This window comes from Hakea prostrata, chromosome 3 (assembly GCF_041222555.1).
Source record: "Hakea prostrata isolate BN-2017 chromosome 3, UWA_Hpros_2, whole genome shotgun sequence".
NCBI lineage: Eukaryota > Viridiplantae > Streptophyta > Magnoliopsida > Proteales > Proteaceae > Hakea > Hakea prostrata.
The window spans coordinates 29,793,466-29,937,644 of record NC_142602.1 but is presented as its reverse complement, the minus strand read 5'-3'; the positions used below and the strand labels follow the sequence as shown (position 1 = coordinate 29,937,644).

At 38.2% G+C, this 144,179-nt stretch overlaps 7 protein-coding genes across 9 annotated transcripts; 3 read left to right on the top strand and 4 right to left on the bottom strand.

The window, feature by feature from the left end:
- Nucleotides 1-26,545: 26,545 nt before the first annotated feature.
- LOC149022038 (polygalacturonase-like) lies at nucleotides 26,546-28,222 on the top strand. The gene is made up of 4 exons (XM_089147230.1): nucleotides 26,546-27,020; nucleotides 27,124-27,413; nucleotides 27,518-27,743; nucleotides 27,835-28,222. Exons 1-4 carry the CDS (start codon nucleotides 26,574-26,576, stop codon nucleotides 28,051-28,053), a joined length of 1,182 nt encoding a protein of 393 aa, XP_089003356.1. The 5' UTR covers nucleotides 26,546-26,573; the 3' UTR covers nucleotides 28,054-28,222.
- Nucleotides 28,223-31,987: 3,765 nt separating this feature from the next.
- LOC149022037 (TPD1 protein homolog 1-like) lies at nucleotides 31,988-32,406 on the bottom strand. The gene is made up of 2 exons (XM_089147525.1): nucleotides 32,349-32,406; nucleotides 31,988-32,247 (listed from the first exon to the last, which is right to left on the bottom strand). Exons 1-2 carry the CDS (start codon nucleotides 32,404-32,406, stop codon nucleotides 31,988-31,990), a joined length of 318 nt encoding a protein of 105 aa, XP_089003651.1.
- Nucleotides 32,407-33,568: 1,162 nt separating this feature from the next.
- LOC149022036 (uncharacterized) lies at nucleotides 33,569-49,763 on the top strand. Its single transcript, XM_089147524.1, has 2 exons — nucleotides 33,569-34,172; nucleotides 49,603-49,763. Exons 1-2 carry the CDS (start codon nucleotides 33,569-33,571, stop codon nucleotides 49,761-49,763), a joined length of 765 nt encoding a protein of 254 aa, XP_089003650.1.
- A 5,245-nt stretch (nucleotides 49,764-55,008) lies between these two features.
- On the bottom strand, nucleotides 55,009-55,680 carry LOC149022035 (RING-H2 finger protein ATL39-like). Its single transcript, XM_089147523.1, has one exon. The coding sequence runs from the start codon at nucleotides 55,678-55,680 to the stop codon at nucleotides 55,009-55,011; it is 672 nt and encodes a 223-aa protein (XP_089003649.1).
- A 15,564-nt stretch (nucleotides 55,681-71,244) lies between these two features.
- On the bottom strand, nucleotides 71,245-71,922 carry LOC149022034 (uncharacterized). The gene has a single exon (XM_089147522.1). It carries the CDS (start codon nucleotides 71,920-71,922, stop codon nucleotides 71,245-71,247), a length of 678 nt encoding a protein of 225 aa, XP_089003648.1.
- Nucleotides 71,923-77,008: 5,086 nt separating this feature from the next.
- On the top strand, nucleotides 77,009-78,576 carry LOC149022033 (gibberellin 2-beta-dioxygenase 8-like). The gene is made up of 3 exons (XM_089147229.1): nucleotides 77,009-77,580; nucleotides 77,795-78,113; nucleotides 78,321-78,576. Exons 1-3 carry the CDS (start codon nucleotides 77,018-77,020, stop codon nucleotides 78,549-78,551), a joined length of 1,113 nt encoding a protein of 370 aa, XP_089003355.1. The 5' UTR covers nucleotides 77,009-77,017; the 3' UTR covers nucleotides 78,552-78,576.
- A 4,997-nt stretch (nucleotides 78,577-83,573) lies between these two features.
- On the bottom strand, nucleotides 83,574-143,593 carry LOC149022032 (Rhodanese/Cell cycle control phosphatase superfamily protein). 3 transcript variants are annotated; one of them, XM_089150234.1, is made up of 14 exons: nucleotides 143,257-143,585; nucleotides 135,360-135,463; nucleotides 132,099-133,061; nucleotides 130,367-130,467; nucleotides 130,135-130,249; nucleotides 129,758-129,835; nucleotides 129,474-129,566; nucleotides 129,140-129,223; nucleotides 123,064-123,162; nucleotides 100,465-100,527; nucleotides 100,310-100,340; nucleotides 89,749-89,795; nucleotides 88,860-88,918; nucleotides 83,576-85,039 (listed from the first exon to the last, which is right to left on the bottom strand). In XM_089150234.1, exons 3-14 carry the CDS (start codon nucleotides 133,059-133,061, stop codon nucleotides 84,805-84,807), a joined length of 1,968 nt encoding a protein of 655 aa, XP_089006360.1. In that variant the 5' UTR covers nucleotides 135,360-135,463; nucleotides 143,257-143,585; the 3' UTR covers nucleotides 83,576-84,804. The 3 variants fall into 3 exon arrangements, with proteins under 3 accessions (XP_089006361.1, XP_089006360.1, XP_089006359.1); XM_089150233.1 differs by lacking the exon at nucleotides 135,360-135,463 and having other exon boundaries at nucleotides 143,257-143,586; XM_089150235.1 differs by lacking the exons at nucleotides 129,140-129,223; nucleotides 129,474-129,566; nucleotides 135,360-135,463 and having other exon boundaries at nucleotides 83,574-85,039; nucleotides 143,257-143,593.
- Nucleotides 143,594-144,179: the final 586 nt, after the last annotated feature.

The window sequence follows — 144,179 nt, the reverse complement described above, 5'->3', positions numbered from 1 at the left end:
TGATTCGTAATCTTCGAGAAAGAGATCAAAGGGCAAATCCAAAATCACCAAAACAACCATAAACAAACATGCATAGTACATAAGGAACAAATCCTAATGATCGGAGATGAAATGGAGTTAAAACATGGAAAAGTTTTTGTCAGGCACTCCTTTGGTCGCTTGGGGTGACCAAAGCTACTGTGTACAGATAGTAACTTTCAAAATTGATCGAAAACTCATCGTTCGACATCGGAACACTCATAAATTAATAGGAAAATTCTAAAAGAACATACTAAGACTATCTATGAAGATCTAAATATCAATCAAGGTCATTGGAATAGAAATCTAATAAATCACATAATAGGCTTGATCTGCGAATTCTCACAAAAAGACCAGAATGAATGGGGATTTATTCAAGAGATAAGAAATCCGTAGATCATGCTTAGAAAACAACCTAGGAATAGATCTAGCATAGATTAGAATAAAAAAACTCAAGTAAGAATAGATAATGGTCATTATGCTAGGTTAAACAGCAAATTCACACCGACTTTCCACAGAAAGAATAGAGTGAATGGGAATTCTCTAAGATTATGAGGATTAGATATTAGGTCATTACAGTAGCATAAGACCTTCCTCACAATCAAAACAAAGAGTAAAAATAGTAAAGATAGTAGATCAATAGAGTATAGATACGAATACTAACCTTGTAGAAGAAGATTCAATGGAAGAATCTCTCATGAATGCTTGGGATCAACCTTGGGCTTGAGAAGGAAGCTCTAGGGTTCTTCTCATGTTCTCCAATAGCTAAGAGGCAAAGTGGTATGAATTAGATCGAAGTTTGAATATATATATATATAGGGCTCCAAAAACCTAATTTTTCCCAAAATAGACAACTATGTCCCTAGCCAGATTTGGTGGCTTGTCTTGGTCGCCTGGGGCAACCAAAGCAATCGACCAAGGCAGTGCCTCAGGTAAAATTACTGAATTTTGGTTCTTGGAAGCCAAATCCACCAGTTGGGTCCTCTTCTAACTTAAGAAAGGGTCTTACCTAATTGTGTAGGACCTTCCAAGGGTGCCAACACTATACTCAAGGTCCATTTCCCAAGTTCATCATCATTCAAGCTACAACTTCTTTCAAAGTCATTCAAGCTTTCCATAATGAGATCTTCACTATCAATCTCCATTGGTTCTCGGTCAAAGCCAATGGGTCCAACTGAGAGGGTCCACAACTGTCTTCTACCTTGACTTTGGGTCTTCGGACCTACAACATGGATTTTCGGATTAGGGTTTGTGAAGGATTTCACAAATTGTATAACATATTGATGCGTCCAAAAATTGATTAGCACTCGGATTCCTGCAAAACAATGTCAGAAGTGGGTCGACTTAGCTGTCAAGAAGCCACCTCCGAAGGTTAAATCAATAAGTGAATCAACACATAGCTCTAGTGAGTTGCAGAGCAAAATTGAAAGATGAGAATGGAGGGAAACGATTCAATTACCTTCTCATCGCATCACGCATGAATTTATATAAGATTTACCTCTTTTTGTCAATTGTTAGATTTATTCCATAAACCTAATCATTGGCCATCTAATAGTAGGCTTTTGTAAGTTAGTTACAGTTTCCATGTAGAGCATGATTACCTATCTCGAGTTTGACAGGATCATGTTTCTTTCTATAACCATTGTCACATCCTCTCAGCCGGTACCCAATCTGGCATACCCGAGAGTGTGATCCACAGCCCGAAGATCAGGTATCGAGTAATCAACCTCCCACATAAACAATAACATACTCATGAACAATAATAATCGATGTGCGAAAGATAAACCATAGATCCAAATAAGGAAAGAATGAATCATATATAAATCAGAGTACTAAATATAATCAGAGTGTCTAAATCAGATAAGTAAAGTGAGGCAAAATCCCACTCTACAACCAGCGGAAAAGTAGTTCTAAAAGAGAATAAACATGATAGAATCTAATCCCAATAGCAGGTACAATAGGTAACTAAATTGTTCTCAATCTTATAGACAATATCCCTATAAGTATAAATCTCATAATGGCACAAGGGCGCTTCCACTCTATGGTCGGACTAAGCATCGTACGGAGCATAACCACTCGCGGGATCTTTAGTGTAATTGTCGTAACCGCAATCACCTTCCTGGAGATATGCCTCTTCTCCTTGCGCTTCTTTATACGAGCAGTCATGATATTCGGGAACACGTAGAATAGTCTAACAAACATTGTACAATAAAGGAATGAGTTTCAAAGAAACTCGGTAAAGGCGATTAAATCCATAATAACATAAATGGCAGGATTACAAAACAAACATAAATGCAATATGGTATGAGACAAACAATGAATGTATGAATCTAACTCTATATATGCTGGTCTCTATTGGCAGACATGCTTTAAGTCATAGCACCGTACTTCTTTAGGAAAGTCTCATTCACTCATCATCAGTTGGTAATGGGTCCGGCATCCCTCGGGACATTCCATGGCTGGGGGTATAGGTCACCACTCTCTCACATAACCATTGGTCTAAGTACCGGCGCATGTCAGGGTAAAGCCTAGCCAAATGCAAGTCTTCTACTTAGTTACATCAAGTCAGAGCCAGATACGTCCATTCCTCGTCCTTGACGATCCTTTCCGGTATCCTTCACACTAGAGTCCTCATAGTCCCTGACTACGGACTCATCAACCCTATTGGTTATCCACATATGGTAAACGGGAAGCTCTCACGTCCCCTCACGGGTTGGTTACCGGTCTTGAGCGCCCGTGAGCCCAAGTCTATCCATATGCAACCCTACCAATAAATGGCCCCCACAATGTGATTCCTGTCCTCTCACGGGTTGGTTACCGGTCTTGAGCGCCCACAAATCCCCATTGCTACCACGGGTCGTTCGGTCTCAATACCCCTCCGATTAGGGTCTGACATAATGGGACATCCTAACCAAACACTACTAGACAGTCCTAAATATGTCATCCAACAGTTTAGGAAGGTGTCCAGAGGGCATCTCCGGAAACATCCCATAATATTCCCGTAGTAGTCCAAGGACAGAAGTGTCAAAAGGACACCTCTCCTTTCCAAACCATACTTAAGCATACACAAGCATCAATTCATAACATCACATATATGGTAACTTCATATATGGAAAAAAATCAATAATTACAATCAACTTGTATATAACTGGTAAGTAAATCATACATGAGTCAATTCAATATAAATAAGTAATGCTACTGATATCAAGACAAGTACCACAGTAGTATAACATTATAAGAATCTAATTAAATAAATAAATTAACAAGATTCAAATATAGAAACTAAGATATGCAATTTATGTTGTTAAAGAAGTAACCATCCTTACCTTTTATAACTTGCAAAGGAATCCTAAGAAATCAAGTAAGATCTTGACAAACTTGAGAAGAAGGTCCTAAACAAGTGTATACAACATATTAGGAAAGATCCCTAACAGAAAAGATACCAAAACATCCAAAACAGACCAAATCTGGAGTTGCTGTACTCATTGGTCGATTGGATTGGTCTACTGCCCCAGTCGACCAATGAAGATAGTGGCCTACAAAATCAGAGTTTTAAGAAATAAGATCCGAATTTGGTGGTTCAAAAGGGTACTAAACAAGGGGTAAACTACATTAGTAGTATCCTAACATATAGAGGACCTCAAAACACTAATTGAATCAAGTCTTCAAGATACAAATTAGGAAACAAAAAGTTACCATAATTAGATCAATCATGGTTCTTGAAGAATTTAAGATAGAAATCATAGACAAGAACAATAGGAGAATGAATCATTGATTCAGATAAAGATATCATGGAAGGCATACTTAGATCTTCAAGAAAATAGACCTAAGAGCATAAATCTAAATAAGGAAACAAAACCTACCATAGATGTAACTATCATGATTCATGAAGAAAGCATGGTATGGTAGAAGAGAAACAACTAGAGATTGATAAATCATGGATCATGTAAAGAAAACACAGCAATTGACTACTAACATGATCAATATAGTAGATCTAAGAAGATCAGAATTTAAATCAAAAGATGAACAAAGACAAGATCATGATTTGATCATGATTCCTTCAAAAGCTTGCAATGATCATGGTTAAGATCATTGCATTAGCCATTAATCCTTAGGAAGATCATGAGAGACAAGTCCAGAGATGTTTGCAACAGAGAATGCAACATCTCCTCTACTGTCTCAACTCAAAAAGGAAAGAAAAACAGAGATGGAGGAGAAGAAGAGAGTGTAGACATACCTTTGATGCAAGAGGAAGAGTTTTGACGAAGATCCGTCAAGATAAACACCAAGGATGCAAGGGAGATGACTTGCAGAGGTCTTTGGTTCGTTCCAAAGAGTTTGGAGGCAGAAAATACGAAGTAGACTTGAGATTGGACTTAAATAGAGCAAGCAAGACCTAATTACCAAAGCCAGAACCCATTGGTCGAGTGGATTGGTCGACTGGTTCAGTCGACCAATCAGTTCAGCAACTCCTAAACAGGGAATTGAAGGCCCAGATCAAATCCAATCCTAAAGGGGTTTTGCACACATATCAAGTGACTTACCCAATAGGTAGAAATGCCTTCAAACCATGATAGAGAGCACTCCAAGTCCATCAACTAATCCGATCTTCATCAAGATTCAGTTTCCATAAATAGAACCTCATCATCAACTCTCATAAATTCAAAGCCAGACACCAAGTCCTCCACTGAGATGGCCAAAAGCTGACTTCTTACTTTACTTCGGGTCACTGGACCTACAAATAACAAAGTTTCCGGGTCAAGGTTAGGGCTGGGTTTCACAACCATTGAGTTTTTTCATGCTTATTGTCACATCCCCCCATCCAGTACCCTAACCCACGGTAAAGTCTAGGGAAACCATATAACCACATAACGCAATAACACAATCATGAGCAACAAATAATCAATGTTTACCTTTATTAATCATTCAAAGGAAATAATCTTGAAATATCATCAGAGTATAATCAGAGAAAACAACTATATAGTGTAGCGGAAAATAACTCTATAGGTCCAAATGCGGAAAAGTAGATCAAAACTAAAGTAAGTCTAAAGCTATTACATCAAGAATAAACTAAGAGCATAAGGAAAAAATGCTCTATTCATACAACTCTTTCAACTCAAATAAAGTATTATCGTATTCGTAGACGCTCGTAATCACGACTGGTCGCACCCACTCCAAGATAGAACTAATCCCGGTATGCTTCATAATCACACAAGGCACCTTCACCGTTATCTTCATAACAGCTAACACCTTGCATAGTGTGCCGATCACTCACCTTGGCTTCGCAGTCTTGACTTTCGAAGTCATCAGTAGCTGCAACAGAATCTACAAACATATCTCCTAAAGGGTGAGCTCGAAAGAACTCAGCAAGTAGTTCAATTCACAATAAACAACTACAAGCAGTTCAAAGCAAACATGATGCAATGATATGAGACAGTGAATGCAAGTATGCTTCTAACTCTAAGTATGTTGATCTCTATTTGCAGACATTAAGATACAACACCATACTCCTCTAAGTAGGTCTCAAATCACTCTCCCTCAACCATCTCAGTATCTTGGGTTCTCTAGTGGTAATTGGGTGAGGGCATCCCTCTTGGACATTCATGGCTAAGGTTTAGGTCAACACAATCGCTCACCACCATTGGTATGAGTACTGGTGCGTGTCAGGGTAAATACCTAGCCCAATGCAATTCATCTACTGAGTCACATCTACTCAGAGTCGAATATCTCCCTTCCGTGCACTAGACAGTCCATTCCGGTATGGTAGCCTCCCTTTCGTGTCTATGCAGTTTGTTCCGATATCTCCCTCCCTAGAGTCACCATCTACCACATAGAGTCTCAACCCTATTGGTCATCCACATATGATAAACGAGAAGCTCTCATGTCCTCTCATGGGTTGGTTACCGGTCTTGAGCGCCTATGAGCCTAGACTTATCATGTGCAACCCTACCAATGAATGGCCCCCACAATGTTATTGTGTCCTCTCACAGGTTGGTTACCGGTCTTGAGCGCCCACCAATCCCCATTGCTACCACGGGTCACTCGGTCTCAATTCCCCTTCCGATAGGGTCAGATATGACAGGGTTTTCCCTAGCCAAACTCATCTAGACAAATCCTAGGTATTGTGACTGAATGTACTTACCTTGTGTTCCAACTTCACAAACTCCAAGAAAAAGATCAAAGGGCAAGTCCAAAATCAACAAAATAACCCTAAGCAAATATGTAGAAAGTATAAGGAACCCTAATGATCGGAGAAAAGTTGTTGTCAGGTACACCCATGGTCGATTGCCTTGGTCGATTGGATAGACAAAGAGGTTCGACCAAGCATTCTGTGTACAGATAGTGACTTCCAACTTTTGTCGGAAACTCATCAAATCACATCAAAATACTCCAAAATTAATAGGAAAATTCTAAAATAAAAAATAGAGACTATCTATGATGATCTAAACATCAAACAAGGTCATTGGAATAGAATCCTAATAAATCACCTAATAGGCTTATGTGGATTCTCACGAAAGGCTAGAATGAATGGGGATTCATTCTAAAGGTAAAAGAACAATAGATCATGCATAGAAAACAACTTAGGAGTAGATCTAACATAGGTTAAGATCAAATAACTATAGTAAGAGTAAATCATAGTCTCATGCTAGATCAAAACATAGAATAACACCATATGGCTTAAGGAAAACATAGAGTGAATGTGGATTCACTCTAAGGCTATGAGGATCAGAGACTAGGTCATTACAGTTGTGTAAGACCTTCCTCACAATCAAAACAAATAGTAGAGAGAATAGAGCAATGAAGTATAGGATTGAATACTAACCTTGTAGAAGAAGAATCAATGGAGGAACTTTCCTTGGATGCTTGGAATCAACCTTGGGCTTGAAAAGGAGGTTCTAGGGTCTAGGGTTATTCTCACGTTCTCCAGAAGTCAAGAGGCAAAGTGTTTAGGTTAAGTCCGAAGTGACATATAAATCGAACTTCAAAACCTTAAACTTCCAAAAATAAACAACTCTGCTCAAGGCTTGCCTTGGTCGAATGCCTTGGTCGATTGGATTGACCAAGGGGATCGACCAAAGGGTTTCCCCTTTGCAAATTGTTGAATTTTGGTTACCAAAAGCCAAAACCACACTTGGGTCCTCAACCAACTTAAGGAAAGGTCTTACCTGACTTCATAGGACCTTCCGAAGGTGTCTACACTGTACTCAAGGTCCATCTTCCAAATCCATCATCACTTAGGTTACATCTTCTCTCAAAATCAAACAAGGTTTCCAAGATGGGATCTTCACTAAATGTTTCAAGGTCAGAGTCAATTCAACAGGTCCACAGTTGTCTTCTACCTTGGCTTCGGGTCTTCAAACCAATAACATAGATTTTTCCGGATTAGGGTTCGTGCGGGATTTCACACTTACGGTACCTCTAGGTTTAATTCATGAATTGGTATCAATTGGTACGACTAAGCCGACTATGATTCAACTCGGATGTATGCTATTTTTTACTTATCACAAGCCCCATAGACCACGCAATCGAGATTAAGGAACCGATCACTTGATATGTCTTTCTCGATCGTGAGCCTTAGGTGTAGTAGGTGGAAGTTTAAGCGTTCCTTGATCTCCTGACTGCCCCTCGAGTGTCACATTCATTTTCAGAAACATCATGTATTCTCGAGCTCTATTCATTCATCGTGTGACTCATGCTTCCAACGCCACGTGTTCATTGGCAACATGCACCATCATGAAGCCCTCTTTCTCTAACCGTCTCCATCTTTCAACCGTTGATCTTGGATTAATCTCATTCATTGAATGTATGGTCTTGAACCATCACTTGTACTTGAATGTTGATTTCAATTAATCTTGTTCATACAAATTTTTCCTATGTATCTATTTAAACCCCTACATGTTCCCATTTCATCTTTATTTTGTCAATTTGCAAACTCTCTTTGCTTGAAGAACTTTAGCAAACTCTCGTGCGAATTCTGAGCAACCTTCTACCTTCAAGCCTTCAGTACCAGCTCCAAATTTCTTTGAATCTTCACAAGTAAGTCTCCTTTGCCTTCTACTTGTCCTCCTCTATTTCTTTCCCTCTTTTTCTGCTTCTCCCTTAGGGTTGTATTTTCTGTAGACCTCCCTTGAACTTCTCTCTCAGCATTTTTCTAGCATTTCTCTTAAGGATGGGTAGTGGTAGGACCTCTGATGATGATTCCATCGACTGAATGGTTGAGGGGGATGACTCTACTAAACAACCCAACCCCTCAACCTCTATTGAGATGTCTGGTGACAAAAACGTGAGGATTACTGACCGTTTGTTTGCCCCCTCTGTTCAATCCACCCCTAGGGAACAACCAGAGAATGAAATGGAGGGTAGAAACATGCTTCCCCTCCAGCTTCTCAAAATCAGAAAGCCTCAAAGAAGGCAATTGCTGGAAGTTCCTAACCATATAAGAGATCTTCGAATGGTCCTAGTTCTTTTGTTTCCCACATCCGTCTTGTGGAAGTGGATGACATTTCTGATCACTTTTCAATTCCTTTCTCTTATCTCCTTTGGGTCCCGAACCCTGATGAAAGGGTTAATTCTAACCCTCCTGAGGACTTCTCCATTTATGTTGATACCCTGAAAAGCGGGGTCAAATTTCGTTTCTTTTCTTCCATGTTTGCTGAATTCCTAATCACTAGACTTATGTCCCAGTATGCTTCTCCCGAACAACTAACGTCATATTGTTGGCTTCATCGGTCTGTGTTTCAAGCTTTGAATAACTCCTTCCTTACCCCTTTTTTCTCAATTCTACTATCTCAGCAAATCCAGGTTGGGTTTTCTTCTCCAAATGTCCCAGGAGTGAGTTAGGATGGTCGGGCAGTATCCTTGCTAAAGTTACTTTCCCTTCCAATCATAAGGGGTGGCACCATTTATTTCTGTTCTACCGAGTGCCCCCAGGGATTTGAACTTCCTGATCACCTGGAGCCATCAGAGTTCCTACACCCAGGTGAATCATCCCCTTCCTCTATCTCCCAATGAGGATAGCACCATTCAAACCATAAAATCTATTTTGGAGTGTCAAGAGATCAATGGGCTATCAATAGAGTACAAGGCAGTGCTTCAATGGTGAAGTCTAGCCCTTGGTGAGCTCCCGATCTTTTATTACTTTGCTTTTGATGTTATCAGTGCATATTACTAACACTTGCTATTTCTTCTCTATAGTGCCTCCAAAATGCAATCCTAAGGTTGTGAAGGCCTTGGAGAACCAAGGGTTCGAGGCAGTTGAGAACATAGCTGCTAGGACAAAGAGAAAGGAGCCCGATCCGACCATGAAGGCTCCATCCATGCCCCTAAGGGCCTTCTCAAGATTTGCTCAGGCCCGGAAACCAAAGGAAAGGGCCCGATTGACATAGCTAAGTCGACACAGGATTGTGTCAACTTGGCGAAGAGGAGGCACGACTTGATTGACAACCCTGCATCAAAGAAGGCAAGGGTTGAGCAGAGGGATGAATACATCCCCCCATGGAATTTTCTATGAGGGACAAAGTCTCCCGAGACTCAAGCTTGGCACTAAAGTGGGTTTCAAATGCCCGAATGCCAACTGACAGGGAGACTTTCAACTCAATGCCTGATGAAAAGTTTGTAAACTCTTCAATCAGGTAAGTCTTGTGGTTTGGTAATAGCCTTTCTTCCTTCTGTTCTTTGTGTTCTACATTCTCATTGTTCATTGGATGCAAGGTCATCATTGATGACTTCCACTAGAATATGGAGGCATTGCTGAGGGTAGGTTGTCTAAGAGTCCGATCAAGGCGTCATGACGAGGAGATGAGGGCAAAAGAAAGAGAGGTCTCTTGTCTGCAAGAGGATAGCTCCAGACTTCGCAAGGATAGAGAAGAGCTAATGGCAACCACGGAAAGGATTGGCAAGATCGAATAAGAGGTAGATAGGCTCCAAGCTACCCTTTCGGCTTCTAACGTGAAGGTCAAGGGCCTGGTTTGAGAGTGAGACAATCTTCAGGTTTATGTTATTGTTGCTATTCCTTTAGGTCCCGAAGGCCTTTCTGTTGAGGTTTGGAAAGCCTGTGTTCAGAAATATCTGAACAGTAAGTTGTTTGCTACTCTGCTAACTCGCTATAATTCCATGGCCTATCGTGGTGGCCATAATGAAGTATGGAGATCTATCTTGCGGCAAGATCCTTCCTTCCTGACCCGATCTTCACAAGGTCATTTGCAATGCTAAAGTCTTTGAGGAGCTGAAGTTGGGACAAGTGGGCCCTCAGAAGCCCAATCATATGCCGGTGGACCCGAATGTTGAGGGTTACCTCAGCGACGAGACCCCTACATCTCTCGAACCTGAGGCCATGGAAGAGAATGTCGACCTCCCAAACTATACAACTAAGCAACCCCAAAACTCTCTTGATGTTGGCGTCGATGGTGCTATTGATAACCAACAATGAAACCTTTCTCTTTTCCTTCTTCTTTTTTTTATATACCGACTGCATTCGGTGTTTAGCTTACTTTTTCCTTTTCTTCTTTTTGCAAGGGTTGGCCCCCTCTGGCCTTTCAAGAAATAAAGATTGATTTTCTTTATCTGCTATTAAATTAGTGTTGCTTATTAGGTTGACCTAAAGCACTTAATACTTATAATTGAAACAAAGCTTCTGACCTTAGAAATATCCCCAGATCCTAGAAGGTCTCAATCTGGTGTGTACCAAAGCCTTTCCTTGAAAAATCCTTAGATTTTTCTAAGTGTTGGAAGGTCTTAGTCAGGCATATACCGAAACCTTTCCTTGAAAAAATATGATTTTTCCAAGCGTTAGAAGCCTTAGAAAAATATGGATTTTTCTAAGTGTTAGAAGATCTTAGTCGGGCATGTACCGAAGATTTTTCTAAGTGTTGGAAGGTCTTAGTCGGGCGTGTACAAAGCCTTTCCTTAGAAAAATCCTAAATTTTTTCTAATTGTTGAAAGGTCTTAGTCGGGGGTATTGAAGCCTTTCCTTAAAAAGGATTCACAAGAATTTTTGTAAGTGTTAGAAGTTCTTAGTCGGGTGTATCGAAGCCTCTTGAATCCTTTCTTTTAAGGGATAATTACTATTGCCCCATTGTACTTTGGTTTTATTACTAATCAAACCTATTTCTTTATGAAATTATTGTTGCCCCCCTCACTTCTAACGGTGTTAAGTGGTTGTTAACATCAAATATGTAATGTCTATTTTGCCCTTCATTAAAATTAATAAGTTAAAAAAATATGACATTACCCTCATTTTAGAAACTATATGGAATGTCAATTATATCCTTAAAATCTTACATTTTACAATAAATTTTGGCTTTGGTGGGACCACACACTTTGAACAATGGTTAGCATATATTAGGAGATTTTCAATTTTCAACTTTGAATTACATTTGATATTTCCTAATATTTTAGTTTCTATTTTAAGTTTTATTTAATCACATATTTCCTTTATTCGGCGAATTCTTTTTAGAGAAGAAAAATCAAGTCTTTTCTTTATTCGGTAGTTTCTTTTTAGTAAAGAAAATTTAATTTAAAGTTAATTTTTCTCCAAAGTTAATTAAGGATAGTATTATAACTTGCAAAAGAGTAAATAAGTAAAGATATAATTGTAGGGTTATTTTTGGGTTTTTGAATAAATATATAGATGCCACATCATCAGTAAACTAACTGAGCTTAACGGAAGGGGGCATTAGTAATTTTAGACAAAGTTAAAGGTTGGATTAGCAATTTTAAAAAGTAGAGGGGATAAAGTAGTAATAAAATCATAGTACAAGGGGGCAACAATAATTATCCCTTCTTTTAATCATTCACCCATACATCTACCCTCCATTCAAAAGAGGTTTGGTTATGGAAAAGAATAACTTCATTGACTACTAGGTTTGAGGCGCATTACAAAATCTTGACCATGAGTACATAAAAATGAAAAGATTAGGGTAATATTTCCTTAGATTTCTTGCTTTCCACAATCGGTCCAATTCTCGACTAGTTGCTGGATTTTTTAGTCGGTAAGCGCCCAATCCCACCTGCTTTACGATCATATATGGCCCTTCCCATGAAGGATCCAACTTCCTTTGGTGTCGAGGATCTGAAGCTATAGTATTCTTTAATACAAATCTCCTAGACAATATTGCCAATGTTTTACTCGGGCGTTGTAATAGGATGATACACTTATATGGTATTGTTGAATTCGAGCTATTGCTTTTGCTCAAACTTCATCAAAGAATTCCAAGTAATCTAATAGACCTTCCTCATTCAACTTTTCTTCAAATGTTGTCTCTTTGAGAGTCCTGGCCATCACTTTTATTAGAGCCAGGGCCTCTCACATGTAGGTCAATTTAAATGGTGTCTCCCTAGTTGGCGTTCAAACTGTAGTTTTGTTAGCCCATAACACGTTCGGGAGTTCTTCAACCCATAAGACCTTATTTGCTTCTAGCCTCTTCTTGATTCCATCTTGCAAGGTTCAATTGGTTACTTTAACATGCCCGTTACTCTAGGGGTATGCTACTAAAGACATTCGATGCTCGATCATGTAGGTTCCACAAAATTGAGTAAATTGTGGGTTATTAAACTGTGTCCCATGATTGGTAACAATAATCTTTGGGAGGCCAAATCGGTGTATTATTGAATCAATTTCTTGACCCTTTTCTCTGTAATTGTGGAAGGCTAAACTGCTTCAACCCATTTTATGAAGTAGTAGATGGCTACAACCAAGTGTTCCCTTCCTCCCAAGGCCTTGGTGAATTTTCCCATTATGTCTATTCCCCACATAGCGAAAGAGATTGGGTCTAAGATGGATGTTAGAGGTACTGTTGGTATTTTTGATGCGGTCAAATGCACTTGGCAATTTTTGCAATGCCGTATGTATTCTAACACATCCTCCTGCATCTTTGGCCAATATAACCCGAGCCTAAGAACTTTATGTGCTAAGGCTCATCCTCCCATATGGGCTCCGTAAATACCTTCATGAACCTCTACAAGTACACTTTTCGACCCCTCAGGTCCTAAACATCTTACTAACAGCCCTACAGAAGATATGTGGTGTAATCTTCCATTAAGGATGGTGAACCTCGCAGCTCGAAACCTAACCAACCGTGCCTCCTTTTGGTCATTAGGCAACCAATCATCCCGAAGATATTTGATGATCTGGTCCATCCAGTGGTGCCCTTCTTCCAAGTACATCATTTATTTTGCCCTCGTACTTGGGAATTTAAGCTCTTCGATGTATAATGAAGGTTAAAGAGTTTTTACCTTTGCATTCGCCAATCTTAAGAGTTCATCTGCCATTTCATTGTCCTTCCTCAAGATCTGGAACACCTAAACTTCCTCCAACCATGGCTCTTTTATCCCAAACTCCCCTTGAACTTGATTCACCACAAGCTAATAATCATTGTAAATGACATCTTTGGGATGGCGAGTGCCTTGGCCAAACCGAAGTCCATCCAGAAAAGCTTCGTACTCGGCTTCTTGTTGCTTGCTTCAAAGTCGAGCTTTAATGCATACCGAATGAGAAAACCTCTAGGACTCTTTTGTAAGACTCTAGCTCCCCCTCTAAGGTTCAATAATTTATGTCACTGGAGCCATGGTTTCTACCATGAAATCAGCCAAAGCTTGTGCTTTTATAGTTGTTCGGGGTTAAAAATCCACTTGATATTTGCTAAGCTCTACCGACACATGCCACCATGCGTCCCAAAAGGTTTGGCTTATGAAGTACTTCCTTCCAGGGGAAGTTAGTTAGTTCCTCAATCGGGTGGGCCTAGAAGTAAGGCCTTAATTTTCTTGCAACCATCATCAACACCAAAGCTTGTTTCTCAATCTCTGAATACCTAGTCTTTATGTCGAGAAGTACATGAATGATGTAGTATATGGGCAGCTACTTCTTTTCTTGTTCCTGAACTAATCCAACACTCACTGCTGAAGCTGAAGATGCCAAATACAATTGTAGTCTTTCACCTTTTTCAAGTCAAGATAACAAGGGCAGCTTCCCTAGCATCTCCTTCAGGTGCTCGAATGCTTTCTGACATTCCTCTGTCCATCGTGCTTCTTTTTCACCCCTCAAGTCTTTCAATGCTCTAAAGAACACAAACACCGTTTTTGAAATGCCTCACAACCCAAACCTGAAAATCTATGTTGTAGGTCTAAAAACCTAAAGTGAAGGTAGAAGACGGCTGTAGGCCATCTCATTTGAACCCATTGGGTCTGACCAAGAACCAATGGATGTTGATGATGAAGAAGATCCTATTATGGAAACCCTGACTGACTTTGGAAGAAGATACAGCTTGAATGATGATGGACTTGGAAGATGGACTATGAGTACAGTGTTGACACAATTGGAAGGTCCTACAAAACCAGGTAACACTCTTTCATAAGTTGGAAAAGGACCCCAGAGGAGCTTGTGGCTTTCAAGGACCAAAAATCACTTTTTGACCAAAAGGTGTTGTTTGGTCAATTTCTTAGGGCGACCAAACCTCTCCGAGATAGATTTGGTGCTTTTTGGAAATTAGGTTTCTGAAGCTCTATATATTCAAACTTCGGTCTAATTCATGTCAAATGGTCATTAAGCTTTTGGAGAACGTGAGAAGAACCCTAGAGCACTCTCTCCAAGGCCAAGGAAGATCCCCAAGCATCCGTGAGAGTTTCCTCCGTCGAATCTTCTTCTTCAAGGTTAGCAATCACTCTCATTCTCTCTAAGTCTATTTTCTTTTTTTATTCTACCCATTATTGTGATCGTGAGGAAGGTTCTTATTCTACTTTAATGACCCATTTTTCTATCCTCATGGTCTTAGAGTGAATCCTCATTCCTCTATTCTTTTCGTGAGCAACATGGTATGATTTCAGTAAAAGCCTAGTATGATCTTCATGATAGTATTCTTGTTTGAGTTATTTGATTTATAATCCATGCTAGATCTATTCCTAGGTTATTTTCTGGCCATGATCTAATGTTTTCTTATTCCTAGAGTGAATACCCATTCACTCTAGTCTATCCGTGAAATTCGCAGACTGATTTCAGATTAAGCCTATCATATGATTCGTTGGATTTCTATTGTATTGACCATGTTATATGCTTAGATTATGATAGATAGTCTCCTTATATTATTTCAGAATTTTTGTATTAATTTTGGAGTGTTTTGAACCCAAACGATGAGTTTTCGATCAAAATTAGAGTTTTCTGTCCGTACACACAAGGCTTGGTCGATTGGCTTGGTTGCCTCAAGTGACCAGCCCAAGCAACCAAAGGGTACAGTGCCAGCAACTGTCCCTATTTTGGTTGTGTTTCATCTCAGGGTTTGTTCCTAATACTTAATTCTGATTAGGGTTTCTTTGGTAACTTTGGACCTACCCTTTGATCTATCCTCCGGAGTTTTCAAATCAAGATTAAGGTGAGTACGTTCACTCATAATTAACATGATTACATTCTTCATTATGCTGGAACTTGTATGCATGATTTAACTATTGTCTTAGGACTTATTCATTATTGTTGTATCTCTATAATTTCAGAATGTGATTTATATGTTGATTTGGATATTTGTAAGAATGTGATTGATTTTATATTGAATGGATTATGATATGATATGATATATGGAATCAAATTGTAATGTGATTGCTTAAGTTGTGGTTGTAGAATGGGGAATGCCCTTTTGGTATTTCTATCATGGGCCATCAGTGGAGGTGGTATGGGATGATTTCCTATGGTGCCCCTTGGCGCTTGCCATAATTACTGGATGGCATACCTAGGACTTGTCTAGATGTGTTTGGCTAGGAACCATGTCATATCTCACCCTATCGGCATGGGTATTGAGGCCAAGTGACTCGTGGCAGCAATGGGGATTGTGGGAGCTCAAGACCAGTATCCAATCCGTGAGAGGACGCAATCACATTATGGGGGCCATTCATTGGTAGGGTTGCACATAATAAGCCTGGGCTCATAGGCGCTCAAAACCGGTAGACAACCCATGAAAGGACATGAGAGCTTCCCGTTTATTATATATGGATGACCAATATGGTTAAGAGTCCATAGTTTGAGTTGGTTGGAGCCATAGAATACAATGACTTTAGGGAGAAAGATATTGGAATGGACTACCTAGGGCACGGAAGGGAAGTATCCAACTCTGAGATTGATATGACTCAGTAGATGACGTGCATTGGGCTAGGTAAAACCCTGACACACGTCAATACTCATACCAATGGTGGAGTGAAAGAGTGGTGACCTAAACCCCAACCATGGAATGTCTAAGATGAATGCCCTAACCCAACCATTGTGGAGAACTCAAGATACAAAGATTGTTGAGGGAGAGTGACTGAGACTGTCCAGAAGAGTATGGTGTTCTATCTTAATGTGTGTCTGCCACTAAAGACTAGCATATATAGAGTTGGAAGCATACTTGCATTATTGTTTCATATTATATTTCATCATGCTTGTTCTAAACTGTTTGTAGTTGTTATTTGTGATTGAACAACTTCTGGGTTCTTTTGAGCTCACCCTTCGGGGACAATGTTTGTTAGATGACTAAGCAGGTGATGAAGAGATCCCAAGCTCCTATGGTGAGGACTCTTCCTTATATTATGCAGCTACAGAAATAGTGGGAGAAGATAGTGGTTCGTGGTACGACCCAAGTAGTACGACCCAAGTACCGATCTAGACTTCTTTGATGGCACCCATTAATAGTGATAGACATTGTCTTGTTCGTCATTGGGAGCACAAGTTGGATTTAGATCCTCAAATGCAAGTACACAAGCCCAAGGAGAAGAAAGTGAAGGTTGAAGAAGAAGAAGAAGAAGAAGAAGAAGAAGAAGAAGAACCAATGGAAGACTTAGATTGATTCTTAGACTTCTTTAGTTTATTCAGTTGTATTACCTTAGATTTTGACCTACCTTTCTGCTTTGACTTTAGAGTTATTTCCGCTATACTCTATCAGTGATTTATTATTGGTATCATTTATTCCACACTCTGATATTTGTTGCAATCTTTCTCAAGATCTATCCTTGATTGTTTCTTTAATGATATTTATACAATGATTATTCTTTGCTCTCAATTATATTGTTGTGCTATGTGGGAGGATGATTGTAGAGAATTGATCTTTGGGGCTGTGGATCACACCTCCGAGTATTGCAGTTAGGGTACCAGCAGGGGGGATGTGACACCATTCTCCTGAGTGCACTGTAAAGCAATCAAAAGATCGATTCGGGGCTAAGGATAACAGTCCTTCGGGCATGCTTTGTTCAAGTCAGTGTAGTCAGTATGCATTTGCCACTTGCCATTCGCCTTCTTAACCATAAAAACGTTGGCCAACCACGCTAGGCACTCGATCGGTTCAATGAATCCCGAACCCTTTAGCTTTTCCACTTCACTTCGTATTGCCTTATGTTTCTCGATCGACAAGTTCCTTCTTCTTTGAATAACTGGTTTGGCCTTTGGGTCAATCCACAACTTGTTATCTACTATGCTACGGTCTATTCCTGGCATATCTTCTGCCGACCATGCAAACATATCCATATTCTTTCCAAGAAACTCTTTCAACTCCTCCTTGAAATCCTCTGGCTACTCCAAACTGATGAAGGTTCCTTTTTCTTCCTTGAAGGATCCAACTAGATTCTTTCTGATTTCTCTACAAGTTCAGGTCTCTGCATAGTCTCTTCATCTTGATAGTCATAGACCTTGATCGGCATGGTGGCCGCCTTCCTTGGTCCAGGTTTGTCCTTCAAGTAAGAAATATAGCATTTTCTGAAGGTTTTCTAATCAGAAGTTACTTCGCCAACTCCAATGTTGGCCAAGAACTTAATTTTCATGTGTTTGGTTAACATGACTGCTCCTAACTTAGTTATGGATGGTCTTCCAAGGATGACATTGTACACAAGTAATTCCTGAACGACTAAGAAATTCACCTAAATAGTCATCTCCTTCAGGAATGTCCCAATTGTCAGATCCAATTGCGCTGCTCCCTCTGCCACAATTGAGGATCCTGCAAAACAATACAAATGAGTTGAAGTTGGTCTCATCAAGTCTTTTTCCATCTTCAACTTCTTATATGCATCATAAGATAAGAGATCCGCCAATGACCATGTATCTACCAACACTCTATGCACCTCCCGACTACCGATTTCCACTTTATCACGATTGCATAAGGGTACATATTCCTCTTTCATCTTCCTCATCGAATACGATTGTTTCCTACGAGCTTGGTCTTTTTCTTTTCTTGATTACCTCTCCCAATCCCACAAACTTTGCTTTGCTTTCAGCTTCCTGAAGAATTCAGGCTCTGATCCTTTGAATATTGTGAGGATCGGGGATCGGTTTGCCCCAACTATCTCTTTTCCTTTATTTAGATTGGAAGATTCAGGTCTATGGTCTCTACTTCCCGACCATTTGCTTCTTTTTTTCGCCAGCTGTTTTCCTTTCCCGATCATCTTCTCTACGCTTCACATAACTTGCCAAATGCCCTTGGGATATTAATCTCTCAATATCCGCTTTCAAATGACTGCATTCGTCGGTGTAATGCCCATAATCCCTGTGGAATCAATAATACTTGTTCATGTTTCTTTCTTTAGGTTTGGATACAATTTTTTGCGGCCATCTCAATATGTCCCGATCCTTGATCTACATTAAAATCTATGATCGTTGGGCATTCAAGGGGGTGTATTCAGCATGATCGGGCGAACATTGTCTCCAATCGGGTCGTGCCTTGTTTCCTCGATCATTTTTTTTGTCCTCTTGAGCCTTTCCCTTTTTTGAAAGCCTTCTACTCCTTGGTGGATGCCTTTGCTTCTCCTTGTTGGGCATCAAGAATTTCAGTGACTTCGTCTTGCTTTTGACACCTTTGAACGAGTTCTACATTCGTGGTCAGCATGTCATGAGGCAACAACTCCAGAAGGCGCCTGTTAGTAAGTCCTGTAAAAAGGATTGTTTTGGCCACTTGTTTGTCAAGATTCTTGATCTCCATTGTTGCTTTATTAAATCTCTATAGATAATCCTGAATAGACTCATTCTTTGCTTGTTTGACAATAAAAAGAATATTTTTGGTCTTTTTAGTTTTTATTCCACTTTGGAACTACCTAATGATTTTTGGGTGAGCTCATCGAAGTGAGCTATCTTTCCCGAGGGCAGGTTCAAGAACCACTTCTAGGTTGCTCCCATTAGTGAAGACCCGAATACCCTGCACAAGATTTCCTCCGAATTCCCAGCTACTAGCATCGTTTGTTGGTAGTAACTCATATGGGCTATTGGGTCTCCACATCCATCAAATAGGGAGAAGGTCAAGAGCCTGAAATTATGGGGAAATTCGTACCTGAAAATTGCATCAACAAACGGGGTCTTTCTAATGATTGAATAGATATCCTCTATCTTCTTGCCCTTCGTTAGCTGCCCCAGCTTCTGGTTTATATCTTTTAGTTTTTTATCGATCTAAACTGCTCTGGCATTAGGTGTTCAAACACTATCTCTGTCCGAACGTTGAGATTTGGTTGGATGTGTTTGAACGCCTCTCATGGGCTCGGTTAGAGTCCCTGTTCGACTACCTTGTGACCGATCTCAAACCTTAACTTCATCTCTTCATGAGAGTTCTCCGGTTCTTCGTATTCCCGAATGTTTGCCTTTGGCCTCTTGCTACCTTAAATTTATTTCAGGAGGTTGTCAAAAATTTTGCCCTTCTGTCTGATTCCTTTCTCTTCGTGGCTAACGTTGTGAAATCCAGCCCAAAACCTAAATTAGATGCCCTATTTGTTTTGGATGAAGAAGAACTTGTTTGATGTTTGACCTTGAAGTTGGACCTTGAGTGTGGTGTTGATATGTTTAGAAGGTCCTAGGAAGTCAAGTCGGAGACCTCTCCCTTAGTGTAGATTCGAAAACCCATAGAAAATTGATAATGGAATTCCCTACTTGAAGAGCTTGGTTTATTTAGAAAAGAGAATGCACCTTGATGAAGAGAAGATTGGTTGATGACCTTAGAGCATGGTTAGATATGATTTAAAGCCATTTTCCTATGTTAGGTAAGTTATAGTTGTGTAGAAAGTTTCGTTTGATTCCGATAAGAGAAAGGCCCTCAAATCCCTGTTTTAGGCTTTGCTGTCAGCCTGGGTCGACTGGCTGGGTCGACTGGGCCATTCAACCCAGCCAATCAACCCGTAGAAACAGAATTCGAGCAGAATCTTCTGTTTAGGTCCTTATTGCTATATATACCTCATAACTTCGTGTTTTTAGTATCCCTAGCCTCCAAAACACCTAGAGAACGAAGGAAACTCATCTCCAAGCCTCCATTGGTGTAGAAGAAGATCTACATTCAACTCTCAAGCTTTCTCTCTCTTGTTCTTCAATCAAAGGTTAGTATTCAATCTATTATGCTATTGATTCATTCTTACTAGGACCATTCTCTTCTCTGATCTGAGATTATGAGGAAGATATTGCATCTCTACAATCATATCTTCTACAATCTCTTCTCATTCTATATGCTATGATTTCATATTCATTCTCTACATGATTTTCATGATTTCTTCTTAAACTATGATCATGTTCTTATTTCGATTTCTTCTAGCATATTAGATGCATCTCTTTGATCATTACTTTGTTCATATACTAGAATGAAGTCTCATCATCTCTAGTTCATTTCTTTCATTCATAGCTTGTTTTCAATGAAAACCATGTTGTTTTCCAAAATAGAAACTATGATTCTAAATTAGTAAGTAATGGTTTTAATGGTGGTTTGATGTCTAAATTATGCCTTTTAGTCTTAGACTACTGTGTTAGACATTCCCTCCAAGTTTCGTAGCATAGGTTCCGGATCAAGATTCTCTTTTTATTTTCGGATTTGCTCTTGGGCAGATTGCCTGGGTCGACTGGAGCACTCAACCCAACCAATCAACCCACAGTGACAGCAACTCTGTTTTTGATCCGTTTCGACTCCAATCTTTTGGAATCACTTCTTATGACCTATACATGTTTTGTCAAGCTTGTTTAGGTGATTTTGGATCTGTTCTATGATATCTTATTTGAAGACTATAAGTTCGGATTACGAGGTGAGTATTCCAACTCACAATATGCCTATTTACATGTCTTTATGTATTATGATAGGAATGCATGATTTAGCTATTGTTATTTTAGTTTCCATTATGATATGAATGCTGTAAGTACAGTAGGATCTTATTTCCTTATTTACTTTATGTACTTGATCATGAATGAATACTTATTCATGTATGTTTCTTATTCATTTAATCTTGTCTTATTATACTCTTCTATTTGATGAGATATCTGTTGTGGATGATATGACTGAATTATGATTGTGATTGTTTAGGTATGATTTGGGATTGGGGAATGTCCTTTTGACATTTCTGTCCTTGGACATCATTGGGAATAGTATGGGATATTTCCAATGTTGCCCTTTGACATTTTCCCGGATTATTGGTTGTCATACCTAGGACTTGTCTAGCAGTGTTTGACTAGGATATTCCCTGTTATATCAGACCCGATTCGGAAGGGTATTGAAACCGAACGACCCGTGGTAGTAATGGGGATTCATTGGCGCTCAAGACCGGTAACCAACCCGTGAGGGAACATGAATCACATTGTGGGGGCCATTTATGGGTAGGGTTGCATATGGATAGACTTGGGCTCATGGGCGTTCAAGACCGGTAACCAACCCGTGAGAAGACATGAGAGCTTCACGTTTACTATATGTGGAGGACCTATAGGGTTGATGAGTCCGTAGTCCGAGTTGGTTGTAGCCATAGGATACGCTGACTCTAGTGTGAAGGATACCGGAAAGGATCGCCAGGGGCGAGGAATGGATGTATCTGGATCTGAGTTGATATGACTAAGTAGAAGACTTGCATTGGGCTAGGCTTTACCCTGACATGCGCCAGTACTTAGACCAATGGTGATGTGAGAGAGCGGTGACTTAACCCCCAGCCATGGATTGTCCAAGATGGATGAAGGACCCTTTGCCAACCGGCGTTGTGAGATGAGACCTACCCAAAGAAGTATGGTGCTATGACTTAAAGCATGTCTGCCTATAGAGACCAGCATACATATATAGAGTTAGAAGCATATTGTATTTATTGTTTCATATCATTGCATATATGTTTGTTTGTGAATGCATGTGAAGATGCTTATTGTGTTTGGTTTACTTTCTAAGTTCTTTTGAGCTTACCCTTCGGGGGACTTGTTTTTAGATGACATTGCAGGTACAAAAGAGAACCCGTACACCAGCACGGAGAACCTTTCCATACCTGGTACAACGAGGCAGCCAACACTTGGATTTGGGCTGCACTGACGACTCCCATTGACGGCAGCCGGCATCGTCTTATTCGCCGATGGGATCGTGCGCTAGATGCTGATCTGAAGCTTCAAGAGCATGACCCTAAAGTGAAGAGGATGAAGATTGAAGAAGAAGAAGAAGAGCCGACTGAAGATGTGGATTAGATTCTCTTGTTTCTTCTAGACTTTTATTTTAATTGTATTAGCTTAGAGATTGTTTTAGATTTCGATCTACCTTCCGCATATGTTGTGGGGTATATTTCCGCTATACTCTACAGTTGTCTTTTGATTTGGTATCTTGTTATTGCGCACTCTGATATTCTTTAGTGATCCTTCTATGATCCTCTCTTGACTTTTATTGTTTACTTATTAGAATACAATGATTTGTTCTTGCTTTTGATTATGTTATTGTGCTAAATGGATATGATCGTTCCTAAACTTGATCTTTTGGGCTGTGGATCACACCCCCGGGTAACTCCAGATAGGGTATAGGTTGGGTGTATTTGGGTGGGATGTGACAAACGTCCTCTTATTGGGGAATTCCTTCTCTCTGCTCTTTGAGCATGCCTTCTTGTCTCTTCATAATCATAAGGATTCAAATTCCTTGGAGCCCCCAAACTCCTTGCCATGGTTCGGAGTAAGGCCTGCATCTCGAGGAATTGATTCACTCTGCTATTGATTTGATTCATTTGTTCTTGAATGACTGGGATCATCTGGATTTTCCCATTTTGATCATTTAAATGTCCTCCTTCGATCACTTCTTCTTATTCGTGTTGATCGTTCTCTCGAGGTGGATTCTCTTATGGAGGAATGAGATTTCCACCTAAAGGAGGTGGAGAATTTGATTTGGATTCACTGAAATGTTGATATGGTATCTATCATGAATTTTTGAACCGTTTCCCACAAACAATGCCAAATGATGCGTCCAAAAATTGATTAGCCCTCAAATTCATGCAAAACAATGTCAGAAGTGGGCCGACTCAGCGGTCGAGAAGCCACATTCGAAGGTTAAATCAATAGGTGAATCACCATAGAGCTCTAGTGAGTTGTAGAGCTAAATTGAAAGATGAGAATGAAGGGAAACGATTCAATTACCTTCTCCTCACATCATGCATGGATTTATATAAGATTTACCTCTTTCTGTCGATCATTAGATTTATTCCATAAACCTCATCATTAGCCATCCGATCGTGGGGTTTTGTGAGTTAGTTACGGTTTCCTTATAGAGCATGATAGTCTATCTTGAGTTTGACGAGATCACGTCTCCTTCTAAAACTTTCGGGTTCCTTCATGCTTATGGTATCTCTAGGTTTAATTCATAAATCGGTCTCGACCAGACGACTAAGCCGACCGTGGTTCAACCCGGCTGTACGCTATTTTTTACTCATCACATACCAAAATATTCATCTTTCTCCCCCTTCCCCTATTTTTACATTTCATATATGTATCAGATACAAATGCAAGTGTTGTGATTCACAACACTAGGGAGTACATCTTAGCCCTTCGGGCTGATTAGTGTTTGGATTAGCTAATAACTACTTAATACAAGTTCTTCCTTTAACTGTGACAGCCTACTGAGCCACCCTAAAGGTAAATCTCTCTAATCATACCTTAGGGTATGTCTATATGATCAACTAGAAAGAAGAAAAACAATTGCTCAAAAAACCATGGTGAGGCAGTGCTTGTTTCTTTTCACATTTCTCTCCTCAAAATATAAAAGTTTAGGAAAATTTTATCTTATTTTTTAACATCCAAACAGGACAATAATTATATTTGGGGAAACATCTCCTGATTGCTCTTCATCATCTGGTAATGGAAGAGCTCAATAGTCAATAGAATTGGGCTTTGCTACGGTTATTACTTGGCCCTCTTCTTGCATATGAGGTGAACGGGTGTGAGGAAAGCATAGTCTTCTACTCTTACGGATAAAAAATCCAACACATTATATGATAGGGTAAATATCACTTACCACCCCTCTTAGCTGAACAAATAGCACTTAAACACTCTCTTAGGTGGATAATGTCTCTTACCTCCCCTCTTACCTAGCAAATATATCAAACACCTCCCCTCTATTAACTTTTCCGATTAAATTTAACTTTTACCGTTAAATATTTTTCTAAAACCCCAAACTACCCTTGGCTGAAAATATTTTTTTAGTTTAAACCCTAAATTACAGTAATCACCCTAGCAGTTAAATACTAAATTACCCTCAATTAAAATCATTTTTAAAAACCAAGATGTCATAGTTAAAACCAAATTATCTTTAATTATTAAAACCTTAACATACCCTTTTTTTAAGTTTTGTCAAACAACTAAAAAAAAAAACGCTTACTACTTAATATCAAAATGCAATTTAAATTGATCTCTCTCTCTCTCTCTCTCTCTCTCTCTCTCTCTCTCTCTCTCTCTCTCTCTCTCTCTCTCTCTCTCTTATTTTATTTTTTAATATTCATTTTTTGGGTCAAGATGTCTCAATTTAAATTGCATTTTGATATCACGTAGAACGTGCTTTTTTAGTTGTTTGATAAAATAAAAAATAAAAAAAAGGCTATGTTGGGGTTTTTAAAATTTTAAGATAATTTGGGTTTTAATTATGATATTTTGATTTTTAACAATTATTTTAATTGAGGATAATTTAGTATTTAACCTACTAGGGTGATTACGGTAATTTAGGGTTTGAACTAAAAAAATGTTTTCAGCCAAGGGTAGTTTGGTGTTTTAGAAAAATATTTAATGGTAAAAGTTAAATTTAACCAAGAAAGTTAACATAGGAGAGATGTTTGATATATTTGCTAAGTAAGAGGGGAGGTAAATGATATTTACCAGTATAATGTAATATTAACTATTATGAGAACGAGGTATATTCCTTCAATTGTCAGATCATCCAAGGAATATGTTTCAGTAATTTTCTTGTTAATACTTAAAAATTAGAGGTTTTTACTTGTGGATCCCAAGCGCACTAACATTGTTAGTGGCTATTAAGTATATTTAAATTTCAAATGTGAATTGGACCACAGTACCCCTTAGATTATTTAATATATTTTGTTAATATATCTTTTTTATTTCTATTTGTATATATATATATATATATTTTAATTGTAATTAACACTTAATGATCAATTATCTCTTTTTAAAAATATCTATTAACACAACGTATTAAATAACCTGAGGGGCGTTTTGGTCCCTCAACATTTGACATTTGAATATACTTAATGGAAACTACTAGTGTTAGTCTGGTTATGAACCACACATAATATATTGCACTAATGGAACCCAACATTAGTTTGTGATCCACTAAGCGAACCCACACATAAAAACTCTAAGAATTACTAGATATACAAGCAAATAGGAATTCTAATCAGCCAAATTCCACGTCAATTAAATATATACCTTGCAGCATTTCATTGGGGGAAGGAAGACTTCAAAGTATCTCACATGTGGCATGTGGAGATAAGTAGGTTCGTTGAATTCAATTATAGCTATCTATTGAAAGAGAAGTGCTAATCAAGTTTAAAGAAATTCAAACCCAATGTGTTTGAGAAAGTCATATTCGTACAAAACTATATTGTACTTTGTACTTCAAGACGTACAAAAGAAGAGAAGTCTAAGACAAGAGTCTCCATAAGTGAAAAAGGGTGCTTCGAACATCCTAACCCTAATTCTCCCCCTTTAAAGAAGAAAAAAAAAAAACTTGCTTATAACCCTAAATCAAGGGCATGTGCACTTACATATATTTATTTTCTTTTATAACATGAATTGTGGCTTAAGGGTCTTCTCTTAAGATCATGCATGAGAGAATGAGGCTTTTTGATCTCTTAGTTGATTTGGGTTTACATGCACGCAACTGAGTTAATGGTAAGAAATCGTTGCTTGATTGCTTAGCTTTTGCACTAGTGTTGGGATCAACAAAAGTCTATGTAAGAAACAACGATACATTATAGATATCTTGATTTCAACAAGTACTGAGTGATAACTTAGTGTCCTTATGTGTCTAATTTAATGAACTCTTATTGTTTTCCTCTAGGTCTAGCAAGTCTTCTTCTTCTTCTTCAATAGCTTCCATCAATCATTGAGTGGAAGCTCATCGATCAAACCATGTGTCAGATTACACAACAACACATTCTAAATCAAATTCCAGAATTAACAAGTTAATCCAGTACATTAAACTAATGTGATTAGCTTTCGTAATGACTAATCTGTTGTAATTTAATCAAAAGTCAATCACATAGTCCGATTCAAGATCCAAATCCTTTATAAATACCAGTAACCGCTCTAACTTCTTCCATCAACTGCTCACTCTTCTTCTTCTCCTCTTCAAGTTCCCTTCATAATGGTGATCCCTGTTGCAATGAACCTTCTCTTCATCATCTTCTTCTTCTTCTGCTTATGTTTCTTCATTGCAACAGCCACTCCAACATACAATGTTGTTCATTTAGGTGCAAAGAATGACGGCAAAACCGACTCAACGAAAGCTTTCACTACGGCCTGGTCCACTGCTTGCAGTTCTCACAGTTCTGCCATTATCTACGTTCCCAAAGGGAAGTTCTTGCTTAAAAATCTCAAATTTTCCGGTCCTTGCAACAACACCCACATCACCATTCGCATCGAAGGCATCCTCGTTGCTCCGTCGAATTACAATCTGATTGGAAACAGCGGAACTTGGATCATGTTTCGCTCCGTCACCGGAGTTACCATTCACGGTGGAACCCTAGATGGCCAAGGCTCTTCTCTCTGGTCCTGCAAGAATGCCGGCAACACATGCCCCTCTGGAGCTTCGGTACGTGCATGTTTTTAATGGGCCTTTTTTTAATCGAGGCCCAGGCCCATATAAGCCCATTATATGTGAATCGAACCTTAGTTTAGCTTTTCTTCTTGTGCAGAGTTTAGGCATCTCCAACTCACAAAATGTTGTAATTACTGGATTGAAGTCCTTGAATAGCCAGTTGTTTCACCTTTACGTTAACCGGAGCCGGAATGTGAGCGTTCGAGCCGTGACGGTATCGGCCGATGGCAACAGCCCGAACACAGACGGTATTCACGTACAATTATCGAGCAATGTAACGATCATAGGAGCTAGCATCAAGACCGGCGATGATTGCATCTCTATTGGCCCCGGTACATCAAACCTATGGGTCGAAAACATTACCTGTGGACCGGGACATGGGATCAGGTACCTGCTTACTACTACAACATTTGAAGTTTCTTGTTTTTTTTTTCGTTTTTCGGCATCCAAACATAAAACTATTGTTACGTCGCACCTGTTTGCTAATACAGCATTGGGAGCCTTGGCAAGGACACTGAAGAGCAAGGAGTGCAAAATGTTACCGTTAAAACCGTTACTTTTAATGGTACCCAGAACGGATTGAGAATCAAAACATGGGCAAAACAAAGTAACGGTTTTGTCAAAGGAGTCCTTTTCCAATATGCCACTATGAAGAATACCAGATATCCAATCGTTATTGACCAAAATTACTGCCCAAGAAAGAAAAATTGTGGAAAGGTATGAGGGCATGCATTTTGGAAATTTAGATCATTTTTCTCTTCCTTGGTACCAAATATATATATATCTTCTAATTTATATCTTCCAACAGGTTTCAGGTGTTAAAATTAGTCAAGTGACATATAATAATATCCATGGAACATCGGCGTCCAAAGTCGCCGTGAAATTCGATTGCAGCTCAAAGTATCCATGCAGTGATATAAGATTAGAAGATGTCGAGCTTACTTACCAAAATCAAACTGCTCAATCATCTTGTTCAAATGCTGATGGATCATCTTACCGCGTAGTAAATCCTTCAAGCTGCTTGTAATATGAGAACAAGGAAAAAAGAATAAATCACTTACATATGTTTGGAATAGCTAAATATTCATATGTTTGGAATAGCGAAATGGCTGCTTAATACAAGTTTTCCTTTTAATGTGGTTTGGTTACAGAGCCACCCTTAAAAGAAAATCGCTGTAGGTTTGTTTCATGAAGAGTTCAATAAGTGAATATTTTTATTGCTTAATGCAAGTTTAAAATTTTGTCTTTGGTATGATTTGTACGTGGAATCAATTATGGGCCGGGGGGCATAAAAGAAGGGGAAAAATTCTCTGGGGTTGTGGGGGCTAAAATCTAAATTAACACTCCCCGTGCGCTCGTGGGGGGGGGGGGGGGGTGGGAAAAAAAAAAAAAAAAAAAAAAATTTAATAAAAAAGAAAAGAAAAGAAGGGAAGGGTGGGGGTTGTGGGGGGTTGGGGGGGGGGGGGGGGGGTTGGTGGGGGTGGTGGGTGGTGGGGGTGGGGTTTGGGGGGTTGTGGGGGGGGGGGGGGATGACTCCAACAAAAAAAAGCGTTTGGTTAAAAATTGAATCGGTTTCTTCGTGAGTCATGAATCTCCAACAATCCACGTTTTTGCCTAAAAATGTGAATGAGTTGGAAACCACCTATTGAGGTGGTTTCCAAATCGAGTCAGCGAATTCTGGGCTCGATATAAAAGGGAAAAAATGAACTTGACTCGGCGAAACTCACTTTCATCGAAACCTACTCGACACTCGACACTCGACACTTTCATCCCGCTGCTGAAGTCGAAGATCCGTTCTCCTGCTGCTAAGAAGTTCGAATCACTCCCAACTTTCAACTTCGCACTCCTCACTCGCACTCCTCACTCCCGTTGCCGAGAACTCGAAGCACTTCCACCGCTTACAATTGCCGAGAACTCGAAGCACTTCTATTGCTGAGAAGGCGAGCCATTTCTTGATCTGAAGAAGGCGACGAACACCACCAACCTTGCGACGAAGGATCCCTATCACAGATTTATTGAATCGTGGTGTTTTCAGCAGATCTGGAAGAAGAACCCTAGCTTCTCGCTCTCGCAACTCCAGCGTTCCCAAATCTTGGTGTTTTCGGCAGATCTGGAAGAAGAAGCTAGAGCTTCTCTCGCTCTCGCAACTCCAGCGTTCCCAAAATTTTGTTCGTGTTTTCGACTTTGGCATCGAAATAGGCGGTAAGTCTCTGCATAGTCTTTATTTTCCCTGATTGGATTAGTTTTGTGTTGGGTTTCTTATTCTCTATCTTCGTTTTACTGTTGGCTTGGTATTCTTGCATTTTGAATTCGATATCGATTTTGGTTTTGGCTTGGGGCTAGTGTTCAAGGTTGTAATAAGTAATTTTTCAAGAATCTCTTCTTCTTTAGCTAACTTCACCGGAGCAGAGGAGTGTTTTGGGATTCATCGGCAAGGGTGAAAGGGGTGTTTGCTTGTTCTCGTGGGATTTTGTAAATTTTGAAGTTTATATTAGAATGGGTACGGTGCTGGGGCTAAATAAATTATGGATTGAGTGCTTTTGTTAAGGGTTTCCGGTGGCTTTGACAAGGCAAGAAAAATCTCTCATGGTTCATGATTCAAAGGTGGTTGTGTTTTTATAAGAGAGTGGTAAGATGCAGTTGATGAGAGACAAAAATATGGTGGAAGTGTGAGAGACCCCATAGAGTTGTATTGTAAGTTACTTAATAGTCTTATCATTCTTTTCTATTTTTTTATTTTCTTCTTGATTCCGTTTCAATTTGATTTATTGTGTGATCTGCTCTAAGTTCTTCAATTGTTCCTAGCTTTGTCTAAGACTAAACCAGCATTAGTTTCAAGATGATCCTGCCTGGGGCTAGGTCCTTCGTGATCCAACTCTATGTTCTTTTTTTTTGGTTTTTTTTGGTGTTGGTAGAATATCCAGCTCTATGTTACTCATGATCTTTTTTCTCCTCTCTGCCATTTTTGTTATGTATTTCAAATACTTGATTATTCTATTTTCTTGTCTAAATTCTGGAAATCTGTTGTTTAGATCTGTTAATGTCAATCTTAAATTCTTAGCCAGATTTGGATTCAGATTTTGTTGTATCTACCATCAGATTAAAGGTGAGGTCTGAGCCATCCAGAGAAACATATCCGAATTACGAAGAGTCACAAAAACAGATCCACGGCTATGTGTTGTCAAATTCCATCCTATCTCATTAGTGAGCCACTACCCAAAGGTCAAATCAGATCATCAGATATGATCTGTCTATATCATCACAATTGATAGGGGTACTTTGGCACATCTAAGAAAGTCACCAAATCTCCATACACAGAAGGTCGTCTCCCCACCCAAACCCCCCCCCCCCAAAAAAAAAAAAAAAAAAACTCTTCTCTTTCCCTTTTTTTTTCCCTTTCTATTCTATTGCCTGGGGAGGGAAGGTGTCGACCAGGAAGGTTGAACCCAAGACCTCTTGGCAATGGGCTTTTATGTGGGATAAACTATGAGGTGCCTAACTTATTTGACAAGCCCTTAACTGGTGCTGTTGCTCAAATTTTCTGGTTATATATTGCATATTTGAATTTCAGAAATTATTGGAAGTCCCTCCCTCCCCCCCCCCAAAAGAAAAGAATGTTTGGCGGATGGAAATTTGAGGGAAATTATGCGACAATGGTGGAAAACAATTCAGTTTGGCCACCAGATTACAGTTGTTGCCAACTTGGGGTCCTTAATCCATCCCAGGGTTAACTAGGCTACTTCTGCCTTCCATGTGAGTGCTTTCCTTGTAATGATGATTACTAAATAAATTTATCACTGTTTGCAATAATTTTAAGCTGTACTTGTATAAAAACTGCTCCTAGGAAATAGAAGCACTTGCAAGGGTTTTACTCTGGTTTGAGGCACTTGAGGGTCCTTCATGTATTGTTTTTTCATGAATTCTTAATAATAATAGTTGTCTTTTTTCTAAATACTTCACACCGCACACCACCCTCCCCCATTACACTCTGCACACCACCCTCCCTACCATTTGACTTGCATAGAGCTCATCATAGATCATTGATTGATTGTATTTTAGTTATAAAAAATTTGAAAAAGAAAATAAAAACACCAATTGGAAGAAAAGTGTAAGAAAAGGATTATATGTCTGAGGTGCTCACAAGCAATTATACCGACAACACCATCTATTGTCTGTAAAGTCTTTTCTTTATTTTTTATTCTTTCTTTATTTTCTGTCTTCTTGATTTTCTTACTCTCCTCAGTTTTTCAACATGCTGTTCTAAACTTCTAATATTGTGGGATGGTTGGCTGGAGTGGATTCCAAAGTCATTCTTACCCTTGTTGAAATTTATCTTCATTTTTTATCAAGAAAAAAATTGTCTTCATTTGAATTTCTAAGTCTCCATTCAAATGTGTATGTGAGACTTTTACTTGTCACATACCTGAAATCAATCCATTTATTGTGATTGACACATGATAGGATTAGAGATTATTAATTTCTATTACAAAGTCAACATTGGAGTTTGCTAGAAGTGCACCTCTCTCACATAGAAAGATCCGACGGTGTTCCTAACACGACAAATAGCTTAGGAACAAGAAGTTTGTCAACAAAAATGTATGGCCAGAAAAGATTTGAATGGAATTTCATAGGGATAGCAGAAGGTTTGTTAAGGTTTAGATTTTTGTGACATTCTTTCTCTTCTCTCTTTGGCTTCAGTTGTGGCAACAAGAAGGTTTGTTAAGGTTTTTGTGTTGGTTCTCTGCTGGAGTGGGTGTGTTCTTGATTAGTCGTAGCAGTAGTATTAATCTTTTCCTGTTTTTGATGAGTTTTGATCCCAACAAAATTATTTTGAATAATTTACAACTTTATTGCTGTTTGATGAGTTTTGTGCTTCTCCAACTTTTTAATTTTGTTGTTCAGTTGCGAAGGATTTGGTGATTTGATTTCCCTGAAATATTTGAACTTTTGATTATTTTGTGTTAATATGCATATTTGAAGTATATTGATTGGTTTACACCGAGGGGTTGTCCATTGATGAGAAGGCAGCTTCCATCATTATTTTGTTTGAACAATGAAGGGTCAATCTTCTCAGCTGTCTGGAACCCATTGCAGGAGACTCTAATATTTCTTTCTTCACGGTTGCAGTTGTTAGTTACAGTCACCACATACTCAAGCTTCTTCCCCACCAGTACTCCTGTCATAGTTTGAGATAGCCGAAGGCAAGGGTGCCCACTGATTTCTATACAGGAGGAAGGAAGAAAATAGATTAGTTTTCATTGTTAGGCAGGAAATATATATATATATATATATAACTGCAAGAGCACCCTAAAAATTTCTCACCGTTTGCAATCAAACTGAATACCAGAACTACATACAAAATTCTGAAAGCAGCTGCCATTGTTGAAAATTATGTTCTTGATTTGTTTTCTTTTTGCTTGAAAATGCAGTGAAGGTGGGATGCTAGCTTCTTCTAATTTTATAATAGTTGGAGAACCAGATTATTTACTTAGATTTGTTTCATAAATGAACATGAAAAATGGGTTGAAGGGGGGGGGGGGGGAGAGAGAGAGAGAATGGCTACATATTATTTCCTTAAAATCCTTACTTATTCACTTAATAAATCTTGCCAGTATTAAACAGCATAGTGTTTTTTTTCACATTGCACTGTTTTGACCTGTCTCTTAGTATATGGTTTTAAAATTTCTTTACCTCTCATAATAATGAAAAAACCTGGAAATTTACAGAACATTATTCAAGCTTTCTACATCCAAGTTGACATCTAATAAAGATCAGGGCTTTGTTGAAACAAGATGGTAATTGAACAGTTACATTAGTCAAGTACTCAAGTGAATATATGCAAGCATAATAGCATATATATGATTGTACTATTGCAGGGCTAATTTGCAGATTTCTTGTTAAAAAAAATGATATAGCTAAGGCCTATAAGTTTAGTAAGTTTACTTGATTATGTGTTGATTGATATTAAATTTTTAAAGACTTTATGAATGATCTACGATTCATTGGTTTATCAACTTGGCTGTTATTAGTCATTTTAAGATGGATTTTTTGCTGCATTGGTTTATCAACTTCGCTACATTCAATGTATTGTTTTGATGTTGGCAGTTGCACATTTTGCTATGACCGTGTGTAATAGGCCCTTGACTTCCTTTTGATAATCCTTTGCTTTAATTTCAGATCTATATCCAATTTTACTCTATATCCAATTTGAGTCTATATGATCACATTTCAGGACCTAAATTTAGAGAACGCATACGCACGTTGTTCAACATGGATGACGAAGAGTTGGTAGTTGCTCTAGTGGGCGCAGCAGTTGTCTACGTAATTGAATACATTAGGAGAACATACGCGGGAGGCAACCATATAGAGTAGATGTCCGGCGTGGGTTTCTTGAAACCCAACGTTTTATTGGTGGCACCGAGCGTACATGTCGTGAGGAATTGCGAATGAGCCAAAGATCATATTACAACTTGGTAAAATTATTGCGTACGAGGGGGCTGTTAGAAGACAACAAATTGGTGTTAGTTGAGGAACAAGTAACGATGTTTCTACATTGTCTTGCACACCACATTAAGAATTCGACTTTAAAGAACCGTTTTGGGCATTCTGGGGAGACAGTGAGTCGACATTTTAATAAAGTGTTAAATGCAATGATGAAACTGACCCCGTTGCTTATAAAACCCCCTAGTCTCACCACACATCCGAAGATTGCAGGTAACCATCGCAGCTTCTTCCCATTCTTCAAAGATTGCGTTGGAGCCATTGATGGATCGCATATACCAGCATGGGTTCCTGTTGAAAAACATAGGACGTTTCGAGATAGGAAGGGTCTTATTACACAAAACATTTTAGCTGCATACGACCATGACAAAAGGTTCACGTATATACTTGCTGGTTGGGAAGGGTCTGCATCTGACTCCCGCATTTTGGATGATGCTCTCCATAGAGATGGAGATGGAAAATTAGTGGTTCCAAATGGTAAGTTCTATCTTGGTGATGCTGGGTTTGCCAACCAAAGAGGTTTTTTGAGGCCATATCGAAATGTTAGGTACCATCTGAAGGAATGGAAGAGGGGAAATCAAAGACCCAAAAATGAAAAGGAGTTGTTTAACTTGAGGCACGCTAGGTTACGCCAAGTCATTGAAGGTGCTTTTAGTTTGTTGAAGAGTCGCTTTAAGATATTGGCAACTCGAGCGGAGTTTCCTTTCAATATAATATGTCTGAGATTCATACAATGGAGGAGGGTTCTACAGCTTCAACATCATATCACATCATCAACAACAAGAATTTGGGTGTTGCATGCCGAGCACCTACTGAGCACGTGCACATTGAAATTCTGTCAAACCGAATCACAATGTTGTATCATGGATTCTTGTTCTTATGTGTGTGGGTTTTTTTACTTTCTTCTTATGTATTTTTGTTTGCAACAAATAGGTAAAAACATTTGTCTTTTCAACATGTATTGTTAAGGGTACATTAATATTGAGTTATGAATGGTGCCTTCTAGAAAGAAATCAGATTGGATTTCTGTTGGTTTTGTGGATGGTTCAAAATATTATTCTTTTTCACAACTTTAGCAGGTGAGAAACAGGTTGGATGAATCATAGTATATATAGGTACTTCAATTGGGGATAGTCATTGCCTCTCTCTCTGGTATGTAACAGGTTGGAAGATCATTGGCAAAATGATAAAATTTGTGTTTCTGATATTTGGATAAACAGAGATTTATGTGGTTGGCAAAACAACATAAACTATTATTTGTTAAACAACAAATCTGAAAGAGTCACTATCTTGGGATAGTAGCATAAATAGAATTTAATAAGCGATCAATTCTAACATGTGGTAGATGTGAATGGTCCTTACCAACAATGCATATAAAATTATTTGTTTCCATCAAAAACAAAGAGATCCTACTGCTTGACATTCCCAGTCCGAGTATGAAAAATAATTGAGAGTTTCATCATAAATATAGCTAACAATAATTGGGAGTTTCTCTTTATTTTTCTACAACATTTCTCCCGCCAAAAATCCCAATGTAAATGTGGCTACCAACACCCCCAATGAAAGTGAAGGTAAGAGGGAAAAGAATAGCCCCAATGAAATCAGGGAAGTCTCAACTATATGGTGCCAATGATATGTATACTAGCCCTCTAATAGGCCTCATCTGAGGTCATACTTGGCACTAGACACAAATAATGTACAAATTCACTTATGCCTATAAAGTTGGTTATTTGGCTATCCAGTTGGGTTCGATCCACCGTTGATCCTATGGATTTTTGGGACCGATTGATTCTAGAAGGAGGCGTTTGGTTCTCCATTCATCCCCATTTTGAATTTTTGTCAAGATGAGCTGCATGGTATACATGGATGGTATGCGGTTGCTATAATTTTTTGCCTTGAATCTGTAAGTTCATTTATCTCCTATGGCAATGCAGGACCCAAAAGAAGGGAACTGGTGGATGCAATTTGGGAGTGACTATGTGTTAGGCTACTGGCCTTCCTTCCTCTTCTTCATGGTTGATTTATTGAATTTTGTAAATAATTGTTATGCTCAATCATTAATCAAATCAAATAACAAAGCAGATTCACTTTCAGAATCAGGGTAACCAAACAGTTTTTCAGATAGATTCACTTTCAGAATTAGGGTAACCAAACAGCTTTTTCGCACGCATTCACTTTCGGAATCGGTGGTAACCAAATGGTTTTTCGGATTGCATTCACTTTTGGAATCGGGGTAACCAAATGGTTTTTCGCATGATTCACTTTCCGAATCAGGGGTAACCAAACAGTTTTTTTTTACGAATATGATTCTACAGAACCTGATTCCTACAGACTCATGACTCCCACAGAAGCGGATTTCAGGGAATTGCGGAACCAAACGCCACCTTAGGCTTCCTAGTTAGTTGAACTTTGCACATTCTTTTTTTGAGGACCCCTTGCCTATATTTAAATGAAAAAAAAATTCAAAGAAAACACAAAATAAATAACTAAAATATTATTCTGAATTTATCTAAATAAATAATTAAATTTCACAATATCTTTTTTATCCATTATATCTTATTTTTTATGAGAACAAATAATTAAAATTTTTAAAAAAAAAATCTTTGTTTATGTATTTTTAGAGGGTAAATTATTAAGAAACATTCTAAAGTTTACAGCCATATTTTTCTTAAACTAATAAATTTATAGCCGTTATAATTTATAAACTAGCTAACAGAGAATTTAGAAAGTTAGAGTTGTGGTAGGAGTTGGAGAAAGCTACCAAATTAGAGTTGTGAATGACTTGTACAACATTCCACGATATTTTAATAAGGTTTTTAGAAACACAATTTTGATTAGGCAATTACTTTGTTTTTGTTAGACTAATTATAGTATGAATACATAATGATAACTGTCCCACTGGAGATTCTATTTATTAAATTTAATTTATTTAGTAGACAATTAGGGAAGTTATATGTCTTTTAATAATGTATTTGTTATAAAATAGAGAAGATATATTAAATACAAAGAAGAAAATTAAGATAAGATGAGTTTAACTCTTCTATTGAGTTATTCATTATATATTTATAATGGAACTAGCAACTTCTCTGATATAGAAATATCAGAGTCTACAAAGAAATATAATATATGATTCTCACACATAATAAGATGATCTTAACATGGAATGATGAATTGTTAAGATTTTCGGTCAATATTGGAATATGGATCGCCAAGATCACACGCTGAGATAGCTAAGATCTTCATTTGGAAGTTACATATTTTGATATGATCTCTTTGGGCGTAATAGACATCCATAAATAAATATTATTTATAACACTCCCCCTTGGATGTCCATCAATAAATAATGTACCTTGTTAAAACCTTACTAAGAAAAAACCTTGTGGAAAAAAAAGTATACATATCTAAATAATACCTATTAGTAGCTGCTTCAATAAAAACATTACCAGGAAAACCCAATAAGATAAAACAATGGTGAAGGAAAAAAGAGTGCAACAAGTATTTTACTCCCTCTGATAATAACATCATTAAGTATCTTTGAGTTTGCACATCACAATCTCATATACCAACTTCTCAAAAATTGAAATAAGCAATACCTCAATAAATAAATCTATCAAACTATCACCTGAACAAATTCAATGAACTTCAATGAACTTCAATTTCACCATTTTGTTGAAGATCATGAGTGAAGAAGAATTTAGGTGAAATATGTTTCGTTCTATCTTCTTTTATGTGTCCGCCCTTCAATTGAGCTATGCAAGTAGCATTATTTTCATAATATTGTTAAAATCCATTTTTTTCAAGTAGAATATTGCATGCTTCCTGAATGTGTTATATCATTAATCTTAAACAAATATATTGCTGACTTACTTTATGGATCACTATTATCCCTACATGATTTGAAAAAGTAATATAGTTTGTTTTGTTGAACGCCATGAAATAGTGGACCTTCACTTGTGAATAAATAGCCTATTCGAGATATAGTTTTATGTAGATCAGATAAATATCTTGCATCTGCATAACAAGTAAATTGATGTCTACATTCATAAAATAACATCATGTCAATAATTTCTTAAATGTATTGAAATATACATTTAACAGGATTCTACTGTCTTCATATTGGAGAAGAGATAAATCTTGCTAATACGCTTGTAGAAAATGATATATCCAATTGTGTACTATTAGCAAGATACATTGGTGCCCCAATTGCACTTAGATATAGTATTTCAAGACCAATAAGTTCTTCATTGCTTTCATCAGGTTTATATGAATCTTTTTTTTTTCTTTTATATCGAGCGATCTGACAACAATTGAAGTACTCAATGGATGTGTTTTATTCATGTAACATCGCTTCAAAACCCTTTTTATAAAAGTTGATTAATGAACTAATATTTTATTCATCAAATGATTAATTTGTAAGCTTAAACAAACTTTGTCTTTCTAACATCTTTCATTTCATCTTTCTTAAAAATAATCTATTGTTTTTGGAAGTTCTTCAAGAGTTTCGATAATATCAGCATATACACTTATTATAATAAAATTAAATCCATATTTTTTAATAAATGTATAATAATACATTGGATCATTTTTATACCATTCATTTAGTAAATATCCACTAAGGAGATTATATCATATATGTCCTGATCATCTTTGAAACATTATTAAACAAACTTCGTAGGAATTTTTATGTGTTTTAGACATTTGAATCTTTCAAGGATTTTCATATAAATTTCACACTTAAGTGAGCTATATAAATAGGTTGTAATAATATCCATTATATGCATATCAAATTTCTCATGTACTACCAGATTAATAAAATTTCTAAAGGTGATTGCATTTACCACAAGAGATCATGTTTCCATATAATTAATGCCAGGCCTTTGCGAAAATTATTTTTTTATAATTCATGCTTTATATATCACGATTTCATTCTTTTTCTCATTTCATTTTGGTACAAAAACTCATTTGTACACTCACTAGCTTTATACCTTCAAATGTTTGGACTACAGGTCCAAAAACTTCATTTTTTCGAGCGAATTCACTTCTACTTGAATTGCGTCTTTCCATTTTGGCCAATCATTTCTTAATTTACATTATCAATGAATGTATGTTTACGATCATCGTTTTGTTGTATTATTTCAACAATAACATAATATGCAAAAATATTGTTGATAACTTTATATTTTTTGTTCCATATTTTTCTTGTAATGACATAACTAATCGAGATCTCTTTATTCTCTTATGAGGTTTTATAGAAAGTTATGTCTTCAAGATTTTCATAAACAATTGTTTCCATATTATGACTATGAAACTTGGTTTAGAAAGGATGCCTATGAAGCTTGGTTTAAAATGATGGATACACTATTTCATGATTATTAGTATGCATGAAGACTTGATTAGTGTAGAGAAATACTCTACTGCCAAGTCTATGTGGGACCAGGAAAAACTGGAGTATGGAGGTATATCAACTACTAGATTAAGGGCCATGACCTTGAAGTTAGATATATATTGTAAGGACCCTGAGCATACCATGCTTAAGTACCTAAGTGTTATAAAAACATGATTAGGAAATTAGATGATACTGGAACACCCTTACAGATGAGCAACAAGTACAAGCAACCATTAAGACACTACCTGATTTCTGGGCCCAAATAAAAATGGTTCTCACACATAATGATGACATCAAAACTTTCATTGACGTCGCCACTATGTGGAACTAGAGGCGGAGCGCCAAGAGGCAGCCCTAAAACAAGTCTTTGTCGCCAAAAAGGTGCAGCGCAAGACATCTCAATCTAAATGCAAGAGATAAGGTAGAGCAAGAAATCAGGTTAAGGCTTTGAACCTAGTATCAAGTAGAAGCAAATCTAACAAGTAACAAAGAGAACCTTGCAAAGTCAAATGCTATAATTGCTAAAATATGGGACACTTCGCTCGTAATTGCACTAAGCCGAAGAAGGTATCATTCTAATGTCTCTCTCTATATACTATTAAGTGCATACATGATTTTGTTGCTCATACTCAGTCTAAATGGATTGTGTATATGAGAAATAAGACGTACTGCTAGAGATCAAGGGGGACTTATCGATTAAAGGACTTTTTTGGATGGCTTCCAAATTATCTACGTCGGAATTAGCATGAATGAAGTATTACAGTGGGATGATACCCCAAGCTTGATTTGCACACTGAGTGCACATTACTTCTCCATGACTTGCTAATAGCATTAGAAATTTGGTGTAATATACTTTCAGTTTTAGCATACCTTTGTCTTTGTTAAATTCATTAAAATTTGATAGTTGTTTTGGAATTCATTCCAATGGTAGTTTATTTGGACATTGTGACTTTATAATGGTTTCATCAAGTCAGGTTTTTTATAATCTAATTGTTTCTACTTCATCATTGTGATCCATATTTATTGTGATCTTGTATATTCTTAGAGCATGCTAGATTATGACACATGAATCATGACAAGATACCAGGCTAGCTAGAGAAGGTCTTCTTGACCCACTTTCTAAGGCTAATCAATCGATATGTGGGCCTTGTTTAGGTGGCAAGGCTTGTTGGAACTTTTTAAAAATATATCTCAACTATAGACATTGCAGACAATTAATGAGAAGGAAATTTGAAAATTATTTATTTGTTGTAACAAATAATAATAATAATGTAGCAAGGAGTAGAGAAAGTTTTCACTTCTAGATATGTTTAGAGAAGGTCTTCTTGACCCACTTTCTAAGGCTAATCAATCGATATGTGGGCCTTGTTTAGGTGGCAAGGCTTGTTGTAACAAATAATAATAATAATGTAGCAAGTCAACCTCTCAACATCATCCTAGGGGGACTCTTTTGTGATTGCATCCGGCATCCATAATGATGTACCATCACAGACAAAGTCTTGCAATGTTCATTTTTTTTTAGACTGGTTTCCTAGCACAAAAGACGTCAGCATAGATCTTGAACTTATGAGAGAAAGATTGATGAAAGTATCTCATCTGCTTTAGGCAAGGGTGGGGAATTAAAACTCATCCTCTAATCGCTAGAGAATATGAGATTGATCATTAGTCCAGTGGGAGTGCGCTACCAAGTGGGAGCATATAACCAAATACTCAAGATCCCTTTGTGCGTAGAAGCACATGAGAATACATTCATATTTCGTCCTTTTGACGTTGAAATTAGATGATACTTTAGTTTGAAAACTGTAGCTTTTGCATGATAAAGGGTTAGTTACCGTTAGATAATCAGAAGTTGGCCTCCTCCTTTTACATTGATATTTCTATTGTTACATCGTGATATCAGTCTATTTTCATTGAGATGAGGATGAAGGAATTAGCTGCTACATCTCCTAGTAGGACTTATGTGTCCGGGCCCCACTTGGCCCTAGTACATTGGGGCACAACACAATACACAAGGTAGCATGACGAACATGAAGATCAAAATTGTGGCATTTGCAGAGACCCTAAAAAGGCTTTGGCAAAATAATTCCCTACTTCAATCTAGATCTAGTCTAGTCTGGTTCAAGCTTCTTCCTCCATGATAGCAGAATCAATCTGCTTGCGACTCCTATGGGGTTTTTAAGTGATGCCCCGCATTTCATTATAAAATTATTTTTGTGTTGGTATGCTCTCAATTCGCCAGACAACTTAAATGATAAGTGACATTTGGACCCCTGACCTCTCCATCAAAAGGAAACAGAAGAGAAAGAAAGAAGAAGAGAGAGAAAGAAAGAGAAAACAAGAGTAAAGAGAGAGAAGAGAAAGGAGGGGGGGGGGAGAGAGAGAGAGAGAGAGAGAGAGAGAGAGAGAGAGAGAGAGAGTGAAGAGGAAGTTTCATTTGATTCCCTACATATCTTGGAATAACCAAAATAATCACTCGATCTCAAAGGAAGAATTTTGACAGGAGAAGACAAGTGAGTATTATAACCAAATCATGCTACGGTCGCTTGCAAGATTATGTGCATTTCAGTCACAATATATTATTTTACTTGTGGAATTTGCATCTAATTCACATACTACGCACCTGATTTGATTCACATACTATGCGTTTGATATGATACGCGTACTATGCCTTTGATTGACTTACATACTATGTGCTTAATTGATTCGCACATTATGTCTTTGATTGATTCGCATACAATTCACTTGATTGATTGGCATACTATGCCTTGAATGATTCACTTACTATGCCCCTGATTGACTCGCATACTATGCCCCTGATTGACTCGCATACTATGCACCAGATTGATTATTCGCATACTATGCATCAGATTGATCCACATACTTTGTGCATGATCATGTTTAGATTTGGCTATAATTTGGTAATTCAATGGATTTTGTTGGGAAATGCCATGCCAGCATTACCACATCAACCTCCATTAGTTTTGATGATAATAAACATGAATTACTAATGGCTATACTGAGTTGTGTTTATCTAGTTCAATATGAGAGCAAGTGGATCAAATCCAACTCAATGCCAAATGCCTAAACCCACGTCAAGCTCAAGACCAAGCCAAGATGGACATGAAGTATAAGTCAAGATGAGCATGAATAATGGAGTAAAAGAAGACTCAAACAACATCAATGATCATCAACTCAAGCTCAAGTAAGAAGACTTAGAAAATTAGGACTTAATTCACTTCATATACGCTCATATTTAATTGCACTCAATTATACGCATATCATGTCACTAGACTGACCTATGACATATTAGGAGAGTGTATGAGGCTTAGGGTTGACTAGAAATACCAAAAACCCAATCAAGTCCCTATTTGCACCTAACCTGTGCAATCGTGCTTCAGACGGACGTCCGTCTGATCCAGACGGCCGTCCGTCCGTCTAGTCACAGGAGCTCAGACGGAATTTCCGTCTGAGATGGACTGTCGTCTGAGAAGGACTGCCTTCTAGTCAGACATCGCTCCGTCTAGTTAAAAATCTGTAATGGCTAAATTTAACGGCTTTTAAATGACTCAGATGGACATTGGGGGTTGGGCTAAGGTACTTGAAGGCCATCTATATAAGCCAAATTCCCCCCATTTGAGAGCCAAATCCTTGACAATTGATCAACTACTCCCCCAAATAATCTTAAGCTCACAAATTACAAGAAAACATTTGTTTTGCCTCTCACCCTTACTCCACCCTTGAAGAACATACCAAAGTGTTTAAGAAAGTTAATTGGAGCAAAGCGTAAGATGATTGAAGGCTTTTATTAGAAGGTTATTGGTGGTGCAAATCATTTCATTTGGGCATTCATTCCTCATTGCATCACACTCACACAAGGGGTAAAGTGTTACACCCCTTATTAGGTAATCTCTAACAATCTATTGTATTTACTTGTTTTCAATTCTAGTCTATATGGATTAGAATTGATTTTGGGTGCTCTTCCCCATGAACAAAGATTGGGTGAGTGCTATTGCCCGTGAACAAAGATTGAAGAGGGTGCTCTTATCCTAAGATAAACAAAGATTGTAAAGGGTACACTTGTCCCATAACAAAGATTGTAAAGGGTTTGATCTCTACCCATTGTATTGAAAGATAATTGATGAGCACATTTATGTGTGAAATCTTAGGGCATAAAACATCATTTTATACACTTAAAGTGGAGTTACCTTGGGTTTTATGTTGTTTTTGCAGATTTTAGGACTTTTCAAGATTTAAGTAAATATCTGGAGTTTTGGGCTTGAATCATGCTATTTTACACGTCAAGAAGTCCATTCAAGTTCTCAAATGAAAAAATGGGTCTGATCTGGAGCATGATGGGCTAGAGATGTGTGATTATGGGCCAACTCCAAAATATTGAAGAGATAAAGAAGGCAAATTTTATCTACGGCTGAGATTTTAAATCAAATCTACAGAGATATTATTGAGAGAGTCCAAATGAAAAAGAGTCCTTGCATACCTCAATATCTTATTTCCTATCTTGGATTTAATTAAAGAAAGAAAAAGAGGAAAAAGAATTATATTCAGAAAGAAAAAGAGGAAAAATCCCGTTTTTGAATGCCTCTGTCAAGTTTCAATCAAACCCTTCATCGAACGGTCATCTGATGTTCGATCGTGTTGATTTTTGGAGGAGAGCTTCACGACTACTTAAGCCTCAAATCCAACGGTGGAATTATGCATCTGATTTATCTAAGTCAGCGCGATTAGTACGTCGAAACCCTATTTGGCTGAGTCAGATAGAAACCCCTGAGTTTTATTCAAATTCAGCCGTCCTTCATATCTCATGTAAACTCTATAAAAGGAGAGCATACTCCATCAAAGGGAAAGGTGTTCTAGAGCTTAGTTGAAGCATTCTTTCTTCTCTCTTCAGTTTATTTAGGTTTTCTCTAGTTTTCTTTGCTTGCATTAGTGAGATTTAAATTTCTAGATTCAATGTTTAGGTTTAATTTTTTTATGTAATGCAATTCAAGTTCAAGTTTCAATTTTTTTAGATTCGTTTTTCTCTGGGTCTAGCAATTGCAGATTTATATCATTCTAGATCTCGATCTGATTGTTAGGGTTGCTTGAGATTCGAATCGTTTGTTCAATTCGCTAGTAAGTAACCTTTTTTATTAATCTTCTCTCCTCCCTCCATTCCCGCTTCTATCTACCCCTCCATATTCTTAATTTAGGATTTACTTTCAGCATTATTTATTGTTCTCCCTTCCCCTGGATCCTTGATCAGAGATGCCTACAGTCGTGCCTCTCTTTAGTTAAGGCTTCCTTTTCCTTTTATTGCTTTGTTTATTGCTTTGTTATTTACTTTATGTTATTTACTTTCTGCCTATTCATTCATCATCTTGGACCACATAACCGGAGCAAGCCTACAGTCGTGCCTCTGGTTCTGGTGACGGGTGGTGTTGCATGTGCATTTTAGCTATGAAGTAAATTTTACTGACTACTTTAACATACTAACTGGTTTTACTTTTTTTTCCTTTTTATTTTTATTGTTCGCATTTTTTTTCCTGTCTTTTATTTATGCATTGATTATGTTTAATTTGTTTTTCGTTTCAATTCGATTGCATTAGATTTATAAATTAGGATCGTTTAGTTTAGTTAATTAGTTAACAAAAATTGAATCATTCCACTCTCGCATTACTATTAAGAAGTTGAATTATAAGTGGCATATCTCCTTGAGATCGACCCGTTAGCTACACGATACCGTGCACTTGCGGTTACTTTTAAAATTCACAAACAATAATCACTAGAGGAATACTCTCTTGAGGCCAAGAGAGGAGTAGACGTAGACTTGTAAAGTCGAACCACTATAAGTTCTTGTATTGTGATTGTTTAATTCATTTGAATTTTCAATTTATCTTAAAATTGCAATCAAACTTGAAAATTGGGACAATCCACTAATTGCAACCGATTCACCCCCTAGGTTGCACTAACAGATTTATTTATGCAGTTATTATTGTTCTTGCATTTAAATGATTAAATATAAAGTTTAAATGCAAGACTAAAATGGAATAGAAGGCACAGTGTTGATGAGCATAGACCTTGTGGCTAGAGTAAAATGAAACACTGAGTCTATGCCAATGATGGCAATTATGAGATGTGCATGGCCTTGCCTAGAGAATGAAACCACTTTGGTGGTAAGAGAAAGAGGCCATTGTGGTGGTATTACCCCTTCGGGAGTAAGAGACAACGACCACTTTGATGGTATTGCCACTTTGGTGGTAGAGAGTAAGATGCAGCTTCAGTGGTAAAGAGAAATGTGTATCCTTTGGATTTGCCTAGACTCAAGACTATCAATGCCAAAGAAATAAAGATGAAAATATGTGAAAGGTTTTGAAAAGAAATGTGTTACATATATCTTTCCAAAACATGTATTTTTTTGCAAAGGAAATATTTTGTTTTCCCATATATGATAGCTTTTACTTGTAGGATATGTCATAGCTAGCATGGTTGTGTTATAATATTCACAGGCTTAGCTTAGCTCATTTTCCCCTCATTGTGAACATAGAGGTAGACTTAGGACAAGGGTAAGGATATTGCAATTCAAAGAAATGATTGAAAGCTCAAGCTCCTATTTAAGTCCAGTAGTTTAACTCATCTCAGATCGAGGGTTATGTTTTGATGCTCAAGTTCTTGTTAGAGTTCGGTAGTTTAGCTTATCTCAGTTTAAGCCATCTCAAATTGAGGGTTATGATTGATGCTCAAGTTCTTGTTAGAGTTTGATAGTTTAGCTTATCTCAGCTTAATGGTCATGTTTACACTTTTGAGGCTTTGTGTGTGATAGTAGAGATGTTATGTTTAGATGTACGATACTGTAATATTGAAGACTATGGGGATTTGTATAACTATACTGCAATAGTTGCCATTAGATAATCAGAGGCTTGTACTTGTTCTCTCTTTTAATATAAATGTTTTTGTTGTTGCATAGTGACAAGGGTCTCCATTATTGTCAAAGATGAGGAAAAAGAGAAGTAACTGCCATGTCTCCTAGTAGGGTTTGGTGTCATAGGCCCGACTTGGCCCTACTAAATGGGGACATGACATTTTAAAACCTTGAGGAAGTAAGCAATATTTACATCACCACCTATTGGCCACCCATCTTAAGAATGATGTCGAGCTTCAGACTCCTTGATGTTCACAATTCGAGTAAACTATGAGACCACCCATTTAGCCTCATGGCAATTTCAGTCACGTGGATGATGCTGCAATGAGCACTATAGACTTCCTAGGAACACTAATTAATCTGAAAATCTGAGCCCCCCCCCCCCCCCCCCAAAAAAAAAAAAAAAAAACTCTGATCTACTCAAGGTCTTGAGGCATTGGTGAAGTAGCTTCAATCAATGTAACAACAAGGAGGGATGATGCACAACAATTCTTGTACTAGAGGAAGGAATTGATAACAATCGAACTAATGGTTGGGGAAAAATGAAATTGCTTCCCTTGATGTCCCCTAGTGGTTGTCCCAACCGAAACATTGGTAGATTTGTAATGCACAAATGAAGTAGGGTACGTAAATCTATCCATAATGAATTCACCACTGCTCAGTCTAATTTTGATTAAGTATGTGTTGGTCCAACATGTTTCTTATTCCACATATATGAAAATCCCATACAATGTAGATCTACTAAGTATGTTCAGAGATACAAGTTGATAACAGAGACACCTAAGATGGCCTCTAAGGTTAGCCACCCGACTTCTTTTCACAGTTGCACACTACATTAAAATCACCCAATAGAACCCATGGAAAAGTTACTGCATGTTGTTGCTGCAGACAAAGAATCTCAGTCCACATATTCACGTGGAGATCCTGTCCACCCAACTTTCTTGTGCCCCATCCTGCCACACTCATCACATAAGGCCTAATACGAGCAAATCCTGGCAAGCCCTGTGCCAAACCTTATGTGAGTGTGGGGGGATGGGGCATGTGCCGGTTGGGTGGAAAGGATCTACATCGCACGGATTCTCAATAAAAACCAGTAAATAGAGATTAGCAAACTGATATTGATTTTTGAGTTTTTTTACAGGTTACACGCTTTAGTGGGACTTAAACTTTGGGTTGCACGCTTTTGCCTAAATTACAGATACTCTCAAATTTACAAGTTGCACACTTTTAACATTTTGTGAAATCCAGTCCAAACCCTAACCTGGACACCCTGTCTATTGTGGATGTAGAAGTGATGTGTTTGGTGTTTGACCTTCAAGTGGGACCCTAAGTTCAGTGTTGATAGCTTTAGAAGATCCTAGGAAGTCATGTCAGAACTTTCCCTAACTTGGTTGAAGGCCTAAGTGTCGGTTTTGACCCTGAAGATCCAAAATTCAATAAATTGGAACACAACAAGGGAACCCTTTGGTTGATCCCCTTGTTCAATCCCATCGACCAAAGACCATTGACCAAAGCTGCTCCGGAAACAGAATTGGTTATTTTTGGAAGTTTTGGATTTTGAATCCCCTATTTATTGCAACCTCGTTCTAAATCTAATTATTTGGCCTCCAAATCATTGGAGAACGTGGGAAGAACCCAAGAGCCTCCTCCTCAAGCCAAGGAAGATCCTCAAGCTTTCAACCAAGGATTTCTCTTTGATTTCGCTCATTCAAGGTCAATGATCTATCTCCTACTGTTGTAATCTCTTCTATCAACTGTTGTTTCTTATTGTTTTGATTATGAGGAAGGTATTACACTATTGTAATGACCCAACCTCTAATCTCCTAGTCTTAGAGTGAATCCTCATTCACTCTATGTTCTCCCTTGAGCCATATGGTGATCCTCCATGTATTTGATTTAGTTTTGATAGCATGATATGTTTTTACAGTAGTTTTCTATTCTAATCAGTGTTAGACTTGTTTCTTATTAGTTTTCTATGACTGACCTATTGTCTTCTACCTCTTTGAATGAATCCCCATTCATTCTAGCCTTTCCGTGATGATCCGTGGTTTTAACCTAATACGGGTTTTATTATAATTCTATTCCATTGATCTTATTAGATGTTTAGACCTTCATAGATAGTCTTAGTATATTATTTTAGAATTTTTCCTGTTAATTTTGGAGTGTTTCGATGTGTTTCGGTGAGTTTTCGATAAAAAATTGGAGATTTTGTCCGTGCCCTATTTGCTTGGTCGATCTCACTAACCAAGGACCATTGACCAAAGGTGTTACTGACAGTGGAATTCCCTGTTTTGTCTCTATTTCGACTTCAATCTTATGGAATTATTTCTTATGATCTATTCATTTTTGTTTAAGCTTGTTTAGGTGATTTTGAATTTGTTCTCTAATCTCAGGTTATAGATTCGGAATACAAGGTGAGTACTCCACTCACAATATGCATATTTACATACCTGATTATGATATGATTCAAATGCATGAGTTAGCTAATGTTGTTTTACTTTCTTTACATTATATTATTTCTGTAACTACAATAACATATTCATATTGAGATTTAAATATTAGAATGGATTATTTAGTAATGTGAATATGATTTGGACTATGATGTGAATGTGAATGTGATATGTATGGGACCATGATATGATGTGAATACCTATGTTGTAGTTGTGGAATGGGGAATGCCCTTTTGGCGTTTCCGTCTTTGGACACTAGTGGAGGTGTTATGGGCCGCTTTCCTATGGTGCCCTTTGGCGCTTTCCTTAACTACTGGTTGACATACCTAGGGCATGTCTACAAGTGTTTGGCTAGGAAACCCCTATCATATCTGACCATACCGGAAGGGGAATTGAGACTGAGTGACCCGTGGCAGCAATGGGGATTTGTGGGCGCTCAAGGCCGGTAACCAACCCGTGAGAGGACATGAATCACATTGTGGGGGCCATTCATTGGTAGGGTTGCAGTAGTAGACTTGGGTTTGTGGGCGCTCGAGATTGCGGGAAGCATGGAGAGGACATGAGAGCTTCCCGTTTACCATTTGTGGATGACTAATAGGGTTAAGAGTCTACGTAGCCAGGAAGGAGACAGTGACTCTAGGGGGAAGGATACCGGAAAGGATCGCGGGAAGCGAGGAATGGTCGTATCTAACCCTAAGTAGATATGACTCAGTAGATAACCCTATTAGTCATTCATTGGTAGGGTTGCAGTAGTAGACTTGGGTTCGTGGGCGCTCGAGATTGCGGGAAGCATGGAGAGGACATGAGAGCTTCCCGTTTACCATTTGTGGATGACTAATAGGGTTAAGAGTCTACGTAGCCAAGAAGGAGACAGTGACTGTAGGGGGAAGGATACCATAAAGGATCGCGGGAAGCGAGGAATGGACGTATCTAACCCTAAGTAGATATGACACAGTAGATGACTTGCATTGGGCTAAGATTAACCCTGTACACGTGCCAATACTCAGACCAATGGTGATGTGAGAGAGTGGTGACCTAAACACCAGCCACGGAATGTCCAGGAATGATGCATGACCCAATTACCAACGGAGAACCCAAGATGCCGGGAAGGCTAAGGGAGAGTGATTTGAGACCTACCCAGAGGAGTATTGTGCTATGACTTAAAGTGTGTCTACCAATAGAGACCAACATACATATATAGAGTTAGAAACATACTTGCATTATTGTTTCATATCATTGCATTTATGTTTGCCTTAGATTATGTGTGAAGATGTTTATTGTGATTGGAATACTTGCTAAGTTCTTTTTGAGCTTACCCTTCAGGGGACCTGCTTTTAGATGATTTAGCAGGATCGGAAGAGAACCCGAGCAACGGTATGGAGGACCCTTCCTTACTTGGTTCAGCTCCGAAAGTCAATGGAGAAGGTTATGACCAATGGTGTGACCAGTACTCAGGTTTGGACTGCATTGACGACTCCTATTGACGGCAGTCGGCATCGTCTTATTCGCCGATGGGATCGTGAGCTAGATGTTGATCTGAAGCTACAAGAGCACAATCCTAAGGTGAAGAAGAAGAAGAGCCGACGGAAGATATTGATTAGTTTACTTTCTTTTCTTCTAGACCTTTACTTTTTAATTGTAATAGCTTAGACTTTGCTTTAGATTCTATCTACCTTCCGCATTTGTTTGTGGGGTATATTTCTGCTATACTCTACAGTTATCTTTTGATTTGGTATCGTTATTTCCGCACTCTAATGTTCTTTTGTGATCCTTTTGAGATCATTTCTTGATTTTATTATTAAATTATTTGAATACAATGATTTAATATTGCTTTTGATTATGTTATTGTGCTAAGTGGATATGATCATTCCTAAACTTGATCCTTGGGGCTATGGATCACACCTTCGGGTATTCCAGATAGGGTATTGGCTAGAGGGATGTGACAAAATGGTACCAGAGCGGACAATTTTCAGACAATCATAACCATAGAACACAGTAATGAACGCATCATTGAGTCATAGATCCAGAAGTGACTTAAATCTTTTTAGAAGTGAATAATAGAAAATTTGGATTAAAAACTTAAATTGATAAAGCATAATACACCAAGTTTGAATAATGTACAATAATCAAAATATATGACTTGTACTTGGGTTATAGTTGAGTTGAGGGTTGTCCTTGTGAACTGTCTTTGTGAGTTGAGTCTTGAGTTGTAACTTGTCATTGTAAGTTGGTGTTTTGAGTTGTCATTGTGAGGAAGTTGTTGTCATGTGTTGTTATATGAGTCTGAGTCGGGTGTTGTCGTCATGAGTCGTCACTGGGGGTAATGGTCATGAGTGGTCGTTACAAGTTATGAGTTATAACTAAACGTCAAACAATTGTAAATGCAATAAAAGAAAATGCATAATGTACAATAACACAAGTGAAATAAACTAAATTTTATTAATTTCATAGAAAAAAATATTTTTACAAGTCTGAAAGTAAATACATCTATGAAAGCATAAAAGGAAAGCTCCTAGCACTGTCAATCTAGGTGATTGACTCTGATGATCTGTCTGATCTCTCCTAGCTCTGAACTCCTCCTTCAGCCGTGTAAATTGCTCTCCCAAAGTATACATAAAGGACTCTATCCTCTCCTGTTGAGCATCTATTCTCTAAAGCATGGAGGAAGTTGATGACCTCTGAGAAGCCACACCTAGAGCCTCAGAAATCGTATGTGATGGACCTCCAACCTCGAAAAAGCGTGGTGTAGGGATCTCCTCGTGTCTCGGAATATCCTGATCTCCCTAATCCTGATCTCCCGATCCTCATCAGTTTGATCTCAAGCATCATCATCCTCGTGCTCACCCTCATCATCATCATCATCATCATCATCACCCTCATCAGCATCCTTATCCTTAGTATCATCATGCTCATCCTCTAATCTAACTGCATCCTGAAGCCTCATCTTTCCGATCAACCGTGAACCGATGTCCTCTCCTATGTCTCATCGATGAAGTACTAGAGTATCCTCAAGTCTAACAAAGAAGTGCTAGAAGATGCATGTCAAGAGTTGACCAAAAGCCAAGTTCCTGACCCCAAGAAACTCAACTCGGTCAATCATGACGTGCTGAATGATATAGGCAAGGTCTATCTGGAATCTGGTGTAGATGTTGTAAATCACCAGGGCCTCCATCATTGACACCTTACTATGGTGCCTTGCCTTCGGTATGATGTTTTGCCCGACAATGCGAGCAATAACTCTAGTGGAATGATGCATCATAGTGCCGCACCATGGACTGTGGCAGTGGATGTCATCCCCAAGTGTCATGTAGATCTCATGAAGCTCTTGCAAAAGAAGAGCCTATATGATGTCCATGCCAGCAATGATCCACCAACTAGAATCTGGAAAGCGTGGAACTCTAAGAATGCAGGCCAACACTCTCGTGGAAAACTTGATCCTCGTCCCTCTGACCCAAGACTAAATGACTAGCCTAGGACCTCCGTATGTCAATCTTGGTGCGATAGTTCAGGTTGCTATAAAAGTACCTGACAAGATCCGAATAGAAAGGATAATCGGTAGACTATAGGTGAAGCCATCTCAATGCCTCTAGTCTCTCCTGGATGCGAAAGGTCTCTAAATCGTCCGTTAGAACCAACCGCCCGTGCTCTATAGGAATGTCTCTGAAGTTGTACTTGTGCAAAAACTCGGCCTCCGAAGTAGTGAATAGATCTTGCTATAGAACTACCAGCCGTGGAATGTGTCCCCGACCCCTGTCCGCTCTCCTACCTCCCTTAGGCATAGTAAACCTGTTGAGACAAGAGAAATATTGCATTGGATTAGTACTTGAGTTGTTTTGCACCAAAGCATGGCATTTTTGTAATTTTTTTAAAAATTTCGATTTCGCAAAATTGGGAGTTGGACATAAAGCATATGCATAAGACTTGGATAAACATGTTGGATGATTTGTTTGAAGAAAAGCTATCAAGAACGCAGTTTGGACATGAAAATTCAGCAAGAAGGAAGAAGAAATCCTCTTTTGGGCTAGGTTTTGTGATTTTTGGAAAGTCAAATTTTGGCCAAACGAAGTGTGTGAGCACCTTTCCCATATTGAGTCAGTCATGTAGGAAGTGGATTGGTGTCAAAATTCCTTTTGGTTTGAAAATGGTGCAAAATTTTCAATTGAGGGATTTTTTGTAAAATAAATAGTGAAATGTGGGCAAAGTGTGTGAAATCTTGTTGTTAAAGCTTGGCATTGTGTGGATAATGGTTGGAGCATGTTCCTAAATGTCCCTAGGCCTGTTTCTAACCAAGAACAACAACTATTTCTTAATTTTGAAGAAAATCATGTTGATGGTAAAGATGTTAGAAAAGAAAGAGAAGTGAGAATGGAGTTTACCTGTGTTGGATGATCAAAGTGTGATGAAGAGTGGTTGTGGAAGCCTTGAGAAGCCGTAGAAACCCTAGAAAGCCTTTTCCCCAGAGCCAAATTCAAGTTTGGAAGTTAGAAATGAGTTTGAAGTGAAGGAAGTGGGACCTTTAAAGTTGTTTTTCGCAGATTCTCTTTGGTCAATCCTCTTGGTCGATACCATTGACCAAGCAAGGCAGTTTGTGTTGTTTTGGCCATTTTTGAGAAAATTTGGTTTTTGATGCTTTGTTTGGATTTTTAATGGTCTGTGCAATTGAGTTAAGTGTGTTTGACATGTTGGTAACATGATTTTGATTTTGGAAATTTTTTCCAGAATCTTATACCTACATTTTACCGGAAATCACCACACCCTACCTATGAATCCCATTGTCCCCTGCTAGAATATATATATTTTTTTTTTTTGGTAGAAACCCTGCTAGAATATTTTGTTGCACCAAATACATGTCCCCTCCCCCCACCCCCCCCCCCCCAAAAAAAAAATGAAATGGACTTACAAGCGGTTTGTGAAGCGAAAATTACAGGGTCCTCATGTCCTAAGAGTTGTCTTTTGGCCTTGGAGGAGATGCAGCCCATTTACAAAAATGAAAAAGGCCACCCATGCCACTACAGTACAACCTATGCCTTACCTTCTCATCTTTAGTTTGTCATTGGCCCCGACTTCTCCACATTCTTTGTCCCAAGGAGAAAGTGAGACCACACCCTTGTTTATCAAAAAAGGGCACAATGTATACTACATTAACGGAAAGAAAAGAGACTGATGCGCCAAACTATTGGCTAAAGAAAGCATTTAGAAAGAATGGTGGAAGCGGTTGTTCATCAAGCAGCATCCTAACTTGCCAAAATACCCCAAAATTCAAGCATCAATCACTGTAGCAGATTCCTTCAAGCATAATTCAAGAATTCCATTAGAGAGACATAAAAAATGTTGAGATCTCCAAAACCTACAACTTTTCTTAAAAGGAAAGTGAACAAAGAATCGCGGTTTCTTCCCAAATATGCTAATTCAAAAGCTACATTTTTCAACAAGATTATTTAAAAAAGAAAAACAAAATCCATCAATTGGAGCAATCAAGATTAAAAAATACAAGACTTCTACAGGAAAGAATCCCAGTGATGGAATGCCGCGTTCTGACAAATTAAGGTTTTTGAATAACCATGTTTATGGGGTTGCTCGCGAGACCTAGTGGAAATCTTTATGTCGAACTATCGGATGGCTTTGATTTGTTGATGAACTCTTTCGATTTGCATTGGAGATTTTCCGGCAGGGGACGGTGGGATTCTCCAGCGGGGGTGTGGTCATTTCCGACGAAGGTGGATAATTTCTAGTGAGGTGTAAGAAAAAGATAGGTGAAGAGAGAATCATTTCACCCACTTAAGGATTGGGAATGGGAGGGTTTAATTGGGGTAGTTATGTCATTTGACTTGAATGAGGGTAACATGGACATTTTATTTATGAGTTAACAAAATTTTGGATGGAATGCTAAGAGTATAGACCTTGTAATTTTGAGAGTGTACAATCTATAAAATTTAAGTCAAAAAACACTTGATATATATTACTTTTCGATTGTTTGGATTTTGTTAAAGTTTTTATCTTTATATTATTTTGCCACTGATACCTTTCCAATCCAATTTGACGAAATTAGCAGATCCAATTCGATATTATAGAATCCATTGATCCTAAGAAACCAATTAGAAACCTATTTTCTAATGTTTCTGTTTACTACTCCAAAGCGATTTTTACCGATGATACTTTTTTTTTTTCCTTTTTTTTTTTGGGTGGGGGGGGGGTCAATTGATTTTTACGGTTTCCTCTCTGATCCCAGAAGGTTTTAATTATGACTGATGTCATCACCGGCATTGTACATGTTTTTAGATCTTGTTGAGAGTGAAGAAATCGATTCACTTTGCAGCTCGAACCTACTATTCTTTCACCAAAAAGAAAAAAAGAACCTACTAGAGAGTGTCTTCAGCATCAAATGCTACATCTCATTGATGTTTGAGAATTGAATAACATGCATACCCCAAACCATGGTTTCCTGTGAACTCCTTTTCTTAAGCTTCTTCAAAGCATTTAGTCGAACAAACGACAACAGTAGCTCTTACCACATAATGAAAAATGCCAGAATTCAGCATGAAGACCTCCACATTCCAAAGCATCTCCATTGGGGTTCTCTTCTCTCAACAGAATACCCAACAAGGAAAGAAAATCATGAGGAGTTACAAACTACCCACTAGAAAAGAAAATCATAAGGAGACTCAGAGACTAAGAACATTTGTTAACAAAATTAAGGACGCTCCAACAAGAGTCACTGATCAAAAGAAACTAAGCTTCTTCTGCAGGCATTGGAAAGCGGCACAGTGGACAAGTATTCTTGTGTTCTAACCACTTGATAATACATATAAAATGGAAGATATGTAAACATGGTAACTTTATGATGTCATCTTCTCTTATGTACTCATCCATGCAAATCATGCAAGTCTGGGTAAGATATGATGGTTCTTCTTCTTCTGGATCAAGAAACTTCTTGATCCTCCAAGATTCAATCGAAGATCTTGAAGCTGGAAAACCTCTAAGATCTTCATCTATACCCATCTGCATAGTCTCCAACTCTTCATGCGTAATTGTCCTATGTTGTACCAGATTGACATGAAGACGAATGTAAATATTAAGGGTTCCAGAACTACTAGTCCTACTAAAAAGCGAGGCTTGCTCGTAAGCATATATAGATATCTGTCGTTTCAGTGAATCAATGGAGGTTGAAGGGACACATAGATTTGTAAGCATGTCATGGATATGAGACTCGCTGATTTGAGGGTTGAGCAGGAAAGCAAAGTCAATGTCAAATGTTCTTCTTGGCAAGGGAAAAGCTTGATGCTGAAGAATATCTGTTCGAACCATAAAATGAATTGATGCTTCGATCTCTGGGTTGTAAGTGGAGCCTATGTAGTTCTCTAGGTACAATGTATCCCAGCATTCAATAACAGCCTCAGCCATGATTGGCTCTTGACAAACAAAGAAGAAAGAACAATGGAAAAGGACGTAGCCACACACAGCAGAGAGAGTAGCAGTTCCAAGTCTTTCCAGAACAGCAAAGGAGAAAGAAACCTTCCACGATATTTGATTTTAAGTTACCAGTGGAAGTGGAAGAGCTCTTAAAGCTAATCTTGATTCGACTAGGATTCCTAATAATGACCGCATCGCTGAAGTTTAGAAGTAGATCACTCCAGTTTTGTTTTCAAAATCTAGCTAGGTATCTTTTGTCAGTTCAATTTTTCATCATGATTAAATCGTTCAACCCAATCGACTAACAAATGAGCTGATGAACCCTAACCAGTGATATAAACCTATTGCGTATGCGACATGGACTCCTCTTGTATAGCGACTAAAGTCTATCCCAACTGAATCCAACTCTATCGCTAACCTAAATTCAAATTCAAATCATTTTTAAATTATTTGCAGATTTAATTTGGAGTAAATCAATCTTTATGGTGTAAGTGATGCATTATGAATCAAAATCTTATACGAAATTTAAAATTAAATTTCATAAATACAATCGTTATACCCAATTCGAGGGTATGCTAAACTCACCAAAAACCAACTTCCTTTTCTTCATCTCTCTTTATCAAAGGTGGTTGTAGTGCTCAAAAATTCTATCTTTATGTATATACAGTACTGTCAACTATCAACCTCTTCCCTTCTCCTTTGGACAGCACTAGCAAAAGGTGTTGAAAATGACCGTAAGCTAAGGTCTGAACTAGGCTACTCTCTACCCAAAAAAGAACTAGGCTACTCCAAGGACGGGCTATGCAAGCAACATATATAGGCACGCATTAGATATATCATATCAGTCTATGACTTCTTCACTGTGATAGGGGCAACATTTGTAAATGTGGTGGGGGTGTAGTCCAAATTTATCAGTGAGTGAATAAGACTTATCAAAAACATTAGGATGAAGTATCACCTACCTCCCCTCTTAGTTGGACAAATATCACTTACACCCCCTTTTAGTTGGATGATATCTCTTACCTCCAATTTTACCTAGCAAATATATCAAACACCTCCCCCTGTTAACTTTCTCGGTTAAATTTAATTTCTCCATTAAATATTTTTCTAAAACCCCAAACTACCATTGGTTAAAAATATTTTTTATTTTAAATCATAAATTATCGTAATCACCCTAACACTTAAACTACTAAATTACCCTCAATTAAAATAATTATTTAAACCAAAAACACCATATTTAAAACCCAAATTATCTTAAATTATTAAAAGCTCAAAATAACTTCCTTTTTTTTTTTTTTTTTATCAAACAATTAAAAAAAAACCCAAAATAGTAGTACGTGTGTTTAATTTTATCAACATACCCTTTTTTTTTAATTGCATTTTCAATTCTACTTGATAGTAGTACGTGTTTTTTTAATTGTTTGATAATTAAAAAAAAAAGGGTATGTTGGGCTTTTAATAATGAAAGATTTAGGTTTTGACTATGGTGTTTTGGTTTTTAATAATTACTTTAATTGAGGGTAATTTAGTAGTTTAACTGTTAGGGAGATTACGATAATTTAGGATTTAAAATATAAAAAAAAATTTTTAGCCAAGGGTAGATTTGGGTTTTATAAAAATATTTAACGGTAAAAGTTAAATTTAACAGAGAAAGTTAACAGAGAGGTTTTTGATATATTTGCTAGGTAAGAGGGGAGGTAAGTAATATTATTCAACTAAGAGTAAGTGCTATTTTTCCAGCTAAGAGAGGAGGTAAGTGATATTTATCCAAAACATTATTGAGAAATCAAAGTAACGTTGAAAATGTAAATTGCATTTTGGAGAATCTGAAATGTGACGTGTCATTGACAAATGACACGTTAACATGTGGCAAAATGAGTTAGCATGTAGCGTAGCTACATATGTATTCATCTTTGAAAAACATGCTTATCATATTTATAAATGTGATAAATGTGCAAAGCTTGGTCAATCTAAGGTTGCTTGAGCATAGGCACCACCATCATGTGGCAAATGCAATTGTTTTTCGGCCTTCACAACGGTGAATAGTGTTGCCTTGGTTCGTAGGAATTTGTCCAATATCTTATAAGCTAATTATTAGCAATGACATTTCTACCCATTTTCCTTATTGTTAAAAGAATGTCTCTAATTGCCTAGGGGGGGGCACAAATGCTTGTATATATTCACACATGGAAAGAGCGACAGTGAGGTCTTTTTAGTGAAATTTCAAAAATTTAGCCCGAGGGAGGAGGGGGCATGGCCCTGGGAAAGCTCTGCCACTGGTTGCTAATGTATTCTATAAGTAAGTGACATATGCTGTTTATTGTGCATATGCAGGAACACAAGTAGTGAAATTTGTGACAAAGTGTGTATCAAAGTTGAAGTTGATTTTCAAGTTTATCCATATATATATATATATTAGCAAATACATTATTTGATTCTTTCAAGGAACATGTCTATTTTTTCTTTTTCTTGGATGAATCAGGACAAGGTATTTTTGTAGTGCTCGATCAAAAGGTTTGGGAAATTTGCAGCTCCACCTGTTGAGTTACTCTCTAAAATTAATGGCACCCCAGAGTTGTCCAATTTATTAATCAGAGCCCCTTGTGAAAATATATTAATGGCACCCCAGCCTGATGCTAAGAAAGCACAATCAGCTACTGATGTAAGCAAATTAAACTTTTTCAAAAAGACAAAAATGACCTTGGTTGAAAACCCTATGGTTGACTCGTTTCTTCATCTTCCTCTATCGTTTGTTATTTCTTCCCTCAATCATAAATCCTTACAAAATTTGGGAAATATGGTTCTTGGGTAGTGAAAACCCTATGGTCGACTCGTTTCTTCATCTTCCTCTATCGTTTGTTATTTCTTCCCTCAATCATAAATCCTTACAAAATTTGGGAAATATGGTTCTTGGGTAGATTATTTAAACTCAAGATGTGGGGTTAATATTAGAAACGGATAAATAAAAACTAAGAGTAGCAGTGTTAGTAGTAGGGAGCCTGACTTATAAATTGGATAACTCAAGTAGAGGCATTAATATCAGTGGATAATTCAAGGGGTGGCTTTGAAAATTTCCCAAAGTTTTGTATCATATGTGAATATATTAAATCGTGATCATATATAAGTAGTCCAATTACAAATAAACGGGTATGATAGACAGAAAAATCTAACACTTTCCCCTTGTACTCCGGCATTATTGTCTCATCTTAGAATCTTATACCTACATTTTGCCGGAAATCACCACACCCTACCTAAGAATCCCATTGTCCCCTGCCAAAATATTTTGTTGCACCAAATACATGCCCCCCCCCCCCACCCCCACCCCCAAAAAAAACAAGGAAATGGACTTACAAGCGGTCTGTGAAGCGAAAATTATAGGGTCCTCATGTCCTAAGAGTTGTCTTTTGGCCCTAGAGGAGAAGCAACCCATTTAACAAAATGAAAAAGGCCACCCACTACAGTACAACCTATGCCTTACCTTCTCATCTTTAGTTTGTCATTGGCCCCAGCTTCTCCACATTCTTTATCCCAAGGAGAAAGTGAGACCACACCATTGTTTATCAAAAAAGCGCACAATGTATACTATATTAATGGAAAGAAAAGAGACTGATACGCCAAACTATTGACTAAAGAAAGCATTTAGAAAGAATGGTGGTAGCGGTTGTTCATCAAGCAGCATCCTAACCTGCCAAAATACCCCAAAATTCAAGCATCAACCACTATAGCGGATTCCTTCAGCATAATTCAAGACTTTCATTAGAGAGACATCAAAATTTTTGAGATCTCCAACACCTACAAGTTTTCTTAAAAGGAAAGTGAACAGAGAATCGTGGTTTCTTCTCAAACATGCTAATTCAAAAGCTACATTTTTCAATAAGATTATTAAAAATAAAAAATAAAAAAATAAAAATCCATCAATTGGAGCAATCAAGATTCAAAAATACAAGACTTCTACAGGAAAGAATCCTAGTGATGGAATGCCACGTTCTGACAAATTAAGGTTTTTGAATAACCAGGTTTATGTGGTTGCTCGCGAGATCCCAGTGGAAATCTTTATGTTGAACTATCGGATGGCTTTGATTTGTTGATGAACTCTTTTGCCGTGAACTTTTGCTAATTCTCATTGGAGATTTTCTGGCAGGGGACGGTGGGATTCTCCAGCAGGGGTGTGGTCATTTCCGATGAAGGTGGGTAGTTTCCAGCGAGGTGTAAGAAAAAGATAGGTGAAGATAGAATCCTTTCACCCACTTAAGGGTTGGGAATGGGAGGGTTTAAATGGGGTAATTATGTCATTTGACTTGAATGAGGGTAACATGGACATTTTATTTATGAGTTAACAAAATTTTGGATGGAATGTTAGGAGTATAGAACTTGTAATTTTGAGAGTGTGTAATTTATAATTTAGGGCACTAAAGCATGCAACCCATAACTTTTTTTTTTGTACGAAAGTCTTCTTTATTAAGGAACAGGCAAAACCAAGGTTGAAGAACAAAGATCAATCAACCAAGGAGTGGATTGGGGCCAAACAGTCATGCCTGACAGGGACTGGGCCTTCTGGGCTAGGAAGTCAACGACATGATTGATCTTCCTAGAAATAAAAGAGAATATACATTGGGAAAAAAGGGATTGCAAGTGCAGTATATCAGAAATTATGGGGTCAACAGATAAAGGTCTTGGTCTATGAGGGTGTTGAAGTAAATTGATGAGCTCTTGACAGTCTGATTCCACCATAATGTGTTGAAGGTCTTCACTTAGGCCATATAGGAGAGATGATCTAAGTGCTAGAGCTTCTCCTTAAAGTGCCGATGATCCAATTATGGGCTCTGAGACCGCAGAGATGATGTTTCCCATATGGTCTCTAATGATTAAGCCCAAGCCCAACATTTTCTTTTCTTTTGAAAAGGCCGTATCACAATTAATTTTGAAGGTACCTAGGCTTGGTGTTGTCCAACTGGCCTCTAAGGTATTTGATGTTTGACCATGGTGGGTAAGCCTTGTCTATTGGGCCGTGGGCTTCTTTGATGACCAAAATTCTGTGTGGGCTTCAAGGGCTCGCTGAGCTACATCAACAGGGGTCCAAAGTCTTCTTTTAAACACCAAATCATTCCTTGCTAGCCACAAGTACCAACAAATAAATGAGCAAAAGCTGAGAAATTTCCGGTCTTCATTTTTGTCACCCGAGCTAAGTTTAGACAGGTTGGTGTACCATTTTGCAAAGCATAGGTTTGGGTCATTTGGGGGTGTGTGGTGAAGCTCTGATGCGAACCAGGTAGCCTTAGCAAACTCACAACCCAAAAGGCAGTGTGTTGCATCCTCATATTCCTCACATCCACGGCAACATAAGGGATCAATCGGAATTTTCCTATGATGAAGTCAATCTGTCAAAAAACACTTAATATATATTACTTTTCGATTGTTTGGATTTTGTTAAAGTTTTTATTTTTATATTGTTTTGCGAGTGCTGAGTCTTTTGCCACTGATACCTTTCCAATCCAATTTGACTAAATTAGCAGATCCAATTCGATATTATAAAATCCATTGATTCTAAGAAACCAATTAGAAACCTATTTTCTAATGTTTCTTACCACTCCAAAGCGATTTTTTTGGGGGGGGGGGGTCAATTGATTTTTACGGTTACCTCTCTGATCCCAGAAGGTTTTAATTATGACTGATGTCATCACCGGCATTGTGTTTTTAGATCTTGTTGAGAGTGAAGGAATCGATTCACTAATTTGCAACTCGAACCTATTATTTTTTCACCAAAAAGAAAAAAAGAACCTACTAGAGAGTGTCTTCAGCATCAAATGCTACATTTCATTGATGTTTGAGAATTGAATAACATGCATACCCAAACGATGGTTTCCTGTTAACTCCTTTTCTTAAGCTTCTTTAAAGCATTTGGTCGAACAAACGACAACAGTAGCTCTTACCACATAATGAAAAATGCTAGAATTCAGCATGAAGACCTCCACATTCCAAAGCATCTCCATTGGGGTTCTCTTCTCTCAACAGAATACCCAACAAGGAAAGTGTTGATACGGAATCTCGCTCGTCCTTCCCTGTCAAGAACCTGCAAGATACGAGCTCGACCTTGGAGGGTCGAGGTACGTCTCCGACGAACAAGTCAGTACCATTAATATGATCTCAACTACTCAATAGAGAATTCAAGTAATTGATCACAAGAAGTATGATTACCTCCCCTCTAGTGTTTACCAGAGGTCTTTATATAGTGTATGGTGATAGAGTTATATTCGGAATAACCCTGCTATGAGTTGTTGTAGGAGAGTAACTCTTTTAGAAGAGTCCTTTTACCTAACTAACTCTCTTTTCCAGTTGTCTACCTTCATGATGCCATCTCATATTGCTATAAAGATGGACTTTTTAGTGTGGTCGGTCCTACCATGAACCGCCTGGCCGGATCCTGTTAGGTTGTAATCCTGGTCGGACCGTGCAACCGCTGGTTCAGACCGGGGGATATAGAATGACCATTTTAGTCATTAACATAAGCCCCCTAGTCCCTTGTGGTCGAGAACCTTGTGATAGGCTAAAGGGAATATATTTTCTTTTTTGGGGGTTGGTCGAACCGACCAATACCCTCTTTCTTGAAATCTGTAACGTCCCACTAATGAGTAGCTGTCAATTTCGCACGACTATCGAAACACGTCCTTCGAAGCTCGTGCGTGATTGACACGTGTCACACTTGTCACTTCATCATAAATGTCTGCCATTATGATGATGTGATCGTTCATCTCTCACCGTCCACCTATGTGAGATCGTAGCCGTTGGATACAGGTATGATTAGTTGATGGATAGACTTTTCATCTTCTACTATCCATCTTGGCCGTCAGATGAAGATATGTAGTGATGGTAAGCTCCAACCGTTGATTTCATTTCTGTATCATCCCTTAGATTAGCATCTAAACCCTTATATATATATATATATATATATATATTCTACATTTCACTTCATCTTCTACATTTCACTTCGTCTTCTGCATTTCATTTCGTTTCTGCCACTGTGAGCTTCGTGTTGAGGACGTGTGACTTTGTTGTGCTTTCAAGCTTGGATTTTGTGCTTAAGGGAGCTGTATTACCTGTTTTCTTCTTCTTCTTCTTCGTACGATCATCAACAAGTAAGTCCCTAGCACCTTGTCTCTCTGTTTCTTTCTGTTTTTGCAGTAGTTAAAGCTGAGGTTTAAAAGCTTGTGTTTTTTGCTTTCTTTTGTCCCTCTTTTCTTTTGTCTTTGGCACGTTCTTCTTTCTGCTTAGGGTCCTTCGTTTTAGTCCCATAGAGGTCCATGGTTATAGTAAGGAAGGGGTCCTCGTCTTTGAGACGTAGGAGAGACTTAGAAGCAGAGCCCTCTGATGAGCCCGAGCCGTCATCGAGCCCGACCGCAGTAACGATGCCGGGACCGAAGAAACCCAAGAGGTTTTCTGTGGTCGAGAACCTCCCAGTAATGATGGTGAGGGAGATGTAGAATCCCATCCACGTGCAGCTCAAAGTGCCCGAGCTCGTTTTAAGGCTGATAGACGACGTTGGAAAGATAGTTTATCCCTAGAAGAGTACACAATTGAGAAGAATAAAGATCTCACTCCCGATCACATAGACTATGATCCATACTCTTCGGGTCCTGACTTCCTTCCATCATCTATGACCGAAGAGAGGTTAGAGTACCTGCGTCAAAAATATGACATCCCCTCCGATCATATCATTTGTGTCCCGAGCCCTGATGAGTGGGCAAATTCTCCAAGGCCTGGAGAATTTGCTCTTTATGAAGATGCTTTAAGGAGTGGATTTCGTCTTCCCACAGACGGCGCCAATTGTTGATACGGAATCTCGCTCGTCCTTCCCGTCCACCCTCTCCTCAGAGAAATTAGTGTCCATTTCGGTATGTGTCCTGGAATGTTCGTACCGAACAGTTGGAGAAATGTCATTTGTTTTTGGGGTTTTTGCCAGGGGAGGAATGTTAATGTCCGACCATCTCTTGCTCTTTTCCTTCATTTTTTTATGACCAAAAAGCAAGAGCAGGATGGGTGGTTTTATTTGTCAAAATGAACAACCTCCCAATGTGGTTGGGAAGGTAATTTTGTCGGGACTGGAACCCTCCCGTCCAACACTAGAGGGTGGCGTCCCAAATACTTTTTTGTCCGACCTCCTTCCAAACCTTATTTTCCAATCTACTGGGTCCGAGGACCGCTTCTGTGGCTCAAATGACATTCCTTTGCCGACTTCGGCCGAGGAGCGTGCTAGGGAGAAGATTTGCAATCTTCCCTCCGAAGATAAAAACATGTTTGCCGTTCACGGGTACTGTCCGGAATACCCCAATATTTTGCGTCATTGGGGGTTCCTTCCCGGTGAGTGGTACTTCTTTTTATTTGGTTTATAGACGAAGTCATTCAGTTCGGGATTGACAGTGTGTACATGTTCTTTCTTTTTTTTTTGTGCAGTGAGGCTTAACCGCAATGTTGCCGAGGCTGCTGAGAAAGATGCTGCTGAAGCCGAGGACAGGGTTCCGACCAAGGTTGATCGGAATCGCTCTAAAGGGAAGCAGACTTCTGTTTCTGCAGCCCAAAAAAGGCCCTCAAGTGAATCCGATCTTCCTCCTCGGGCGGCGAAGAAGAAAGCTCCCATGTCATTTATGGCCGGCTCACTTGAGGGGGATGTATTACCCTCTGTTTCTGAGGCTGCTACAGTATCCTCTCCCGTGCTTAGACCTTCTTGGTCGCTTACTTCATCCTCACATGTTTTAAGCAATCACAAGAATGGAACTGAGGTGGCTAAGGATTGGTTGCCGGGAGTCACTCTTCCTGCCGACCAGAAATTTTTGCTTGGTGTTGGCTCCTCTGGCACTCAAGATATGATGACAAGGTATCTTCTTCCCGATCAAGATCTTCCTTTTTCCACTTTTATTGTGTTTTGTTTTTAACTTCCTTTGCCGTTCAGGTTGGTCTGTGCTTTAACACAGGCATGGGCGGGAAATTTAGAGGTTACCCGGAGAGACTTGTCTGCCATTCGTATGCTGGAAGACAAGGTCAAGGAGTTGAGCCTTCAGGTGGAGAGCTTGACCAGTGAGAAGTTGAAAGTAGATGCTCGGGCTGAATCTGCCGAACATCAGATTGACTTTCTCAAGGGATCTTTGGAGAGCAAAGATCTGAGTCTTGCTGCTGCCGAGCAGGAGAAGTTGGAGAAAGATCAGTTTATCAAAGATCTGACCGATCAACTTGCTCGAGCTTCTCCGGCCACCTTTGCTGATCTTTCAAATGATTTACGGCATGAAGTCATCCGTAGGTGGGTTCGGACTAAGGGGTGCCAACAATTTGTTGCAAGAGTGGCTGCCCCTGGATTCAGGTATGGTCGGCGTGCGGCTTTCTCGAGCATCATTGGGGAGTTCAAGGATCTCGATTTATCTAAGTTTGAGAAGTTCGTCGATCCGGCCATCTATGATGATTTGAAAATCCCTCGACCTTCTTGGGCGGTGGGGAAAGAACCATTCGGTTTGCCCAAGGATGTGCCCGTTCAGGATTTTCTTGACTCCGACTGGGAGCCGGCCCCTGAGGAGGAGGATGAAGCCGGTCTCACGCCGATCACCGAGCCTTCCATGCCGAGCACCGAGCATGCCGAGCCGAGCACCGAGCCTGCCGAGCAAATCACCTCGGATGATGTAATTGTTGAATAGCTTTATTTTTACTTTGTGCAATCTGTTGTTGCTATTCAGCTTTAAACAATGATGATTTTGTAATAGATAATTTATCATAGGTTATTTTGCCTATGTAAATTTTTGTTAATCAACTTGTATTTTCTTCCAAGTGTACTTGTTTGGTCTACATATCATTTCTGGCATATTCCCCTTCTTTGTACAAGTTTACTTGGTCGTGAGAGTATCTGTGTTCGGTATATGCGCCAGTTCGGTATCATTCCAAGCCATGTTGTTCGGTATAGTAGGGTTTGTTCGGCCATGAACTAAATAGGTGTTCGTCAATAGCTGTTCGTCCATAACCCCTTCCTCCCGGGCCTGATAACTTGGTATGTCTTTTTGGAGTATTCGTGCCTAAGGAATGTTAGGTCTTTATTGCCTATTGAGTGTAGGTCTTTTTCTGCCTAAGTGATATCTTAGGTCTTCTTGCCTTAAGATTCGTAGGGTCTTCCTTGGTCTGTCTTTTCCGAGATTTTGGGGTCTTTGTCTCGAGATTTTCGGGTCTCTTTTGCCTGAGATTTTCCGGGTCTTTCTCGCTCGAGATTTTCGGGTCTTTTCCCACTCGAGATTTTCGTGTCTTTTCTCGCTCGAGATTTTCGGGTCTTTTCTCGCTTCGAGATTTTCGGTGTCTTTTCTCACTCGAGATTTTGTGTCTTTTCCCCCTGAGATTTTCGAGGTCTTTCGCTGAGATTTTCAGGTTGAAGTCGAGTAATAATTTGTATGAATGTCTTTATTTATATATAAAAACTAATATGACTTCTTGGGATTATGAATCTCCCATGTTGTCTACATACTGAAATAAATGACAAAACTGGAATAAAACGCTCAAAATTTGTCGTGTTTACTACTTTCTCAGATGTTATTCTTATTGATAGTATTTCCTGAGATTGTTTGAATTCCATGATCGAGGGATCTTGTCGCTCGTCTCCGGATCTTGTAAATGATATGCTCCGGGAGCGACTTGTCGTATGACTATGTATGGTCCTTCCCAATTGGGGGACAACTTTCCTTGATTGGTCGGATTTGATGCAGCTGTTCGGCGGAGTACCAGTTCGCCTGGCAAGTATTGTTCATTTCGAACCTTGGCATTATAATATGTCGCTATTCTTCTTTGATATTCTTCGAGACGGAACTGGGCTTTGTCCCTTACTTCGTCAATCAGATCCAGATTGGTTCGCATTCCTTCGATGTTTGCCTCTTCCTCAAATTCTATTTCTCGAAGTGATCCAATTTGGATTTCTACTGGGACTCTAGCTTCTGCTCCATATGCTAGTCGGAATGGAGATTCTCCTGTGGTCGTCCTTGGAGTTGTTCGGTACGACCACGGTACACTAGGTAGTTCATCTACCCATCTCCCTTTTAGCTGGTCGAGCCTTTTCTTGAGTCCGTCGAGCATGGTTCTATTAGTAACCTCGACCTGGCCGTTACTTTGGGGATAAGCTACTGAAGAAAATCTATGCTCGATCCCTTGTTCTTTGCAGAATGTTGAGAATGCTGCATTCTCGAACTGCTTTCCATGGTCGGTTACTAATATTTTTGGAACTCCATATCTGTACGATATGTTATTCTTGACAAAACGCTTCATCTGCTCGGTACTGATACTTGCAAGGGGTTCAGCTTCCACCCACTTTGTAAAGTAGTCTATTGCTACTACCAAGTATTCTCTTGCTCCCGATGCTTTAGGTAATTTCCCTACCAGGTCTATTCCCCATCTTGCAAAAGGTATTGGGGATAAAGTTGATGTTAAAGGGACTGCTGGGATATGGGAGATCTTTGCATGTGCCTGGCACTTGTCACATTTCTTGACGAAGTCTTTGGCATCTTCTTCTAAGGTCGGCCAATAGAATCCCCGGCGTGAAAATGTGTGAGGGGGGGGGGGGCCCCCCCCGGGGCCCCCGTTCCCTGCTCCTAACACATTGAGCTCACTGGTCCCAAACATTAGAATCCTTGGCATATAATTGTATTAGAGAGTGCTGCCACCCTACCAGTTAGGCATTGGATTTCCCTAATGGTTTTGGGTGCTTTCATATCCAAAATTGCTCTAATTTTCTCAGGATTGGCTTCGATTCCTCTTTGGGATACCATGAACAGGAACCAACCCGAGATGAAGAACCCGAAAGCACACTTTTCGAGATTGAGCTTCATCTTGTATTTTCGGTAGTACTTTGAATACTTCTGCCAAGTCAGTTAGATGATTTTCTTTTGAGATGCTTTTCACCAGCATGTCGTCCACATACACTTCCATATTCCGACCAATTTGATGTTTGAAAATTTTATTTACCGCTCTTTGGTATGTCGCTCCCGCATTTTTTAGACCGAAAGGCATTACTTTATAGTAATAGCTGTCCCTATCAGTCATGAATGATGTATGCTTTTCGTCATCAGGATGCATAAGAATTTGATTGTATCCTGAATATGCATCCATGAAACTGAGCATTTCGTGTCCTGCCGTTGCATCTATAAGGAGGTCGATTCTTGGTAGTGGATAGTGGTCCTTTGGGCAGGCTTTGTTGAGATCTCGTGTAATCGCACACATCCGCCATTTCCGTTTGCTTTTTTGACCATTACAACATTAGCTAGCCATTGGGGGTGGTCTCGTGCGTTTTATAAAGCCGATTGTTTTAGCTTTTGCACTTCAGTTCGAATGGCTTCATGTTTTTCAATGGCGAAGTTTCTTCTTTTCCTGAACAACCGGAATTGCTCGTGGATCAATACAGAGTTTATGCTCAGCCACCTCCCCGTCGATCCTCGGCATGTCTTCAGCCGACCAAGCGAAAACATCGGAATTCTTTTTAGAAACTCAGTGAGCTCTGATTTGAATTCTGCTTCTTGCTCGGAATCGATCATGGTACCTTGCTCATTCTGGTCGGGATTGAAGTGGATTCTTTCTAGTTTTTCCATTGGTTCAGCTCTTTGCAAGGTTTCTTCATTGCGGTCGTCCCTAACTTCAATGGTCATGGTCGACTTCGTCCTTTTCTTTTTCCGCATGTAGTCGTTGTAACTTTGCCGGCTACTTTTCTGGTCGGCTACACATTCTCCGATTCCCTCAGTGGTCGGGAATTTCATTTTCATGTGTAGCGAGGAGACCACTGCTTCAAGTGCACAGAGGGTTGGTCGTCCTATGATTGCATTGTATGCTGATAAATCTCGTACGACCATAAAATTAGTCTGTATGATTCTATCTCGTGGGTGTTCTCCAATCCATAGCTCTAATCGGATCGTTCCTTCTGCTCGGGTTGATGATCCCGTGAAACCATAAAGCTGGGTTTCACATGGGACGAGCATGCTTTCTTTTAGCTTCATCTTTTTGAACGCATCTAAAGATAATATGTCCGCTGACGATCCAGTATCCACCAGACTCTATGAATTTCAGTTCCTTCCAGGAGAATTTTGACTACCAAGGCATCATCATGAGGGATTGCGATATCCCGTAGATCCTCGAAAGAGAAAATTACTGGCTCAGTAGATATATTTTTATGGGTTTCAGTATTCCCAATATATCGTACTTTTCTTTTTGCTTGTCGATTTGATTCTTCTGTCGGACCACCAAATACAGTATAGACTGGAGATCTTTTTCTTTGTTTTTCATCCGCCTCAGGTCGGCGTTTGGCCGGACTTCTTCTTTCTTCTCTGTGGCTCGACCTTTCTCTCTTCGGGATAGGGTTGTCCTGTGGTCGGCCATCTTCTTTAGATTGGATATACTTTTTTAAGTGTCCTCGGGAGATTAAGTTTTCTATCTCCATCTTTAGATTTTTGCAATCGTCCGTCCAATGGCCGTGATCTTTGTGATAATCACAATATTTTCGTTTATCACGTTTTCCTGGCGGTGCTCGGATTTTATCCGGCCACTTCATATGCCCTTGATTTTTGATTTGCATCAAGATTTCGGATATTCTTGTATTCAGTGGTGGAAGATTACTAATCTCCTGCTTTTTTGGAGATTCTACTCGACCTTTCTTGGTCGAGCTTATCCCTAACATCCTAGTCGGTTGAACCCTTTCTCGACTGCTTCTTCTTTCGGCCCTTGGTTCTCTTTTTCAAGATTCTATGGTTTCCGAAATCTCTGCTTGTTTGTGACATCTTTCATTCAGTTCCGCATATGTTTTTGGCATATCTTGGAGCAGTCGCTCTAGCAATCCTTCATGAGTAATTCCTTGGTATAACGCATGAAAGGCAATTTTCTCGTCCATGCTTTCAATTTGCATGGTAAGATTATTGAATCTTTGAAGGAAACTTCGGATAGATTCCGTTCTACCTTGTTTTATAGAAAACAAAGTATCTTCTCTTTTCTTCAATCCAACTCCTCCCTGGAAGCGCAGCACAAACACTCGTCCTAGTTGATCGAAACTCATAATCGAACCGCTTGGCAATGCCAAGAACCATCCAATGCAGAACCGGTTAAAGAGGCTGCAAAACTTTGGCACATGGCTGCCTCATTATGCTTATAAATTGACATGGTCGATCCAGTAGCGAGTGATGTGATGTTTTGGACATTGTGATCCATCAAACAAGATGAAAGTTGGGCATTTGAAACTCTTTGGTATTTCTGCCTCAGAGATAGCTTGGATGAAAGGATCCTCTTTTAGAAAAGCATATAGCTCTTCTTTCTTTGGATCGTTTAACTTGTTTACCTTCTCGTCTAACTCTTTGATTTGTTTGCTCAAACGATCTTCCCGCTTGTTCGGTCCGGACTCAACCCTCTTGTTTTTTGGTTCTTTGAGAGGATCGTTGCTACTTCCTCGATCATGATCTTCATTGAACAGAGGATCTTTATTTGGAATTTCTTTCTCAGATGCTAGGGATTTTTCGCCTACCTTCTCTTTTGACTTCTGTTCGTCTTCTAGAGATGGTCGAGGCGTTCGATCAGGAAGGACCAAGTGGTTATTCTTGCTTCCCTCAAATATTTGAGTATTTTTAGGATCTGCATTAGGGGCAATTATATGACCCACGGCCATCCTGAGTAGTTCATTCATGGAGGATAATTCCTCCCGAAGCTTTATTTGTTCCTTCTGGAGTGTCTCAACTTGATTTGCTAATGCTCCATGATTCGGGTGTTCGGGGTTTTTCTCCCCTTGATCGGTATTTTTCTCCACCTGGTCGGAATTAATTTCCACCTGGTCGGGAATTACCGATTTTTCAGGTTGAGGAATTCCCTTCGAAGCATCATCCTCCACCTCCTTCGGATTTACAGCCTTCACTTTCGATCGCACCATGACTTTTTGATGCAATTCCCACAGACGACGCCAATTGTTGATACGGAATCTCGCTCGTCCTTCCCTGTCAAGAACCTGCAAGATACGAGCTCGACCTTGGAGGGTCGAGGTACGTCTCCGACGAACAAGTCAGTACCAATAATATGATCTCAACTACTCAATAGAGAATTCAAGTAATTGATCACAAGAAGTATGATTACCTCCCCTCTAGTGTTTACCAGAGGTCTTTATATAGTGTATGGTGATAGAGTTATATTTGGAATAACCCTGCTATGAGTTGTTGTAGGAGAGTAACTCTTTTAGAAGAGTCCTTTTACCTAACTAACTCTCTTTTCAAGTTGTTTGGTGGTAGGAGTCTACCTTCATGATGCCATCTCATATTGCTATAATGATGGACTTTTTAGTGTGGTCGGTCCTACCATGAACCGCCTGGCCGGATCCTGTTAGGTTGTAATCCTGGTCGGACCGTGCAACCGCTGGTTCAGACCGGGGGATATAGAATGACCATTTTAGTCATTAACAGAAAGAAAATCATGAGGAGTTACAAACTACCCACTAGAAAAGAAAATCATAAGGAGACTCAGAGACTAAGAGCATTTGTTAACAAAATTAAGGACGCTCCAACAAGAGTCACTGATCAAAAGAAACTAAGCTTCTTCCGCAGGCATTGGAAAGCGGCACAGTGGACAAGTATTATTGTGTTCTAACCACTTGATAATACATTTAGCATGGAAGTAATGTAAACATGGTAACTTTATGATGTCAACTTCTCTTATGTACTCATCCATGCAAATCATGCAAGTCTTGGTAAGATATGATGGTTCTTCTTCTTCTGTATCATGAAACTTCTTGATCCTCAAAGCCTCAATCGAAGATCTTGAAGCTGGAAAACCACTAAGATCTTCATCTTCATCCAAACCCATCTGCATAGTCTCCAAGTCTTCATGGGTAATTGTCGAATGTTGTACCAGATCGACATGAAGAAGAATGTAAATACCTAAGGTTCCAGAACTACCGGTCCTACTACAAAGTGAGGCATGCTCGAAAGCATACATAGATATCTGTCGTTTCAGTGAATCAATGGAGGTTGAAGGGACACATAGATTTGTAAGCATGTCATGGATATGAGACTCGCTGATTTGAGGGTTAAGCAGGAAAGCAAAGTCAATGTCAAATGTTCTTCTTAGCAAGGGAAAAGCTTGATGCTGAAGAATATTTGTTCGAACCATAAAATGAATTGATGCTTCGATCTCTGGGTTGTAAGTCGAGCCTATGTCGTTCTGTAGGTACAATGTATCCCTGTATTCAATAACAGCCTCACACATGATTGGTTCTTGACAAACAAAGAAGAAAGAACAATGAGAAAACGGACGTAGCCACACACAGCAGAGAGAGTAGCAGTTCCAAGACTTTCCAGAGCAGCAAAGGAGAAAGAAACCTTCCACGATATTTGATTTTAAGTATTTTAAGTTACCAGTGGAAGTGGAAGAGCTCTTAAAGCTTATCTTGAAGCTTATCTTGATTCGACTAGGATTCCTGATAATGACCACATCGCTGAAGTTTAGAAGTAGATCACTCCAGTTTTGTTTTCAAAATCTAGGTATCTTTTCTCAGTTCAATTTTTCATCATGATTAAATCGTTCAACCCAATCGACTAACAAATGAGATGATGAACCCTAACCAGTGGTATAAACCTATTGCGTATGCGACATGGACTCGTCCTGTATAGCGACTAACGGATTTCTCTCTTCTTGATGCTGAAACTTCAATAGCTTGCGTCAAGGACAAAGTCCCAACTGAATCCAACTCTATCGCTAATCTAAATTCAAAGTCAAATCATCTTTAAATTATTTTCAAGATTTAATTTGGAGTAAGTCAATCTTTATGGTGTAAGTGATGCATTATGAATCAAAATCTTATACGAAATTTAAAATTAAATTTCATAAATACAATCGTTATACCCAGTTCGAGGGTATGCTAAACTCACCAAAAACCAACTTCCTTTTCTTCATCTCTCTTTATCAAAGGTGGTTGAAGTGCTCAAAAATTCTATCTTTATGTATATACAGTGTCAGCTATCAACCTCTTTCCTTCTCATTTGGACAGCACTTGCAAAAGGTGTTGAAAATGACCGCTAAGGTCTGAACTAGGCTATCCTCTACCCAAAAAAGAACTAGCTACTCCAAGGACGGGCTATGCAAGCAACATATATAGGCACGCATTAGATATATCAATCAGTTCTGATCTTCACTGTGATAGGGGCAACATTTGTAGATGTGGAGGGGGTGTGTAGTCCAAATTTATCCATGAGTGACTAAGACTTGTCAAAAACATTATTGGGAAATCAAAGTAATGTTGAAAATGTAAATTGCATTTTGGAGAATCTGAAATGTGACATGTCATTGACAAATGACACGTTAACATGTGGCAAAATGAGTTAGCATGTAGCCACGGTAGCTACATTTGTATTCATCTTTGAAAAACATGTTTATCATATTTATAAATGTGATAAATGTGCAACGCTTGGTCAAATCTAAGGTTGCTTGAGCATAGCCACCACCATCATGTGGCAATTGCAGTTGTTTTTCGGGCTTGGCAAAAGTGAATTGTGTTGCCTTGGTTCGTAGGAATTTGTCCAATACCTTATAAGCTAATTATTGGCAATGACATTTCTACCCATTGTCTTTATTGATAAAAAAAAATGTCTCCAATCGCCCCGGGGGGAAATGTTTTTATTCACACATGGAAAGAGCGACAATGAGATATTTTTAGCAAAATTTCAAAATTTTAGCCCGGGGGAAGAGGGGGCATGGCCCTGGGAAAGCTCTGCCACTGGCTGCTAATGTATTCTATAAGTGACATATGCTGAATATCGTGCATATGCAAGAACACAAGTAGTGAAAATTGTGACAAAGTGTGTATCAAAGTTGAAGTTGATTTTCAAGTTTATCCATATATATATTAGCAAATACATTATTTGATTCTTTCAAGGAATGTGTCCGTTTTTTCTTTTTCTTGGATGAATCAGGACAAGGTATTTTTGCAGTGCTCAAAAGGTTTGGGAAATTTGCAACTCCACCCGTTGAGTTACTCTCTAAAATTAATTGCACCCCCGAGTTGTCCAATTTATTAATCGGAGCCCCTAGTGAAAATATATTAATGGCACCCCAGCCTGCTGCTAAGAACTTAAGCACAGTTAGCTAGCTACTGATGTAAGCAAGTTAAACTTTTCAAAAAGACAAAAAAGATCTTGGTTGGAAACCCTAAGCTCGGCTCGTTTCTTCATCTTCCTCTATCGTTTGTTATTTCTTCCCTCAATCATAAATCCTTACAAAATTTGGGAAATATGGTTCTTGGGTAGAGTATTTAAACTCAAGATGTGGGGTTAATATCAGAAACAGATAAATAAAAACTAAGAGTAGCAGTGTTAGTAGTAGGGAGCCTGACTTATAAATTGGATAACTCAAGCGGAGGCATTAATATCAGTGGAAAATTCAGGGAGTGGCTTTGAAAATTTTCCAAAGTTTTGTATCATATGTGAATATATTAAATCGTGATATTCACATATATAAGTAGTCCAATTACAAATAAACGGGTATGATAGAAAAATCTAATTTTCCCCTTGTACTCCGGCATTATTGTCTCATCTTAGACACCCGGGATCAACAATGCTTTGCTTTAGCATTATCCCAGTAGTTGAGTGTAACCACATCACCACCAAAGCCAACCTACTATATATATTTCCCCAGCTAAACGTAAATACCAACCATCAAGAGAGTTTTGTGGTTATATTAACCAGCCATTTCATGTGGAAATGTATCAATATGGACCACATTAGACAAAGTTTCTTGCTTTTATTTCTTCTTCTCCCTTTTCTACTGCATGTTATTGGGAATGTTTTGGGTGCATTTAACATATTAAACCTCAAAACCTTCCCATATGCTTACACTTTTAGCAGCTAACAATTGGAGATTCAATACTTCCTTAATAGCTCTCCTATAAATTCGCTGAACCATCTAACTTGCATGGCCCTCCATATAGTTTTGTCCTCAATTTTTGGGTTGCTGATATAATAGGATTCTCGTTGATCTCAAGTGCTTGGATCACTGAAAAAATTATAGGAAAAGCAAGCATGAGCTTGTGTAGGTGCTGAGAAAATCCAGTAGCTTTGCTCTTGACAGAACTCCCCAATTCCCACTATCCCACATGTTGTGATTCTCATCCCCCAAAAAACACTTCCATTTGCTTCCACTCTTGTCCTATCATACCCAGTGAGGATTCAAATTGATCAAAAGAGATGAAGCCAAAGTGATCACCCACAACACCACATTTTCTTCTCCTGGAAAGAGAAAAAAATGTTTTTCCTACTTCCCATATTTTATTGACTACAATTGAACTTTCTCCCATTATGAGAAAGTAAGATTTTCTGTTCTTGGACCTTATGAATCTTATGGGCAGGGGACCATATTATGTTTGTCTTGTTCATGATCTTTACATATAACTACAACAGCTTTTCTTTAATGGGTAACACTAATTGCTTTTCCTAGTAACATGGTTCCAAAATGTAACATTACTGTATGATCTCTTGATTTGTTTTTGCATCTGTAAAGTGATTGTGTTCAGGTCAAACTTCCATCAAGAGAATTAAACTAGTTCTTTCATGCCACCTAAAGATTCTGTACTCTCTAACTAAACTTTGGCATAATCTATGATTTCACAATAATCACTTGGTGAATCCTATGAGGATCTAATTATCAATAGCCATCCATGCATGCTAGTGTGCTCTTTCTCCATATAATAATACTATTAACTTGCTTGTTAGAATAATCAAGACGTCTGTAGAGGTTCACCTTTTTTTTTTGTCACTTTTCTCCAACTTAAAACTGGATCTTCACGTGAGTTCAGATTAGATATCTTTCCAACTTGCATCTCAGACTAGATTTCCTTCTTTAGTTTAGTCAGAAAAATGTGACTGGTATAGGCTTTTCTGGAGAATTATAAGGAGCAGCCGCTCCTGCATGTTAGATATTTCGAGAGATTTGAAGATATTTTAACTTAGGACTTTCTCTTTCATATTTTTCAGGTTTTGAGATAAGAAAGGATGTATCCAAGGAGAAAAACAAAACAAAACAGTACTGGATTAACATCTAGGCACGTCCAGATGAAACTAAGGTATAAAATTTTAAGAAAATCCAACCTTTGAGAATATTATGAGCACGAAAATCCAAATTCATACAAGACAACCTAGAAAACTAGTATCTAGGTGTATGCTGAGAACCCCTTTTAGTCTCTTCTTTAATGTAGGAGAGAAAGATTGAGCCACTTGTTTCAGTCACCTTAGCCGACTAATTGGCCAATGGGTTAGCTTCTCCTTAGCAGTGAGAGATCTTTCATCACAAACCAAGTTAGGAAGCTATCTTCATTGAGTGGCCATATACAATTTCCACAATAGAGTTATATTCGATCAATCCATAATCTTTGTATCCGCAATTCCAAATCTTGGACTAATTCAGCCACAAAATTTGACTCCTTTCAAAGGGAAGTACTGAAAGAACGCCAGGATCGAACCCAAGAATTTCTAAACAGACCACTTACTCCAGCTCTCCAGGTTTACACAATAAGCATCCATCAATATTCAACTTAATAATCATGCCGTGGACAAAACCAGAAATTTTACCCGGAGAAAGAAAGAGACAAAACTAAAAATCTCCGACATATTAGGAGCTGGAGGACTCAACGTTAAGATACAAGAGGTACCGTTCAACAATTACAATACTTAGATCATGCATATTGAGTTTCTCAACATGAAGAAATTATATATGTTACTTCTGTTGCCTAGTTCAGCTTCAAGGTCAATAAACAGACGGTGAAAATTGACGAGAGAGAAGCAACTATTCTAAGTAGGCCTTTCATTATATCAAGAAAATGAAGTTGGTGAAGTAGAGAAGGAAATTCAACTAAGGATAATAATGATAATAACTATGACCATAAAGCTGCTTTAATTAAGTTAGAAGATTCTGATTAGAGGATTCTGGATGGTGGTCCATTCCATGAAATTCCACTGTCAATCCATGAAACTCCTTTCGTTACTCAATTCTATAGAAGCTTTGTGCTTTTTAAGAGGCATATTGTTAGGAAGTCAAAAGAAGTTAGGTTTGCAAGTAACCCCATTAAGGTTTGATTTTTAGTCCGTTTGCTTGTTTTTCTTCACATTGTTTTGTTTTAAATATTTCTACTTCATCTGATTAGGCCCCAGAAAGCTGACGTCCTGAGAAAATCCTCTCTTCACGACAAATGTCGCCATTTGAGAGCTTGACTTTTGCTGTGCATTCTCGTGCTTGTCCATTACAATTGCAGTACTTTGGAAGAATATCCAATCTCTTCTCTTCACAACACTATGTAAATCTTATTGAGATCTTAATGGGTGAACTTCCGTCAAACACTTATAACCTGTTGGATTCTTCAGCAAAAACTTGTCTGTTGGGGTTAAACAAACAGCTGTTAGACATCCCTTTTTTGATTGATATGAGAACTTCGTCGGTTCCACCTCTTCTAACCCAATATGGATCACTGTTACACCAACCAAATCAGATTCTGGGGTCTCAGCGTAAGGATCACCAATGTGAAGTGATAGAGGAATGCGAACTACCATTGATTGATCTTGGGGGTCTAAGGAGTTGCAACCCTAATGTGAGGCAGGCTTGTGTGGAAGCAATTGCTAGGGCATCATCAGAGTGGGGTTTCTTCCAGGTGGTGAACCATGAAATCAGTACCAAGCTGATTGGGGAGATGAGAAGAGAGCAAGCAAAGGTTTTCGAAACACCCTTCGCGAGGAAAGCTACTTGTGGGCTTCTTAATAATTCATATACATGGGGGAATCCTACTGCTACTTCTCTAAACCATTTCTTTTGGTCTGAAGCTTTTCATATTCCTCTCACCAAGATCTCAGATGAGACTTGTTATGGGGAGTTTAGCTGTCTAAGGTATCTTAATTGTTAGTATTCTATTTACTTTTATCTGATGAATTTTGTTCTTAATAAAGAAAATTATGGCAAGAATAAATGTTACTGACATTCTAGTTACAGTTATATCAAAGTAATAATTGAAGATCCTCACCCAAAGAATCCCGAAAAGGCATGCAACCCTAGGAGAACATATGACTTGGAGATCTAAGATGCTTTTACTGTTTCCTTCCAGGGATGCACTGGAGAAATTTGCAGGTGCAATGTCAAGTCTGGCTAGGTTGCTTGCAGGAGTTCTAGCAGAAAATTTAGGGCAACCAGAAGGGGCTCTCAAAGAAATTTGTAATGAAAGCAGCTGCTTTCTTCGCTTGAACTGCTATCCCAAGTGTCCAATACCGGGGATCTTCGGTTTGGTACCTCACACAGACAGTGACTTCCTTACCATTCTTCATCAGGATCAAGTTGGTGGTTTGCAACTCATGAAAGATTCCAAATGGGTTTCTGTAAAACCTAATAAAGATGCTCTTATCATCAATATTGGAGATCTTTTCCAGGTATATGGTGCAACCGTTCATGTATACCAAACACTATCTACACTTTTCCCCAGTTAAGATCACCCAAAAGGGAAAGAAAAGAAGAAGAAAAAAAGAAGATTTGTCTGCCGATATAAGATTCTGACCCAGTATAAGCAGCTTCTAATTTATCATATTTTCCATTGTTGCCTGATAGTTTGTTTTATAATCTCATTCCTTTACATATAGGCTTGGAGCAACAACGAATATAAAAGTGTGGAGCACAAGGTTGTATCTAACGGGAAGGTGGAAAGATACTCCATCGCGTACTTTCTGTGCCCTTCTTACGATTGTATGATCAAGAGTTGCAGAGAACCTTCCATGTACAGAAAGTTTTCTTTTGGAGAATACAGGAAACAAGTTCAAGAAGATGTGAAGAAAATTGGCCATAAAGTGGGATTATCAAGGTTTCTACTATAGGTGTAGGTTGGTTGCACGTTACATGTAATGATGTATTGATGTATATCAGTTAGGTTTTGATTTATTGGTTCACTTTTGGTCGATCTGAAATGTAATAGACATCAACTAACACCAAACCTATGATATGTATCATGGATCCAATTTCTCAAATCAAAACCAGATGATTTTCAGTTTAGACCTTTCTAATCCACTATGATTTTACAGTTCCAATTTCGGTTTCAGGTTAATTAGTTCGTACTCAGTTCAGCTAAACAATCTCCTTCTCGACACTTGATGCAGGCTCTGTGGTGGAGTTGAATTAGGAGAACAAGAGACTATTAGGGTTACGATTATTTTGCAAAATCTAAGTAAGAGAGAGAGAGAGAGAGAGAGAGAGAATTCAAATAGTCTGTAGCCATGGATGTGTCCGCCATTCTTCACTGAGCAAGGATGGCGTGCCAAGTGTGACCAGGTAATCTCACATCGTTGGATGACTTAAAATTTTAAATTTGAATTCAAATCTTTGGTTTAATTTCACATCTTAGTGGCCGCAGACAATATGAATCAGAGAAAAAGAGAGAGGCTTATGTGGTTTCAGTTGATTAGGGTTGGGTTCAAGGGCACTTCTAACATAGCTTGTGGAGAGTTTTGTAGTGCAAGATATTCAAGCTCAACTTGCATTGCAACAATCACACAGGAAGTGCTAGTCTTTAGGGCAAAAGAAATAAGACGCAAATTAAACACACAAATTAAAAGGAGACGCAAATTTTATGTATGAAAACTATGAGAAGAATCTACTAAATGAACAACAGAGAATACCAGCTAGAGGACTATACAACACTATTTTTCACTAACCCAAACCCTCACACTATCAACTTTTTCCATCTGTTGATATGCATTTAAACAACCTCTCTCTCCTTCCAAGTTCACTTGATTTCAGATTTCTTAAACAGTCAAGGGGTTAGAATTTGACCCCTCATAGTGGAATTCACGTCTTTTGTAATTCCTTTTCCTACAATTCCTCCTAGGATTGTGCCACGTGGCATTAAGTAATCCAATGGTCACCCAATTCAAACTAAATTTGAATTTTATTTAAACCCACCCAAAATTTGAATTTTATTTAAACTCTAGTTTGAATTGGATGACCATAGGATTACTTAATGCCACATGGCACAATCCTAGAAGGGAATTGTAGGGAATTGCAGGAATGAAACCCTAAACCCTAAACCCTAAATCCTAATTCCTCATAGTGAGTATGGTATGAGATTTAAGAGTACCACAACACCAACTATGCTAGTCGCACATTTATCGTTAATAGCGAACTTGCATGTTTTACTCACTCATGGCTTCACGGACATTGCATGCCCGGCATCATAGTGTCTTTATTTAATTATAATTTTTTTATGCAGAGGGTCTATCTTGATATATTCTTCAGGAAAATATGTTGTTTTCTTAAGATGTATGATTATTCTTTTATTTCCTATTGAATTTTTGTAATTATTATTAATTCATTTTATAGTGTCTGATGTATGAACTATTTTCTTTTTAAAACTTGTAGGAATTTTCTAGCTTAATTTTTTACTTTTATTATTATGTTTTGCGTTGAGTTTCTTCTTCATGGTTGAGCAGCCAAGTGATTGGATACACAACCCAAATTAAGATTTTGGATATCTCTCCACTTGCTATGATGCACGTAAGGCATTTGAGAGGATATGAGCATATTTAGCTTATGTACAAATTAGTTAGGGAGAGTTGCATATAAATATATTGGTTACGTTATTAGATCACCTATCCCAATGGATGTATTGCTTTTCTGCCATCAGTTCATCGCATCAAGGAAAAGTGGGGATTTTTCTGTGGTTCATTATTAACCCTAGGGTTCTTTATTTTGTAAGAATTTCAGAGTGGAGTTGAGGGAAGAACTTTCACCAAGTTCAGATTTCATATAAAGATTGGAAATGCAAAAACTTAATTTGAAACTAACAAGAGAAACCATCATGGAGGAGTTCTGGGTCTGTCTCTCTCTCTCTATCTCCCAATAAAAGGTATATTTGACTGATGACTTAGTAAAAAAATTGTATTTTGTCTTTCTATCAATCGGACTCCAAATTTAACATAAACTTTTGGCTTTTGAAAAAGCTTCTAAAAAGAAACATAAATATACTTTTACAACTTTCAGTAACTATCAAGAAAAGAATAATTCTTAAGAGATCATTGAAAAGTTCCTTTTTCTCCAACACTCAAGATATCAAATTCTAGTTTTCAATTATAGACCTTATTCTATTAAGTTTTATTACAACCAAAAACAAAAATTATTAAGAGGAGTATCAATGAGACTAAAGGTACTTCATTAGAAGTACTGATCGTAAACTCTTAAGGTCAAACTACTACATAAAATTTTGTGCTTAATGCATTGGAATTGTTCATCTTTATTTCCTCATAAGAAGCTCACAGCAAAGCCTTTATAAGAATTGTGTAATTGTATTCTATCCATGGATAGAGCGCAACTCAAGGGGATATGAAAAGGCAGATAATTTTCTAACCCAAAGCTACAACTTTTGTTCCTCATTTTTTTTTTTCTATTTTTATATGATTATTCTACTTTTTTTTAAACAATATAAAAAAATATTGGGTGGAAAAATATAATTTGACACTGTGAGGTGGTGGGTGTAGTTTTTTTTTTTTTTTTTTTTTTTTTTTTTTGGATGAGGTTCATCCGGGCCAGCTTACGCGCACCATGATTACTTCCTCAAGGGAGATTTTATATATATATAATTAATGCCGCCGAACAGGTGCGAACCCAAGACCTCCCCTAGGGAAGTTGAGCCTTTAACCGCTTTAGTAACCTGTCATTGGCAAGTGTAGTTTTTTATATTTCCTTCATCAACCAAGCAATACATTTATAAGATACTTTTGTTATGTGGACAAATAGATTTTTTTTTTAAATCTACAAATTATGATAAGTACGTAGATCCACTCTCACAATCTTCAACGTATGTTAATTATTTAACATTATTGAACAACCATACACATTTTTCATAGTAATAATTTAAAGAAAAGGATTCAACCCAAAAAAAAAAGGTTTAAAAAAAAGGGTTACCACTAACTTTAGAAAAGAACTCAACCCTAGTGATAGGATCTCCAAGACACTGCAGTCACGAGTTTGTCGCGTTTTCCCCTTAATATGAGTTACTCTTTACTCAAAGTTCTTCAAATATGAGTTATAGTAATGTTCTCTCTCAGAATAAAATGAAATTAAGGCTTGTTTGTAATCATAGTGAAGATTTTGACCAAGACTTAGTTCCGTGTTTACATTAACCCCTCAAAACATCAAAATCTTGAAACAAACTCAAGGTTGAAACATTATACTAAAGACTCTCTAACTCTCCCCTCCACCCCCACCTTCACCTTCGCACCTTGTTTAATTGGGGTTGAAGCATTCGAAATTTTATAAAAGAATTCAATGCCATCGATCAATTATTGTAATAATGTGAACTCTAGTCAGGGGCGGACCCAGGATTCAATATGGGGGGCGAAGAATGAAGGCCAGATAACCTACGCGTTGGGGAAGCACTAATATTGTTTTGCCACACATATTGTGTTGGCCTTATAAGACCCATTGAAGGTTTCACCTCTAAATTATTTTATTATAAGAATGTATAGGTCTATATATATTTTTTGTGAGGCACACACATATTTAAAAAAAAAAGGTAAATTATTGATAATGATATTTTTTTCTGAACAAAGTATAAGTAAATTAAAGCAACAATATAAAATTTATATATATATATATATATACACACACACACACACTCACATGATTTCAACCCTAAAAAGTTAGATGCACGCCAAAATTTTCTTTGGTAAGAAATGAAAATCAATTTTTTTTTTTTTAGATAAGAGATGCAAACCAATGATAGTTAATTACCTTACTAACTATTGATATTTTATTTACAAATCACAATACAAAATCAAATAATAAAACTTGCAGAAGAAACAAAGAAACATAGAATACAAAATCAAATAAAAAGAACAAAAAAAAAAAAGGAAAAAAAGAGAAACAATAAATAAATTGAGAAAGAGAAAGAGTACTTAATTTTGGAGTATATTTTTTTTTTCCAAATTTTCTTAACCCACGCTTATAGAAAAGGAAGAGAATAAATAGGAAGAAAGGAAGGAGAGAGGAGGGAGGAGACAGGAGAGAAAAAATAGGGATGGAGGAGCTAGTTTCTAATTAGGAATAAAATATTGAATACTTAATAAGAATTTTTTTCAAAAATTTCCTTAACCTAGAAAGAGATGAGAATAATTAGGAAGAAAAGATGAGAGAGAAGGAGAGAATAAATAGGGATTGAGGAGAAGTTTCTAATTAACAATGAAATATTGAATACCTAATAAAAAAAATTTCAAAAATTTCTTTAACCCACGTTTATAGAAAGAGATGAGAACAATTATGAAGAAAAGATGAGAGAATAAATAGGAATTGAGGAGTAGTTTCTAATTAACAATGAAATTTTGAACATCTAATAATATTTATTTTTCAAAAATTTCCTTAACCCACATTTATAGAAAGAGAAGAGAATAAATAGGAAGAAAAGATGAGAGAGAAGGGAGGAGAAAATAAATAGGGATTGAGTTACTTTTTAATTAGGAACGACATTTATATCTATTATTTTACCTTTAAAACATGTTCTCAATGTTGAGGGGCCAAATAGTAACATTTCACATGTGGAAAGAGAAAAAAACTGAAAAAATTAAGGAAAATAAAAGAATTAATATATATATATATATATATATATATATATATATATATATATATATTTTTTTTTTTTTTTTTTTTTTTTTTTAATCCGGGGGCATGGCCCCCTTGGCCCCTCTATGGGTATCGTTTGATAAGGTTCTGGGGTGTTTTAAGACGTCTTAGTACAATAACATGATCAAAGAACCATGATAATTACTTTTAGCCCTGATGGGCATTTTTCCTTTATATTCAAGCTAAAGTTTGTTTTGTTTGTTTTGATTTTTTTTTATTTTTTTTTTTTGATTTTTTTTTTTTTTTTGGGGTAAGTATTCAAGCTAAAGTTCAAAATGTGCCAACATGTTCCAATACAACGAAATTGACCTTGAAATTGTCAAACGTCAATGCTTTGGAATTTGGTGATTCATCCCTAAAGGTATATGTCAAAGATATGGGAAATGGAAAACAGAGATGAAAAGCCAATTGATAAAACATTCAAGGAAATCTCATTTGATTGTCTTCATAGGGATAGCAGTCATTGAAGCTTGGATATATAAACATCCAAATAGTTTTTCAGGTAGCTTTAATTCTCAGACTCAAAAACTTACTAAACAGTTTTTGTGTTACAAGTATGTTTCCAGAAAACTAGATTCTATTGCATGCTAGATTACATATCAAAACATGACTCACAGAATTATGCAACTGAAAGCTTCCTAGTAAGTATCTGTTCAAAAGCAGGAATACAAACCTCTGTGGTTCAAGAGAAAGAGATGTTTGTTTACAATTCTATAGTCACCCTCATGGCTAATGGATGGCTATTGTAAATCTGGCTACCTTTTCTTTTTCCTTTTTTGAACAGAAACCTGGCTACTTTCATGGTTGAAAGATAAACATGCACATAGAATTATGAGGGATTGGTAGGGTTGAGGATTTCCACAGCCAATCAGCACTGTATGATAACCAAATAGAAGGTTGAAGACAACCTATTTTCTCCTTTATTAATAAATCCACTTCTTTCTATTTCTATGCAAAATGCCCTACACTGATAATTAGTTTCTAGTACACCCATACTTGAACTTCCAGATTGGTCTTTCCCCTTGAACTTCAACTAGAATTCTGCCCCAAACACTGTTTGCTATCCATAGGATTCCTAAATTGTCCTCTTAATTCATGAGTTGCTGCTGCTTCATTAACTTGAATTGTTTAGCATCCTTGTTTGGCCAGTTGCCCACAGTGATCCCAAAGTAGGGTTTTCAAATCTGAGATTACATTATAATTTCTCACTGTTTGAATTGTCATACAATATTATACAATTACATGTTGACAGAACTACCAAAAAGAAAGCTTTGTTCTTGTCATACAACTTATAAACAAAACAATTATACTTTTCTAATTAATTACATATCAAATCAAAACATGAATTCCAATATTTATGGAAAAATTTGTGTCAGAGTGAATAATGGCACACTCACCTGAGATCTTTGCATTGTAATGCAACCATTCAATTTGACAAAACGTATGACAAAGAAAAGGACTCTATGCTTCAGAGAGATCTATGTTCTCACTGGCAGGAGCCACAGACTCAGTAGATGGATCTTGAATTTCTTCAGCATCCGATGGTTGAGATTCATGTTTTGCAGCTGCTTGTAGGACCCGATCTTGAACAGCTGAAGATGAAGGTGATGTTGGCAGTCCAATTTGGTTTGGCTCCAATTTTCCGGCAACCCATGAGAATGCTTGAGTTCCAAAACTAACAGGAACTAGCAGGAGTCTTAAGTAGAAGATGAAAGCAACACAGAAGGAATGATCAGCATTACATCATAGGGTCCAAACTTGCATGTGGAATTAAAAAGTCTAAGGAAGACAATTGTTAAATAATACATGAATACCCAAGAAATGAATTTTATAAGAAATATTATTCAAATGTGTTATTTAATTTACACAACATGGTAGAGGATCAGCATCACCGAGTCAAGTTTGTGAAGTGAATGCAATACCATTAGATCCAAGAATAATTGGACTTGGATGTGTAATGCAATGCTACACTTGACATTCACTGTTTTCTTTATAAATAATAATGTAGTGAATACCAGAAAGGAACCAAACACGGCATATGCCATTTATGGACCTGCCTTTCATAGATCATACAAAATGATCAGAATACATGAGATACTACTACTTGAATTATGTGGACAAAAGGTCGTTCCCCCTGGTGTAAAGGGTGGAACTGTGGATATGATATTTAGTGTAATACTTAATAGGAGTGGCAGAAACAATCCAATAAGAAAAGAATTCTGTCTTTGAAGATTAGGGCCATTAGATTCAATCAGAGAAGGATCCGAACTCTCCACAAGGCTTTGTTCAAGTTCAAGAGGAACCTGAACTCTTCATTGCTACAAGAAGATCAGGTGAAATCTACTCTCTTCTCTTCGACTTGATCATATTCTTAAATACATTGATAGCACAATAGATAACTTAAGTACATATCATCCCTTCCTGTTGATAAAAACCTTGTCCTCAACGTTCTGACCAGAGAACATGATGTCCATCAGGAACTTGCATTTCATTGATATTGAATTTCATATTCGATTTGAGGGTGACAGACCAATTGATAAGATCCCTCAAATCGAATATGAAACTCAATGACAAACACAGAAATTAACAAGATATTCTGGCTTTAACGGTGCCAATCACACCCCCTACACCAGATGGTGCCCTCAGTCATAGGCTGCCCTAACGCTCACATCAAATACCCGATACCCTCTTCTTACAACTTCTCCCCTATTTATAACCCCCAGCACTAGCCCTCTCTCTTTCTCTCTCCTCCACATGGCTTAATCTCAAGGTCCTAACATACTGCTGTTGAATTTCTAATCACAAACTTGAAGTTGAGACTGCCTACAGCTGCTAATTTTTATGAAAAGCACAGGATCACCATCAAGTCAAAGCGAGTGTCTGATGATGCTCAAATCAAGTGGTTGTGGTATCAAGATACTAAACCTAATGATGTAAACCCTAGTCTTCAGGATCAATTCAAGTGAACCAGCAGTAGGGCTTTAAAACTTGTGGTTTAGGTTCAGGGCTGATTGGATTGATTCTATGGTTTGGGAATAGGGCCTATAGGAGTGTCTAGGGTTTATTGAGTTCCAGAACTGAACCTTTCTGAAGATTAAAATTCAGAACTGAACTCCAAGTCTGCGGTTTAAGAAAATTAGGGTTTTCTTATTTTCACAGTGGCTAGGGAGTGGCTAGGGTTAGAGTTAGGTCGAAGGCCAGGTAGGGGAAGGGGATGAAGGATCCAGGAAAGAATTGGATTCAGTTGAGGGGTTAGGGAGATATAGGATTCGGGAGATTGCTAGGGTTTTGGGAAAGAAGAATTGCAGAATTTTAGGTTTTGGTGAAGAAATTATGGTTAGAGCTAGAATTGAATGGGAGGGAAGGGGATGGAATGTACATCCATCAGGGGAAGGGAATAGGGTGGGGGTTTGGGGAGATACCAGTGAATACCCATCGCCCATGACCACAACCTCTTTGTCCCTATCAGCACTACAGAATTCATACTCGGTTCCTGGAACCCTTGTTACCTGGTGGTCCCCCAGCATTTGAAGAAGAGTGCTCCCAATACACATGTTAGCAATGGACAGAGTTGCAACTCAGGCAAAGAAAAATACTGATTCATCCAAGCAGAACAGCACATCCACTGCCACTGCCACTGATAACTTTTGAGTCCTGGCTTTTTATGGTTCTTTATGGGGTTCTATGGGAAACATGGTCGTGGAATTGGCATGGTTGTGAGGCAAGCCTCCTGAACTTCCCTCACCTTGATGAGGACAAGGTGAATTTTGAGGGGGGTGGTAATGATAGGCCCCTGGAAGCAGGCCATGTGGAGGGGAGGTGGTTACCATAACCAAAATCACTTAATGGGGAATAAGAAGGGGGGGAAATCTGAGGACAGGTATTAGTGAATTTGTTAGTGTTATGGACAGCCTTTGGCTGAGGGCAGCATGTTGCTGTAGGGGGTGAATGGCAGCATTGTAACCAGATTATCTTTCATATTTTCCTGCTGTATTTCATATTTTCTTATCCAGATATTCCTATCATCAAGACTTGGAGAACATAGTTTGGGAAAAACATAGTTTGAATTATAATGGAAATCAAGCACTCTATCTTTTCTTCTCCCCATTATTTTTATTTTATTATTTTCATTATTTTTGGTTGAGATTCTTCTCCTCATTATTACTTTATGCTAAACTGTGTTATCCTAGTACAAGGTCGGTTTTCAGATTAAATTCTTCAACATTGTTTAAGTCATTGGCTTTTTCTACTTCAGATTTCACATGGTAGTTCCTGATATTACTGTCTCTGGAATCCAGGTTCTGATTTCTAAAGAATGCTGGTCAATATTACTAACGGAGTTCTATCATTAGTTTCTCCACTAGCACCAGGATTTCTTTGCAGGTTGTCATCCTCTAATCAGAGTTCTGTAAAATTATGCAGTTCCATTCCCAACCAGAACAAAGCCATAGACTGATATCTAGGAACAAACACATTGACTGATATTGTAGACTAGTCTAGCTTGCCTGTTTGATGCTACAGCTTCCCCCCATCACCCCCCTTTAAATTCTGATTATGCTTTTCTACCCTGCAATCCAACTGTTCCAACTCTCTAAAGATATTAATTCCTTCTAGGTCTCATGCTCTTATAGATTCCAAATATTTTACAAGATTTTGAGGATTGAGGAATGCCTCTCCTGAAGAAAGCAGTTCTGCATTCATTGGCTTCCTCTTATTTTTGTTCTGTCTGTGCTGCTGTGTGCTGTTTAAATCGGCAGTTCAGAATCTCATAGGCTACCACATCTTCTTTAGAACCATGCAGCTCAACCAAAGAGTTGACATGCACATTGAACCCAAGCATCTTCTTCATGTTTTCTTCAACTAAAGCTATTTTACTATCTTGAACATCATGAATCCTGTTGAAGATTTCCTACCCTGCAGAAGTTGGACTCTCAGACAATATTGATATGGTCCTGCAGATTAGAACCACTACCAATGTCCTTTCTGGATCCTGTTCAAAAGGGGCCCAAACTCTCCATCCTCTCCTATTCAATGAAGATGAGACAAATTCAAACTCTTCTCTCTTGTTCTTGATTCAATCTTCTTCAATACAGAAGAGACCCAACCAACCTCAACAAGTAATAACTATGAAATTAAAAATCCAGCCCACAAGGTCACTTCCAACTGTGCTCGTATCACATACTTCAAAGGTATCAAAATCGGAAGGATAAGATTCCTATGAAAACCAAAGAGTGTGATTAATTAGAAGTAAATGAAAGAACTCAATTTCAGTTAAAGTTCTCACGTTTCTCAATTTCCTATTTAAGTATAGAATATGAATGATATTTAAATTTCATCTTTTATAACAACAGTTCAAATATGAAGCCTCTAAAAAGTACCTTGCTCATCTCAAGAGATGACATGGTTAATCAGACTGAACCAAGGTTTTATATAGATCATCAGTGAACCAGGATAGAATAACCTTACAAAAATTATATCTTTCTTCAAATAGTTAAATCTGGATCAAACAGTATTACCTCACATCTTGCTTAAAATCTTCAGGATCCTCGTAGGATGCGATACGTCGATAAATAGTCTGACAAAGAAGAACAAGAAAATAAGCAAAACTAGAGGAATGGTAAGGATCACAAACACCAAAAAACATCCTATAATTTTCTTATGAGGATGTTAATTTGATTGGAAAGAATTCTTCCAAACCCAACATTTTATATAAATTGGACATTGACATGAAAAATGATGACAGCAATTGTACAAAAGATACTCCCTACATATAACAAACTAATGAGAAATAATACAATCAGAAAGATAGATTGAACAAAATGGTCCATTGAGAGAGGTGAATCAGTGGCCAGATGATGAACCCCCGATGCAGATAAGTTATCAGCAGGGCTTAGGTTTTTGGAAGTTTCATGTTGGGTTTCATAGGCATTGAGCCTCTTTTCCCATGGGTTGTCTTTGTAATGGGCAACTTCAATGCGCCTAACATATGGGTAGAAAGTAGGAATACAAGATTTACAACATCGGATTAGTTAGAATCCTATTCTGAATTCAGTTCCTTTCATTATTTTGTCATAGTCACATTTCAGGCTAATCAATGGTACTTCCTAGATCTGATAACCATATATACACTTTGTTTTTGGGTAAAGGATAACCATATATACACCATCAAAAGTAAACCAGAAGTCAGTTCCTCCAGAGTCTCTGAAGAACATCCACTGCAATCTCATGATCATAAAAAAGAAAAGAAGCAGTGTATAGCAGTAAGAGCACCTATTTTTTCAACTAGATCCCCATATGATTTCTTTTAAGTGTGTATTCCATGCACTTTGAGATCAACCCATTCCGAAGTACTTTCAGATCACAAGCAGTAACTTATTAGTGAATGTCTGGATGAAGAACAATTACCTGTCCTAGGCCAAAAACACCAATAAGTTGCAGTGTCTTCTCCCACTCTGCAATCAAAATATCTAATTCAGTTTAAGCAACTTTTGATTAACTCTAAAACGCATTAAAGAAAATAAAAACATTGAATATTGATGGAAAAAGTACATGGGCCTCCTGGTAAGTGGTCCTTTAAAAAAGAAAAAAAGGCACAAAACCATAAAAAACTACATTCCATTGCCTGTGCCTCGACAAAACACAAAGGTCAAAGTTTTCAATAGCTTGATGTACATATCATTCTCATTTAAAATTAACCTATGATTCTACATTATAGAAAGGAAAATTGAATAAAGGAAAATGAAATATTGCATAAGTTTGTTCTGCATGGATCACCTTGGTTTGCATAGATACCATGATAATTATGCTTTTAATGAGGATCAACTACAGCAGAAACTGATATGCCTGACCCCTCCAATCACTTCCATTCCTCCAACAACCCCCCTGCAACCACCATACTCCAAAAAACCCATGTTTGACCTCCCTAACCCCTATCTTGGTCCTCTCTCTTGCCTGCCCCGTCCAACACCCTCATGCTGGCCTTCCCTTTTGCCTAATTCCCCCCTCGCTGAATGATGGTCAGACAATTGTTTCTGTCCGGCGGGAGCTCTAGATGAGGAAGTCTCTCCATGGAGCTGCTGCATTTTAGGCCACATCCTTGGCACTAGGGCCCCTTTCCACATTGTCAAACCTTCCATGACCAAACAATGGAAACCATCTGTGCATTGGAAAATTTTCTGCTCAATCATGAATTCTTCTTGTTCAAGTTTTTAGATGAAGCAAATAAAAGAAGGGCTCTTAAAAGAGGGCCTGGGAAAACCATTATTCCCTCCAGCAATGGCATTGGGAGTTGCAAGTCTCCCAGGAGGATTTCTCTTCCTTAGCTCTATGGGTATCATTCGCTAGGCTCCCCTCCATTACTAGTGCATTGAGGGGTTGTGCCTAATGAGTTCTGCTCTTGGCACTCCACTCTTTTCAAACAACAAGACTCAAGCAAAAGACTGCCTAACCTTCGCGCAAGTTTGCATCAAGGTAACAAGGTCTCAACAAAGAGCCCCCTTCCCTCTGCAATCTTTGTCAAGGAAGAAGTTGATTTTGCTTTCATGGCTTCACTTTGGAAGTCCGATACACCTAGAGACCGCCCCATTGCCCATTTGCAGCACTTTTGGCCATCATTCTTGCACAAAGAAGCACTCTCAGATCACTGTCTCTAGCAAAACCACTATTCATGTCAACACTGAGACCTTGCCTAGAAGCAAATCTAGGCTAAGAAATCACAGCATCTAGGCACAAAAATTGCCCTTTTCTCATGCCCTGGGCCAGATGGTTCACTGGATGGAATAATTTCTTTCTCTTAGACCATGAAGAGCTAACCCCTGTGGAAAATTCCTGTCATCCCTTGTCGTGGCCACCACCTCTGCCTCTGCTGAAGCAAACCCTCCTCGTTCCTTCCATCACTGGTAAAAACCTATCCCCCCTCCCCGAATGCCCCTTTCTACTTGACAACCCTTAAACCCGTGCAACATTGCCCGACTCCCCCTCCATTGCTGCCTCCTATAAATGTCAACAATGCTACCTCTAAACCCTACAACTTTGACTTACCGTACGCCATTTGGGTTCTACATTAACAATCCTTGCTAGCGCCAGTTTTCAATCTTCCCTTTCCCCTCTTTCCCATGTTCTCCCCTCTCTCTCCACTTTATTAGATAACCTGGGGCCCACTCAAGGTCTTCTTTCCCTCCCCCCCCCCTCTTTCTCTTCTCCTTCCACTCCCATAGCCCACTCTTTCATCATCTCACTGGATCCACCCTCTTTTGGGATTTGGGACCCACTCTCATCCATTGCACAGCCTCCCGAGACCCACTCCCATCCATCGCACAACCTCCCGAGACCCACTCCCACTCTAAGCCACTTCTCCCCATTCCCTTTTAACCCATCCGACCTATTCCCTCCATTCCCGGAGTCTCAGGTGGGCCCAACCCAATTGTCTCCAACCCCCATCCCTTCCACTTAGCCTAGACCAGTCTCTAATTCCCAGCCCCTCTCTTTCCCTAGTGGGCCTGGCCCATCTTCCAATCCTTCTCCCTTAGTGGCCCCCAGGCCTACTCCCGCAACCCCTCCTCCCACTTTGGGAATTTCTAGATTCCTCAAATCCTTGGCTGGTCCCTTCTCTTGTGATTGATATTCTGTCATCCCTTCCCACCCCCCCCACGATGTTGGGACTTGTTATTGAGGACCCTTCAGCTGCTCTAGGGCACAAGAGGTGATTCCATAGCCTCCACTTTTGCTTCTCCATTTGAGAACAGAATTTAAAGGGTGCTCTCAATACAAAATTCCCCCAATCCCTCGCATGTTTCGGAGCTTGATGGTTGTAGGAAAAGTAATTGCACAAACAAAGGCTGCCACCATGTCAATGGAGACCTCACCGTGGACTTCAAGTCACCAAGAACAAAGAGAGAAAAAGAGGAAAATTTTAGTTAAGGTAGTTCTTCTTGATGTAGGAGAAACCCTAGAAACTAGGGGACCTACAAAGTGGGCTACTAGACTCTTAGAATTAAACACCTATTCTTGACAGATAGTAAAGAAATGAATTTGCAGCACTTGAAATTTGATTAATCATGCATGTAAGATAGCTAAAGTAGAGAAATAAACACAATAAATCCTACTAGTAAGCACAACTAAACAAGAATCAGTAGGGAAACAAGGGGATGGGGATCTTGGCACTATAACGCTAAATTGAATGCAAGGGTACTAAGAAACTTAAAGAAAATAGAGTTGTCCTAATCAATATCAGATTTCTAACAAGGAATTCAACAATTATCAATATAAAGGGAGTCTTAGGAAGTTTTTGTTTTAAACAAAACTACTGCCAAAGAATAAATGAGAAATATTTAGGGAGAGATAATGTTACCTGCTGATCCTGGCTGCAAAACAAGGGTTAGAAAGCATTTAGGAACAGAAATAAGAGAAAGAAAAAATATTTTGAAGTAGTGGTGAATCCTAGGAAAGGAAAAAAATATATTTTGAAGTAATGGTGTATCCTAGGAAGGAGAGTAGGGTTAGAATGGAGAACCACAGCAAGACTGTTGTACTAGAGGTGATAAAAGAGAGGGAGAGAAGGAAAAGAAATAAAAAGAAGGGAAGGGAGACTGCCCATAGGGTAGGGAAATAAAAGGAAATAAGGAAAAAAAAGAACAACCGTGGGGTTTGGGGAAGAAGAAGATTTCCAGGAAAGAAATTAGGTCTTTTTCAAGAAAAAAAAAAAGTAGATCTTTGTAGAGGAGAGCAAGGGGAATTTTTCTAGTGGGAAACAAGGGTGAAAAGGAGGAAAGAGAGGTTACCTGGAGAGAGAGAGAAGTGTTGGTTCCGCAGGAGAGAGAAAGCAGCGTGAGCTTATTTTCTAATTCTTTTCTTTATTCATTGATTACCAAAAACAAATTCCATACAAGGTTTAAAAAAAAATTGATCCCTCCCAACCTTGCATGTTTAATTCCCAAAATAACCACAACTTAAGTTGTATATATAACCCAAACACAAAATAATTCAAAATTGGGACCAAATAGACTCTAGACCCAGCCTATAAAGACTTAAACATGAAATTAAAATATTTCAATAGTAAACTACTACCCAACCCACTAAGACTAAGGAAAATAACATGACAAACTGCCTAGGAGCAGTGTTTCTCATCGAACCATAGGATCCTAGCAATCCGATAACCTCCAAACTCATCATCCATCCACATAGATGTTGTCATGGGATGATCTCTACGTCGGCGTCGCCAGTAAACTCGGAACTGTTCACTAATGTCCTCATCACTTCTTCTTCTTCTTTTTCCACCTGTGGTCTCTTGGCTTTTCTTGTTTTCCCCTCCCCCATTTTGTTTGCTTTTTAGCTTCCCCTCCCCAACCCCAACCCCAAGTCCCTTTCTCTCCTTTGGTTATTGAATTCTTTATTCACCCAGAAAAAAATTATGATCTTTAATAATCTTCCACAACCCTAGCTAACATATGCATATTCCTATATTCGACATGTTAAATGCAAGAAATGTGAAACATAATCACTAGCTAACACCTGCAAATTCCTATGATTGGACATGTTAAATCCAAGAAATATGAAACATAATCTGGTGAAGCTCAGCAAGCTGTCATCCAAAGTGATATCTACAATCATCTTTCATAAGAAGGTTTGCGTGATATGAACAATCTGACAATGAGAAGCACTCGTGCTTTTTTTCCCTTCTCTCTTTCTTCTGTTTTTTCTTTTTGGAAGCACACATAAAAATCAGTAGCACGTATATTTAAAACCTCTTCATTAACTGGTCAAACAGGAAAAGCAACCCTATCAAGAGATGGAATCTGAACAAACATCTCAACTCTAGGTTGCTGCCAAAACCAAACCACTCAACCATCCTCTTTCTCATGCATTTTTTCATAAAAACTATAATCAACCAAAAAGAAAATACTCCTTTACCTGCCATCTCTCCAAATAATTGCATTTTCCTTAGTTTGACCAGTTTAGCAGAAGTTAATAGAAACTTTATAAATCTGTAAGGGATGAGAACAATCTTCAATTATCCACTCAAAAAGATTCTTCAGAAGTTAGGTAAAACATTGCAGATATAACTATCGACTTAGTAGAGCCACTCTACAAGATGTCTTCAATAGGAGCTATCCTACACAATCCACGACACAAACTACATTAATTTTCAAAATATTTACCTTCCAAAATCTGATCTGGTCCCACTATCCACCCTATGAGTGGTCTGGGTGAATTAAGAGGCTTTATTTATTCTTCTCATAAAATGGATACCCAAAAAGTCGTTCTTCTTTGATTTGCAAATCCATCCCATCTTAACAAGTTTGAGAGCAATTCTTTTTTATCATGAAAAGCCAACCCAATTCCCAAGAACCCAACAAATATTGTATATTATCTTTTCAATCTTTTGAGATTGGACCAATTTTGTTTCTTTTTGCTTTTTCACCAACAATTTCCAATGCAAACACTACAGCTTCAACACTCAACCTCGTCCAAACTAAATGGAATCAGATATAAAAATCCCGGCCTACAACGTGCTCTACTCAAGGTCATACTTTTCTTTTTGGATGAATAAAATAAATTCATTACCAAAGAAATAAAAGTACAAAAGCACAGCGGGCCCGAGCAACAAGAGCCACCAGGCTCAACAAATGAGAAGCTAACTAAACAACAAATTTAGCAACCACCTAAGAGCACAATTGTGAGCAGCCAAGTCATACAAAGCAATGCCAAATAAAAAACATGGCAACAAAAATCAACCATGAAGACTTTGCCAAGTTGGTGTTGCCCTGAATTGGCACAGTTGCTCCTTCAACAACCCACACGATTGGGGACCGACAAAGGGTTAAAAGTGTCCGCGACCATGGTTTGGCCAGAAATGGGGAAGAGGTTATAGTGGAAATAGGATGGAGAGAAGGTGGGTGTGAGAAGTGGGGTAGGGGCCAAAGGAAAAGAGGGCCCAGATGGTTGGGCAAGCAGAGTGGTCAAGGCTGGGCAAGCACAAGGCCTGGGCTGGGTGAATGGGAGAGGCTCATCAAGGGGAGATGCAAGGAAGTGGAGAGAAATATCTAGAATTAAGAGGTTGGATGGGCTGAAATAGTGGGCTCCTTAAGAGGGAGAGGTGAAAGTGGGGGTCCAAGACAGGCCCAAAGGGGAGGGAATAGATAGATGAGAAGGGAAGGAGAGAGGAGGCTGCAATTCGCTCTAGCAGAGCAGCGAACAAGGGGGAGGGGCAACCAAAGGGAGGCGTTAGAGGTTCAAGGCAAGGATGGCAGCAAGGCAGCGGGAATCCCGGCCAAAGTCACAGCCAGATTCCCAGCTTGAGAAGTAGAGAGAGGGCGGGAAAGCAAAACGATCCAACCAATTTCAAAAAAAAACCTACCGGAGCGATGGAAGGTCACAGCTGTCAACACCAGGAGAACAAGGGAGCAGAAGCAAGGATGGTAGCTTCAGGGCTAGAGGTTTGAACAAGCTTTTCCATCGCCGGAGACTGATTTCGTTGAGAAGATCAAAGAGGCCACACTACGGCCACAGAAAAAGCTTGGACTGGAAGAAGTTCCAGGAGCGATGGAGGTGACCGCTAGCTTAGCAGAGGACGATGGTTGCAATGCGCCCAAGTGGCAGCATTGATGGGGACGTTATCAGGGATTTGTGCTTCATCTAAAGTTGCAGTAGCAGAGACAAGAGGTGGAAGCTTCAAGGCTGGGGCTCAAGGATCCTTGACAGGGAAGGAAACTACTGTTGCAGACTGCAGGGGGAAGCAAATTGTGGAGCAGAAAGGTCGCAAGCCTAGAGGGGCCGGCAAGGGGGAAAGAGAAGCAGAGGTGGAGTGAAGAGAAGGGACGATGGAGAGGAAGGCGAGGAGGAGGAGCAAGGCAAAAGGAGAATCGCCTACTCAAGGTCATACTTAATAGTTAATAGAAGGCCTAAATTATGTGTCTTTCTGCACCACTTCTACTGTCATTTTAGCTCTGCCCCTGGCCCTTTTAATTCCTTCACTCAGTGTCAAATCATTCTTCTATACTAGAGCATCCAAAGGCCTCAACTGAACAATGACATGCCCCCTCAAACGACTTTCTCATAACTTATCATGTAACAGAGCTACTGCCTTCCTACTTTATCCTTCCTAGTTATGCCACTGACCCATCTCAACATATCTCCATTACACTGAATTAATCTATAAAACACTTCTTAACTTCCAAACATCCTACATCATACATCATACAGAGAGTTTGACTGTTCCACATTTTCATTCAAGTTCAAAAAGAATAGGGCATTTGCAAACACCCAGGACGCACCATTTTGTCAGGCACAGTACAAATTAGTTTTTGTGTGATCAGTGATGGTTGTCATTAATATCAACAAGATGCATGCATAAGAAGTTGTTAGTACAGTACATATTGGTGTAGTTCAATCAGCAGAGAAACATTATAGGTTGCAGCCATGAGTACAGAGGTGCAAGCAGTGTATTGGTGCGTTAAGGATAGATATGATCCGACAAAGGATCAGGATCTTGGTTTCAAGTCTGGTTTCGACCAGACAGAAACCAAGATATGGCCACAAGGGGGCAAAATCGGGATTTTTGGGGTAAGACCGTAAGAGTCAAGATGTGATGGGCTGGTCAAAACTTGTGGAAGCCACTGAAACTGGTTGAAACGACCAAAACTTGTTGAAACTACTGAAATTGCATTGGTTGAATTTGGTTCAAATCATGGTGGGAGATCTCGCGAGATATCTCGCTATTTTGACATAACGAGACAAGATGAGAGGCGAGATCTGCGAGATGGGAGATCTCACCTCTCTCTCGCTGCAACCATAAAAAATTGCCAGAAACTTGATTTTTTGTCGGAATTTGTTGGGGATTCCACTTCTAAACATCTTTAAGACATCTACAACATCAAATTATCATCATTCAAGCCTATTTCAACTAGATCTACAACAAAGGTAAGATTTTCCCCCAAATTTGAATTTTTTCAAATAGAATATTCTACAATGGGTGTGTGAGTTTAGTGTAAATATATGTTGATCTACAAGCTTTGATCTAACTTTCATGAAAACCAATTTAATGTGACATTTAAACCTATATGTGACATACTGTAGTGATGAGTTGACTTGGGAGTCATATGTGGCCACCATTCAAAATCAGTTGATGCAGAATGTTGAGTGATACTCTTGCTGTCTTGTAGTCTTGTAATCTTATTACTCACATACTCTTGTGATTGTGATTGTGAACTTATGGATTATGATTTATGACTTAATAAAAGTCTAGAACTTCTTATGGTTGTAAAATTTTGAAGCCATTTAAGTTCTTTGATAGTTTGATGTGTAATGTATTTAATACTTTATAGTTGATAACATTAATTACTTGATATCTCTACATTTCGGTTTTACACATTGGGTTGACTTAAAAGCGTAGTTAGGGTTATTTCTCACAATTCTAAGGCCACAAATGTGTTCAAAAGGCCTTAAATAGATTAAATACCAAATTTCAGCCCAACCGGGGCCCTAAAACCCACCGAGATGGGTCACCGAGATTACGCCAAAATTTTGGTAGATCTCGACCGAGATCTCGCCATCTCGGTCGAGATCTCTCTATTTTGGAGTGGCGAGATCTCCCACCATGGTTCAAATTGCTCATAATGGTATTCATTGGTTGAAACTATTGAACTTTTTGAATTGTTTTTGAAACTAGTAGCAACCTGTCAAAACCAGTCAGAATCAGGGACTTTTAAAACTAACCCATGGTTCGCCTCAGGTTCTTGGAAACACAGATTTAACAGAAGTTCCAGCCAATTTAAGTCAACACTTAAATGCTGGATGTGACAAGGATTCCAGGTTCTCTGGCAGAGCTGGCATTCACAAACAGTTGCTTGGTAGCGCAGACAATACAGTGGTAGTAAGTTCAAGACATGTGGCACCAGGCCATTAGTTCAGAGGGTTCAGGACTCATGTGGCAACACATGAAGGCAATTAGCATTATATTAAGTTTTTATGTAGTGGTCGGTAGTATGTAGCAGCGTTGAGGGTAGTGTAAATGTAAGTTACTCTAGACTGGTAAAAAATCGAGGGAAACTCAAGTTTTGACCTGGTGAAAATGGGAAACTTAGGTGGAAACTTGGGAAATTTCGAGGAATCCGAGGACTTTTCCGTACAAGTTTCGACATCAAGTTTCAACAGGTTTTAGAGAGTATTTTAAGGTGGGATTCTGTATTTAAGCTAATTAGAGTATAAATAATACATTTGTTGTATTTGGCTAAAAAAATCAATGTAGATATGCCATTCAATGTACATAACATCAATGTAGAGTTGTCCAAAAAGTACATTATAAACTTAACTACTTAAGCACATAACATTCAATATATAATTTCTAACTTCAAAATAGTTGACAATAAAAGGAAAATACAACTTAGTGTTAAGAGGAGTGCCAAGAGTGGATTCATCTTGTGAGTTGAGTAATACTATGCCTATAACATCCTCTCCTCAAACCAACGAACATAGACATCCCATGACATTTTATGCCTATGGTTGTCAAGTTAATCAACAACTGTAACTTTATGAGTCTGGTCATCAATATGCTAAGATAACCAACCTGAGGGAATACACACTTTGGATAGGAAAGTCCTAATGGAGGGGGTATTTGTCGTGGTATTTGGGGAAACATGAAATAAACAAAAAAATTGAAATTTGGGAAAGCTATAAAATTTACAGGAAAAAGTCCCAAGTTTCCACGAAATTTCTCAAGTTTCCACGAAATTTCCTAGGTTTTCACGAAATTTCCCAAGTTTCCACAAAATTTCCCAAGTTTCCACGAAATTTCCCAAGTTTCCCACAAAATTTGGGAATTTTTTTCCTCATGAACCAGCTGGTCCAACTGGGTTGAACCAAGTTTCGACAGGTTTCGAGGTTTCGACAAGTTTCGACGAAATTTTGACAGTTTCGATCGAAACTGAGGACTTGTTTTCGGTTCTCATGAGTTTCATTTCGCATTTTCCAAAATGGGAAATTTCGGTGGAAATTTCGCAAGTTTCGATGGAATTTTGTTCTATGATTGTGGTTAATTTATCATTCAAATGGAAGGGTCAACTTAGGAACCACTTTGGGTATGCAATGTTGTCTAATTAGAAGAGGACATATTCTGGAGAGTTGTAATGCTTTAAGTCCTCTACCCAATGAAATTGGAATCACCTCATTTCGAGTTCATACAAGAAAGATATGGAGTTTTCAACATTAGTGTGTAGAGAAGAAGAAATTCAGTGAGTTGAAGTGGCAGTCACTACAAATGAGGGGTAATGATGTAAGTCATGTGACACACTCTATCTAGAAAGATCAAAAGCAAAACTACTCTCTTAACTGACCCACTCCCATGTGGGTAATGATGTGACATGCACATTATCTAGAAAGATCAAAAGCAAAACAACCCTCCCGGTAACTAACCCAGTCCATGTGGTTCTAGGGTCAGTATGGCCCATGCGAATATTCAGGCCAAAGGTCTGGAAATGTAAACAAACACACACTCAAAAACAACCAAAATCCCCAAATTGCACCAACTTAAGTTCAAGCCCACAAAAATGGGATAAATCAAGAATCATTGATTCAATGAATTACCATTTATCATTTACTAGGATGATCTAAGATCAATGTAAGGAGCTAATGTTAACATATCTCAGAATTCAACCGCTGTTACAATATGGGATCTAGTGTTGATAAGTAGAAATTCTTTTGATTACATCCCCAGAGTTGTCATGGCATCTAGGCCACCCAAGGTGTTTGAGTTGGACCCAAAAGCTAGGTGACACCAAGAAGTGAACAAGGCATCCAATGCACATGCCTCAGCAACTCTGACCAAGGTATCCAAGATTACTAAGGGACCCGTCACCTTAACACCTCCACAACAATGCACAATTGAATATCCTAATTTTTTCCCCTTGATTCCATTAATATACAGTAAATTTGAAAAGATAAACAGAAATATAAATTAAGAAACTATACTGACCGAATAAAGCATAAAGGCCTGCAATTAAGCCCTGTCCAAAAGCACAAGAAAGAATTACCAGGATATGAGTGTGACAATATTTGGTACCATCAGATTAGCTTTTCAATGTCAATACTCAACGGTTAACTTGTATCTCAAATTAGCATGGTCCTTACCAAACTATAGCCAATAACCTGTACTGGCGTAGGCTTGATATCCTCAAGAATTGCCTCAGCATCCTGCATACAGTCTCAGATTAGATACTAAATAATGTAACTGAAACAAGGAAGCAGATATTCAAACATAATGAACCTATAGAAAATAAACTCTAGGTTATGGATGCAACACATTACGAGAACTAAAGCATGAGTATTAGGTAAGTTGTTTGAAGGACAAAATATGATTTCTTGTCTCATTTATTCGCAGTTCATATGGCCAAATATCCTAGGTGCAAATGTTGACATGGCAAGGAATCATTTATGTTGAGGTAGACCAATTCAGATCTCCTGTGGTTCCCTGTAGACCTTCTACATAAGTAGACTCATTATAGCATCTAGATTCATTGTGTACAAGTTAAATTTCCAAGATAAAGATTGAGTCTCTTATTTCACATTTTTATAATTCTCAAGTTATAGATAAACGCATGGCCTCTGCATCATTGACAAGCCAACATGCTAGTTCCTTCTCTCAATTTTCTAACTAAGCCCAATCCCTTTGGGTAATTTCCTTTTCTTTTTCATCAGGGAACTCACCATTGAGGATTGGGCCTTCCATGGACTGCAAGGTTAACTAAACATGGTCTTCCAGCATGTCACACCAAGTTGAATGTTGCCTGGCCACTTACCATGACCAGTGACCACTGCCGCCACAATATTCAATGTTTAATGACTACTATAACCCTACCTACCTTGGTCACCATTTCCAGGCTCTAGTAGCCCTACTGTTGGTTGAGTTATACTAGGAGTTCAACTCTATTAGAGTTTGTATACATGTAAATTTCTATTTCTTGTTACCCAAGTAAGGGTATTTATGAAATAGTATTCTTTCCACTTTATTATAAATAGAGGGCTTGAGATCACACTGATCAATACAAGCCATTCTACCACAATCGGCTTTCTCAACATGGTATTAGAGCCAAAAGTCGATTAGGAAGAAAACACAACAGGGAAATCGATTCTCTCTTTTGATCTCCTTCTTTCTCTCTCTCTTTTCTCTTGCTTTCACTGACACTACATACTGCACGATCTCAGCCATCGCCTAACCTTCCATCCACTTAAAACCCATCACTATGACCAGACTAGCGACCAGATCTGATATCGACAACCATCGATCCCAACATTCCTGCAACCATCAATCAAAGAACCATCGATCCAACAGCCATTCTACCTCCACCGCCTTCTTCTAGTTTTTTTTTTTTTTTCCCCTTCCTTTCTTTGTCTAAAATGAGAAGCTCCTTAAAACCAATTCAACCCTTAAATTAACATGGACTAGACCAACTTTAACCGAACCATATTTTGGTGTTTTTCCCTCCTAACCTGCGGTTTTATTAGCCCAAAAATATAAAGAAAAAAATACCGATGTTTCAGGTCCATTCTATAATATCAGACCATTCTATAATATCAGACCTTCATCAGTGGCACCGTAGGCTAGGTCACCCCCCCCTCTAGAAACTCTTAAGAAAGTATTTCCTGATTTAATTTCTTCTTGTAAAAATGATGATTTTTTTTGTGAAGCATGCATTTTTGGGAAGCAGACTCATTCTACTTATTTACATTCTCTTCATAATAGAAAATCTATTGCTCTCGGACTAATTCATACCGATGTGTGGGGCCCTTGTCGACGTTTGTCTATTACTGGCCATAGGTACTTTGTTACTTTTATTAATTGTCACTCTCGTTCTACTGAATTTATCTTTTAAAACAAAAAAAATGAAGTTTTTCAATGTTTTTGTGATTTTCATAATATGATTAAAACTCAGTTCAATGCCACTATAAAGATCCTTTGCAATGACAATGGCACAGAGTATATTGATGGTAAATTTCAGAGATATCTCTCTAACTCTGGCATAATACACCAGACCAATTGTGTTGATACAACTGCCCAAAATGGGGCCGCCGAAAGGAAGAATCAGCATCTTTTAGAGATAACCTATTCACTTATGATTGCTATAAATTTCCCTGACCAATAATGGAGTGAAGTTATGCTCATTGCCTCTTACCTTATGAATAAGATGCCCAGTAGGATACTTGGTTTTAAATGTCCTAATGAGCTTCTCCAGGGAGCCTCTTCTTTTGTTATTCCCCCAAAGGTTTTTGGATCCCCGGCCAACACACTGCATTTTTATGGGGTATTATGCTACTCAAAAAGGGTACAAATGTTATCATCCTTCTTCTAGGAAAACCATTGTCTCCATGGATGTCATTTTTGTTAGGAAACAAGCATTAAATAATTAAAACAGGAGCTAAACTTGAACAAAGAAAAGAGAGAAGAAGAAGAAGAAGAGGAGAGATGAAGAGCAGGAAGAGGCAGGATTCTTGCAAGAGTCTAGAATCCGAGCCCTTTATTTATAGCATAATGAATCAATACAACGAGAGCAACAAGCCTCCAGAAAAAAAAACAAAAATTACAACTAGTAACCCTAGCTCCTAAAATAGAAAATTGAAAATAGAAACTACTACCAAAATAGAAACTATGCTTCAAAACTCCCAAAACTAGTAGCAAGACCCAACATTAGAAATGAAAGTAAAGTAGCACACAGCATATCCGTTCACGGACGAAACCGGTTTCCGTTCACGTGAACAGTACCGTGAACAGATTTTTTACCGTTCACATGAATAGTGTCATGAACAGTAAATAGCCCAAGTGTATATACTTCAACAATTTTTAATGAGTCTTGCCTTTACCATACACCTCTTTAGGGGGAGAGTCCTAGAGGAAAGGTGTTCTTTCCAACTCTAGACCTTTCTCTCACACCACCACAACACAACTAAGGAGTTGAAGAAGTGTTTCCTGACCAAGGAAAGACTTCGGCCAATATACCTGAGGACTCTAATTCTCCCCCTCCATTTTTTGAACCATGTGAAGAACCTGGTCAGGGGGAGACCCCTCCTGTGAGGCACACTATTGAGGTCTTTCAAAACAAAATTGACCAAAATAAGGATGTGCAGACTTATTAGAAGAAGAATTACAACCGGCTAAAGCAAGTGGAGAAAGGTGACACGTTACCACTTAGGTCTCCTGCTTCAGAATCAGATTCTACTATTCCCCTTAAGGTATCTATGATCTTCCTATTGCTGTTAGAAAAGGAGTCAGATATTGTACTCAGCATCTCATAGCTAAATATGTTTCTTATGACTCTTTGTCTAACTCTTACCATGCTTTTATGTCCTCTCTATCATCTATATCTATTCCTAAAAGTTGGCAGAGGCCTATGCTGATAAGAGATGGAACGCTGCTATGGTGGAGGAAATGCAGGCAATGCAGAAAAATGATACTTAGGAGTTGGTTACACTTCTTCCAGGAAAAAAACTTGTGAGCTGCAAATGGGTGTTTGTGGTTAAACAAAATATGGATGGATCAATCAACAGGTTGAAGGCTAGACTAGTTACAAAGGGGTTTACCTAGACCTATGGGATTGATTATCAGGAGACTTTTACCCCTATTGCAAAACTGAACAATGCCAGAGTTTTGTTGTCTGTAGCTGTGAACAAAGACAAAATAATGCCTTCTTACATGGGAAGTTAGATGAAGAAGTCTATGGAAATCCCAAATGGTTTCTCCAATGACAATACTGCAGGGAAAGTTTGTCAGTTGAAGAGGTCAATTTATGGATTAAAACAGTCTCTTACATATTGGTTTGGATGCCTACTGAAAGCAATGACTTCTATTGGGTACAAGCAAAGCAACACTAATCATACAATATTTGTCAAGAAGTTAAGTACTAACACCACACTTTTCATTGTTTATGTGGACGATATTGTCATCACAAAGAATGATGGTGAAGAAATTCAAAGGTTGAAGTTTGAGATTAAAGATCTAGAGAAGTTGTATTACTTATTAAGGATTGAGGTGGCTTGATCAAAGAAGAGTGTATCCTATCCCAAAGAAAGTATGTCCTAGATTTATTATCAGAAGTGGGAATGTTGGGGTGTAAAGCAGTTGATACCCCTATTGAAGCTAGAGATAGACTTAAGGAAAAAGAGGGAGAACCAGTCGACAAAGGAAGATATCAAAGGCTGGCAAGGAAGCTTATTTACTTGTTCCACACCAAGCCAAACACCATTTATGCCGTGGGGATAATGAGCTAGTTCATGCAAGATCCATATTTAGCTCATATGAAGGTTGTTACCAAGAATCTGCAGTGTTTGAAGGAAACACCTGGAAAAGGAAAACTTCTGTCACCCACTGATAATCTAAGAGTAGAAGCTTACACTAATGCAAACTGGGTTGGATCTCCTGACAAGAAGTCAATTTCAGGTTACTGTACCTTTGTTGGAGGTAATTTAGTTACTTAGAGAAGTAAGAAACAAAATGTGGTAGCTTTATCCAGTACCGAAGCTGAATATAAAGCTATGGTTCGTGGAGTTTGTGAGCTACTATGGTTGAAAGGCCTGCTAGAAGATATTGGAGTCCAAATCCAAACCCTATGATGCTATATTATGACAACAAAGCTGCTATTAGTATTGCTAATAATCCTGTGCAACATGATCGAACTAAGTACATTGAAATTGATAGGTTTTTTGTCAAAGGAAAGCTGGAACAAGGGCTCATTTGCATGCCTTTTGTGAGGTCTGGAGTACAAGTGGCAAATATTTTCAGTAAGGGTTTGAAGGAAGGTGATTTCCTTCCTATTGTAGGCAAGTTGGGCATGACTAATATCTATGCCTTAACCTGAGGGGGAGTGTTGGTTGAGTTCTACTAGGAGTTCAACTCTATTAAAGTTTTTGTTCATGTATTCTATTTCTTGTTACCTAAGTAAGGGTATTTATTTAATAGTATTCTTTCCAATTTATTATAAATAGAGGGCTTGAGATCACACTGATCAATACAAGCCATTCTACCACAATCGGCCTTCTCAACACCTAAAAAATCTTGCGCCCCCTGCCAGGCTCCTACTTGGCTTCTTGTGCTCCACCAGGCTTTGCATGCCTCTGTCGAATGTCCCAACCATCACCAGGCCAAACCAGGCCTCTAATAAGTTTCATTGTGATCTTATTGGCTTTCTTAACCATGCCAAACTCCCTACTGACTTACAAGCTCCTCACAAGTTCTTCATCAGCCCCTGAACCTTAACCAGCCCTTGCAGACCCCTTTGTGCCCTTGTGCTCTTCCACAGACAACTGCAATTTTTCCTCTCTTTTTTTTTTTTTGGTTAGTGTGTGTGTGTGTTCTTATGCCTCAAAATATAGTCCATCCATTTATCCCTGATTGTCACCATCCTTATTTGTCTGTTTGCTTGAGATTGGCATTCTCTCACCTAAGTTAATAGGTATTGTCTTTCATTACCATAGCATTTATGTCAGGCAATATCATGCAGGGCTCTAGTATGTCCCTTGGTTCTAGGGGAAGCAACCTGGGTCACCCTAGTATCCCCATCATTACCATTCTCTACAACCAGGAACAACAAACTAGAACAGATTGAATTACCCAGCACAATGATGTTCCTGCCTCCTTACAATTAGAGGTTACCAACTTTTATGGTATATTACCGGTGATACACTCATGCTACTGAGGCTCCGGCTGAAGACAATTGACTGGATACTGATCAAGGTTCAAAAACTCATTTCATTTTGGTGTTTCAACCAAGTCAAGACACTGAAATCTCAAGATTTCAACCAAATTGCAGCAAAACAATTGATGGTTTCGGTGGGTTTTAAGGCTAATTTTTTACCTGGTTCTTGGCGGACAGCCTATTTTAAACCAATAAATGCATTTCCAACGTTTGTTTTTACTACAACATAACACAAATTAGTCTTCTTGATTTTCACAGGCTCGGTTCTATGTGGATGAAACTGAAATGTTGCAGTCACAAGTCTAAATATGGTTGAAGTATAAATTGATACAAACAAGAAGCAGTTTCAATTGATAATCAAGAAAACATTGAAACTTCATTAAAACATGAATGACAAACACATAAAATATGAGTAGAACTTCCCAAAGTAGTCAAATCTCAATGTAAAAATTACAAAAAACCAACCCATAAGTCATAACTTATAACAAATACAAAACCAAACAAAATCCTCAAGATCTAGGCTAATAGAAGCTGCTATATTGGCCTTGCTCAATCTCACAGTAAGTCCGTTGGACCCCCAATTTGCATTGCATTCTGATTGTGCCACATACACATCCCACAACATGACTCTAAGATGTACTGAAAATAATCAAACACCACTTCCATGCATATGGCATCATCAGCAAACTGAAGGTAACCATCTATGTCAAGCACACATTTGTTGGCAAGGATCTCAGGTTTCACCTCCGGATTAAGCAAGAATAGAGTCAAAATGGTCAAAAATCACACAATGGAACCGAAATGGCAGCTTCTATGTCTCAGTTGGTTGAGGTCTATTCGGAGTTCAATTCTAGGAATTTTAGTTCATGTAATTTTCTATTCTTGTTACCCAAGTAAGGGTATTTATATAATAATATTGTTTTCACTTTATCATAAATAGAGGGCTTGGGATCACACTAATCTATTCAAGCCATTCTACCAAAATCAGTGTTTCTCAGCATGGCACCAGAGCCAAAATTCGACTAGGGAAGAACAAGGAACACAAACCGCATTGATTGTGGAGAGGAGGAAAAAAAAAGAAGAAGAAAAAGGAAAAGAGAAACTCATTGAGTCTCTCTCGATTCTGCATCGCAAACTTGCCGCTGCTACTCTACCATCGACAGACCTGCTGCTGCTACTTCACCATCACACACCTGAGATTAACTTGCAGCCACCATCGCCTTGACCTGCAACACTCATCGCAGCCTTGAAACCTAACCTTCAACTACCATCGCCTTGACCTACAACAACTGCAACTTCCACCAACTTGTTTACAAACCAGTGAGCAACCCATCACACCCATGTTTTTCCTTTTTTGAATCAGACTTATCCATCGACCCACCTTCCGCCATGCTCTTTCCTGTTTTTTCCTCCTATCGCCTCTGTTTTTCTATCTTTGGGTTCACTTTTGAACCAGGTTCACTTTTGAACCAATGATATGAATTCCCTTTTGAACTAGTGAAAGGAAAAAATTGATGTTCCAGGGGGCTCTTTTGTGAATTGGCATATTTTCAGGGGTCTATTTGTGATTACCCATATTGCAGGGGTCTGATTGTGATTTCTCATATATCCAAGGGAATCTTTTGTGAATTTGCATATTTTCATGGGTTTATTTGTACTTTCCCATATTACAGGGGTCCATTTGTGATTTCTTATACATCCAGGGGTCTCTTTTGTAATTTAAAAAACAAAACAAAACCAAAAAAAGAGAGGAGGATGTTGTCTTTTATCCTATGCATCTTATAACTCCCTAGATCTGTTTAGGTGGTCTACCTATTCCATTCTACAACATTTCAGTTGTTTCGAAAGGGTAAAGACTGAAGAACTGCAGATAGTTTTTTTAAATGGCAACCACCAATGATACTATTACTCCCACCAGCTCCAAACATTACCCCACTCTTCCTTCTCTTTCAGTAAGATTTGATGGAACACATTATTTGATATGATCTCGATCTGCATACCTAGCTATTGCCGGAAGAGGACTTGTTGGACACATTACAGGCACCACTATCAAATCCACCACCATAGGTATTTCTCAAAATAAATGGATTTTGAATGACTCTTATCATGTCATTCCTTTTGAATTCTATGAATCCAACTATTTGCCGTGGATACCTATTACTTGATACTGCAACTCAGATTTGGAAGGCTACTACAGAAACATATAGACAATTGGGAAATGATGGACAAGTTTATGAGCTACGGAAGAAGCTTTATGAGACTACCCAAAAGGAACTGATTGTGACCCAGTATTATGCTGAGTTGTGAACTCTTTGGCAAGAGTTGGATCATTATGGGGAATATCACCCCACTAATCCAGATAATGTGGCTACTTATCGGAAACATGTTGACAAAATTCGTGTCTATAACTTCTTAACCGATTTGAATGTGGAGTATGATCAGATCAGAGTACAAGTATTGAGTCACTATCCCGTTTCTACACTTGAACAATCTTATGCCCTTATTCAATGTGAAAAAAATCATTGATTAGCCATACTTCATGCTCCTATTATGGAGAAATCAGCCTTACATTCTGTTAGTACCAAATCTGATTTGACTAAGAAAATTGTCAAGAGTGAACATTGTCACAAACCATATCATACTAAGGCCAATCCATAGGAAGCTTGTTGATTTTGAACAGAAAAGGGCACAAAGAAGGGGAAACCAAAGGCTAATCTTTCTGAGACTGTTCCCATAACACCCTTTGCAAACATTGGTTTTCCATAAGAGGAATCAACTACTCTACGACGTATTCTCAGTCTTCTACTACTAGTGCAGCATCTACCACTACTTCCTCCACTAGTCCACTACCCATTCCAACTCCTACCTTGCTACTTTTGGTAAAACTTTTAAAGGCTTCTATGCCTCTTTGATTTCTACTCCTTGGATCATTGATACAGGAGCCATAGATCATATGACAAGTTCATCCTCTTTTTTCTTACATTATTCTCCAACTCCTGGGAAAGATAAAGTTCGAATTGTTGATGGCTCTTACTCTTCTATTGCTAAAAAAGGGACCATTCAACACTCTCCATCACTTTCTTTGTCTAAAGTTTTGCATGTTCTTTCCTTCTCTACTAGTTTACTTTCTATCAGTCATCTTACACATAATTTGAATTGTAAAGTGACATTTTTCCCATCTTACTGTCTTCCAAGATCTGGTAATGGGGAAGAAGATTGGACGTGGTAAACTATACAATGGACTTTATATACTAAAGTCAATTAGAGGATCTTCTTTGCTCTGGGTGCATCTTCTCATTAGGTCCATTTGGTAATGTTAGACCTTCATCAATGGCATCATAGGCTCAATCACCTCCCTCAGGAACTTTTAAGAAAGTATTTCCTGATTTAGTTTCTTCTTGTAATAAGGACGAATTTTTTTGTGAAGCCTACATTTTGGCAAGCAAACTCGTTCTACTTATTTACCTTCTCTTCACAATAGAAAATATATTCCTTTATGTTAATTCATATTGATGTTTGGGACCCCTGCCGACGTGTCTATTACTGACCATCAATACTTTGTTACTTTTATTGATTGTCACTCTCATTCTACGTGGATTTATCTTTTAAAACAAAAAAAATGAATTATGTTTTCGTAATTTTCATAATTTGATTATAACTCAGTTTAATGCCACTGTGAAGGTCCTTCACAGTGACAATGGCACGAAGTATATTGATGGTGAATTTCAAAGATATCTCTTTGAATCTGGCATGATACACCAAACCAGTTGTGTTGATACAACTACCTAGAATAGGGTTGCCAAAAGGAAGAACCGGTATCTCCTAGAGATGGCCCATTCTATCATTATTGCTATGAATGTCCCTGACCAGTACTAGAGTGATACTATAATCACTGCCTTTGATGAATAGGATGCCCAGTAGGATACGTGGTTTTCAATGTCCTAATGAGATTCTCCAAGGAGACTCTTCCTTTGTTATTCCCTCAAAGGTTTTCGGCTTTGTGTGTTATGCCAGAATCACAGCCCACTAGAGTAGGTTGGCTCCCCATAGCCTACGCTACATATTTCTGGGGTATTCTACTACTCAAAAGGGGTACAAACGTTATCTTCTTCCTTTTAGGAAAACCATTGTCTTTTGTATGTCATTTTTAATGAGTCATGCCCTTACTATACATACACCTCTCCAGGGGGAGAGTCCTAGAGGAAAGGTGTTCTTTCCAACTCTGCACCTTCCTGTCACAAATATAGACTCCCACACACCACCACAACACAACTTAGGAGCTCAGGAAGAGTTTGATCAAGGGGAGACTTCGACCCGTATACCGGAGGACTCTAATTCTCCCCTCCGTTTTTGCAACCCTGTGAAGAACCAGGTCTAAGGGAAATCACTCCTGTAAGACACCCTACTAAGGTTTTTCAAAACAAGATTGACTAGCATAAAGAGCTACAGACTTATCAAAGGAAGAATTACAATAGGCCAAAACAAGAAAAGAAAGATGACAGGTTACCACTTAAGTCTATTGCTCCATAATCAAATTCTACTATTCTCCCTAAGGTATCTTCTTTTGATCTTCCTATTGCTGTTAGAAAAAGAGTTAGATCTTGTACTCAGCATCCAATAGTTAAATATGTTTCATATAACTCCTAATCTAACTCTTATCATTCTTTTATATCATCTCTATCATATGTTTCTGTTCTTAATAGTTGGCAAGAAGCCTATATTGATAAAAGATGGAAGGCAACTATGGTAGAGGAAATGCAAGCAATGAAGAAAAATGATACGTGGGAGTTGGTTACACTTCCTCCAGGGAAAAAACCCATGGGTTGTAAATAGGTATATGTGGTTAAACAGAATATGGATGGATCAATCAACAAGTTGAAGGCTAGACTAGTTACAAAGTGGTTTACCCAGACCTATAAGATTGATTATCAAGAGACTTTTGCCTCTATTGCAAAACTAAAAACTGTCAAAGTTTTGTTAACTATGGTTGTGAACAAACACTGGAGCCTGCACCAACTAGATGTAAAGAATGTCTTCTTGCATGGGGAGTTGGAGGAGGAAGTCTATAAGGAGATTCCACATGTTTTTCAAATGACAATACTGCAAGGAAGGTTTGTCGATTGAAGAGGTCAATTTATGGGTTAAAACAGTCTCCTAGATGCTAGTTTGGATGCCTCTAGAAGGCAGTGACCTCTATTGGGTACAAGTAAAGCAATGTTGATCATACACTATTTGTCAAGAAGTCAGGTACCAATATCACACTTCTCATTGTTTACATAAACGGTATTGTCATCACATGGAACAATGGTGAGGAAATACAAAGATTGAAGGACTTTCTTAGCAAAGAGTTTGAGATTAAAGATCTAGGGAAGTTACAATACTTCCTAGGCATTGAGGTGGCTTGATCAAAGAAGGCTATATACCTATCCCAGAGGAAGTATGTTCTAAATTTATTATCAGAAGTGGGAATGTTGGGGTGTAAAGCAACTGATACCACTATTGAAACTGGAGCTAAACTTAAGGATAAAGAGGGAGAACCAGTAGACAAAAAGAAGATATCAAAGGTTGGTAGGGAAGCTTAATTACTTATCTTACACCAGGCCAGGCATTGCTTGTTACCAAAATACTGCAATACTTGAAGGAAACTCCCGGAAATTGAATACTTTTGTCACCCACTAATATTCTAAAGGTAGAAGCTTACACTGATGCAAACTAGGCTATGTCTCTTAACAGGAAATCAATTTTAAGTTACTGTACCTTTGTTAGGGGTAATCTAGTTATTTAGAGGAGTAAAAAATAGAATGCGGTAGCTTTATCCAGTACAGAAACTGAATACAGAGCTATGCTTTGTGGAGTTTGTGAGCCTATGGTTGAAAGGTCTACTAGAAGATATTGGAATTCAAGTTACAAAGCCTATAACGTAGTATTGTGAACAAGGTAGCCATTAATATTGCCAATAATCCAATGCAACATAATCGAACTAAGCACATTGAAATTGACAGATTTTTTTTCAAAGGAAAGTTCGAACAAGGGTTGATATGCATGCCTTTTGTGAGGTCTAGAGACCAAGTAGCAGATATTTTCACTACAGGTTTAAAGGAAGGAGATTTCCAGATTTCCTTCCTATTGTAGGGAAGTTGGGCATGACTAACATCTATGCCCCAACTTAAGGGAGAATGTTGGCTAAGTTCTATTAGGAGTTCAATTCTAGGAGTTTTTGTTCATGTAATTTTCTATTCTTGTTACCCAAGTAAGCGTATTTATGTAATAGTATTGTTTTTACTTTATTATAAATAGAGGCCTAGGATCACACTGATCTATTCAAGTCATTCTACCAAAATCAGTGTTCCTCAACAGTCTCGCATGAAATTTCGACACGTTTATGCCAAAATTACAAAGAGCCCCCTAAAATTCTTAAAATTTCACCGAGACTTACCAAAATTTCAGTCAATTGACTCAACTTCATGTCACAATTGTATCTCGTCTCGGTGACCTTGAGATACCCAAAATTTTACTAGATTACGTACCATGATATTGATACCAATACACGATCGAAGCTCCATGGAGCCCATCACTAGTTCTGGCATGTTCTCTTTAATTCATCCAATGACATATAGGATACAATAAAACACACTTATGGATAGACCATTAAGTATGCTCAGACCTATGAGGTTCGTTAACAAATTCATGACACTACACATAAAGAATTGTTTGTGGCTGCACATTATTCTTCCCTCACTATGGCATGGCAACAACTGACTTGCATCACCCCTTGCCATGACAAGACCAAGTGACGCAGCCACGTTTTCTAAAGCACATGAAATGAAACCGGGAGTAAAATGTTCTTGCTAGCCTCAACCCAGAATATGATCAGATCATGGGCAAGTCTAGCGATATTCATGACATGGAACAAATATTTCCATATTTGCATTTTTCAAAATCGAGACGGAACTTCAGAGATTTTGTTTCACTACAATGTTTCGTGAGAAACGGTTTAGAATTTCGACTGAAACTGGTTGATTATTCCTTATAAAATCTCTATCCAGATCTAAACCCTGTGAAATGCCACAAGGTTTCAACCTTCTGCCCTGGTTTCCCAGCTTAGATTTTGACTTATATTTGCTGATTTCTCTTTTTTTTTTCTATTTTTACCCAATTTTCACCCTATTTCCACAACTATTTTGCTTTCAAACAACTCTTTTGCTCTTTCTTTGCCTTCAAACACCTCTTATGCCACAACAGTAATTCATGAGCCCAAGCCTAAACTACAAAAGAAGCTCCAAGGCCCAAAGTGATAATAAGGCCTCTACAGGCACAGAATGTGAAGCTAAGCCATACCCAACAGTTCCAAAATTCCCATTTTTTTATTTTTGTTTTCTTCATGCCTTAAATGAGCCATCACTTGATCTAGTTGGTCATTGTATTTTGTTAACGTGTTGTATATGTAACCATTCTATCAAATAGTTCCTGCATGTTGATCATGCCTATATGCAATATAGTTTGTACTTCTTAGAACTAGTCATTTGTTAGTATACTTGAATGATAACTTTTCAATGTTTTTTCGCAAACTACCAGTTCCATTGTGTTATTACACTTTAAATAAGTAGGGGGTAAGAAATTAGATGAAATGGGGGCATATAAGCCCCGAAACCTAGGGTCGAAAACTTGCTCGAAAAGTGCCGAATTTTGACCGAACGAAACCTCAAGATTTCGGTTTTTCTCAGGGTGAAAACCAGCCTTGAAACCAAAACCTCAATCTTTGATTCATGAAACTGTGAAATGAGACTATTTTGGCCATCCTTGCTACACTCAAGAGGCCTGTTGGGAACTCTTTGGCCATCCCAAAGGGGGTAAGATAGTATGATCTGGTTTGATTCATCCCAGGCACATCTTACCAAGATTAACTAAGGATCTTACTGGTTCTACCTTCTTGATGTTACTCGGTGCTGATGCTCACAAATCATGACCTTAAATTTTATTGACGGGAAGTGGTTCTTACTGTGGTCTTTCTCATTAATCGGATATATAGGGACATTGCCAAGCAGGCTACCAAGACACCTCTGCCTCTGTTGCAAAGGTGAAATATGTCTACGCTTTACTATCCTATGCAGCTAACCTTGAATGAGCCTTCAGCAGCTTGACATGAAGGACGTTTTCCTCAACGGATGATTTTGAAGCACATTTGGATGTTGACCCTTGCCTTGATTCACCAGCCATAGTTGGGAAAGTATGTACACTAAAAAATAAAAAACACCCTCGATGTCCTAAAGCAATGTTCAGCAGATTTCCGAAAGCAATGGAAGAATCTAGGTAGAGACAGTTTAGTTGCTCATACCCTGTTTCCCAAAAAAATAATGACACTCATGAATCATGATACAGTCATAATAACTGATGTAAATTGTTTCCAGTGATCCCCCAGGGCCTACAGTCACTTCCCCAAACCCTATGAACCCTAATTAAAACCAAGGTATTTTGGTAATTTTTCACATTTTCATGGTGTCTAGGTCTGGGTCCCATTGAATCAGTTTGTTGTCTGGACCCTAGATTTAAATTTATTTTCTTACTTGAGTTCATATTTTGCAAGTTCTTGAAGAGTCCTTGTTTATGTTGGATTCCCAACTTGTCCAGTAGAGTTGTCCTAGTCCTTGCAAGGAACTAACATCCACTCTTAGAATTTGAATTGGAGTTATCTAGAGGAAGTTACGAAGGTGCCTTGTGCAAGTTAAAGTCCTAGTCAATTAGTCGTTTGAGTTGGAATTGGTTAGCTAGTTAGAGTTCTAATTGGTTTTCCAACTTTGAGTCCTTTTATGATTTCTTTTTAGAGGCTATAAATAAAGCATTCATTCTCTTTATTTCGATGTTGAATTGAATAATAAATTGAGAGTTTGGAGAAAGGCTTCCTTGGGAGGTCTGCAGCGGCTTTGGGAGTGTGTCTTCTTCAAGTTCAGCCGTTTTTCTTCAATTCTAGCAGTAGATTAACATCTCCAACAGCTTACCTTCAACTCCAAGTAAGTAAACCAAAACCCAGCCCCTTCCTAGCCCCTTCCCTAACAAACTCACAAACTCATCCACCCCTTCTTCTTCCTGCGGCAGCACTATACCCCCTGCCCTACAACCCTAGATCCCCTAGTCCTCTCACCCCTTCCCTTCCCATATAGGATTGCATCTTCTGCCTCCCCTTATCCCTACTTTTAGTTCATCAAAAGGCCTTTATATATTAGGGTTAGAATTTTCTGCAATTCATCTTCAACCTCTAGAAACCATAGACCCAAGCTTTACTAGAAGCTCAACAACTCTCAAATTACCCAATCAAAAACCCGTTTAGGATTACCATCTCCCTCTCCCATTCTACCTTCCCCTAGCCCTAGTTGACTTCTCTAAGAGTCCTAACCCAAGTAGGATAGCTAAAATCAACCAAAACCTTTTAGGACTAAGTCTGAAGTTATAAAACAATAACCACAGCCCTTCCCTAGCCCAACCGAAACCTGACACCTAATTCCTAAGCCCAAAACCTGTAAACCCTAACCTGGAATTACCTTACAGCAGTAACCAAAATCTGAAAACCCTAGCATTCAGCCCTAAAACCTCATAAACCCAATCCCAGCCCTCTATGCCAGATCTGAACCTTAATTACAGCGAGGTCCTAAGCTTCATATCCCAGAACTACTTAGTCCTAAACCGGACCAAACCCTTCTTGGCCATCACTTAACCTTTTAAAACCATAATTCCTCCAAGCATGGTTATCAAAGTGTCCGCCTAGGTGCGCCTAAGCGGCTGCCTAGGCGGCAAAGCGGTTTTTGAACCACTTAAATTGTGACCGCTTAACTAACGGGCTGATTTCTTGCCGCTTTTTTGCTTATCCATTACCGGTTTGCCGTCTTTTGCACCTTATTGCCGCCTAGATGCTAAAGCAGCCGCTTTTTTTTACATTTTGTAATTTGTGCATATTATTTTTCTTTTTTTTTAATCATAATTTATCCTACAATGCCGTATATAAATTTAAATATGTGAGCCATTTTGGAATTGAGGCCCAAATTGCCTGTCGGCAACAGAATGTGAAGCATGAGCCATATTCAATGATTACTGATATAGTACATACTATTTTTCTTTCATTTTTAGTTTTCACATTGATTATTGATATAGTACATGCTACATAATTATTGTTATGAATCTTATGATGCTTGATGAGATGAAGTTATGTTTTTATTCTTTTTTTGGATAATTTTTCATAACTGTGATTCTTGAATGTTTTTTTTTTTTTTTTTTTTTTTTTTTATGGATGTGATTGTTGAATGTTTGTTTAGTACTTTAGTTTATTATAAAACGTATTTGAATTAAAAAGTAGTTATATTAAAAATATTGACTAAACCGCTTTGGTCGCTTTATTGTCGCCTAAGCGTCGCTTAGTCGCCTAATCGCCAAGACGGAGCCCCAATCGCTTTGGTCGCTTTGCCGCTTTAATAACCATGCCTCCAAGAGATCTTCAATTAAAAGCATCCACAGCCCTTGAAGACCGCTGAATCACAGAGGGAGGATACTGGAGTGAGCCCAAGTCTAGGGCAACATCCCTAAACCTAAACCCTAGAATTTGATGCACATCAAGAACAATGACTCAGAAATCTATCCATTGAAGATTCAGCTAGCAACTGAGTTTGAAAACTCTTAGGACCTCTCAGATACTTCCTGAGGACTTAAGTAACCCAATCTAGCAAGGGCATCTTCATTTATCAAAGCAACTATCTTCTCGATCTTCTAAGGGAGACCAGGATGGTAGGGTGCAAACATGCTAAACTCACGTACTAAAGTTAATGTTAGAATTTGAAGAAATAATTGCTCAGAAGGTTATATTCATTCATAGGCCCCAATGGGGTATTTATAGTTACAATCTGAGTAAATCCTACTCTGAGTAGGATAAGGAAATACAAAGCAAATAGAATATAAGCATAACTAAAAAAGGAGTCTACCCCAATTAGGAAACCTTAATCATACTTCCAACACTCCCCCTCAAGTTGAGGCATGGATATCACACATGCCCAACTTGACCAAAAGAGTATAAAACATCTGTCCAAGTAAACATTTGCAATTTGATCTTCAAACTTATAGATTACTTCTGCCTTATAGACTTCTATTTGCTTTGTCCTCATCTTTACTGCAACTTTATGTCTCCAAGGAAGAACGCCCAAGAAAAAAGGTAGAATCTTCAAATGTTGAGAAGACTAAATTTCTGTGCAAATCTGAGGAAAAATATATTTTTGGGGTAACAATTGCTAGGGTAAAACAGCCAAAGTGAAACTTTTGATTTGTAGCAATGTTAGATCTTTAAAGGGAAAGTTTGCCAAGGGACAATCTCCAAAGGTAGGGAAAATTTTGTCAAGATAAGTGACAATCTCCAAAGGTAATAGAGATCAAGTTCTGCAAAGGTCAAACGACAAATCTTTTGCAATGTTAGATCTCCGAAGGGAAGATGTCAAGTTAAGGGGCAAATCTCCAGGGTTAACAGCGATCAAGTTCTGCACAGTCAAAAAGATAGCTCTATAGCAATGTTAGATCTCTTAAGTAGAAGATTGTGAAGGTAAGGGACAAACTTTCAAAGGTAACAAAGATAAAATTCTACATAATGAAGTCTACATGAAAGGTATTGAATTATAGACATCTTCAATCTCCCCCTCACGTGTAGCTTTACACGTGGGAAAAACAATAACAAAGGAAATCCCTAAATGATATGGTCCATGGTCCACCAAGGTAAGATAATGGCTTGAATAATTAGAAGAATTCTTTTAAGACAAAATTCAAGTCAATGGGGAAACTTGGAAAGGAAGAAATGGTAATGGTAAGATGAAAGTATCATGAAAACAAATCTAGAGAAAATGACAAAATTTGAAAGGGGGATGACCGAGCCTATGGTGCCACTAATGAAGGTATGATATTACCGAATGGACTGGATTAGAAGATGTAGTCAAAGCAGGAGTAGATCCTCCAATCGGCTCGAGCAAATAAAGTCCATTGTCTAGTTTACCACGTCCAATCTCCTTCCCCGTGACTAGATCCTAAAGTAGCAAGGTAGGAGTTGGTAGGGGTTGTAGAAGAAGCAGTGGTCGAGGCTGTACCAGCAGTAGAAGACTGCAGAATACATCGCAGAGTAGCAAACTCCTCCTGTGAAAAACCAACGTCTGATGAGGGTGTGGTGGAAACTGTCTCAGAAAGATTAGCCTTTGGTTTTCCCTTTCTTTGTACTCGTTTTTGCTCAAAATCAGCAGGCTTCCCATGCAATTTCCAACAATTTTCCTTGGTATGATATGGTTTGTGACACTGCTCACACTTGACAATCTCCTTAGCCAGATCAGATTTAGTGCGAACAGACTGTAAAGCTGATTTCTCCATAATAGGAGTATGAAGCATGGCTAATCGACGACTTTCCTCACACTGAACAATAGCATAAGACTATTCTAGTGTAGGAAAGGGAGAACGACTTAAGACTTGCACTCTGATCTGATCGTACTCCACGTTCAAACCTGCCAAGAAGTCATATACTTGAATCTTATTAATGTGCTTCTTATATCTCGCCACATCATCTGGATTAGTGGGGTGATAATCCCCATAATGATCCAACTCTTGCCAAAGAGATCGCAACTCAGCATAATAGTGGGCCACAGTTAGTTCCTTTTGGGTAGTCTCATGAAGCTTCTTTCGTAACTCATAAACCTGTGCATCATTCCCCAACTGTCCATATGTTTCAGTAGTAGCCTTCCAGATTTGGGCTACAGTATCAAGTAATAGGTAACCCCGGGCAATATTTGGATGCATGGAATTCAAAAGGAATGACATAATAAGAGAATCATTTGATATCCATTTATCCTGTAAAATACCTGTGGTAGTGGGTTTGATAGTGGTGCCCGTAATGTATCCAACTAGTCCTCTTCCAACAATAGTCAGGTAAGCAGATCGAGACCAGATCAAGTAATTTGTGCCATCAAATCTTACCGAAAGAGAATGAAGAGTGGGAAAATATTCGGATCCAGTGGGAGCAGTAGTATCATTGGTGGCTAACATGTTGAAAGAATTGTCTGCAGTTCTTTAGTCTTCACCCCTTCTAAAAAAAAACTAAAACGTCAGCAATAGCCGAACAACCCAAACAAGTCTAAGTAATGACAAGTCTGGGTAATGATATGATATGAGCCAATTCTGCTTCTCTTTTTTTTTTTTCTTCTTTTCTTCTGATTCTAATTCGATTCGATTCGATTCGATTCGAATCGATTGCTGATCCGAAATCCCGATTACGAATACGATTACGATTCTAAAGTTATGGAAAATCACAAACAGGTCCCTATAGATATATGAAATCACAAACAGGTCCCTAAAGATATGAAAAATTACAAATAAGCCCCTGGAGATTTATAAAATTACAACTAGTCCCTGAAAATATGTGAATTTACAGGTAGACCCCTGAAAATATGCAAATTTCCAAAACAAGTCCCTGAGAATGGAAACGTAGGTTAGAAAGGGGAAAAAAATCAAGATATGGTTCTACCAGGATTGAGCTGGTCTTGGCATGTGGAGAAAAGCCCAAAGTGAAGCAGCAAACAGTCTTTAAGGAATAGCGTAGGATTCTGCTGCTGGAAGGCAGCGCTTGTTCCTACGACAAAAAAAGGTCCGGCTGCTCTTGCAGTTCCAAAAAGAAGAAACTGCTGCCGGAAGGCAGTGATTGATTCTTACGATTCCAAGAAAAAAATCCTGCTGTTCTTGTGATTCCAAAAGAAGCTATTGCAAGAATAAAAAAATTGCTGCTCTTGCAATTCCAAAAAAACTGCTGATGGAAGGCGATGGGAATGGGAAAGAAAAAAACAGCCAAAATCTACTCTTGCGAGAAACAAGTACCTGCTTCTGCACGGCAATAGAATAGGAAAAAAATAGCTAACTGCTGAAAGCGATGGATGCTGAAGAGTTGAAGAGCAACGATGGTGTAGTCGCAACGGTAGCAAGCCTAGTCGTAGAATCACGAGAGAGAAATGATCATTCCTTTCTAATCGATTTTTGGCTCTGATGCCATGTTAGAATTTGAAGAAATAATTGCTCAGAAGGTTATATTCATTCATAGGCCCCAATGGGGTATTTATAGTTACAATCTGAGTAAATCCTACTCTGAGTAGGATAAGGAAATACAAAGCAAATAGAATATAAGCATAACTAAAAGAGGAGTCTACTCCAATTAGGAAACCTTAATCATACTTTCAACAGTTAACCGCCAATTTAACAATGAAGGAGATCCTATAGACAAGGAGCTCTGATGAGACTAATATACCTTTCATGTAGTTGTTTGCATGTAACCTATGCAGTGGGAGTTGTATAAGCTGGTTCTTGCATGATCCAAGGAAAGTTTATCTTGAGGATGTAGACAGAATTTTAAGATACATAAAATTCTGTCATAAGATACATAGATACATAAAATTCTGTACCTAGAGAAGACATCTTCTTGTCCAATAATGGTAATTTCAAGTTGGAGTCCAATACTGACCCCAACTGGAAAGATTCCAAAGACAAGAGTCACCCAACATCAGAAAATTGTACTTTCCTTGGAGGGAATTTGGTCACATAAAACAGTAAAAAGCAATCACTTGTGTTCAGGTCAAGTGCAGAAGCTCAATCTAGAGTCCTAGACAATGGCATCTGTGAACTCAGCTGGCTCAAGATGCTGCCAAATTGTCTAAAAGTGGCTCACAAAGGTACCATGAATTTATACTGCAATAAAAAGGCTTCAATCAGCATAGATCACGATCCAGTCCGACACAGTCTGTGATGCAGTATCTGAGCCCTCCAAGCCCAAGACCAAGCCCTAGGATTTATGCCCAGCTTAGTATAATTTTTAGTTGCATTCTTTTAGAGTAATCCATGGGTCAGTGGCAGAGTTGTAATTCTGTCCACTTGAGGGGTATATTTAACATGTAGTTTTTATTTCTTTAAAGTAAAAAACAAGTGGTTATTAATTAGTATAAGTCAGTCCTTCTACAAGTCAAATTACAAGGCCTAGTAGTAATTCAGTTCGAATAAGGCTGGGAATACAATTCCAGCCCCTACGTAACCTGGAGAGATCAAATTTGCATGAAAAAATACAAGCTTCCCTTCAAGCCCTCTTATGGTGTTTTTCATTTTGGTTCTCTTGATTAGTTTGAAGATTCAAGCATTAGGAGTTCTGGTTCTGTCAATAAGTTTGAAGATCCAAACCCTATGAAGGTTCTTAGTGAGATTAAGCCCAGACTCTTGACAATGGCTGTAATAGACAGCCTTTGATCCTCATCTACAGATGAATTCCAGCTACACCAGGCTCCATTCAAAGTCCTAACCAGGTACTACAGGAAGCCATCATCAATCCCCATTCCCATCATCTTTAATTTTCTGTTTTGAAACACCAAATCCCAGTTCAAGCTCTTCTCTTCCACCAAAACCCTAACTCTGTTAGATCTCCCTAACCAGCCATCAGTTTTGCCCCATATTTTGAGCATCAATCAACCTTCATCCCTCTAACCTTCAATCCTATTTCAGCCTGAACAGATCAGCCAAATCTCAGATTTGCCGTTCTTGTTTTTGTCACCCAATTCCCTCCAAAATCAAGAAAACCAAATATCTCCCAACCCATCCATCCAAACTCCTTGAAACTTGAAGAGATTACTCTAGGTAATAGGAACTAAACACAATCAACGTTTCACCCAGTTACCCTAAAATTCCATCCCATATCTCAAGGATCTAGTGATCTACCCCATTCAACCAAGTACCCCATCACTCCAAATTTAACCATGACTATCCCAATAACCAAACCAAACCCATTTAACTTAACCAAGGATATTAGCAGTAACTTATTCACACCCGATCCAATTCAAGAAAAAATCCTGTAAACCATGCCCGGAAATCTAGGGGTTTGGGCCTGGAATGCAAGTCTAGCCTTAGAGATCTTGGAAGCAACAGCCCTATTCTAGTGAGGTTCCATCAGTAAGAGTATATGATCAGACAGCAATTGCAGTGTTTTTCTTCAGTTTTCCTTTACTTCTCCTAGCTCATGGTTTCTGTTTACAAGCTAAAGAAACTTTTGTTTTCAGTCCTACAATTCAGCTATTGGATGGACGTCCATTTCTCATGTTGTCTTCTCTCATCCTTACTTCCTTCGACCAGAACTAGGGAGACATCTGATCATCAGACTGTGAGTTATTGCTTATCCTATGAACTATGGATTCTGGATTCAAATTTCTGTCCACCCTCCCCCCCCCCCCTCCCCACCCTCTACTTCCAGTCCAACCTTGGAAATTGTGACATTCCAGACACATAATCAACAGATTCTGACTTGTGTGGATATCAAAACTTTTATTCTCCACCTATAGCTTCTTGCTATTTATTTCCATTTGGTAGAACACGTCACCATAGAAACCTAAGGGAGGGGTTTCTTCCACACAACCATACAAATTATGTATCCAGAAGAAAAAAGGATACCAAAATATATATCTAGAATAAAGAAAACCTACAGGAATTTTAAGGAAGAAGATTGGGTCCTCATTTCACTCGAAAATGTTCAACTTTTTCTTTCTTTCTTTTTTCTTTTTCCCTTAGGGACCGTTCATTTGCAAGAGAAAAAGGAGTGGAAAAGACAGAAAGGTGGGACCCACTGGTAGTGGGGTGAGGGAATAGGAAAGAAAAACATGGAATATGTGACCCCTAAAAGCTTTTTAAAGTTTCCCACAAGATCCCACCCAAAATGATGGGACATCTTCTAAGCAAGGGTTGGGAAAAGTTATGTGACACATCAGCAGACATGTTCCTTAATTTAAAGAAGTTTGTCTACTCATTTTCCCACCCTGGTGAACCAAACAGTGAAAGTCCAGCAAACAAATGATCTTTTTTTCATTTTTCTTTTTCTTTTTTTTTGAGAGGAGGGGTTATCACATCTCCAATTATTCCTGCATTTGAAATAAATTTCACTTATCCAAAAGAACTAGAGGCAAAACATCAGATTGAACAGAACACAAAACTTTGAAGTCAAATTATCAGACGATATGATTACCTCATTAAGTATGGTTAGTGTTGTCTCAGGTTTTAGCTCTTTAATACGTAGACCATCTTTAGCCCAAGAAAGAAAACCCCCTTTAAGTTGATACGGTTTCTGTCATATACAACAAATTCAATCATCTAATACATCACAACTGATATCCATATCTAGAAGGACAACAATCAAGCTAAATACCAGATGTTGATGAAATACTAACAGGATAAAGAATAAAGATACAGTTGCATATGCAGCACTCAAGATAATAAATGCAACTAATAGATTCTAGGTTAGGATTTATTGATTAACCCATACTAATGATATGTACTTCAGAGTTAGCCGCTTTTCGAATGGGTAATAGCTTCAAAGACAGGCTGATTCCACAGCCAAACAGGAGCTTGGACTTGAAACACCAAAGACCAACAGCTCACTTAGATTTAAAATGCCAAGGACCCCAGCAGCAATTTGCACTTGAAACACCAAGAAGCTAATGGTTGGACTTTGAACACATATACCCACACCCATCACTCTCATGGCAATAAGGCAAGGTTAAGGCAGTTGCAGAGGCTATGAGGCTTAGGCAAGGACTAACTACTCATGTATCACAGTTTGAAATTTCAGGGAAATGGGGAAAATGGGACTCAAATGTAATAATTTTACCAAAATGTACAAAGATGCCCTTTTGGTGCCCTAAACAATGGATTTTTTCCCTCAAAACTTATATTTATCCCTTAGTAATGAATCATTAGATGCACTATAAAAAATTCCTCCTGCAACTTCGCCCAATTTTTCCAGTAGATAGTCTAGCATGCTACATTATTTCCCTTAAGTAACCCATTCTACACATAACTTATGTCATACAAAATTCAACCAAGATAATAAAAAAATACATTAGCAATGAAGAAACCATAAAATTATAGCAACCATAGGAGTATGCTGTTACTCTTCATCATCTTATTGAGGCAAAATATAGGAAATTATTTTATTCCTATTAAGTTGAGCACCACGTCCGAAATTGAAACAATATTCTTCTTATTATTTCACCTTCTCAGTCTCCTTTGCCTCCCCACCCCCACCTAAAAAAATGAAAGGAAAAAAAAAAAAGCTGAGGTAAAGTGCAAATCTGTGAAAAATATTGGTTTGGGAGCAAATGCATAAAAACACTTGAAAATGTTGTTATGCTCTTCAAAAACTGGGTTGTGTTGTGTTATTTTTAATTATTGTTAATTGGGAACATTTATTTCTGAACAAATAATAAATAAATAAAATTATATCTTCTGAATTTTCAAAGATAATCTATCAGATACATATAAATTTGTCCATTATTAAGATCACTTCTTCACTTGGCTTCTTCGGCCTAAAACTCTTGGTTCATTTTCTGGTAAATGAAAAATTCACATGGACTTTTTGGCAACAGAAAGCAAAGATTGTTACCTGTACAGTCAAAAGCAAGTGGATATTATTCTTCAACATACGTAGATTTACTGGAAATGGGAAAAAAAAAAACTCATATGTTGCAAGATAAATGGAACCCAAGCGGCATTCTGATCAAAAGATGTAGGGATACAATTCGGTTAGATGCAGGCCTGCATCATAAGGAGGTGGAAGGTTTCTCACCAATGGAGAGGGGAAGAATTGCACAGGGTGATCCCCAAACATGCTAGCTGTTTGGAGAGACCTGTCACAAGTGAAGAGATTGAGCTAGGAGGAAAATGATTTAGTGATCTGGAAAGCAAATGGTGTAGGACAGTTTACAACAAAGTTAGCAAGTGAATGCATCAGACAAATTACGCCTAATGCCTGGTGAACCATAAAAGGTAATTTGGTTCACAAACAATATTCCTAGGCAGTCCTTCACATCTTGGAGATGTCTTACAGATGTACTTCCAACCAGGGACAATCTAGTACAAAGGGATATTCCAGTGCAAACACAATGTAGCCTGTGCTGGAGTAGTATTGAAAAAGAGAACACCATTCTTCCAGTGTCATCTTAGTTCTTAGGTGCAGATGTATTTGTGGCAAGCTAGCCAAGGATTGAAGAAAAAGGACTCGGTTGCAAAAGGTAACTCTATGACAACAAACACATTTGTATCCAGTGGACCAATTGGAGGCATATCAACACTGGCTTTCTGTTCGACCCTTCAACATGTCTAGACCAAGAGAAACTTAAAGATTTTCCAGCACAAGTCAAGGTCCAGTGAAAAATTTTTAGCAACAATAGTAGATGATGTTCAGAAAAAGTGGGCAGCCAATGCCATTGCATGTAAAAGAACTGACAAGTCTCCCTATGTAGCTGAGAAGTGAAATATACAGGTGCCTAGAGCTTGTTCCTGGTTCAAGTCTCCACAAGATATGGTTGCATTGCACTGTGATGGTGCTTTAAGCAACTCAGCAGCAACTTATGAAGATTTGATAAGACATGACAAGCAAGTTCCTTTACTAGCTTTTGCAGGTAACGGGGAACAGCTTCCAGATTAGCTATGGAAATGAAAGCAATCTATGAAAGCCAGAAGCTCTGCATATGAAAAGGTTTGCTGGCTGCTCCTATCCAATCTGACTCCACGTAGGCAATTGAGATAACAGCAACAGTAGGGGTACTTTTGTCTTAGTATCGCATTAGGTTAAATCTGATTTTTCCCTTTTGTTTACTACATATTCTGCCACCAGTTTAATTAGGGGCTGGCTTTTTTTATTAAAAAAGGTGTGAATCTGGTGTGAAAGGCTTCTGCACAAGCAGAATCTGCGGGGGGGGGGGGGGGGGGGTGTACACAATCTTACTGTAACAATTTTTTAGGGAGGTTGTTTTCATGCCTTCACCTTGGGGCTACAATTGTGGTCCACCAACCGTTGCTACGATTGTGGTCCACCAACTGTTGCACCAAGACTCATCCCTTCGAAATATTATAAAATCTAGACCCGCGAATGGGAGAATATACACAATCGCAGGATCCTTTTTTCGGGAGCTGCTACTCTGTTCACCTTCTTTCTTCTCTCCTCTCTAGCTTTCTCTTCTTCGATCTTCCTACTATTGGCTGATTATAGGATTCTGATCCTAACATGATATTAGAGCAGTGAACCCAGATCCAAATCTTTGAAACCCAGAACCTAAGTTTTGAGTGCATCCTTCAATTCTCTCTTAATTCCTATGTTCACAACTGATTGCTGCTCATTATCTACTGTTGTTCTTAGACCAAACTATCATCAGGATGAAGAATCAAGATTTTCCAAGTCTGAATTACCTACCTACTATGCCTGTGATGGGATTTCTGGGTTATTTTTCTCAGACTTTTGTGGATGCTGTACCTGCAGGTGCTGCCATCTGATGATACTTATATTTTTAGGCTTGTTAGCCTCACAAAAATGACTTAATCCAATTCTCAGGGCTTTTCAAAGGCCTGATATATTCCCTGATTCTTCTTCTCAGAGCTAGCAGAATAACTGTTTCTGGACGTCTTTTTTTTTTAACTTCAGCAACTTTCCCTTCAGATTCTTATCCAATCTCCCCCCGTTTTCCTGGGATTTTCTTGTTCTGCCTCTGGTTCATGACTTGTTGCAACTTGCATCAGATTATTTTCTTGTTTTGCAAAATCTTGAGAAGATGTTGTTGGTTATCAAAAGACTAGAGTACTGTCGCCTCCTTCCCTTCTTTTTGGTAATGAAGGTTGAAGTTAACCTTCTAGTTTTCTATCCTCCTTCACAATTTTCTACTTTGTTCTGTTTTCTTTTTTTGGGCAGTTTGTGTGCTTTCCTGATTGAGGTTCAAAGATTATTGCGTTATTCACCTGCTTAATCTATTTCTCTTCATTTAATTTAAATAAATACCCTTTCCCCTATTTGTTGCTTAGCTAGTTATGAGACTGTCAAAAAAAATCCCATTATGACTTGCCTTCTACTTTGCCATTAGTTTGCATGGGCGGATCCCCCTTTGTGTCCAAAATCATAGAATTATCATTGGGCTGGTAATGTTAATGTTGAGAAACACAATATTGGTAGAATGGCTTATTGATCAGTGTGATATCAAGCCCTCTATTTATAATAAAGTGGAAAGAACACTATTACCTAAATACCCTTACTTGGGTAACAACAAATAGACACTTACATAAACAAAAACTCTAATAGAGTTGAACTCCTAGTAGAACTCAACCAACAGTTAACCACTTTGGTAGACTCCTACTGGATCAGCTTGTGAATCCAATTTTTGAAGATTGAAACTTGCGCGGCCATTGTTTCTTTGTTGAAAGGGGAACCTAGTTGCAGTGCTATGTTTGGTTATTATTTTGTTTAGTCCACGGGTAGTGCTACACGTTAGGGGGAGATTGAAGACTTACCATCTACTCAAGAATTTTATTTGGTACTATGTTTAGTTATTATTTTATTTAGTCCACATGTAGTGCTACACATGAAGGGTAGATTGAAGACTTGCTATCTAGTCAAGAATTTTATTAGGTGAATTACTACCTACTACTTACCTTCTTGTGAGGAGTACTTGTGCAGACATTGGAGCTGCAAATTTTACCTGCTTCTGCAGACATTGAGTTGCACTTTTACCTACTTATGCGGATGTTGGAGCTGTACTTTTTATCAACTTGTGTGATGTCGTAGTTGCACTTTTTACCTACTTGTGTAAAGTGTAATTTTTTTTCCTACTTGTGCAGACATTGAACCTGCATAATTTATCTACTTGTGTGGATATTGAAGCTCCATTTTTTACCTTCTTTTGTGGAGATTCCTCCCTACTACTGGCATTATTTGGATGCTGCCTTTGATGTTATTATTACTGCTATAGTGATGGATATAGCTCATTTTCACTGCCACCTCTTATTCTCATCGTTGGATGGTTTGTTCGACATGAAGATTGTTTACTTAAATTGTTGTTGATCATCTCCCAGGGGAAGTTATTTTGGTGTCTACTGGCATCTACTATAGCTACTTATGCTCAAGATTAGGTGAAATGTTTTTATATATGTTTTTGTTATTCCAAGTTGGAGCCCTTGTTTTGTATGCTCCAGCCTCCAGCTCGAGGGGGAGTGTTAAAAGATAGCAGCAACATTAGGGCTATTTTTGTCCCAGTGTCGCATTAGGTTAAATTTGATTTTTTGTCTTTTCGTATACTACGTGTTCTGCTGCCAATTTAATTAGGGGCAGATCTGACTTTTTTTTATTGTTCTATTATGTTATAAAATCCAGACCTGCAATTGGGAGAGTACACGCAATTGTGGGATCCTTCTTTCAGGAAAAACCAGTTACTCTCTTCTCCTCCTTTCTTCTCTTCTCTCTTTCTTTCTCTTCTTCGATCTTCCTACTGTTGGCTGATTATAGCATTTGATTCCTAACAGACATTGTAAATGGGAGGATCCAAGGGCCTTGGGAAGTCCAACCTTTGAAAGGGGAAATAAGAAAAAAGACAGCTATACTCATTCAAGGGAAGTTGTGCATGTGCAGGGGGAGCAAAACCAGCTAGTTGATTTCATTACTGGCATTCGGTTGACATAGGGCAAGGTGTAGTTGGAACCTATTGATTTTCGAGGGAGCTAGTGGACCTTATTCAAAAGGATGCAACAACTTAGGTGTACTTTAGATTGTAATCATATGTGGGTCTACTTTCCAATTTGGGACGCGAGGTAGGAGAGAATGTCCTCTTATGATGGAATCTCCCCCCTCCCCCAAGTGGGTTCTAGGAGATTGCATATTCTGTATCTCTCCACATTGCAATACAAAACAATATTTATCAACACACAAATTTGACTAAAGGTTGTAGATACAATGGTTTATAATTTAAGGAGGGTAGGCAAGAGAGAATTTTGAAAGTTTACTTGAGGTGCCACACATTTCATCAAAATAAGCTGCAAATGCCAGAAACACAAATAATACAGTATCTAACAATTTATGATATGAAGCAAAACTAATAACAAAACATTAAAGCAATCAAAAACCTGTCTACATGACTGAAACTATCAGAAAAGAAAGAGAAAGGTACAATTTTGTCATGAAATCCTATGTTCTAAGTTTCTCCATTTCTTAAATTGTGTATCTATGTTCCGACACCTAACCCGTGTTCGTGCAAGAAAGCAGCAAAATGGATTAACATACTTGCCTTAACCCCAAATCTCCTCAAGGACCTAGCAATGCCTTTGGAGCAAGAACCATCAACATCCATAAGTATGACATCTGACCTACCCTACAAGTGGCAGAAAAACAGTATTCTCAGACATCATTATTGGGTAAACATCAAAGAAATACTAGTGAAGAGAAAATCACTTAATCCATGGGTTGAGGTGGTTGGACAGGACTCCTACAATATTCCAAGGGCATTTTGAGGAATAATGACGCCCCAATGGCTAGATTCTCTTTTTACCTATTGTGATGAAAAATGTTGGCCAAACACCTAAGCTATAGAATTATGCCACATTTAAGATAGTGTTACATACTTGTACAGTCTTCAAGTTGCGAATAACAGCAGCAAGTATAGCATCATCAAGGTCTCTTCCGCTCTTTACCAACTTCTTTACAGAGTCACTAATCTGAGGAGTTCAATCAAGTCCCACAAAACATTCTTTTGCTTATTTTCTGAGCAAATCACTCCTCAAAATATGAAGTTCATCATAAATTTGGAAAATCAAAAACAAAAAGTAGGCAAATGAAAGGCGAAGGGGGGGGAGAGCTGTTGTTATAAACATTTAAGTAGAATGAAGTCGACTGAGTGCTAACCAACCTGAGGCAGAGTAACACTTGCATATTTATACCGAGCTCCCCGCCTAAGGTCAGGAACACCATCTTTCTCCCTAAAATTCTTCATAAAGGCAAATAAACGGAACCAATGAACAAATCAGAACTACTAAATGATGTCTATTTAAAAATTCACCAAAGAAATTCTCTTTTCAGCGAGTGGTTGCCAACCACCCCACACAAATACCAAAAAGAACCACAACAATAAAGATGGATTTTTCTTTTTCTTTTTTATTCTCCTAGAGGCACGGGTGGATAGGTCCGTGGAACTAACTAATAATAAAGCCATGAAGTATTTGATGGTTTAAACCATACATAACAATGTAACAAAAGAAAAGGCCAGTGAAATTTACAGTCTCTTGCCTCAGGCCGGACATCAATGAGTACAACATTCTTTTCTCTCATCAAGAGTTCCAAAGCTGATTTAGGAGACAAATCTCCAGCATAACCACCATATGTCAACCACCAATAAGATACCCTGCAAGAATCTGGCAAGCAATATAAATACTCAAGGAAAAGCCGGGCAAAAAAAGGGCTAGGGGGAGGATGGGAATCAGAAAATGCTTCCTCCAACAAAAAAGTGAGAGACCCATACCCTAAAGTGGCCAAAATGCTAAGGGAAAGAACAAATGGAACAATTGGGTCGTTGGGGTCCAATCCAAGAGTTTTCTCCAAGCCCTCAATGACTACATAAACCTGCTTCATGGCAATGATAAGAAGCCAGTTGAGAAAACTAAACATAAAACAAATAGACAAGCATTTATATATATATATCGTAGGCGCATGCAAACTCCTTTGGTTATGGTAAACTTCAGTGCATCTGTATGGAAAATACTCAACAAGAGCTAGCTAACTGGATTATACGGACCAATAACTTGATTGTGATATTAATATAGAGCTCCCACAACACTATTCAATGCTGTTTTAGTATCACATTATTCTGCCAGATACCATTAAGAGAGGCATGAAAGAAAAAGCACTTATTCTTCAGCATGGTTCGGCCAAACAGAAAAAGAAAAGGCTACCTACTAATTAAAACTCCATCTATAAGAGTTAAGAAATAGAAGAAAGAAAGAAACATCTTACCTTTCTGATTTCATGTAATCATAGAGTATGAAAAAGGTATCTCTAAGCACATGAGTTTTGAATCAAAAAAACTGACATCTGAAGAATAGTGATCAGTTTCAACTTTGGTTGAACCAAAATTTCATACAACTTCATAGGTATGCCGTGTTTCGTCAGATTCAGTTTCGCATTGCTAAGCAGACCACTCGTTTAATTTGAGTACTGAATGTCAGTTGAAACTGGTCAATATTTCAAGCCATTTTGACATATTGCAATCCAAACATGCAAATTCAACTCCAACCCCTTGCTTTTGAGTTTTTTTTTACCATTCCACTGGCAAATATGGATCGAAAATGAGGAGACTTCTGCAACACAACTACAGTGAAGATTTTATGCATTTTAAATAGATTTCTTAATGACTATAGTTTAGTTATACCATTTTCACTAAAAAAATTCAAGAAAAAGAATAGGCTAACTTTATAGTGGATAGGCTTCAATTTTATATGTTAGATACCAGTGGCCCACCTATGACTTGACAGATTAGGATTTGATTTTCTGTTGTTAAAGTTTCTAATTTTAATTTTAATTTTCTTGCAACAAGTTTAGGAATAAAAAAAGGGTTAACACATACTGATTAATTGTTCGCTAGTGAAGCTATAGTTGGAACACTTGACACTTGTAAACTTGTATGGTAAGGTGTGCTTGTAGTTGGAAATTATAAATTTGTGACCTTAAGACACTTCCATTATATTTAAATGATCTTATCCATTTTACGCATCAGAAATACATATTTTTAATTTCTTTAAAGTATTATTGTATATTACAAATTATCACACACTGCAGATGCAGACCTCGCAGAGCTTCATGCAATGGGTAATCATAAGTCCTAAGTACTAAACCAAATCAACATTTTTAATGTGCTTTGTACAATGTAAAGGTTCCATTGTGCTTAGGGGTGCAACATCAGGGTCTCTATCAAGTTTCGGGCTAAATTATGGCCATATGACACTGAAATGGTCAATGATTAAACTCCGAAGTATGCAAAGTTTCAACAGAACTTCAGTAGTTTCACATTTTATTTTATTTTTTTACCAATATCTTGAAGATTTTTTTCAAGGAAGAAAATGACATCATGGGTCTTACTCTCGAATGCAATCAACCCAAAAAATGAAATGAGAAAAATTGATAATTTAACAAATATGGTTAGAAGAAGCAGTAACATGCTTACTATTTTAAAAATAAATAAAGTCTGAAGAAGTAACCTGCTTAAAAGCAGTTCCAACAGGCGTCAATATTTTTGTAGCTTTATCTTCAGATAAATTTAGCACATCCCTGACCTCTGGAGGAAGTAGCTCCTTCACAGATCCATATGAGTAGACAAAAGAAGCAGCCCCACCAGCTAAAAACTCCTCCAGTGTGACAATTGCCCTTCTCAGGACATCAATAGCAACAATGTCAACCTCAGTCGCAGTCCGCTTCAAATCATTTAAGGATCCTGTCAATCTATTAGCAGCTGATTCTTCCGTCCGGTCAACAAAAAAAAGCACATCATTAATAGCATTTTCTATTGCTTCAGTCACAATCTTAATACTGTATACGAGTGATGAACTGATTGCATCTACTGAACTTTTCACAGCATGTTCTCCCTTGTCAATTGACACGTCAATAGAATCACTAACACCAACTAAGGTATCCTCAATATTTGTCTTCGGCATAGATAATGCATCACCAACCATTTCTGAACCATCAGAAAGTGGGTTTTTTGGATCATTAATAGCTGCAGCATCAAAGGCAGTCATGGAATCAGATGCATCAGATCCTGATAATATATTGGCACTTTTAGTAACTTCATCAGTAAGGTTTAAGATCTCATTTTCCTGAATAGGTACACTTGAATTTTCCACATGACGAATATCACTGCTTCCTAAATTATATGGTTTAGCAATAGCTCCAGTTTGATAAGACCATTTGTCTGACAACCCTGCCTCAATGCCCTTTACTTCATCTGAGCAATGAGAAATCTCCATTACCTCGGTGGAGACTAATAGTTCAGGCCTTTCAATTGCATGAGAGTAAGGAAAGTTTGTAAATTGTGGTTTGAGGAACATTTCTTGAGGATGAATCCTATGAGGCGCAACCAAAGCAACCCTATCTTCCATAATGCATCTGAACTCAACAGCCTTGCAGGTTGGGATGAAGGGGTGCAATCCGGCATGGCAGTACATCTGCAGGACCATACTTTCAAATTATGCATTAGAGAAGAAATCTAAAGCATCTTATGTACAGAACAACTATATCAGAGAATATAGTGAATAATGAATAATACGTTAGAATAACTGATATCAGTGTCACTGCTCTTATTCTTGTCCGAACATGGAAGATATTGGTTATCGTTGGACTATTGGAAAGCATCCACCGATCTGACCTTGGGAGGTTTAAAAGAAATAGGGCTCTTAAATCCTATCAGGTTTCATTAGAGCTATGATGTCCTTATTCTGTTTAGTCTCTGACTTTATAATATCTTCAAGTTATAAATAGAATAATGGTGTTTTGGAAGTTGGAACCTTCACATATTAAGGAGTCCTAGCGAAGTCAAGCTTTCCTCTCTTCCTTCTTCTTTTCTTATTTTTTTCTTGTTATAATTGAAACGGAATCAGAGCTGAATTATTAGAAATTGTATTAAAAAGCCTCCATTGTGGTTATCTTCCTTCAAAGTGTTCCTCCCTTTCATGGTAAGCCACTACTGCAGCCTTCGTGGTGTTCTCCCTCCTTTCACATCAGGTGCTGCACCCTATTGCTGCTGTTTTTGGTGGAAGTTTGAGTATGGTCTGAATAAGAAGAGCTAGGTCTTCTATATGAAGTTTAAGGCAGCTATTCATCCCAAATTTCAGGTATTTATTTTGCAGAACTATTTTTTGCTCAGTTGTAAATCAAATTTCTTGGATTAATTTATTGTTTTTGAGAGATCCTGTCAGTGGTTTTTTCTCTGTTTCGGTGGTGCCGTTCTTGAGGGAGACACAGTTGTTCATAACTTCATACTTTTATTGGTTGGTGTTTGTTGCTGTCTATTATGTTTTTGATCAATTTAATAGAAGATCCTTTGGATTCTCTTTATGTTTCAGTGATTAGGGAACAGTAGTTATGTGAGTGACTGCTGGTTTGGATCTTTTAAAGAATTTTGTGGATTCTTCTTTGCTGTTTGTGGTTTTTCAATGGAAGAATCTTCATCTAATGATCCTAAGACTGCTATGACTCAGGTGATTTATTCATCTTCCCACTGTTGAACTGAAAAGAAGTTAGGAGGTGCTTTTAACTTTCATCAATGGAAAACTGTTATAAAGCCAGTTCTCGCTGGACGTGAACAGCAAGCTCACTTGACTAAAACAGCCCCTATGCATGATGAAAATTGGGAAATTACTAATGCATGTATTCTAGGACAGATATTTAACTCTATGGCTGACCATATTGTAGATCTTGTAACTCACTTGAATACAGAAAAGGAATTACGGGAGTACTTAAATATATTATATTTGGTCAGAATAATCTGTCCAGGATTTGAGTTATCACACGAGTTCCATTGGGCTGATAGGAAGGATACCTCCAAGTCAAGACTTTGTTGATTTTAAAAGGATTAATAAGGAATTGAACACTATTCTACCCACTTTTCTAATGTAAGAATGATGCAACAACAAAGGGAACAACTTGCAGTAACGAGTCTCTTAGGAGACCTCCGAAAGGAGTATGTTCACATATTCTTGGAGGTGATCAAGTCCCTGCTCTAGCTGACACTTTTTCAGGAGTTATTCATGTAGCAACAGAGAACCTTCATGATACCTCACCGTTCGACAATTCAGCCCATCACATTCACCTCCACTCCTGGTGCTTCAGGAGGACAAGAATCAAAATCTAGTCCTAGAGGCAATTCAGGTAATAGCTCTGGTTCCCAAGCATCTTCAAGTAATTAAGGGCAGGTATGAACTTGCCCTCATTATGGTCGTCCTAGACACAGCTAGCACTTTTGTTGGAAACTTGATGGGAAACCTCCGCAGATTGCTGATACAGCTTCATCAAAGCCTGCCCTTGCCCCCACACAGCCTGAGCTGAATATAATGAAGAGGGCTGAAGCAGACTACATTTAGTTTAATTAGTTCCAGCTTCTAGGTAACTTAATCACAGCCACCCACCACCACTTTTCTTCAAACATGTAACGCCACTGCATGTCTCTCATCCACTTCTCACCCTTAAATCATTGATTCAGCAGCCTCTAATCACATGAGAAGTAGTTCAGATATCATTTCTTCTTTTAGTCCCTCTTCATCCATAATTACTCTCACAGTCACAAATAGGTCCCACACCAATGTCGAAGGCACGGGAACTATGACCTTTACCCCCCTTCTATATCTTTATCATTTGTGGTATACTTACCATATTTCCCCTTTAATTTGTTGTCTATTCATAAATTCAGCACCACATACATTGTTTTGTTACCTTTTTTCTTGCTTTTATCTATTGCAAGGACTCACCACGAAGAAGACAATTGGCAGCAGGCTGTGAATCTGGGGGGTTGTACTTGTTTGAAGACTCCACTTCTATGGCATGTTCAGTGTTTCTGGCCCTCACCAAATCCCTGTTCAGTTGGGTCATCAATCATTAGACAATTGAAGATTATTATATAAAAAGTTTATTTCTACTGTGTGAGTCCTGTCAATTCAGGAAGCTTCACCGTGTGAGCTATCCCCCTCAATTGATAATAGGTCTAATTGGCCCTCCTCTTTAGTTCACTCTGATGTTTTGGGACCATCTCCAATTCTATGAACTTTAGGTTCTCAATATTTTTTTTACTTTTGTAGATGATTATTCCAGAATAACCTGGATTTATTAACGAAACACCTATCTAAGTTATTTCTATGTTTTTTTTGGATTTGTTGTATGTTACGGAAAAAATTCTTCATCATAATAATGCAAAAGAATATCTTTACCCCTTTTATAATTTTATGACATCTAACAGGATTCTCCAGAAGTCCTCATTCAACAAAATGAAATGGCCGAGAAGAAGCCATCTACTAGAGGTTACTCACTCTCCATCATTTGAGATATGGATACCCAAAACTTATTGGGCTGATGTAGCATTAACTGCATGTTACATTCATAGTTGTTAAGGCATCGCCTAGGCGTCCGAGCGCCCTCCAGGGTCATAAGGCGAACATCACCTTATTGTTAGGTCATAAAGCGGTCGCCTCGGACCGCCTTTTTGAATTATTTTTTTTTAAACCAAATCAATGATGCCAAATTGAAGGCAGAGAATCAATTGGCAATTAGAACCTAATGATCCATAATTAGTAACCTATTCCAATTTAAAAAATAGCATGTTGAAGCCTAATGATCTCTCCCTAGGACCTTGTTTGCTGAAAAACCAATTTTCTTTGTTACTGTTTCATCTTTCTCATAATAGAAGCTTCATTTGCTACCCAAAAAAAGGAATAGAAGCTTCATTATCATCAAGACAAATGAATGCATCAATATATGCCATATAGGATGACTAGAATATGATCTTTTTCTTTTCCATAATACATGCTCATTTACAATCATAGCCAAATTTTCACTTAAAATGCCTTGAAAAGCCTCGACTGCCTCAAAAGCACCTCGTCAACTCATCACCTCAACTAGCCTAAACCGCCTCTCATCGCCTTATCGCTGTGACAACTATGGTAACATTATAAATCATATGAGTTCTTCTATTGGAAAGGCAGTATCCCTTATCCTGTGTTATTTTTGTCTAGTGCCCTTTCTGTCTTGCCTCTCAAGTTTTGCTCGTGTCTGGTTTATTCATGATCATCGTCCTCTTCTTAATAAATTAAATCCCAAATTACTTAAATGTCTCTTTATTGGTTATTCCCATACGCAGAAAGGATACCGCTGCTACATCTTTGAATTATCAAAATATTTTGTCACGGATGGTTTATTTTTTTAGAGTCCACCCCCATTTCAACTAAACCTCTAACTGTTTCTCACTTGGATGATGGTCTTCCAGCTTCTATTTCTTCTTCTATTGTGTAATAAGTACCTACTCGGCCTCCAGTCCTGCCAGTTCAATTTGATCCCACCATAGTTTATCACTAGCATCTGACGACAACTGCACCCCCCCCCCCCAAAAAAAAAACACCTGCAACTTTCCCACCAACTTCTCCTTTTTCTGCTGATCCGATGATAGCACCCCCTCCTTTTAACCTTGTTGTTCCCGTTGCCCTCTACAAAGATACTCAAAGTTGTGTCCAACATCCCATTTCTAACATTCTTTCTTATTCTGGCCTTTCTCCTCATTTTCATTCTTGTTTATCTATGGTTGAAATCCACCCCTCCCTAAGTCTATTTTAGAGGCATTATCGCTATGCGTCATGAGTTACTTTCTCTAGAAGAGAACCAAACTAGGGTTTAGTCCCTTTACCTCAAAGGAAGTCGGCTATTGGTTGTCATTGTGTTTTTGCTATCAAGAGGGAATACTGATGGCTCTCTTGCTTGTCTAAGGTCAAGCTTGTGGCGAAGGGCTATGCTCAGTTTACAGTATCAACTACTAAGAAACCTTCTCACCAGTGGTTTAGCTTACTCCCATTTGCATTTTTTGACTGCTTTGGCTACTACTTTTTATTGGCCATTATATCAGCTCTTGATCCGAATGGTTTTCCTTCACAGTGCTCTCTAGGAAGAGATGTCTATGGAGCAGCCTTCACAATTTGTTGATCAGGGAGAGCATGGTTTGCTCTGTAAAATTAAGAATTTATATGGCCTAAAACAATCAACTATGGCATGATTTGGTCGATTCACTTCCATTATAACTAATTTTGGGCTGACTAGGAGTGAGAGTGAAGATTTGTTTTCTTTTCGGCATTCTAGTGCTGGAAAGTTGCTTCTAATAGTGTATGTTGATGATTTTGTCCTTACTAGAGATGACTCCTTAAGTATTGATCAGCTGAAGACTCATCTATTCCAACAGTTTCACATTTAGGAGGAAGACTCAAGTATTTCTTGGGTATAAAAGTTTCTCAATCAAAGAAAGGTATTTTTTTGTCACAGAGAAAGTATGTTATTGGTTTGCTATCAAAATGCTTGAACTTTAACCTCTAGAGACTTCTGTAGACCCTACTTTGAAACTTCTGCTAGATGATGGAGATATTCTTGATGACATTGAAAAGAACCGTAGAGTGTTGGGCGAATTAAACTATTGAAGAGTAACTAGACATGAAATTACCTTCCCTGTCAGTGTTATAAGCCAGCTTAGGTCTGTTTCTATGACATCTCAGTGTGATGCTGTATGGAGAACTCTGAGGTATCTCAAGAGTGCCCCTGGACATGAACGGCTATACTCAGATCATGGTCACACACGTGTAGACTGTTCTTCAGATGCTGATTTGGCAGAATACCCAGTGGGTAGAAGGTCTACTTCAAAATACTGCACTTTTACTGGAGAAAATTTAGGGTCTTGGAAGAACAAGAAGCAAACTGTGGTTGCCTCGATCAAGTCTAGAGTAAAAGTATCAGGCAATGGCACATCTTACCTATAAGCTGATATAGATTAGTCAACTACTAAAAGAACTAGGATTTTTTTGATGATTGTCCCATGACATTATGGAGTGATAACCTGGCATCTATTCATATTGCATTGAACCCTGTTTCCCATGAGCAGATGAAGCATATTTAGATTGGATGTCATTTTGTTTGTGAGAAGCAACAGCAAGGATTAATATCTCCTAGCCATATCCATACAGAAGAGCAATTAGCAGACTAGTCACCAAGGCATTGAGGATTACAAGAGTTAACTGCATTGGTAAAAATCTGGGCATGAGTAATATGTATGTTCCAGCTTAAGGGGGCGTATTGAAGGGCAAAGAAGAAAGCATTTATCGAGAATTAGCGTGTTGCACCAATTCTCAATAGAGCTGACCTCAGGAAGTTTAAAGGAAACAGGACCTGAGTCCTATGAAGTCTGATTAAAACTAGAAAGTCCTAATCCTATTTGATCTCTAAATTTATTGAATTTTGAAGGTCATAAATAAAAGAACATTGTTTTAGAATCTTCACATATTGATTGTGCTTTCTTTGAAGATGTATCATCCACTTCATACCTCCACCTTCTCCCCATAATTTTTCTAACTTTCATCACTTTGAACATGGGTTTCCTTTCTAGGATTTAACCTAGCAAACTCATCAAAAGTTACATCTTTGCTAATAATAAACTTAGGAATATTTGGATCAAGACACCATAACCTGAATCCTTTTAACTCCAAATCCATATCCAAGAAAAATACCCTTCTTAGCCCTAGGTTCCAACTTCCCATCATTCACATGTGCATAAGGACATCCAAAAATCTTTAAATTGTTGTAGTCAGCAGGTTTACTTGACCAACTTCCTTTGGAGCTTTGCACTCAATAGCTATGCAAGGAGATCTATTCACCAAGCATGTTGCCGTGTTTATTGCTTCCACCCAAAACTCCTTGCCTAATCTTGCATTTAATAACATGCACCTTGCCTTCTTTAACTAGGTTCTATTCACAGATCATATGCTCTGCAACTCCATTCTGCTAAAGTGTCTTCACAACTGTATGGTATCTTACAGTTCCTTCATTGCTGCAAACTCACAGAAGTCTCCTTCACAGAATTCTAGGCCATTGTATATTCTCAATCTTCTATTTTTCGTCCCAATCAGCTTCTTAAGCAAAATCTTCAACTTCTTTGAAAGTAACAAATACTTGGCTCTTGTGCTTCAAGAAGTAAACCCAGACCTTCCTAAGATAGTCATCAATAAAGGTAAGTAAATACCTAACACTGATTCCCTTTAAAGGAACCTTAGATCTCCCCCATAGATCTAAATGTATGTAGTCCAAAGTTCATTTGGTCTTGTGAATAGCAATACTAAAATTGACTCTCTTTTGCTTCTCAAACACATAATACTCATAGAACTCTATCTTTTCTATACTCTAACCACACAATAGACTCCTGTTGCTTAACACAGTCATCTCTCTTTCACTAATACGGCCTAATTTCATGTGCTATAATTTCATAAAATTTGTATCAAAAACTAATGAAGCTGTTGCAATAGATCCAATGACTATAGTACCCTACAAGAGTACAAACTACCAACTTTCTTTCCTTTCAAAAAGAAAGCACCCTTACTGACCTTTATGGCTCCACCTCCAGCTATGTATTTACACCCGTTTGCATCAAAGGTGTCTAAACTGATAAGATTTCCCTTCAACTCAAGAAGAGTTCAGACATCTTCTGTAATGCCATTATACATCCTAATTCTAATATTTCCCTTCCCACCTGTAGTACAAGGAGAATTATTCTCCATTAACAAAACTTGACTTCTAAAAGGTTTATAATGAAAAACGACCCATAGCTAAGGCACATGTGGTGGGACCACCCGGAATCAAGGATCCATTCATCTTGTAATTTGATTCTATCATCAGACACCAACAACATCTTAGGATCACTCCCATCTTCTATAACACTGGGCTTCTCAGAGTTTTCCTTTTTTGGGTTGGCACCACTACTTGCTTTCTACTTGTTTTGTAGCTCACAGCACTCTTATTTGATATGCCCCTTTTTTCTTATAGTAATTACAGGTTAAATTTTTATTCTTTGATTTCGACACATACTTCTTCTCACTATCTTATTTCCTCTCAGTAGTTCTTGCTCGAGCCTACAGACCAACACCCTTAAATTTGGTTGTCATCATTTCATCATCAATTTTTTGTTCACTAGGAAGATTTGTTTTGACATTTGCAACTAAGATGGTCACTCATAAATCACTAAGATGGTCACTCTATCATAGATCATATCTCTAAAGTGCTTATATGATGCAGGTATTGAACACAACAATAATAGGGCTAAATCTCCGTCCTCAATTTCAACATCTATCCCTTGCAAATTAGTAATGACAGAGTTAAAGTTAGCAATATGTGATTGGAGAGAAGTACTATTTGTTCCCAAAAAATTACCCAGTTACAACTCGATTCAAAAATGAACCTCATCAAATTATCTTTCTTAATTCGTTGTGTTAGTTAGTAATTTTATATTCAATTAGTGTAGAATTGGTTCAAGTTTTCCATTAAAAGACTATGAGTTTTGTAGTGTTCCCCCAAAATACTTGTGAAAGTCCCTGATATGTGAGGGCAAGAAAGAACCCACAGTATGCCTAATTTAGATACCTTGAGCCGGTCAAGACTCTAGCTCGCCTACCACATCCAAAATTATAAAAACCCCTTGTAAGGAAACAAGTACCTTCACTCTACGTAAAGTATATATTTATTGTTTTAATCTCAACCTGTTAGTGAGGGATTTTATAAGGTACAAACTTTTTAGGCTCAACCAAAATTTTGGTGTTGTCTTCTTCGAGAGAATATCGTACAAAACATCATTCAACAAGCATAATTGAATCATTGTGAGGGCTTTATCATCCATATCATTCCAATCACTTCTAGCCGCCAGTTTCTTCATCTTCCCAAATGTAGCCTTCTTCGCTCCCCATTGAGTAAGGGACCACCAATATCAAACTTGCCATATATTGAAACTAATGTTCCCATCAAGATTTTCAATATTGTGTTTCATTGATGTAGAAGTCATAGATATATAGATCGAAAACAACTAAGGGCTCTGATACCATTTTTTTAACAAACATCTAGATTTCATGAATCAAAACAGAAACAAAACGAAAGAACATGGAGATCTAACGTGGTTCACACACCACTATGGTGTGCTATGTCCACGAATGAAGAAGAACTTTCCACCATGAAGAAGAAGAACGTATGGAGATCTCCCAACCAATTGGCAGAACGGCGTTACAAAAACTTACCCAAACCCTAAGGCGAAAAGTCCAAACCTCACAATGACCTTACAAGCAAACTTAGGGTACATATATATAGATCTTAATCTAGTAAATGAGCCAATCACAGAACTCCCAAATCAGATCATTTGGCTCACTCACAAGAATATGTTGTAGTTCTGCATTTAATTTGGCTCAATCACAAGAACTCATGTTTTAATTGAAACAGACAGGAATTACATTGCAACAGGATGAACAAAGAAATAGAGGACGAAATCTGCTGGCCACACAGCATAGGTGAGAAACAGAGAGAGAAAGATCACAGAAAAGAGTGTGCAATCCTGAACCATGAGTTTTCTGGCTGAGCTCAGTGTAACTGCATTAGCCATGTTCAACATATAGTTTTTAGTTGATTATCTTTCCATTTTCTGTTTTTATTTCATTTACACGGTGGTCATTCATAGTCCAAACTGGCCTTGTCTCTGAGATTAAGAACCTCAACACTAACATTATATAAGCATTTAAGGTTCTTATAGCTTAGAACAATTTTATGAGTGACAGAAGATGGAAGAGTGAAGAAGAGATTATATTGAAATTATTACCCATTGATCAAGAGAAAAAACCACAGGTTAATTACAATGCTCATTTTTTGAATTTTGAGAACTAATTTGTGTGTTTTTTAGGTGAGCCATTCGCTCAAATGGAAGAGCAACTGGAAATTATCTAGAGTATGATAGTTCAATTCCATCAGGATTCAGAGGTTAAATAGTGAAATGGAAAAAAGTTATATAAGGTGATCCAAAGATAAGTCTAATTTAAAAATTATTCAGATTACCATTAAAGATTTTAATTAGAAGGTGAACACGGACAAACTTTTATAGTTGAACAATATTAGTAATTATCAAAATGCAATGGACATTTTTTTTTTTTTTTTTTTTTTTTTGGTAAGAACGTAATGGACTTTTATAACATGACAAATCTTGATTTGAAGTCTACAATGACTGTTTATGTAAATCTAATTACAATTTAAAAATCATCAAATGCCTGCTAGTGCTGAAAACAATTCCAGAAGCAAGATTTATCAACGCCTACAAAAGTGTTTTCGCTTCGACAAGCACTCTAAACAGTTTCTGGTGTTTTTTGAAGCAGAAATACTAGGTGGGTTATCAAAAGAGTCCTTACTCACTTTGATTTCTAACCAAATGAACTCTGCAAGATTCACACACCTTCAGAAACCTCATGCAACCATTAAACTCCTCCTCATTCTTATATTTTTAAAGAGTCTATGCAATTTGGCAATAACACGTTCTGAATCAGAATCAACGAGCATCATAGATTTTAATGAGATCCACCTAAGGACAAAATAAAATAAAGTTCCCACTGATGAGCCATCAAAACTCATTAACTATTTGTCATCTTAAATGCACTGTGAGATACACCCATGACCCATGGTTAAAATCATAGTGATCAAAGACAATATGTTCTTGTAACAAGAGTTGACATTAAAATAACAAGAAAACACATTCTGAGTTGTTCAACACTTCAAAATTGAAAACAAAGCAAAAGAAACCTGAATCCAGAAACCCAATATCGAACTTACCTGAGTATGAGATGAACAAATCGGGGTGGCCGAGCAAACAGGCAACATCGTCGAACCAGAGGAAGAAGACAAATAAACTCACAACATCTTCATCTTCTACTCTCCAGCAACAAATTGAAAGAAGATCCCAACAAAAATAACACCAAATAGTGAATACTGACGGAAATCTGCTTCGACAAATATATCAAATTAAAATCAAAATTTTGTAAACAACTTTGGGAATGGATTTCAAGCATCCAGTCTACTGCAAAATTAGAAACGACAGTACAGTTGTTGCTCTGAAGTGAATAACATATTAACATGGCACCTAAAACATGTGTTCAGTTTTGCATTCGAAAGCATTATCCAGATAAAACTAGGATATGATTTGGAAAGATCGTGTGGCTTGTCGAAGCTGTTTGCGATGTCCAGTTTTGGCATTATGCTATTTTATTGGTTAAAGTTTCTCTGGACTGGACTGTAGATCCAACATCAAGCGAGTACAAACATGCCACGTGGAAGGATGATTAGATCAAGATCGGATATTAGGAAGTTTAATTGTTTTAATAAAAATGTTTTCATCCGATTTTGTTTTCGTTGTGAGAGAATTAGGAAAGGGATGCGAAGGGATTTGAAGGGAAGCGAATGGACTAAACAAAAATGCTATTTTAAGTTCCCCATTGACGGCTAATGCGGGGGTTGCTTGATTGGTAAAGAGGCCCTTGATTCGACTCTTGCTAATGCATATGTATTAATATTCCAATCTTATGTAAGAAAATTGTATGAAGATTATAGAAAGATATATATAAATAAAAAAAATTATTACCTTAAAAGTAAAATCTACAAATAGGCCCAAGGTAATTCAAGTCTTCTGCAAGTGCATAGAGCCTCCTAGTATTGCACAATGACTAATTTGATTGCTCGAGGTGACTTTCCAACCATCC

Bases quoted from the DNA above. Each gene is read 5' to 3' on its own strand.
- LOC149022038 (XM_089147230.1), top strand. From the start codon at position 26,574: ATGGTGATCCCTGTTGCAATGAACCTTCTCTTCATCATCTTCTTCTTC. The intron at 27,414-27,517 runs GTACCTGCTTAC...TTGCTAATACAG, and splicing joins GGACCGGGACATGGGATCAG to CATTGGGAGCCTTGGCAAGG. The intron at 27,744-27,834 runs GTATGAGGGCAT...ATCTTCCAACAG, and splicing joins GAAAGAAAAATTGTGGAAAG to GTTTCAGGTGTTAAAATTAG.
- LOC149022037 (XM_089147525.1), bottom strand. From the start codon at position 32,406: ATGGCAGCTGCTTTCAGAATTTTGTATGTAGTTCTGGTATTCAGTTTG. The intron at 32,248-32,348 runs GTGAGAAATTTT...CCTCCTGTATAG, and splicing joins ATTCAGTTTGATTGCAAACG to AAATCAGTGGGCACCCTTGC.
- LOC149022036 (XM_089147524.1), top strand. From the start codon at position 33,569: ATGTTTCTACATTGTCTTGCACACCACATTAAGAATTCGACTTTAAAG. The intron at 34,173-49,602 runs GTGCTTTTAGTT...CTTACCCTTCAG, and splicing joins GTTACGCCAAGTCATTGAAG to GGGACCTGCTTTTAGATGAT.
- LOC149022035 (XM_089147523.1), bottom strand. From the start codon at position 55,680: ATGGCTGAGGCTGTTATTGAATGCTGGGATACATTGTACCTAGAGAAC.
- LOC149022034 (XM_089147522.1), bottom strand. From the start codon at position 71,922: ATGTGTGAGGCTGTTATTGAATACAGGGATACATTGTACCTACAGAAC.
- LOC149022033 (XM_089147229.1), top strand. From the start codon at position 77,018: ATGGGTGAACTTCCGTCAAACACTTATAACCTGTTGGATTCTTCAGCA. The intron at 77,581-77,794 runs GTATCTTAATTG...GTTTCCTTCCAG, and splicing joins GGGGAGTTTAGCTGTCTAAG to GGATGCACTGGAGAAATTTG. The intron at 78,114-78,320 runs GTATATGGTGCA...CTTTACATATAG, and splicing joins ATATTGGAGATCTTTTCCAG to GCTTGGAGCAACAACGAATA.
- LOC149022032 (XM_089150233.1), bottom strand. From the start codon at position 143,304: ATGTTGCCTGTTTGCTCGGCCACCCCGATTTGTTCATCTCATACTCAG. The intron at 129,836-130,134 runs GCAAGAGACTGT...GCCTTTATGAAG, and splicing joins TCATTGATGTCCGGCCTGAG to AATTTTAGGGAGAAAGATGG. The intron at 129,224-129,473 runs GTATGTAACACT...TGCCACTTGTAG, and splicing joins GCAACTTGAAGACTGTACAA to GGTAGGTCAGATGTCATACT.